This window comes from Hyla sarda, chromosome 4 (assembly GCF_029499605.1).
Source record: "Hyla sarda isolate aHylSar1 chromosome 4, aHylSar1.hap1, whole genome shotgun sequence".
NCBI lineage: Eukaryota > Metazoa > Chordata > Amphibia > Anura > Hylidae > Hyla > Hyla sarda.
The window spans coordinates 364,426,777-364,570,955 of NC_079192.1; the positions used below are offsets into that span (position 1 = coordinate 364,426,777).

Consider the following 144,179-nt stretch of genomic DNA (forward strand, 5'->3'; position numbering starts at 1 on the left):
TGCCGAAGAGAGGGTGCCGGTGTCCTGTGCACGCCAGCAGCGCTCGCAGAGCGGGAGTGCAGAGCGCGCAAAGCGCCTGAATTTGCAGACGGAGAGGCCGGAGCCGAAGAGGGGGCCCTGAGCAGGTAACTGAAGATGCGTACCAACGGGGTCTCAGGGGTCTGGCAGGCGGGGGTTAACTTCTTCTTTTGGCGGGTACCCCTAGGCATGGGTACAGCAGCGGTGGGTGCAGATGAAGGGAATTATGGCCTCTAGGTTTTCGGAGCTCTCCTAGCACGCAGCCATCTTAGACCGTGGCAAGCTACACCCCCTGCATTTCCTGCTCTTCTATGACATTGTCTGCCTACCTTCAAGTCTTCCGAAATAATAACCCCTAAATCTCTTTCCTCAGATACTGAGGTTGGGACTGTATCACATTGTCTATATTCTGCCTCGGGTTTTTACGCCCAATGTGCATTATCTTGCACTTATCCACATTAAATCTAAATTGCCAGAGATCTTACTATTCTTCTAGTTTACCTAAATCCTTTTTCATTTGGTGCATCCCTCCAGGAACCCCAAATATATATTGATATCGTGATATCTTAAACATTTTATTAGTGAATAGTCCTGATTTACATGCAAATATGCAACGGAGAAGTATGAAGCAGACAAAACAGATTTCTAGATTCAATCAAGTTGTTTTACATTGTAGTCATATTACATAGTTACATAGTTAGTGTGGTTGAAAAACGACATACGTCCATCAAGTTCAACCAGGGAATTGAAGGGAAGGGTGTAAGGGGATAAGGGGAAGGGATGTTGTTTTATAATTCTGCATAAGCATTAATGTTATTTTGTTCCAGGAATGTATCTAACCCTGTTTTAAAGCTATTAATTGTTCCTGCTGTGACCAGTTCCTGAGGTAGACTGTTCCATAAATTCACAGTTCTTATGGTAAAGAAGGCGTGTCGCCCCTTTAGACTAAACCTTTTCTTCTCCAGACGGAGGGAGTGCCCCCTCGTCCTTGGGGGGGGGGGGGTTAACCTGGAACAGTTTTTCTCCATATTTTTTGTATGGGCCATTTATATACTTATATACGTTTATCATATCCCCCTTAAACGTCTCTTCTCAAGACTAAACAATTGTAACTCCTTTAATCGTTCCTCGTAGCTAAAATGTTTCATGCTCTATATTAGTTTAGTCGCACGCCTCTGCACCCTTTCCAGCTCCGCAGTGTCCCTTTTATGGACAGGCGACCAAAACTGAACAGCATATTCCAGGTGAGGCCGTACCAATGCTTTATAAAGGGGGATTATTATGTCTCTGTCCCTTGAGTCCATGCCTCTTTTGATACATGACAATATCCTGCTGGCTTTGGAAGCAGCAGCCTGACATTGCATGCTATTCTGTAGTCTGTGATCTACAAGTACACCCAGATCCTTCTCTACCAATGACTCTCCCAGTTTTATCCCCCCTAAGACATATGACGCATGTATGTTATTTGTACCCAGATGCATAACTTTACATTTATCCACATTGAACCTCATTTGCCAAGTGGATGCCAGACACTTAGTCTATCCAAGTCATCTTGTAACCTATACTCATCCTCTATAGACTGTACCGTGCTACAAAGCTTGGTGTCATCTGCAAAGACAGAAACAGAGCTGTTAATACCATCCTCTATATCATTGATAAATAAATTAAACAACAGCGGGCCTAGTACAGAACCTTGGGGTACACCACTAATAACCGGGGACCAATCAGAGTACGAATTATTGACCACCACTCTCTGGGTACGATCCATGAGCCAGTGTTCAATCCAGTTACAAACTAAAGTTTCCAAGCCCAAAGACCTTAACTTACCTGTCAGACAACTATGAGGGACAGTATCAAATGCTTTAGCAAAATCCAGAAACACTATATCCACAGCCATTCCTCTGTCAAGGCTTCTACTCACATCTTCATAATATCCCCTATGTATTCCTGTATGTAATCCCTTATAAGTCCTTCAAACAATTTGCCCACCATGCACGTTAAAGTTACCGGTCTATAGTTTTCTGGGGAAGACCTAGAGCCCTTCTTGAAGATTGGCACCACATTCGCCTTGCGCCAGTCCCTTGGCACAATACCAGACACCAGAGAATCTCTAAATATCATGAACAAGTGTACAGATATTACTGAACTTACCTCTCTAAGAACTCTTGGGTGTAGTACATCCGTTCCTGGAGATTTGCTTATGTAAGGAGATCTGATCTTATCTAGGTACCCCTGGTACCGAACTTCGGTGGTTAGCTTGATTTAAGTCTTTATCTGGATCCAGGAGAATGAATCTACCAGAAATAACACATAACAACAGTTTGTCTGGTCAAATTCACTCTAGTTTATTCAGTAGTCCGTAAACACATAATATAGGGGGGGGGGGGGTTGCACCCCTCCTTCCGTCACTCAAATATTTGGTATAATCTCTAGCCTATAATATTAGGTATACGGAGGTTTCTGAGAGAATTCATGGGAGAGACAGATGATCGAGAAAGCCATAACACATGTAAGAATAGGAAGTCCTAATATGGTTAATTAACCTTCGCGGCTACATTCCGAGCAAAGAGATAACATTAAATGCTGACAGGATAAAGACACTGTGTGATGGATACATACAATACAGTAACCCCTTCAATCCCCTCTTAGAACCTTATAATATTTTATACTATACGGTTCTCCTTTTTTTAACTTCCTTTCTCTGTAGAGTTTTAGGTATTGCATGTATCCACTGGGTGTAGTGTCTTCATTAGTCAATGAGGGCGTGGCCTGGTAAAATGTGGCCGTGGCATTGGCGACTCCCTTTTCTAGCAACCTCCTTATACATGGTATCACACAGAGAAAATGCAGCAATAACTATTATGATTACAAAAATTATAATAGCTAATTGTGTTAATCATGTTTCCAGTTAGTAAACCATCCATAGTAATACCTGAGTTCTTTTTTAGACAGGTCCTCTAACTTTTGTATTGCAATAGTTACTTTACCATTGGGACCAGTGTTGTTAGGTATGAAGGTGCAGCATGTTGTAGGATCCACAAGCACTTTGCACACCCCACCTTTTTCTGCCAGAATCATATCTAAGAGCATTCTGTTCTGAAATGTCATAATGGAATCAGCTTGGAGCTGCTCTGCAACACCTCGTAACGCATCCCTTGTGTAGTTTACAAACCTTTGTTGATTATAGTAAATGTAATTAATCCAGTCTACATTTTTGTTCACAGTGATTATAGAAAGGATAGATTCAAAGCCCGCAATTACTTGATTCCTGGCTTTGAACTCATCAGGGACCCCTCTTGGGACCCCTATTGTGTCTATGTATACATGTGGATCGAAGCTACCTGCAGGTGTTGACCTCTTTATCCTTTTTGTGGCAGAGTTTACGTGTTCTCCCCCTTCTGCGAATATGTGAATGTTCATAATGGCTTTAGCTAGAGCACACTCTCCTTTCCACTTGCCCTCTAGCTTGAACCTTATTTTACCATCGCCACAGATCCAGTAAATGTCACCTATTGAAAAAACTTGGTTCTGAGTGAGTGACACTTCTACAGAGCTATAACTAGCACAATATCTCTTTGTAAAGTTCTTTCTATTGATATCTTCCTTTTCTCCCCTATAGCATGTGTAATTCCCTGGGTATATGTGTATACCTGCCCCTGAGTGTGGGGTCTCTGTTAGCAAAGGGTATTTCATTTTCCAGGTCAGGTTCCGCAATCAGTGTCATTATTAGAAATTAACTGCCAGAACTCATGGAGCCTTTCGTTTAGTTGGGGGTCAGGGCTGTCGCCCCGTTTGTACCCCTTCTTCGCCTAGTTGAGGGTCAGGGCTGTCTGCCCCCGTTTGTACCCCTTTTCCGCCTTTTTCGAGGTCAAGGCTGTCTGCCTCCGTTAGTACCTCTCTTTTCTTTAACAGCTTGATCCTTGTGGCGTGGATCCAGGTGGGTGACTGCTCAGTGAGGACCGCTGTTCTGGTGATGGCCTCGGTGAGTTGTCCGTAGATGAAGCTCCCCGGCTTCTTTCCCTTCTGGAGGGCCTTGACAATCACCTGGTCTCCTACCCGGAATGGGTGAGTTGGTTCCTGTGGAAGAGAGGGAGATTTACAAGCAACTTTTTCTTCAGTTTTACTGAGGACCTTGATCAGATTAATAACATACTCATCTCTGATCAGGTTCAAATCCCCTTCCTGTATCACTAGGGGGCGCTGTGCCCAGGGTGTAGGGAAGGGCCTACCCATTAGCATTTCAAATGGTGACAACCCTAGCTTCTTATTAGGTGTCATTCTGATCTCTGCAAGTATTATGGGCAGGATTTGTTTCCATTTTTCAAATGTTGTCTTTCACTGTTCTGTTCATCCGTTCCACGACCCCTGAACTCTCTGGGTGATATGGAATATGGAATTTCCACTCCACCTGTAACAGTCTTACTATGTCCTTGTTGTGCTTTGAGGTAAAGGCCGGCCCACAGTCTGATTCAATGACCAGAGGACAGCCCCACCTTGGGACTATCTGTTGGGTCAGGATTTTGGCTGTAGTTTTAGCATCCTCTGACTTTGTAGGAAAGACTTCTGGCCATCTGGAGAACATGTCCACTATCACTAATGCATATTCCTGTTTTTCTTTTGTTTTAGGTATATGCGTGTAATCCACCTGCAAGTGAGTGAATGGTGTAGTGGGGTAGTCAAGGTGTTGGTGAGGAATCATCAATGGGTTGTTAGGATTGTTTCTCAAACATGTGATGCATCTGTGTATGTAGTCTGTGACTAACTGCTTGGCATCAGTGATGTGGAAACATCAGTAGAGAGACTCAAGGTTGTGAAGGGAAAAGCATGTGAAGCAGTGTGAGGAATGTAGGATTAGCAGAGCTGAAACTGTATAAAAATGTGCAATGAAGACAGATGCGTTGTGTTTTGGTAGGCACGGCTTCCCCTCTTTGCAGATCAATCCTGTTTTTGGATTTTTCTGCAAAATTGGATAGCACCAATCTTTGTTCTGACATGTGCTGTGTATGTACACCTTTAAGTAAGCCTACAACATCATGTGTGGTGTGCAGGAAGGTCAAGTGTCCCAGGGTAATAGGAGTTGTCAGTTCTACCATCATTGCACAGGCTGCAAGGGAACGCAGACATGCCGGCATCCCCTGTACAGAGGTGGACATCACCTTTGAGAAAAATGCACAAGGACGTAACTTGCCTCCATGTTCTTGTGTCAGTACCCCCGCCATGGTTTTACAATTTTGGTGTGCAAACATGTGAAAAGGCATTTTATAGTCAGGGAGGCCAAGCCCCGGACTCGACATGAGCGAACATTTCAAATAATCAAATGCATCATACATTCCAGGAGACCATTTCACCAAATCTGGACTCTGTTCCAGTGTGGCTTGCCTCAGAACATTGTCATAGTAGGAGCAATCAGGGATCCATTGTCTACAGTAGTTTATCATACCAAGGAAGAAAAGCATTTCTTTCTTGGTGTGCGGGGTGACCAGGCCCGCAATAGACTTGACCCTTTCTGTGCTGATTCTCCTTTCTCCCTTTGTGAGGACAAACCCTAAATATTTCACCTGCGTTTTACACCATTGCATTTTCTTAAGTGCCACTTTGTGACCACATCCTGATAACCATTGTAACAGTGATAAACCATCCTGAATGCTGGCCTCCGCTGACATGCTACATAACAACAAATCATCGACATATTGCAGCAGCACAGAACCTTGGGGGGAGTACCATGGTTTTAATGTGGCTTGGAGGACTATGCTGTACACAACAGGTGAATCAGCATATCCCTGGGGCATTCTGCACCCGGTCAGTTGACGTCGTCAAAGGAAAAAACAAAAAGTGGTCTGGTCGCCTTATCAACTGGGATAGAAAAGAAAGCATTCTTCAGATCTATCGCACTGAAATAGACAGCATCTGCAGGAATGGCAGAAAGAAGTGAATTGACATCTGGGACAATAGGAGCAATAGGCACAATGATGTTGTTTATTGCCCTCAAATCCTGTACAAAGCGGGTAGTACCATCTGCCTTTGTCACTGGATTGACGGGCGTGCTGTAGGGTGAAATCACCTCTTCCAGGATTCCTTTTTCTAGGAATTCTTCTATCATTGACCTAAGTCCATCAAGTTTTTCTCTTGAAAGGGGGTATTGTTTCTGATATGCAGGTGTACTGCCTTCCCTTAGGGTAGCTTTGTATGGTGTGCAATCAATGAGCCCTGTGTCATAGTCCCCATTTGCCCACAGTGATGGGTCTATGTCCCCTAGCTCTGGGTGTTCCTGTATGTTTGTAAAAATCTTTGGAGTTACAATGGGCAAAGCATCAGAGTATATACTGATACCGTTGTTTTCAACTGTGAGCTGCAATCCCAGCTTTACAAACAGATCTCTCCCAAGAAGACTCACGGGGCACTCAGGTATAATGCTGAAAGTGTGATCTGTAATGTATTCCCTGTCAATGGTCTCTAGATCTATGGGCTTTTTTATAAGATGCTGTCCTGCTGTTAGAAAAGGAGAAAACATTTTAACTTCTTCACTTGCTTCTTGTTTATCAGACATACTGTGGGTCTGGACCCCCCCTAGTAACTCCTTGAGCACCAGCGTCCTTATCTCTTCCTGCAGCTCCCTTCTCTCATGCTAATTCTGCTAAAGGTTGTGGCTGGGGAGCTCTCCTAGTTATGACTGCTGTGACTGCATCTTCTTCATCTGGAGTCAACACTGGGTACTGAGGCACTACTGGAGGGGGTCTGTTATACGGTGAAGGGGGTGGTGGTGGAAATTTCTGGTCTCTCCCTTTCAAACTTATTTCCCGTTCTATCTCATGAAGGGACCTATCATCTTTGGGACAGCTGTGGTTCTTATTCCTTTTCTTATTACCTGCATCATACCAATGGGGGGGCTATTTCTAGCCACTGTTCCCCTCCCTTGGACATATAATCCATGTCCCAGGAAGGGTCCGCATCGAAATGCGGCCAGGCTGCCTTATCACCCAGACATAGTCCTTTGACCATATCCATATGAAACACACTATTGTCACCGTCTCTGGGGAATGGATCTGCAGCATCCATTACCTCAGTCCAGCCTGCAAAATCGTCTACCCATGGATTGATCAGGTAATAGTTTTTTTGGACTAACACGGGTTACATAACATTTGCAAGTTTCCCCTGGCTCTGGTTTAGGGTACTTAGTTTTAGAGCCTTTTGCTCCCATGTTAGTATGTTTGGTTTTGGAGTGTGATCATACAATCACTGTCAGGACTGGCTGTATTGAACCTCAAAGGCTCCGACAATTCCTGTCAACTGATCAGCGGACTCGTGTCTTAATGTTTGCTCACTCTCCCAAAACCCCTATCGACTAGTGCTGTTTTGAGCCAACACTTGCGTTCACCGGTCTCTGGGTCAACAGATTCTCTCCTAGCCAGAGGGGTGGAGTGTCTTGCAGCTCTCCACAACGCATGCAGTTTTACACAGACAATGATGTTAGTACAAAAAAATCACAGTGAGATTTGACCGTACACTTACCACCCGGTCAACGTCTCACACAAAGAAATGATCTTATCACTTCGAAAATTTCTTATTATTACAAACTACATATATATATATAAGAGTTAAATCAAGCTTGTAACCTTCTGTTCCCCGAACAGCTTCTTTTAGTTTTAAGTGCACTTATCTCTGACTAAGGTGATATGGGGCTCCCGGAGCACCTCTTATAATCACCTATGACTCCCTGAGCCTTTGTCTATTGTGTCCCTGACACTCTGTGTCCCAGACACAGCAACCTCCCGAAGTTTCTAAGTAAATGGTTCTACTTACTTGGATCGAGACGCTGTCAGTGCCCTCGGATCAGACAGAGGATAAAACAGATATCCCTCATACGGATCCGGGGATGACTTTCTCGACCCCGGACTGAGCCCCCAGATTGTAAGGAGATCTGATCTTATCTAGGTACCCCTGGTACCGAACTTCGGTGGTTAGCTTGATTTAAGTCTTTATCTGGATCCAGGAGAATGAATCTACCAGAAATAACACATAACAACAGTTTGTCTGGTCAAATTCACTCTAGTTTATTCAGTAGTCCGTAAACACATAATATGGGGGGGGGGGTTGCACCCCTCCTTCCGTCACTCAAATATTTGGTATAATCTCTAGCCTATAATATTAGGTATACGGAGGTTTCTGAGAGAATTCATGGGAGAGACAGATGATCGAGAAAGCCATAACACATGTAAGAATAGGAAGTCCTAATATGGTTAATTAACCTTCGCGGCTACATTCCGAGCAAAGAGATAACATTAAATGCTGACAGGATAAAGACACTGTGTGATGGATACATACAATACAGTAACCCCTTCAGCTTACATTTACTTTTCTTAACTTACCTTGTACCATCTCTACATTAAGCCAGTTCAGTACATTACATAATGTGTTACCAGCACTGACCTGTCCAATGTCAGCTCCTTCTTCCTTAGTATATACAGAACTAAAGAACCCATTCAGTAGCTCCGCCTTCTCTTGATCTTCCGTGACAACCTCCCCATTATCATTATTAAGGGGCCCTACATGCTCTGTCCTTGTTTTTTTTGTATATTTATATATCTAAAAAAATATTTAGGATTAGTTTTGCTTTCTTTGGCCACTTGTCTCTCATTTTGAATTGTTGCCGTTTTTATTACATTTTTACAGATTTTATTAAGTTCTTTGTACTGTTTAAATGTTATATCTGGCCCATCAGATTTGTATTTTTTAACCCCTTAATGACGCAGGACGTATATTTACATCCTGCGCCGGCTCCCGCGATATGAAGCGGTGTCGCGCTGCGACCCTGCATCAGATTGCGTCGGTCCCAGCGCTCATCAACGGCCGGGACCCGCGGCTAATACCACACATCGCCGATCGCGGCAATGTGCGGTATTAACCTTTTAGAAACTTCTAAAGTGAAAGTGAAACTATCCCGGCTAGTCAGTCGGGTTGTTCGGGACCACCGCAGTGAAATCGCGGCGTCTCGAACAGCTTACAGGACACCGGGAGGGCCCTTACTTGCCTCCTCGGTGTCCGATCGACGAATGACTGCTCCGTGCCTGAGATCCAGGCAGGAGCAGTCAAGTGCCGATAACACTGATCACAGGCGTGTTAATACACGCCTGTGATCAGGATGAGAGATCAGTGTGTGCAGTGTTATAGGTCTCTATGGGAACTATAACACTGCAAAAAAAAGTGTTAATAAAGGTAATTTAACCCCTTCCCTAATAAAAGTTTATTTCCCCACCCTTCTCCCATAAAAAAATAAAACAGTGTAAAAAAATAAATAGATAAACATATGTGGTATCGCCGCGTGCGTAAATGTCCGAACTATAAAAATATATCATTAATTAAACCACTCGGTCAATGGCGTACGCACAAGAAACTTCCAAAATCCAAAAAAGCATATTTTTGGTCACTTTGTATACCATTAAAAAATGAATAAAAAGTGATAAAAAAGTGCAATCAAAACAAAAATCAAACCGATAAAAACTTCAGATCAAGGCGCAAAAAATGAGTCCTCATACCGCCCTGTATGTGGAAAAATAAAAAAGTTATAGGGGTCAGAAGAGGACATTTTAAACGTATACATTTTCCTGCATGTAGTTATGATTTTTTACAGAAGTACGACAAAATCAAACCTTTATAAGTAGGGTATAATTTTAACTGTTTGGACCTACAAAATAATGATAAGGTGTCATTTTTACCGAAATATGCACTGCGTAGAAACGGAAGCCCTGAAAAGTTACAAAATGGCGTTTTTTCTTCGATTTTGTCGCACAATTATTTTTTTTTCCATTTTGCCGTGAATTTTTGGGTAAAATGACTAATGTCACTGCACAGAAGAATTGGTGATGCAAACAATAAGCCATAATATGGATTTTTATGTGGAAAATTGAAAGGGTTATGATTTTTAAAAGGTAAGGAGGAAAAAACGAAAGTGCAAAAACGGAAAAACCCTGAGTCCTTAAGGGGTTAAAAGCCATTTTTTTGTTGTTTATTCCTCTTTTAACATCATTTGTCAGCCATGTAGGATTTAGTTTTAATCGTTTATATTTGTTCCCCTTTGGTATATATTTAGCTGTATAGTTATTTAGAGTTGATTTAAAAATTTCCCATTTACCTTCTGTATCAGTATTTGACAACACCTCCCCCCAGTCTATGTCCTGTAGTGCATCCCTCAGCCCAGGGAAATTTGCCTTTTTAAAGTTATATGTTTTTGCCTTCCCCATCTGTCTTTGTTTTCTACATTTTAAATCAAAAGTAACTATATTGTGGCCGCTATTACCAAGGTTTTCCCGCACAGTTACATTACCAACCAGCTCTGTGTTGTTGGAAATGATCAGATCCAACAAGGCATCACTTCTTGTTGGGTCCTCCACAAACTGGCTCATAAAATTATCCTGCAATAAATTTAAGAATTGTCGCCCCTTTTTAGTTTTAGCCAGCCCCCGACCCCAATCTATATCTGTTATAGTTAAAATCTCCCATTATTACCACTGTACCTGCCCGGGCGGCCCTCTCTATTTGTTTATACAGCTGACCTTCTATCTCTTCAGTGATATTAGGGGGTCTGTAGATTACACCAAATACAATTTTTTCAGTATTTCCCTCCTTTTGTAATTCTACCCACAGTGATTCCACATCCTCAGAATCATCACACACTATGGCATTGTTCACACTGACTTTTATACCACTTCTTACATACAGACAGACTCCACCACCTTTTCTGTTTGTTCTGTCCTTGTGAAACAATGTAAACCCCTGCAGATTAACAGCCCAGTCATGCGAGGAGTCCAGCCATGTCTCAGTGACCCCAACTATATCAATATGTTCCTCCAGTATCAAGGCCTCAAGCTCCCCCATTTTATTTGCTAGGCTTCTGGCATTTGTGAACATACACTTTACATTTCCATTAAGTTTTACACATATAGTCTCACTAACGGGATTTGCTGAGTTATTGGGTTTAATGTTATTATTTGAGTTATAAGGGCTAATTGTACTATTTAAGTTATTGAGGCTAATGGGATTTTTTGAGTTATTGGGTCTAACATTATTATTTAACCCCTTAAGGACACATGACGTACTGGAACGTCATGTGTCCACTCCCGATCTATAACGCGGGGCCATGGCGTGGCCCCGCGTCATAGCGGGTCGGGCCCGGCCGGGACCCGTGGCTAATAGCGCGCGGCATTGATCGCTGTGCTGCACGCTATTAACCCTTTAGACGCGGCGTTCAAAGTTGAACGCCGCGTCTAAAGTGAAACCCAAAACATGCCGGCTAGCTCAGTTGGCTGTTCGGGATAGCCGCGGCGAAATCGCGGCATCCCGAACAGCTTACAGGACAGCGGGAGGGCCCCTACCTGCCTCCTCACTGTCCGATCGCCGAATGACTGCTCAGTGCCTGAGATCCAGGCATGAGCAGTCATACGGCAGAATCATGGATCACTGGTTTCCTATGAGAAACCAGTGATCAATGATAAAGATCAGTGTGTGCAGTGTTATAGGTCCCTATGGGAGCTATAACACTGCAAAAAAAAGTGAAAAAAAAGTGAATAAACATAATTTAACCCCTACCCTATTAAAAGTTTGAATCACCCCCCTTTTCCCATAAAAAAAAAACACAGTGTAAATAAAAATAAAAATAAACATATATGGTATCTCCGCGTGCGGAAATGTCCAAATTATGAAAATATATCGTTAATTAAACCGCTCGGTCAATGGCGTGCGCACAAAAAAATTCCAAAGTCCAAGATAGTGCATTTTCAATAAGTCCTATCAATGCACAAATGGTATCGTTAAAAACTTCAGATCACAGCGCAAAAAATGAGCCCACATACCGCCCCATACACGGAAAAATAAAAAAGTTATAGGGATCAGAAGATGACAATTTTAAACGTATACATTTTTCTGCATGAAGTTATGATTTTTTCCAGAAGTGCGCCAAATTCAAACCTGTATAAGTAGGGTATCATTTTAATCGTATGGACCTACAGAATAAAGATAAGGTGTCATTTTTACCGAAAAATGTACTACGTAGAAACGGAAGCCCCCAAAATTAACAAAATGACGTTTTTTTTTTCAATTTTGTATCACAATGATTTTTTTTTCTGTTTCACCGTAGATTTTTGGGCACAATGACTGACGTCATTACAAAGTAGAATTGGTGGCGCAAAAAATAAGCCATCATATGGATTTTTAGGTGCAAAATTGAAAGAGTTATGATTTTTTAAAGGCAAGGAGCAAAAAACGAAAAAGCAAAAACGGAAAAAATCCCAGTCCTTAAGGGGTTAAGTTATTGGGGCTAATGGGATTTTTTGCGTTATTGGGTCTAACGTTATTATTTAAGTTATTGGGGCTAATGGTATTTTTTGAGTTAATGGGGATTATTGTAGTAATTGAGTTATTGGGGCTAATGGAATTTTTTGAATTATTGGGGTTACAATTTTTCGGGCTACATTTATTTTTACGGCTGGTTTGTAACCCATGGATCTCCTTATCCACTGCTCTTAACCTCCCCCCACAGGACTCCTCTCCACCCACCATTATGTCCTGACCCCTCTCTAACCTATCCATCCCACTGTCTGCTTTCTTTGCTTTATTATCCTCCCCCCACTCACCTAGTTTAAATTGATCTTTAATAAATCTGTACTGAATGAAATAAGAGCATTACTTTACCCCAAAGCAGTTAAGAATATAACAAAAGCAGAGGACAAAGCTTTGAATTGGTTAACTGCACAGGAAACTATTATGGTAACAACATCTGACAAAGGAGGAGGAGTTGTGGTAGCCATAAAAGAATTTTATCAAGAGGCAAAACGGCAGTTAAACAACATGTCTATATATATATGAACACCTCACCACAGATACAAATGTATACTTTTTTTTCTAAAATGCCATTTTTTTAACATTCCCAAAGAAATGTATTGTTATCAGCTCCCAAAGGTCCACATGTCACAGAGCCATCACCTAGCCATCCTATTGTGTCAGGAATATGTTCTGTGACAGAACCACTTTCTGCCTATGTGAATTGGCTACTACACTCCCTTCCTAATGCTACCCCAGCATAGTTGAAAGACACAGGTGATCAGTTAGAACATCTTAAAGGGGTACCACGGTGGTCAACGTGTTTTTGACTTACCCTATTTGTTTTGTTTCATTTCTATTCTTGTTGTTTAGCCTACTCTATTTCCGTTCTTTGTTGTCTTTTTATCCCCCACTTTGTTTTCCTATCTTTGCTTCCATTTCTTGTTTCTTGCTATGCTGAAAACTACAAATCCCAGCATGCCACATGCCTTGCTGGTTTGGGGCGGTTCCTTTTTTTTTTGTTTGTTCAGCCCTTTACCCACCCTACTATTTTCCCGGGTTGGCCCCCTTATACACAGCACACTAATATAATCAGCCCTGGTTGGGATACACTGGCATACTCACACAAAAAGGACTACAGCTCCCCGCATGTGTCATTCAGGAGTCTTCAGTCTGTGGCATAACACCAGCATGCTGCCACTGTAGTCTCCTGGGGGTTGTAGTTCACCACACCTCTATAGGGCATACACCAGTGTTTCCCAACCAGGGTGCCTCCAGGTGTTGCAAAACTACTACTAGCAGCATGCCCGGACAGCCAAAAGCTGTCTGGGCATGCTGGGAGTTGTAGTTTTGATACAGCTGAAGACACCCTGGTTGGGAAACAATGCACTTGTTTGTAATATATTGAATAGGTTAGGCCAGTGTTTCCCAATCAGTGTGCCTCCAGCTGTTGCAAAACTACAACTCCCAGCATGCTCAAAGGCTGTCAGGGAATGCTGGGAGTTGTAGTTTTACAACAGCTGGAGGCACACTGGTTTGGAAACACTGGTGTAACATGATGTGTATGCTGAATAGGCTAGGACAGTGTTTCCCATGATGTGTATGCTGAATAGACTAGGACAGTGTTTCCCAACCAGTGTGCCTCCAGCTGTTGCACAACTACAATTCCCAGCATGCCCAAAGTCTGTCCAGGCATGCTGGGAGTTGTAGCTTTGATACAGCTGGAGGCAGACTGATTTTTAAACACTAGCATACACACACCTAACAGGGACTACAACTCCCAGCATGTGTCATTCAGGAGTCACACCCCCCCTCCTTTACACATAGAAATCATCCCCAGTCCGAGATTTATTCCCCTCGAGTCTATACATCCCCAGCCCGTGCACCTTCCTCACCTTCACATACATCTTCTCTGTCTTCTTTCAGTGCAGACCTGCATCCTCACAAGACAGAGCAGGGGGAGGGGAGATGAGGAGCTGTGTAGGAGCTTCTTGCTCTCATGCACACCTGTGACCACCTGGAAGAGGAGATGAGGGGGCGTGTATATTGGAAAATAAAAAGAAGGTTTATTCCTTCAGCATGCAATACAGCGACGCGTTTCGAGGGGTGGGGACCCCCTCTTCATCAGGCTATGGATAGCCTGATGAAGAGGGGGTCCCCGCCCCTCGAAACGCGTAGCTGTATTGCATGCTGAAGGAATAAACCTTCTTTTTATTTTCCAATATATCCGTGTCCAAGCCGTCTTATTCGACCAAGTTCTTGGAAATATCAACACACCTGTGACGGAATACATCTGTGACGGAGGTGAGCGCCCATAGAAGCACTTCTTTTTTCTCGGGACCACGGACCGATGTTCTTCCAAGGGTACAGAGATGTGCAACTAAACTAATAAGGGACATGGAACATCTTAGCTATGAGAAAAGATTAAAATAATTACATTTGTTTAGTGTTGAGAAAAGAAGTTTAAGGGGGAGCGGTATAAACAACGTAGCTAATTAATTTAACTACATAAATGGTGCATACAAAAAGTAAGGGGGGGGGGGACCGTTCCAGGCAAAAAACCCTAAAAAGACAAGGTACACTCCCTCCATCTGGAGAAAAAAATGTTTAGTCTCCATGGGCGACATGCTTTCTTTACCATAAGAACTGTGAATTTATGGAACAGTCTGCCTCAGGAATTGGTCTTAGCAGGCTTGGTTGAAGACTTTACAACAGGATTAGCTACATTAATAAATATACAGAAATAATCACATTCTGTCCCCTTCATTCATCCATATGCCATTCCTTCACCTTTTTAGTTAAACTTGACGGACATGTGTTTTTTTATCCATAATAACTATGTAACTACGCAATATCATGGTTAATCAAGAAAAAATGTTACATATTTACATTTTTTTGAATTTCCATTTACTTAATATATGCTAATATGGATAATTTTCACAGTTTTGGTCAAGGGACATGAGAAACAATCTCACTTTATCTTTCCACTGTTTGTATATCCCAGTCCTATCATGTTTCCTTCCATATTTTATTCCCTGTCAGTCATCCGATCTCTTATCCTAGCATTAGTTACTTTCAAATGGCCCTTTCCTTTTTTTTTATTTTTTTTTAGATTTTATTTACTGATCTCCAAATCTCCTAATAGCTGTTAAAGACAGAGCCTGGTTCTTACTATTCTTAACCTACTGGAACATATACTGTAATATCTGCCTTTCCCACTGCTTGTTACAGGTTATCATAAGAAACCTAATCAAACTTATGAGGAGAAATTACAATTTAACAAATATCTATGTATAAAAATAACATATATATATATATATATATATATATATATATATACACTTATTGACAAAAAAAATAATAAAATAATAATGGAAAAAGGAGACGTTGGAAGTTAAAGGGGTACTCAGCATTTGGAACAAAATGTTCTGAACTCTTAGAGCCGGCATATGGGATGTCATGGCCCCACCACCCCCATTCAAGTCTATGAGAGGGGGCGTGGCGGGCATCATAGAGGCATGTGTGGCAGTCAACGATCTCTAGCCAAGATGTAGCACATGAGAGACATTTTCAAGGGCATCTAGGATAGTACTTTTATGCCTTTTTGTTCCATGACCCAGTGTTTAATCAAACTACACCTATATTTATTTGCATATCTGGCATGCTGCATAACTGCGTGCAAAGTTTTGCAAGCCAACATTTCCATCTGGCCACATTATTGATTTTGTCAAGAAGTGTGCATATATTACATGTGTAGTCTATGTGTAAGCACCCAGTGAGAGTAGTGTGAATTGAACCCTTTAAAGATTTTGCTAGAATGTTGCAATATTGTATTAAGAAATTTGAGTACTTAAAGGGGCATTCTAGAATCTTTGGTTCTTTGAATGTAAGACCGGGGCAGAAAAGTTAGTTTAGTTACTAATATACTTCGCTTACCTGTGTTTGGTGGCTGTTATTGAATTTTTTCTCAGTGAGTGGGAGGGAAATAAGTCACCTCCTATCATGAAACAAATGATCTTGGGGATTGTAGTCTGTGGAAGGCCAAAGAAACAGGAATTATGCAGTTCTGAAAAACAAGCCAATAGCATGATGGCAGATACAGGATATTGCCATTTACCATCAGCACAAGCAAAGATCCTTGGTAAGCATAAGCATGTCCATTACTGTACTGTGACCTAATGTTGGATAACCCCGTTAACAAAATTGATAGAAAGGTGGACACATTTATTAGTGCATATAGGTGAATTGTGTTGTCTAATTGAAAATTACTCTGAGCATGGCAAGGACCATGTGATCTAAATTATGCATTAAAGTAATATTTGGGCTGGAAATAATTTAAGATTTGAGCATATTAAACTGGGGTAGAAGTCTACAGTGATACGCAGTGCTTTTTCAAGATATAAACATATTTAATTTTGGAACACAAAATCTGTTTTAAATGTGTAATATTATTGGCATTACCCGTTTATGTTCCCAGTGTAACGTCTGGACCATCCACAGTTCTGCGTATGAAACTAACGGCACTATAGATGTACAGTATATATGGAGTAAATTAATCTAAGTAGAACAATAGGATTGCCGAGTGTTGCATGCAGAATATGGTCAGTTAAAGAAAATATGTTACATATGTTTGAAGATTTTTTTGGTGTTTTTTTCTAATATCTATTTTGCTATCTATATTATTCAATAATACTGAAATCTTACAATTTTCTCTTTGGCCACTAGGCCTTATAATAAACTTACACCTCACTGTGGGAAATGAAATCTATCTACACAAGTCACAGGGCATGGCTAGAAAACTCTCCAATACTTGAATATGGTCTGCTCCAAACTAAATTTGAGGGGTTTGCTGTATATCTCTAAAAGCTGTAAAAAACAGCTCGCAAGCATGATGGCAGCCTTCCGCATAATGTATATTCACTTTGAATAAAGGAAGAATAACCTATCTTTATAATATTTTATCAATGTACTATACATAACTGACATGTCCGCTGCCAAGTCTTGTGATCTTCTTCATGTGTTGCTGTTATTTTCATTTCTGTCTCCTAAATCACTTTAAGGTCTGTAACATCTTGATGATATGCATATTATTTCTGTGTTAAAAGGACAAATTCAGATATCATACCATCTAACCTCTTCCACAATTAAAGATTATTATTTTTTTTATAAATGATAAATTCATTGTTTATGAATGTAGTTCTCTACAAGGTATACACTTTAACAAATCTCTCTGTCATTGCAATACAGAATGTTGTATGTGAATGCTAAGGATTGTAATTGAAAAAGACACAGAGGTGTTTATAAATGCATGCAATATGCATTGAAGTCAATTTTATTAATCACAGCACAGGACAGCTTTACATCACTTGACCTTCTTTGTCATTGAATCATTAAGTCCACCACATGCCATTTGTACGCTGATCATTTCAGCTACACATTATTCTGGTATAGTCCTTGCTGATAATAAAAAAAAAGGGATTCTTGCTAAGCCACTTATCATCATTTTTAAGTTTATTAACTATCATAAAAATGCAAAAATATGATAATAGATGTAAATGTCTGATACATGTAATATGGTTAATAGGTCTTAATTACTTTCTTTATACACCTGCTATGTAAATAATTTTGAGAATGTAAATAATTAAAGAATGCATTTTTTGTTAGAAAGAAATGCAGCGGTCATTTTGAAAATGTAAATACTTAAAGAAAGGCGTTTTTATTAGAAAGTCCAATAACAATATAAGTAATATTTTCACTTCATGGAAAAGTATAAAATGGCTAATTTTCTGTTACGGTAATTGAAACATAACAAGACTTTTAAATAATTTATTTTTATTAGTTTAGTATATTATCTAATAAAAAGTTGCTCTAGAAAAAATGGATGCTAATCGGTAGTCTGATAATATGTTGCTGGTAGCAACTGTCATCAATGTCATTGGATTGTTGTATAGTCGTACCATACTTACTAAAAATAAGACATCCCCTGAAAATAAGCCATAGTGTGTCTTCTTGAGAAAAAATAAATATAAGACAGTGTCTTATTTTTAGGGAAACACGGTAGATTATTTGCTATGTCATTTCCAAAACTAACCATGATGGAGAAGATTGTCTCTATCTAAGGAATGAGCAGCTTAGAAATGTAGTTTGGGGAACCCTGATTTTACATAATATGTTCTGAAAGTGTTATATTCCTAGTCAAACATATTTTCTTTAACCCCTTCCCTCTTTGGTGATTTTTCATTTTTGTACTTTTGTTTTTTCCCCTTCACCTTCTAAAAATCAGAACATTTTCCATTTTCCACCTAAAAATCCATATGAGGGCTTGTTCTTTGCACCAACAATTTTACTTTGTAATGCCATTAATAATTTCACTACAAAATCTACGGCAAAGCAGGAAAAAATTATTTGTGGGGCAAAATTTTTTTTTTAAAAGCCAGTTTGTAATTTATAGTGGCTTCCGTTTCTAAGCAGTGCAGTTTTCGGTAAAAATTGCGCCTTATATTTATTCTGTAAGTCCAAATGGTCGCAATTTATATAGGTTTGATTTTATTTTACTACTAAAAAATTATAACTACATGCACCAAAATTTATGCATTGAAAAATGTCCTCTTCTGACCCCTAAAACTTTTTAATTTTTCTGTATAAGGGGCAGTATGAGGGCTCATTATTTGCACCGTGATCTGAAGTTTTTATCGGTACCATTTTTGTTTTGACCGGACATTTAGATAACTTTTTATTCATTTTTTATGGTGTAAAAAGTGACCAAAAATACAGACTTTGGAATTTTTTTACGTGTTCGCTATTGACCGTGCGGTTTAAATAATGATAAATGTTTATAGTTTGGACATTTACACACACAGCAATATCACATATGTTTATTTTTATTTACACAGTTTTCTTTTAATGGAAAAAGGGGGTTGATTCAAACTTTTATTAGGGAAGGGGTTAAATCACATTTATTAACACTTTATTTTCATCATAGGGGACTATAACATTGCATGCACTGACTTCCTACACTGATCACCGCCATGCAATAGCATGGCATTGATCAGTGTCATCACAAAGAGCTCAGGCACAGAGCAGTCATTCGGCGGTCGGACAGCAAGGAGGCAGGTAGGGATCCTCCTCACATCCTACAAGCTGTTAATGACACTGCAATTTCACCGTGGTGGTCCCGAATGGCCCCATTGAGCTAACCGTCAATGTTTACTTCTGTTTTAGATGCGTCCGATCGGAGATGTCCGGCATTAGCCGTGGGTCCTGGTTTCCTATAGCAAATGGGACCCACTGGGTATGATGCGCGCTCACCTGCTCAGCGCACGTCATACCTCGGGAGCCGCAGATAGACCGTCCGTTTGCGGCAAGGGATTAATACTCGATCAATCTTTAACTTCTTTGAGGTGGTAATTTTCACTCATTATGAGCATTAGAAATGAGCAACGATTCTATCACGCAAATTGCTTCATCAGACTTCATTTACTGCGGTCCAGGCTCCAGAGCATCTAAAATGGCGGATCCACATGTCAGTACATGGGGCAAGGAACGCTGGGAAGGCAGGAAGGCAAGGTGGGAAGGGAAGTAGGCGGGATGACCCTGAATCACATGCAGGATGCAGCCTATCAGCAACCAGTCACCCCTGTGATGTCACAGCCTATATATACGGCAGCCATTTTGCGGCTCGTCATATTATTCATTACTAGTGTTGCTCGCGAATATTCGCAATTCGAATATTATTCGCGAATATCGCATATTCGCGAATTCGCGAATTTCGCGAATATAGCGCTATATATTCGTAATTACGAATATTCGTTTTTTTTTTTTTTTTTTTCTTCACAGTACACATCACAGTGATCACCCCTCTCTGCTTCCAGCTTGTGTGGTGTAAAGAAGGCTGTAATACTACTGTGTGAGACTGACGTGCGAAAATTCGCATATGCGAAAATTCGCATATGCTAATTTTCGCATATGCTAATTTTCACATATGTTAATTTTCGCATACGCGTATTTTCGCATATGCGAAAATAAAACGAGAATATAACGAATATGCGAATATTCGCGAATATATGACGAATATTCGTCCATATATTCGCGAATATTCGCGAATTCGAATATGGCCTATGCCGCTCAACACTATTCATTACGCAGCATAAAGAGAGGACGAACATCGCTGTGTGTGTTACACAGAAAAGCTAATTCCAGCAGCGTTTAACATCCTAGTCACATCAGCGTTCTGGTAGACAGAGAGCAGTTTTTTTTTTTTTTTCACTGAAAAGGATTTTTACTGCAGCAATTAACATCCCAGTCACATTCTTCAGCATTGCATTACAGAGATGGGCATATAGCTGTGTGTTTCCTCATACATTTCAACTAGCTGCCTCAAATTCATAAACCTTAGCAGAGGAGGCAGGAATAATTTTTCAACGCATTTCTATGTCTTTGTTCCACAACAAATCATCTACTGGTTATACTAGTCTGTAGACAGTATATTGCCCAGCAGTCCATTCCTAATAGTCTTTGACATAGTGAAATTTTGTGTTTAATACACAACTTTTTGGTGCCACAGCACTCTTGTGTACTGCTGGTCTTGTACAAAAATATGTTTTTTTTTAAGTGTACTGTACCACATTTTTCTGCCCTCATAAGTGCATACCAAATACCTACTTCTAAATTACGTACTATTGTACCTGTTAATCTGTCAAGGGCCAACATGCTGTGAAAGGAAAGCCAAAAGGAATAACCAGCTGGTGTTTTACTTCAATACGTTTATTAAGTGTACAGTAGCGCATTTTTCTGCCCTCATAAGTGCATACCACATACGTACATCTAAGTATTGTACTATTTTGTACCAGTAAATCTGTCAAGGGCAAAGATACTGTGAAAGTCCAGGCAAAAGTAATCACCAACTGGTGTTCTACTAAAATAAATTTTTTAAGCGGACTGTACCGCATTTTTCTGCCCTCATAAGTGCATACTGCATACCACATATGTACATCTAAATAGTGTACTATTTTGTACCTGTTAATCTGTCAAGGGCTTGGATACTGTAAAAGTCGAGGCAAATGTGATCACTGGCTGGTGCTGTACTAAAATACGTTTTTGGAAGCATGCTGTACCACATTTTTCTGCCCTCATGAATGCATACCACATACGTACATCTAAGTAGTGTACTATTTTGTAACAGTTCATCTGTCAAGGGCCTAGATACTATGAAAGTTCAGGCAAAAGAAATCACTGCCTGGTCTTTTACTAAAATACGTATTTATAAGCGTACTGTACCGCATTTTTCTTCCCTCATGAGTGCATACCACATATCTACATCTAAGTGGTGTACTATTTTGTGCCAGTTAATCTGTCAAGGGCATACATACTGTGAAAGGACCACAAAAAGTAATCATCGGCTGGTGATTTACTCCAATACGTTTATTAAGCTTACAGTAGCACATTTTTCTGCCCTCTTAAGTGCATGCCACATACCTACATCTAATTAGTGTACTATTTTGTACCTGTTAATCTGTCAAGGCCTACATACTGTGAAAGTCCAGACAAAAGTAATCACCGGCTGGTGTTTTACTAAAATACGTTTTTGTAAGCGCACTGTATCACATTTTTATGCCCTCATAAGTGCATAATACATACGTACATCTAAGTATTGTACTATTTTGTACCTGTTAATCTGTCAAGGGCCTAGATACTGTGAAAGTCCAGGCAAAAGTAATTACCAGCTGGTGTTTTACTAAAATACATTTTTTCTAAGTGTACTGTACTGCATTTTTCTGCCCTCATAAGTGCATACCACATACGTACATCTAAGTAGTGTACTATTTTGTGCCTGTTAATCTGTCAAGGGCCTACATCCTGTGAAAGGACAGGCAAAAGTAATCACCGGCTGGTGTTTCACTAATATACATTTTTGTAAGCGTACTGTACCGCATTTTTCTGCCCTCATAAGTGCATACCACATTTGTACATCTAAGGAGTGTACAATTTGTACCTGGTAATCTGTCAAGGGCCTAGACAGTGTGAAAGTCCAGGCAAAAGTAATCACCGACTGGTGTTTTACTAAAATAAGTTTTTGTTAGCGTACTGTACCGCATTCTTCTGCCCTCAAAAGTGCATGACACATACGTACATATAAGTAGTCTACTATTTTGTATCTGTTAATCTGTCAAAGGCCTACATACTATGAAAGGACAGCCAAAAGTAATCTCTGGCCTCAGAAGTGCATATCAAATACCTACATCTAAGTAGTGTACTATTTTAAACCTGTTAATCTGTCAAGGGCCTAGATACTGTGAAAGTCCAGGCAAAAGTACACACCTGCTGCTGTTCTAGACAAATACTGTTTTAAGAGCAGTGAAGCGTATTGTACTCCCCTCATAAACGGACTAAGTATGTCAGGCAGAAGAGAAGTGCCAGGACGATCACAGAGGAGTGGAAGAGGCATAACTTCATCAGGCATAGGTCACAGCAGACATGGGGCAAGTGGAAGCAGGAGTCGCAGCGAGCGGACTGAGCTCCTGGTATCAGCTAGCGATCATGTCTCGACCAGCAACCCATCTGCCGTCATTGATTGGTTAACACGGTCATCAACTTCCTCACAAGTGACATCTGATACCCCAGTTAACAGTCGGTGGGTTCCTCAGACACAACCCTCAGTTGGCATGGCCCGGGAGCAGTCCCTGTCCTCCCATTGCCTCTGTCCTATGCTTTTCCCTCCCCTACAGAAGTATCTTATGCTGTGGGTTCAGCTCCACTATTCACTGAGGATGATCTAATAGAGGACAGTCAGCAGCTACTGCCCAGCCAAAAAGTGGAGGAGTCATCCGCCGTGTCCTCCACTAGGTGGGCAAGTAGTGATGAGGAGAGTGACATGGGAGGCGGTGTTGCCAGGGTTCAGGGTCCTGAAGCAGACACTGTTGAGGAACCTGAGGAGGACATCAGTGACGTGCAGACAATTGTTGATGATGGTGAAGCCAATCGCAATTGGGAGCTGGGTGCAGAAGGGGCTTCACCATCATCAGGAGAAGAGAGTTGCAGGTTGCCCATGAGGCAGCAACTGAGCCAGCAAAGTGGTAGCATGGTTGTCAGTCAGCATGGTGGCAGAAGTTGAAATTCTGGAGGTAGTGGAAAAGGGGTTCCAGGAGACAGCGGCAGTAGCAGTCAATTAGTGCAGACTGTTGGTGGGAAAATCAGCTACTCGGTGGTGTGGCAATTTTTCATCAAGCATCCGGAGGAGGTTCACATAGCCACATGCAAGATATGTTAGCAAAAGGTGAAGCGTTGCTAGGGTCCCAATGTTGGCACCACTGCCCTGTGTCAACATATGTTTCGCCACCATAAAGCGGCCTGGGAGAACCGTGGCCGCGATGTAGTGATCCAGCCTGCTTGTCACGATGCTGGCTGGCAGGAGGTGGATCCTCTGTGCCAGAGAGGGATTGGCGTGGACCGTGCTAGTGGACCGGTTCTAAGTCACTACTGGTATTCACCAGAGCCCGCCGCAAAGCGGGATGGTCTTGCTGCGGCGGTAGTGACCAGGTCGTATCCACTAGCAACGGCTCAACCTCTCTGACTGCTGAAGATAGGCGCGGTACAAGGGAGTAGACAGAAGCAAGGTCGGACGTAGCAGAAGGTCCGGGCAGGCAGCAAGGATCGTAGTCAGGGGCAACGGCAGGAGGTCTGGAACACAGGCTAGGAACACACAAGGAAACGCTTTCACTGGCACAATGGCAACAAGATCCGGCGAGGGAGTGCAGGGGAAGTGAGGTATACATAGGGAGTGCACAGGTGAACACACTAATTAGAACCACTTGCGCCAATCAGCGGCGCAGTGGCCCTTTAAATCGCAGAGACCCGGCGCGCGCGCGCCCTAGGGAGCGGGGCCGCGCGCGCCGGGACAGGACCGACGGAGAGCGAGTCAGGTACGGGAGCCGGGGTGCGCATCGCGAGCGGGCACCACCCGCATCGCGAATCGCATCCCGGCTGGAGGTGGAATTGCAGCGCACCGGGTCAGTGGATCTGACCGGAGCGCTGCAGTAGCGAGAGTGTAGCGAGCGCTCCGGGGAGGAGCGGGGACCCGGAGCGCTCGGCGTAACACTGCTGCATCACCCAGTGGCACGCCCCTCCCTCTTTCAGCCAGCCAAGGCTCCACCACCTTAGCCAAAGGGAGCTGTGTCTCATATCCTTCTTCTGTCGCTCCAGATGTTCTTGCCCCTCCTACTTTTAGTCAGACATTCCACCAACAAACCATCGGTAAAGCCATGTCCAAGAGACAACAGTATGCGCCCACTTAACCAATGGCTCAGAAGCTGAATGTGCTCCTGTCCAAGTTGCTGGTGCTGCAGTCCCTCCCTTTTCAAGTGGTGGACTCTGCACCTTTCAGAGAACTGATGGGTTGTGCTGAGCCGAGGTGGAGAGTGCCAAGCCATCATTTCTATGCGAAGAAGGCAGTACTAGCCCTGCACAATTTTGTGGAAGAGAAGGTAGTCCAGTCCTTGAGCCTGTCGGTGTGTACCAAAGTGCACGGCAGTGCCGACGTCTGGAGCTGTAGCTACAGTCAGGGACAATACATGTCCTTTAAGGCTCACTGGGTGAATGTGGTTCCTGCACAGCCACAACACAAACTTGGACAGGTCCTACACGCTCTCAGGCTGTTGGTCCTGTGACAACTTCGCCTCCTCATCCTCTACCATGTCCTCAGCCTCCACTGCCCAGACAAGTCTCAGTGGCCCTTCAGCATACCATGTGTGCAGGGCACGGTGGTGTCACACTGATCTTCACATGGTTTGCCTTGGCGAAAAGAGTCAAACAGGAGGAACTATTAAAAGTAATTTGTAAAGAAATCAATTCATGTCTTACTCCACGAAAACTGGAAATGTGAACTATGGTTACTGACAACTGGAAGAATATCTTGCATGCGCTGCGACTGGGAAGGCTGAGCCATGCACCCTGCATGGCACACGTGTTCAATCTGGTTGTGAAGTTCCTGAAGTTTACCCCCCATTTGCAAGACTTCCTAACAATGGGAAGGAAACTTTGCATGCACTTTAGCCTCTTGTGCACCGCAAAGCACACCAGCCTTAAACTGCAGCGTCTCAACGGTATCCCACAACATAGTCTGATTTGTGACGTTGCCACACGTTGGAATTCCACCCTCCATATGTTGGACCGACTGTATGAAAAGAAAAAAGCCATCACCGATTTCTTAATTATACAAGCGGATAGGGGTACTTCCCTGTATAACTTCAATGTGAACCAGTGGAAGCTCATACGTGACACCTGCCATTTGCTCAGGCCCTTTGAGGAAGCCACATTATTAGTAAGTCGCCAGTTTTACGGGATGAACAACGTAATTCCACTGCTTCATTTCTTACAACACGTTGTCACGATGCCGGCTGGCAGGAGGTGGATCCTCTGTGCCAGAGAGGGATAGGCGTGGACCGTGCTAGTGGACCGGTTCTAAGTCACTACTGGTGTTCACCAGAGCCCGCCGCAAAGCGGGATGGTCTTGCTGCGGCGGTAGTGACCAGGTCGTATCCACTAGCAACGGCTCAACCTCTCTGACTGCTGAAGATAGGCACGGTACAAGGGAGTAGACAGAAGCAAGGTCGGACGTAGCAGAAGGTCGGGGCAGGCAGCAAGGATCGTAGTCAATAAGGTAATAGCAGGAGGTCAAGTACACAGTATGGACAAACACAGTAACGCTTTCACTAGGCTCTAAGGCAACAAGATCCGGCAGGGGAGTGCAGGGGCAGAGATCAGATATAGTCTGGGAGCAGGTGGAAGCCAATTAAGCTAATTGGGCCAGGCACCAATCATTGGTGCACTGGCCCTTTAAGTCTCAGGGAGCTGGCGCGCACGCGCCCTAGAGAGCGGAGCCGCGCGCGCCAGCACATGACAGCAGGGGACGGGAACGGGTAAGTGACCTGGGATGCGATTCGCGAGCGGGCGCGTCCCGCTGTGCGAATCGCATCCCCGACGGCCATGACAGTGCAGCGCTCCCGGTCAGCGGGACCGTCCGGGGCGCTGCGGAGAGAGAGACGCCGTAAGCGCTCCGGGGAGGAGCGGGGACCCGGAGCGCTAGGCGTAACAGTACCCCCCCCCCTTAGGTCTCCCCTTCTCTTTGTCCGGTAACTGCCTCCCCTGGGATGAGGACACCGGGAAAGAATGGAGGGATTCCTCAACGGCAGGCAGTACAGCAGGAGTGGGAATGGGAAGGGAGGGCAGAGGGCGAGGCCTGGCACGGGGCAGTGTGACACCAGGACGGGGGCCATGAGGAGGCACCGAGGCTTGCCTGACTGGACTGGGAGGGGGGGAGAGGCACTTCTTATGGCAGGCAGAGTCCATAAAGACTTTAGGGAGACCGGATACAGGGGAAACCACAGGGTCACGGCAGGGAGTACTGGGAACCGGTTTAAGGCAGTCCTTGAAACAAGAGGTACCCCAGCTCATGATCTCCCCTGTGGACCAATCCAGGGTTGGGGAATGGTGTTGAAGCCAGGGTAGTCCAAGGAGAATTTCGGAAGTGCAATTGGAGAGGACCAAAAACTCAATTTTTTCGTGATGAGGTCCGATGCACATTAGGAGGGGCTCCGTGCGGTAACGCACGGTGCAATCCAACCTGACTCCGTTGACCGCGGAAATGTAGAGTGGCTTGACGAGACGGGTCACCGGGATGCGGAATTTATTCACCAAGGACTCCCGAATAAAATTCCCAGAGGCACCAGAGTCCAGGCAGGCCACGGCTGAGAGGGAGGAGTTGGCTGAAGGAGAAATCCGCACGGGCACCGTGAGAAGTGGAGAAGCCGACTTTGAATCAAGAGACGCCACACCCACGAGAGCTGGGTGCAAGCGTGCGTTTCCCAGACGTGGAGGACGGATAGGGCAATCCACCAAGAAATGTTCGGTACTGGCACAGTACAGACAAAGATTTTCTTCCCTACGGCGATTCCTCTCCTCCTGGGTCAGGCGAGACCGGTCCACTTGCATGGCCTCCTCGGCGGGAGGCCTAGGCGTAGATTGCAACGGAGACTGTGGGAGAGGTGCCCAGAGATCTAAGTCTTTTTCCTGGCGGAGCTCTTGATGTCTCTCAGAAAAACGCATGTCAATGCGAGTGGCTAGATGAATGAGTTCATGCAGGTTAGCAGGAATTTCTCGTGCAGCCAGAACATCTTTAATGTTGCTGGATAGGCCTTTTTTAAAGGTCGCGCAGAGGGCCTCATTATTCCAGGATAGTTCAGAAGCAAGAGTACGGAATTGTATGGCGTACTCGCCAACGGAAGAATTACCCTGGACCAGGTTCAGCAGGGCAGTCTCAGCAGAAGAGGCTCGGGCAGGTTCCTCAAAGACACTTCGAATTTCCGAGAAGAAGGAGTGTACAGAGGCAGTGACGGGGTCATCGCGGTCCCAGAGCGGTGTGGCCCATGACAGGGCTTTTCCAGACAGAAGGCTGACTACGAAAGCCACCTTAGACCTTTCAGTAGGAAACTGGTCCGACATCATCTCCAAGTGCAGGGAACATTGCGAAAGAAAGCCACGGCAAAACTTAGAGTCCCCATCAAATTTGTCCGGCAAGGACAAGCGGAGGCTAGGAGTGGCCACTCGCTGCGGAAGGGGTGCAGGAGCTGGCGGAGGAGATGGTTGCTGCTGTAGCAGAGGCAGAAGTTGCGACTGAAGTTGCTGCACCATGGTGGACACTTCCGACAGCTGGTGGGTTAGATGGGCGATCTGTCGGGATTGCTGGGCGACCACCGTGGTGAGATCAGAGATATAAGGCAGGGGAACCTCAGCGGGATCCATGGCCGGATCTACTGTCACGATGCCGGCTGGCAGGAGGTGGATCCTCTGTGCCAGAGAGGGATAGGCGTGGACCGTGCTAGTGGACCGGTTCTAAGTCACTACTGGTGTTCACCAGAGCCCGCCGCAAAGCGGGATGGTCTTGCTGCGGCGGTAGTGACCAGGTCGTATCCACTAGCAACGGCTCAACCTCTCTGACTGCTGAAGATAGGCACGGTACAAGGGAGTAGACAGAATCAAGGTCGGACGTAGCAGAAGGTCGGGGCAGGCAGCAAGGATCGTAGTCAATAAGGTAATAGCAGGAGGTCAAGTACACAGTATGGACAAACACAGTAACGCTTTCACTAGGCTCTAAGGCAACAAGATCCGGCAGGGGAGTGCAGGGGCAGAGATCAGATATAGTCTGGGAGCAGGTGGAAGCCAATTAAGCCAATTGGGCCAGGCACTAATCATTGGTGCACTGGCCCTTTAAGTCTCAGGGAGCTGGCGCGCGCGCGCCCTAGAGAGCGGAGCCGTGCACGCCAGCACATGACAGCAGGGGACGGGAACGGGTAAGTGACCTGGGATGCGATTCGCGAGCGGGCGCGTCCCGCTGTGCGAATCGCATCCCCGACGGCCATGACAGTGCAGCGCTCCCGGTCAGCGGGACCGTCCGGGGCGCTGCGGAGAGAGAGACGCCGTAAGCGCTCCGGGGAGGAGCGGGGACCCGGAGCGCTAGGCGTAACACACGTGTTGGAAACGATGGCTGGTCAGGGTACTGGAGACGTGGCGCCTACATCTCACGGCCTGTGGGGGCTGAACTGAAGGAGGAGGAGGGGAGGGGCACAATGGAGCATAGTTTAGGTTTCGCCAAATGGGTGGTTGATCTAGTAATCTGACAGGAGAGTAAGAGCAGGAGCAGCCAGAGGATCTAGAGGGTTATGAGGAAGGCGAGACAGAGGACCCAGACACACCGTGGCAGTATGCAGTGGAGATGGAGACAGGGAGTCTCTCAGAGTCACTTGCACAAATAGCAGGATGCATGCTCACTTGCTTGTGGAGTGACAGCCGAATTGTCACCATTCGGCAGCTTGATGACTTCTGGATCTCCACCTTATTGGATCCTCGCTAGGGGCCTTTTTTACACTCACTGAGAGGGAGGATAAAGTGATCTACTACAGAGGCATCCTATGTCGTTAGTTGGCCAATGCCTATCGGTGCTATCGTCCATCCTCTCGCAGGTCTGAATTGGGGGGGCCCCCTGCGCCCACCTTCCACTGCCATGGCTGCTGGGGAGGAGTGGGTGGCCGGAGCAGTATCAGCTCATTCAGCAGCAGCCTGAGTCTACAGTCGCTGATAAGTATTCACCCGCATAGTGAAGCAACTCATCAGCAGCAGGTACACCTGGAGCAGAACCGGAATCAGCAGGTGGTGACATACCTTGACATGCCCATGCCAACACACCTTGAAGATCCGCTGGACTTCTGGGCAGCCAAACTTGATTTGTGGCCACAACTAGCAAAGTTTGCCCTGGAAAAGCTGTCCTGCCCGGGCCAGTAGTGTACCATCAGAGCCGGTGTTTAGTGCGGCGTGGGCCATAGTCACCCCAAGGAGAACTCATCTGTCCATGAAAAATGTGGAGAGACTGACCTTTGTGAAGATGAATCAGGCATGGATCAGCCAGGATTTCATACCACCAATGCATGAGAGTAGATTGACCATGGTGCCATACCAACACTTTACAAATATGGATAGTGCCAAACAGATTTAAGGCGCTGCTCCCCAGTTACAGACATTCCTCCACATCAGACCTTTTTTCACCCACTTTCGTCACCAGGTACTGGTCTTGCCACCACCGCACCACTCTGCAACCGGGTCACTTTCAGGACTCCTGATGCTACTGCTGCCACCTCCAGCCTGTCTCATTCAGCCACTATATGGTCTTTTCTCATGCTTCAGCCAACTCCAGGCTGTGTCATTCAGCCACTATCTGGTCTCTTCCTGCTTCACCCACCTCCAGGCTGTGCCATTCATCCAATAAATGGTTTATAGATGCTTCAGCCAGCTCCAGTCTGTGTCATTCAGCAACTACATGGTTTAGTGATGCTGCTGGGCCTAGGACATTACCAATATATGTTTAGGGTAGCACTAGGTATCATACATCCTCAATGGAAATTTAAAAATTCATCTTTTATTCTTAGAGATTGTGAGGCCCTATTGTCTCCTCATCTGCTGCCAACTTTAGACTGTGCCATTCAAACACTAAATGGTCTCCTCATGCTTCAGCCAACTCCCGGCTGTGCCATTCAGCCAATATATGGTCTCCTTATGCTTCATCCACCTCCAGGCTGTGCCATTCAGACAATATATGGTCTTCTCATGCTTCAGCTACCTCCAGTCTATGCCATTCAGACACTATATGGTCTCCTCATACTACAGCCAAATCCAGGCTGTGACATTCAGACACTCTTTGGTCCCCCCATGCTGCCACAAACTCCAGGCAGTCTTTCAGACACTGTATGATCTCCTCATACTGATGCCACCTCCAGGCTGTCTCATTCAGCCACTATATGGTCTCTTCTCATGCTTCAGCTAACTCCAGGCTGTGCCATTCAGCCACTAGATGGTCTCCTCATACTGATGTCACTTCCAGGCTCTGTCATTTTGCTGCCATGTGATATGTGACTCCTTGTTAGATTTGGTCCTTTGTACCCACATGCAGGGACACTAAAACTTGGTAGTTAAAATATCAATTTCAAAATCCTCAATTTCAATATCTTAAATTTCAATGGTCTCGTCATGCTTCTGCCAATTCCATGCTGTGCCATTCAGAATCTATGTAGTCTCCTCATGCTTCAGCCAACTCCAGGCTGTGTCATTCAGCCAATATATGGTTTACTGATGCTGCTGGACCTGAGCCTAAATTATTTTTTTATGGTAGCACTAGCTACCCTAAATCTTCAATTTAAATTTCTAAATTCATCTTTTAATCTTAAGGATTGTGAAGCCCTAGTGTCTACTCATGCTGCTGCCAGCTCCAGGATGTGTCATTCAGCAACTACATGGTCTGCTCATACTGATGCCACCTCAAGGCTCTGTCATTGTGCTGCAACGTGACATGTGACGCCTTGTTAGATTTGTTTTTTTGTACAAACACACGCCGGGGCCCGGGACACTAAAACTTGGGAGCTAAAATTTTTATTTAAAAATCTTAAATTTCTATTTAAAAATCTTACATTTCTATTTAAAAATCTTACATTTCAATGGTCTCCTCATGCTTCAGCCAACTCCAGGCTGTGTCATTCATACATTAAGAAACAAAGGAAAATGAAAAGGATTCAGTTTATTTCTTTTGTGAACTGAGTGATCCGATTTCAACAAATATTAACAGGAATTTGTATATTTTATGTAAAAACTATTTACATGTGGAAAAGTTTAAGAACAACCTGCTTATGTGATGCAAGCATACGTGAAACCTTAAAGAGGTACTCCGGCCAAAGGGGGAAGGAGAGGGGATAAGATGCCTGATCGTGAGGGTCCCGCCGCTGGGGACCCCCATGATCTTGCACGCAGAACCCCATTAGTATAAGTCCCCGGAGCATGTTTGCTCCGGGTTTGATTACTGGCAATCAAGGGCCCTTCACATAGGCTTGCATTGAGGGGGCGTCACACGGGGGCAGGGCCGTTACATCACAATGCTCCGGCCCCCGTGATCGCCAGTAATCAGACCAGAGAGAACGTGCTCTGGGGACTGATTCTAACGGGTGCTGCATGCAAGATCACGTGGGTCTCCAGTGGCGGGACCCCCGCGATCAGACATCTTATGCCCTAACCTTTGGATAGGGGATAAGATGTCTTAGCGCCCGAGTACCCCTTTAAAGATCGGTTAATACATGCAGAAGTACATAAGGGGAAAACTAATACATCTCATACACATTTCTGGCAGCTCCAAAAACTGGTTACTTTCAGTGTCTGTCATGTGTAAACTGTCCACAGATAATGAAGTGTTTGGTTTTCGTACATTCTATGGACAGACACTCTTATAAATTACTATATAATAGAAGAAAAAACAAGGTGTGTAAACCCTTAGGTAGTAGCTGCTCACCTTAGAGCAAGTATAAAACTCACATATCAACCCACATGTGGGGTTATGAAGAACTCTTATAAATTTAGACATTATCTCATGTGTGATTCTGTGTGGGTAATATACTTATATTTGTGTCTTTGTAAACTATTATATATAGGTCAGACAACTTGAACTCTAAAAATGTGAATTAATAATTATATATATATATATATATATATATATATATATATATATATATATATGCAAATTAGCTCACCACCTTCACAGGTAGTGTGTCCTGCAAAACAGCTCAGGCTCCAGTTAGGAAATCTCAGAACTGATTGGGATTTATGCCAAGCCAGAACTCTCTCCAGAACTCTCCCCATCTATGCCATATTTTTTTTTAACCCAGGAGCCCACGGAGTGCTATATGGCCTACTTAAATCTCTGTCCTACACCAGACGTGGTGTCCTCTACCTGAGGAAAATACTGACCCTGTTTAACTATATATATATATATATATATATATATATATATATATATATACACTATTAGAAAGAAAAGGATGAATCTTTCTGTCTCCAAACATTTTGTGGAGGCAGGGCACATGGAGAAGAATTTGGGATATATGACATAGAATTTGTCCCATTTCTGAAATAGTTTGTGATCACGAAGGTTAAATGTGGAATTTATGTAGTGTAAAAAAAAAAAGGTAGTATCTGCACTAATGTTCCTTAAGATATGCTCATAGATTGTGAAATATAAGTCGCATTACATTTTAGATACTGTATTAATTGAATTTTTTTGAGCTTTTTAGATGATGTACAGAAAACGAGGGGATAAAAATCTTGGAGACTTGGAGGATAAATCTGTATCTTGTAATCTATAGTTTTTTGTGAAAAATGTTTTTTTTTCTAGGTGCCTATATGGGGAGGTGTGTCTCAGGGGGGATGCATCAGCATTATGGGGGTTAGATCGTTTAGGGGACCTACAGCTCTTGTGAAGCAGGGAGGTGTGTGACAATTGGCCAATGAGGTTGCCCATGGGTGACCCATGTATGATGCCTGTAGTATGCTTCACCTGTTATATGTTTATCCAGAGCGGGAGTCCTAGTGATAATATGAGGGCCCAGGATGTGGGAACGCTGTTCCTGGCGCAGCGATTCCATTCAGTTTGATTGTGCGGGGGAGCAGTATTCTGTCATCTGAGATTGATTAGCAAAGCACTGTTACGCCGAGCGCTCCGGGTCCCCGCTCCTCCCCGGAGCGCTCGCAACATCCTCGCTACTGCAGCGCCCCGGTCAGATCTACTGACCGGGTGCGCTGCGATACCGCCCCCAGCCGGGATGCGATTCGCGATGCGGGTGGCGCCCGCTCGCGATGCGCACCCCGGCTCCCGTACCTGACTCGCTCTCCGTCGGTCCTGTCCCGGCGCGCGCGGCCCCGCTCCCTAGGGCGCGCGCGCGCCGGGTCTCTGCGATTTAAAGGGCCACTGCGCCACTGATTGGCGCAGTTGGTCTAATTAGTGTGTTCACCTGTGCACTCCCTATGTATACCTCACTTCCCCTGCACTCCCTCGCCGGATCTTGTTGCCATTGTGCCAGTGAAAGCGTTTCCTTGTGTGTTCCTAGCCTGTGTTCCAGACCTCCTGCCGTTGCCCCTGACTACGATCCTTGCTGCCTGCCCCGACCTTCTGCTACGTCCGACCTTGCTCTTGTCTACTCCCTTGTACCGCGCCTATCTTCAGCAGTCAGAGAGGTTGAGCCGTTGCTAGTGGATACGACCTGGTTACTACCGCCGCTGCAAGACCATCCCGCTTTGCGGCAGGCTCTGGTGAATACCAGTAGTAACTTAGAACCGGTCCACTAGCACGGTCCACGCCAATCCCTCTCTGGCACAGAGGATCCACCTCCTGCCAGCCGAATCGTGACAGTAGATCCGGCCATGGATCCCGCTGAAGTTCCACTGCCAGTTGTCGCCGACCTCACCACGGTGGTCGCCCAGCAGTCGCAACAGATAGCGCAACAAGGCCACCAGCTGTCTCAACTGACCGTGATGCTACAGCAGCTACTACCACAGCTTCAGCAATCATCTCCTCCGCCAGCTCCTGCACCTCCTCCCTCCTCCCTACGTCCTTGCATTGATTACCGCGGACTTAATAAAATCACGGTAAAGAACCGCTACCCCCTACCTCTTATCTCAGAACTCTTTGATCGCCTTCAAGGTGCCCACATCTTTACCAAACTGGACTTAAGAGGTGCTTATAATCTCATCCGCATCAGGGAGGGGGACGAATGGAAAACTGCATTTAACACCAGAGATGGACACTTTGAGTATCTAGTCATGCCCTTTGGCCTGTGCAACGCCCCTGCCGTCTTCCAAGACTTTGTTAATGAAATTTTTCGTGATCTCTTATATTCCTGTTTTGTTGTGTATCTGGACGATATTCTGATTTTTTCTGCCAACTTAGAAAAACATCGCCAGCATGTCCGCATGGTTCTTCAGAGACTTCGAGACAATCAACTTTATGCCAAAATGGAGAAATGTCTGTTTGAATGTCAATCTCTTCCTTTCCTAGGATACTTGGTCTCTGGCCAGGGACTACAAATGGACCCAGATAAACTCTCTGCCGTCTTAGATTGGCCACGCCCCTCCGGACTCCGTGCTATCCAACGTTTTTTGGGGTTCGCCAATTATTACAGACAATTTATTCCACATTTTTCCACTATTGTGGCTCCTATCGTGGCTTTAACCAAGAAGAATGCCAATCCTAAGTCCTGGTCTCCCCAAGCGGAAGACGCATTTAAACGGCTCAAGTCTGCCTTTTCTTCTGCTCCCGTGCTCTCCAGACCTGACCCATCTAAACTCTTCCTATTGGAGGTTGATGCCTCCTCAGTGGGAGCTGGAGCGGTCCTTCTACAAAAAAATTCTTCCGGGCATGCTGTTACTTGTGGTTTTTTTTCTAGGACCTTCTCTCCGGCGGAGAGGAACTACTCCATCGGGGATCGAGAACTACTGGCCATTAAATTGGCACTTGAGGAATGGAGGCATCTGCTGGAGGGATCAAAATTTCCAGTTATCATTTACACCGATCACAAGAATCTCTCCTATCTCCAGTCTGCCCAACGGCTGAATCCTCGCCAGGCCAGGTGGTCGTTGTTCTTTGCCCGTTTTAACTTTGAAATTCATTTTCGCCCTGCCGACAAGAACATTAGGGCCGATGCTCTCTCTCGTTCCTCGGATGTCTCGGAAGTAGAGGTCTCTCCGCAACACATCATTCCTCCTGACCGTCTGATCTCCACTTCTCCAGTCTCCATCAGGCAAACTCCTCCAGGGAAGACCTTCGTTTCTCCACTCCAACGTCTCGGGATTCTCAAATGGGGTCACTCCTCCCACCTCGCAGGCCATGCGGGCATCAAAAAGTCCTTGCAACTCATCTCTCGTTTCTATTGGTGGCCGACTCTGGAGACGGATGTTGTTGATTTTGTGCGGGCCTGTACTGTCTGTGCCCGGGATAAGACTCCTCGCCAGAAGCCTGCTGGTCTCCTTCATCCTCTGCCTGTCCCCGAACAGCCTTGGTCTCTGATTGGTATGGACTTTATTACAGACTTACCCCCATCCCGTGGCAACACTGTTGTTTGGGTGGTCGTTGATCGATTTTCCAAGATGGCACATTTTATTCCTCTTCCTGGTCTTCCTTCAGCGCCTCAGTTGGCAAAACAATTTTTTGTACACATTTTTCGTCTTCACGGTTTGCCCACGCAGATCGTCTCGGATAGAGGCGTCCAATTCGTGTCAAAATTCTGGAGGGCTCTCTGTAAACAACTCAAGATTAAATTAAACTTCTCTTCTGCTTATCATCCTCAATCCAATGGGCAAGTAGAAAGAATTAACCAGGTCCTGGGTGACTATTTACGGCATTTTGTTTCCTCCCGCCAGGATGACTGGGCAGATCTTCTACCATGGGCCGAATTCTCGTACAACTTCAGAGTCTCTGAATCTTCTGCTAAATCCCCATTTTTCGTGGTGTACGGCCGTCACCCTCTTCCCCCCCTCCCTACTCCCTTGCCCTCTGGTTTGCCCGCTGTGGATGAAGTGACTCGTGATCTTTCCACCATATGGAAAGAGACCCAAAATTCTCTTTTACAGGCTTCATCTCGCATGAAAAAGTTTGCCGATAAGAAAAGAAGAGCTTCCCCCATTTTTGCTCCCGGAGACAAGGTATGGCTCTCCGCTAAATATGTCCGCTTCCGTGTCCCCAGTTACAAACTGGGACCACGCTATCTGGGTCCTTTCAAAATCTTGTGCCAAATTAATCCTGTCTCTTACAAACTTCTTCTTCCTCCTTCTCTTCGTATTCCCAATGCCTTTCATGTCTCTCTCCTTAAACCACTCATCATCAACCGTTTCTCTCCCAAACTTGTTTCTCCCACTCCTGTTTCCGGTTCTTCTGACATCTTCTCCGTGAAGGAGATACTGGCCTCCAAGACGGTCAGAGGGAAAACATTTTTTTTGGTTGATTGGGAGGGCTGTGGTCCTGAAGAGAGATCCTGGGAACCTGAGGACAACATCCTAGACAAAAGTCTGGTCCTCAGGTTCTCAGGCTCCAAGAAGAGGGGGAGACCCAAGGGGGGGGTACTGTTACGCCGAGCGCTCCGGGTCCCCGCTCCTCCCCGGAGCGCTCGCAACATCCTCGCTACTGCAGCGCCCCGGTCAGATCTACTGACCGGGTGCGCTGCGATACCGCCCCCAGCCGGGATGCGATTCGCGATGCGGGTGGCGCCCGCTCGCGATGTGCACCCCGGCTCCCGTACCTGACTCGCTCTCCGTCGGTCCTGTCCCGGCGCGCGCGGCCCCGCTCCCTAGGGTGCGCGCGCGCCGGGTCTCTGCGATTTAAAGGGCCACTGCGCCACTGATTGGCGCAGTTGGTCTAATTAGTGTGTTCACCTGTGCACTCCCTATGTATACCTCACTTCCCCTGCACTCCCTCGCCGGATCTTGTTGCCATTGTGCCAGTGAAAGCGTTTCCTTGTGTGTTCCTAGCCTGTGTTCCAGACCTCCTGCCGTTGCCCCTGACTACGATCCTTGCTGCCTGCCCCGACCTTCTGCTACGTCCGACCTTGCTCTTGTCTACTCCCTTGTACCGCGCCTATCTTCAGCAGTCAGAGAGGTTGAGCCGTTGCAAGTGGATACGACCTGGTTACTACCGCCGCTGCAAGACCATCCCGCTTTGCGGTGGGCTCTGGTGAATACCAGTAGTAACTTAGAACCGGTCCACTAGCACGGTCCACGCCAATCCCTCTCTGGCACAGAGGATCCACCTCCTGCCAGCCGAATCGTGACAAGCACCATGTGACCTATGTAAGCCAATCAGCAGGCAGGAGCTTTGCACAGGCTCAGTAGTAAGTTAGACAAGCTAGCTGTGCTAATACAGCAGTCCTGGATGGGGTGAGCTTCCCTGCTTCTTTTTTGATACATAAATTGCTACAAACCCTATCTATTGGAAATATTCATGGAATTTTTTAAGTATTTTGTATTGAGTGTGAGGGAGATAAAGGTTTGACACTAATGTAAACACTTTCATATGTACTAGCATGACAATGGCAACATAGACACTGTATATGGAATATATATATGGTACACTTTGTTATTCTAATCAATATTGTGGGCATACAAAGCCCTCTGATGATGTATTTCACTGAGCTTAATAATGAAACTAATGGAGAATTGAAACGTTGCTTCTATGACATGAGCTGAATAAATCCCATTTTGGATTTTTTGGGCATATTGGAGTGCTGAGTCTTCTATATATATATATATATATATATATATATATATATATATATCAATATTCTGGGGTTGGTAAGTCCTGCAGATGTTGTTTATAACAGTTAGTACAAGACACATTGGGAAATCAGCAAGGCAACACCTTGTTAGAAACCCCATTATACAATATGTGTAATTGTAGAGTAATATGTTTATTCCAGAAACATCAGAATATAAAATAACTGAAAAAGATCATTGCATCAAGATAATCTACTGTGTTTTCTTATTCTTGACATACGGTTAGACTGTGGAGTGTGACAGGGGATGACAGTTTTGTAAGGCAATAAATTCTGCAGTCAGGCAGATAGATAAGGAATGTCTGTTCCCAAGCACTTCAGGATTAAACAGCTTGCCTGACATTTTTTCTGAAGGGAATTTATCAGTGCCAACCTGCATGAGGATCTATGGATGAAATCTCTTCTGTGGCATCTTGTGCTAAATCTGAACTGTACATTTGCAAATGTAGTATAAGAACCTTAAAGAGTACCTGTCACCAAATAAAACTTTTAATATAGTGTTCATTGTGTAATTAGCAGACACTTTCCCATTCACTTGCTTTTAAAATTATTATTATTATTATTTTTAAAATGTAATATAGAAAATGTTCACTTGGTGGCTCTGTTCTGTTCCCTGCCACAATTAATACAGTGAGTTTGGTCTCCTCCCGGTCTGGCAGGAGTCCGAACTCAGGAAGTGTTTCTCTGCACAGAAAGTGAAAGCTCCACAGATTCTTACAGAAAGCCACATAGACTGCTGAAGGAGAGCCTCACTGAAACCTGCACAGACTGAAACATGCACAGAGCTTGAGGTCTTCTATTCATCACAGCTCTGCAACCATGTGAGGGCAGAAGTTGTCCCCCAGCAGGCTTTAGTGATGTCATGCCTGATGGGTAACACCCACTTTCTCCTGCTGGGAAATTGCACTATGCGAGCAAGAAGAAAGGTATGATACAGAGCTTTTTAAAACTCTGAAATAGTTTTCAAGGGCAGGAGGGGTGTTAGGAGTAGTTAGAGAACATGGCCTGAGGTAGTTGAGAACAGTTTATTTGGTGACAGGTACTTTTTGAAAAGTGAAATATGGCAATAGATAGTTTTTATAACTTTTTGTTATGTGGACACCGTATACTGCTGATTAAACTTTTGCACTGGTAATCATTATAAAAAATAAAAAAAAATCTCTTATTAACTCCAGCGTCTCACACGAATTCTGCAAAGATCAGTGTAAGTGGACACAGCTAACACTGTAAAAACAAGCAATCTCCTGGTAGCAGAGCGGGATCAATGGAAGCGCTGAGACCAGATAAGAAGTTAAAAGGATTTATTTCCCATAATGCAACGCTTTTGAACATGCCTGAGGAAGCGGGTGACCGTTAAAAAGCGTTGCATTATGGGAAATAAATCCTTTTAACTTCTTATCTGGTCTCAGTGCTTCCATTGATCCCGCTCTGCTACCAGGAGATTGCTTGTTTTTATCGTGATTCTATTTCAGCGGGACGAAGCTGCAGAGACCCTTTGATGATACACCCTGTTCCATTGTTGTACTTGGTTGGAGTACAACTTCATGTGGTAAGCGCAATTCACACTTAGCGTTACCAACTCACCTTTGGTGTTACACTACGGAGCGCATCCGTTTGTGCTTTTTTCATTACAGCTAACACTGGGCAGTATAGTTGCTGAGGCAACCGTTTGACACTCCACAAGTTCCATGCATGTCTCCTGTTCATCAAAAAAGGGCTCATGCACAGAAATCGCTGGCCATCATATGGTTGCCTTGGCTTTTAAAGTAATAGCTTAGAAGGATTAGAGGAAATGCAAATAGAGAAGAATTACACGAAGGATTGTGAAAGGTCTACCACACTTAAAACTGTGAATGTCAGGAATAATTCTGACTGCCTGGGGTAGCACTTTCAAGAGAACTGGTATAGCACAGGAAAAGTATTGTAGACAGGTGTGAAACCTTTGGATTTAAAGAATGTTAGTTATATATTATTTTGTGAATGTAGAGCCTTGGTAGGGTTGTAGACCAAGATGAAGCAAGAGATATAATGACATCAGCACTGTGGAGAGCTTTGTGGGTCAGAGTAATTGGTTAACCACTTGCCGACAACTCGCAAACTATTTGTCCAAATAAGATGAGAGTTGGTGCCATGAAGCCTTAGAACTATAGGAGATAAGTGAAGTAGTGAAAATTACTTTATTTGCTACCTGAATAGATATAGACTAAAAGATTTCAAGACCTCTTAGGTTACCGTAATTTGCCTGATGAAGGAACCTTGAAAGCTTGCAATCTATATCTTTTCAGCTGGCCAATAAAGGCATCATCACTACTTCACCTATCTTCCATAAATGTCCAGGTAGTCGACAGATAACTAATTAAACTGTAGCTCCCAAGTGCCAGCAGCACTCATGCAGCCCCAAACTATAACACTCTTTACCATGCTTGACTATATGCAAGACACACTTGTCTTTGTACTCCTCACCTGGTTGCCGCTATACACATTTGCCCCCTAAACCAGGTAAGTTTATCTTGGTCTCATTGGACCACAGGACACGGTTCCAGTAATTCATGTCCTTAGTCTGCTTGTCTTGAGCTTTCTTGTGCTTAATCTTTAGAGGAGGCTGCCTTCTGGAGGGACAGCCATGCAGACCAATTTGATGCAGTGTGTAACATATGTTCTAAATCCCCTCCACTTTAAGTTCTGCAGCAATGCTAGCAGCACTCATACATCTATTACCCAAAGACAACCTTTGCATATGACGCTGAACACGTGCACTCAACTTCTTTGGTTAACCATGGCAAGGAATGTTTTGTGTGGAACCTTTTCCTGTGAAACCACTGTATGGTCATGCCCACCGAGCTGCAGCTCAGTTTCAGGTTCTTGGCAATCTTCCTTTAGCCTTTATGTAGAACTTTTTTTTTTCAGAGAGTTTTCTCTCATGAGGTGCCATGTTGAACTTCCAGTGATCAGTATTAGAAAGTAGGAAAGCAATAACATCAAATTAAATAGACCTGCTCCCCATTTACACCTGACACCTTATAACACTAACAAGTCACATGACATCAGAGAGGGAAAATGGCTAATATGACCTAATTTGGACATTTGGACATCAAATTATGTGTGTACTCACTTTTGCTGCAAAGTTTTGGACATTAATGTGTAGGGTTATTTTCAGGGAACAGTAAAATCAAACACCATTATACAGGCTGTGAACTCGCTGCTCTATATTGTATCAGAGATATAATAAAATATTTATAAAAATGTGAGCGGTGTACTCACATATGTGAGATGCTGTATTAACCTGTTGGGGACCAAGGGCGTACCCTGGTACTTAAGGACCAAGGGTGTACCTGTACTCCCTTGGCGTTTCTGTTCCCCCTTGTCAGCGATTGCCGTGATTCGCTGGTCAATTTTGACTGGTGAATCACGGCTGTGGCCCTTCAGATGTTGCTGAAATACAACTCCCAGCATGCCTGAGCAGTCTAGACATGCTTGGAGTTGAAGCTTTACAACATCTGGAAGGACACAGTTTGGAGACCACTATACAGTGGTCTCCAAACGGTTCTCCTCCGGCCGTTGCATAACTACAACTCCCAGCATGCCCTTCGGCTTTCCGGGCATGCTGGAAATTGTAGTTTTGCAACAACTGGAGGCACACGGGTTGGGAAACATTGTCTGTTTCCTAATTCAGTGTTTCACAACCCGTGTGCCTCCAGGTGTTGCAAAACTACACTTCCAAGCATACAGTGACAGACCATGCACTCTGGGAGTTGTAGTTTTGCAACAGCTGGAGGTGCACTGGTGCGGAAATACTGCGGTAGGCTGTCACCTAACTCAGTGTTTCCCAACCAGTGTGCCTCCAGTTGTTGCATAACTACAACTCCCAGCATGCATGGTCTGTCAGTGCATGCTGGGAGTTGTAGTTTTGCAGCAGCTGGAGCTCCCTCCCCATGAATGTACAGGGTAAATTCACACGGGCGGGGATTTAGAGTGAGTTAACCGCTGAGTTGCGGCAAATTCTCCTCTGCATCTCAAACTCCCAGTTGGAAACTCCCTGCAAACCCCTGCTCATGTGAATGTACCCTAAAAACACTACACTACACAAAATAAAAAGTAAAACACTACATATACACTGCACACCCTTACACTGTCCCCCCCCCCCCCCCAAAGTTAAAATGAAAAACGTCACGTGTGGCACCCTTTCCAAAACGGAGCCTCCAGCTGTTGCAAAATAACTCCCTGCATTGCCGGACAGCCGTTGACTGGCATGCTGGGAGTTTTACAACAGCTGGAGGTACCCTGTTTGGGAAACACTGCCGTAGGCTATTTTTGGTGGAGGAGGCCAACATTATGGTTGCATCTGGGTCCGTCCCTATGAAAATCCCTAATTTAGGCCTCAAATGTGCATGGCGCTCCCTCACTTCGGAGCCCCGTTCGGGAGAAATTGCCTAACTAATTTTAGGTCTATTTCTTCTTTTACCCCTTATATAAAGGTAAAGCTGGGGTCTACACCAGCATGTTATTGTAACATGCTGGTGTTGCCCCATACTTTTCATTTTCACAAGAGGCAAAAGGAAAAAAAAGAAGGAGCACCATTGGGCTTTTGGAGAGAGAATTTGGCTGGAATTGAAGGCCATGTGTGTTTACAAAGCCCCCGTGTTGCCAGAACAGTGGACTTCCCCACATGTGACCCCATTTTAAAAACTGCACCCCTCACTGAATGTAAAAAGGGGTGCAGTGAGCATTTACACCCCACAGGAGTCTTATTTTTTTAACACTAGTCCATGAAAATGAAAAAAAAATTTTTTTTTTTTTTACAGCCCACTGTTCCAAAGATCTGTAAAACGCCAATGAGGTGTAAATGCTCACTGCACCCCTTATAACATTTTGTGAGGGGTGTAGTTTCCGAAATAGGGTCAGGTGGGGGGGAGGTCCACTGTTCTGGAAGCACGGGGGCTTTGTAAATGCACATGGCCCCTGACTTCCATTCCAACCAAATTCTCTCTCCAAAAGCCCAATGGCGCTCCTTCTCTTCTGAGCCCTGTAGTGCACCCGCAGAGCACTTTACATCTTAATATTGGATATTTGCATACTCAGAAGAAATGTTGTTATATATTTTGGGGGTCGTTTTCTCCTACTACCCCTTGTGAAAACACAAGCATTTTTGTAAAAAAAAAATATATATATTTTACATTTTCACGTCCTTTAGTGAAAATTTGTCAAACAATGGTGGGGCGTAAAGGCTCACTGTACCCCTTGTTACGTTCCTTTAGGGGTGTAGTTTCCCAAATAGTGTGCCATGAGTGTGTCTGCTCTTATGGCACCATAGGGGCTTCCTAAATGCAACATGCCCCCCAAAAACCATTTCAGCAAAGTTTGCTTTCCAAAAAATATCTCCTCTTCTGAGCATTGTAGTGCGCCCGCAGAGCACTTTACGTCCATACATGGGGTATTTCCATACAGTTAAGAAATGGGGTTACACATTTTGGGGGCATTTTCTCCTATTATCTCTTGTAAAATTGTAAATTTGGGAAACAAAATGCATTTTTGGAAAAAAAAATAATTTACATATTTGTTTTTAACCCCTTCCCGCAGAATGTCATATATAAACGCCGGGCTGTGCAGTGCGTTCGCGCATCCCGACGTTTATAAATGACATTCAGTTAACCCGGCGATGCGCAGCATTGCACGGGTTAACCAGCAGAAGTCCCGCTGTTTCCAGCAGGGGACAACTTCTGCTTCACCCCCCAGGACCATCCATTGATGGTCCTGGTCAGCGATCACTGTGATTGGTCCCTGTGGACCAATGACAGTGACCTGGGGTGAAAGTTCAGATCCCAGGCATGCTGGGAGTTCTAGTTCAGCAACATATGGCCCTTCAGATGTTGCCGAACTACAACTCCCAGCATGCCCTTCAGCTGTCTAGGCATGCTGGGAGTTATAGTTTTGCAACAACTGGAGACACACTGGTTGGGAAACATTGTCTGTTTCTAACTCAGTGTTTCCTAACCTGTGTGCCTCCAGCTGTTGCAAAACTATAACTCCCAGCATGCACTAACAGACCATGCATGCTGGGATTTGTAGTTTTGCAACATCTGGAGGGCCCCAGTTTGGAGACCATTGTATAATTGTCTCCAATCTGTGCTCTTCCAGCTGTTGCAAAACTACAACTCCCAGCATGCACTGACTGTCCAGGCATGCTGGGAGTTTTAATTCAGCAACATCTGGCCCTTCAGATGTTGACGAACTGCCACTTCCAGCATGCCCTTCAGCTTTCTGGGCATGCTGGGAGTTGTAGTTTTGCAACTACTGGAGACACACTGGTTGGGAAACATTGTCTGTTTCTAACTCAGTGTTTCCTAACCTGTGTGCCTCCAGCTTTTGCAAAACTATAACTCCCAGCATGCACTAACAGACCATGCATGCTGGGAGTAGTGGTTTTGCAACAGCTGGTGCAACCCCCCTGTGAATGTACAGGGTACATTCACATGGGCGAGGGTTTTACAATGGGTTTCTCGCTGCAAGTTTGAGATGCAGCAAATTTTGTGCTGGGAAACTCGCTGTAATCCCCCTCCCGTGTGACTGTACCCTAAAAACACTACACTACACTACACTAACACAAAATAAAATAAAAAGTTAAAAACACTACATATACACATACCCCTACACAGCCCCCCTCCCCCAATAAGAACGTCCGGTACACCACTGTTTCCAAAGCAGAGCCTCCAGCTGTTGAAAAACATCAACTCAGAGTATTGCCGGACAGCCGTTGACTGTCCACGCATGCTGGGAGTTTTACAACAGCTGGAGGCACCCTGTTTGGTAATCACTGGCATAGAATACCCCTATGTCCACCCCTATGCAAATCCCTAATTTAGGCCTCAAATGCAGATGGCGCTCTCACTTTGGAGCCCTGTCGTATTTCAGGGCAACAGTTTAGGGCCACATATGGGGTATCGCTGTACTCGGGAGAAATTGCATTACAAGGTTTGGGGGGCTTTTTCTTCTTTAACCCTTTATGAAAAGGAAATGTTGGGGTCTACACCAGAATGTTAGTGTAAAAAAAATAAATTTTTTACACCAACATGCTGATGTTGCCCTATACTTTACATTTTCACAAGAGGTAAAAGGGAAAAAAGCCCCCCAAAATTTGTAACGCAATTTCTCCCGACTACGGAGATACCCCATATATGGGCGCAAAGTGCTCTGGGGGCGCACAACAAGGTCCAGAAGGGAGAGCGCACCATGTACATTTGAGGTGATTTGCACAGGGGTGGCTGATTGTTACAGCGGTTTTGACAAACGCAAAAAAAACAAAAACCCCACATGTGACCCCATTTCGGAAACGACACCCCTCACAGAATGTAATGAGGGGTGCAGTGAGAATTTACCCCCCACAGATGTCTGACGGATCTTTGGAACAGTGGTCCGTGAAAATGAAAACTTGTACAGCCCACTGTTCCAAAGATCTGTCAGACACCAGTGGGGGATAAATGCTCACTGTACACCTTGTTACGTTCCTCAAGGGGTCTAGTTTCCAAAATAGTATGCCATGTGTTTTATTTTTGCTGTTCTGGCACCTTAGGGGCTTCCTAAATGCGACATGCCCCCCGAGCAAAATTTGCTCTCAAAAAGCCAAATATGACTCCTTCTCTTCTGAGCATTGTAGTTCGCCCATAGTGCACTTCAGGTCAACTTATGGGGTACCTCCATACTCAGAAGAGATGGGGTTACAAATTTTGGGGGGTATTTTCTGCTATTAACCCTTGCAAAAATGTGAAATTTGGGGGGAAACACACATTTTAGTGAAAAAAATATTTTTTTTTTTACAAATACAAAAGTCGTGAAACACCTGTGGGGTATTAAGGCTCACTTTATTCCTTATTACGTTCATCAAGGGGTCTAGTTTCCAAAATGGTATGCCATGTGAGGATTTTTGCTGTTGTGGCACCATAGGGGCTTCCTAAATGCGACATACCCCCCGAGCAAAATTTGCTCTCAAAAAGCCAAATATGACTCCTTCTCTTCTGAGCATTGTAGTTCGCCCGTAGTGCACTTCAGGTCAACTTATGGGGTACCTCCATACTCAGAAGAGAAGGGGTTACAAATATTGGGGGTATTTCCTGCTATTAACCCTTGTAAAAATGTGAAATTTGGGGGGAAACACACATTTTAGTGAAATTTTTTTATTTATTTACATATGCAAAAGTCGTGAAACACCTGTGGGGTATTAAGGCTCACTTTATTCCTTGTTACATTCCTCAAGGGGTCTAGTTTCCAAAATGGTATGCCATGTGAGGGTTTTTTGCTGTTCTGGCACCATAGGGGCTACTTAAATGCAACATGCCCCCCAAAAACCATTTCAGAAAAACGTACTCTCCAAAATCCCCTCGTTGCTTCTTCGCTTCTGAGCCCTCTACTGCGCCCGCCGAACACTTTACATAGACATATGAGATATGTGCTTACTCAAGAGAAATTGGGCTACAAATATTAGTATACATTTTCTCCTTTTATCCCTTGTAAAAATTAAAAAATTGGGTCTACAAGAACATGCGAGTGTAAAAAATGAAGATGGTGAATTTTCTCCTTCACTTTGCTTCTATTCCTTTGAAACACCTAAAGGGTTAAAACGCTGACTGAATGTCATTTTGAATACTTTTGGGGGTGCAGTTTTTATAATGGGGTCATTTGTGGGGTATTTCTAATATGAAGGCCCTTCAAATCCACTTCAAACCTGAACTGATCCCTGAAAAATAGTGAGTTTGAAAATTTTGTGAAAAATTGGAAAATTGCTGCTGAACTTTGAAGCCCTCTGGTGTCTTCCAAAAGTAAAAACTCATCAATTTTATGATGCAAACATAAAGTAGACATATTGTATATGTGAATAAAATTTTTTTTTATTTGTAATATACATTTTCCTTACAAGCAGAGAGCTTCAAAGTTCGAAAAATGCAAAATTTTCAAATTTTTCATAAAATTTTAGGATTTTTCACAAGGAAAGGATGCAAGTTACCACAAAAATACCACAGAGTTATTAATGTTTAAAGTGACAGTGGTCAGATGTGCAAAAAAAACTCTGGTCCTTAAGGCCAAAATGGGCTTGGTCCTTAAGGGGTTAACAAAAAGTCGTCATACACCTTTAAGGCTCACTGTACCCCTTGTTACATGCCTTGAGGGGTGAAATTTCCAAGATAGTATGCCATGTGTTTTTTTTTTTTTTTTTCTGTTCTGGCACCATAGTGTCTTCCTAGATGTGACATGCCCCCCCAAAACCATTTCAGCAAAATTCACTCTCCAAAATACCATTGTCACTCCTTCCCTTCGGAGCCCTGTAGTGCACCCAAAGAGCACTTAACTGAAATGGACCCTGAAAAATTCAGATTTAGAAAATTTTGTGAAAAATCGGAAGATTTTTGCTAAACTTAGAAGCTACGGGAAATTTTTGAATTATTCACCAAGAAATGTGAGTATCGACAAAAATTTACCACTATGCTAAAGTAGAATATGTCATACAAAAAAACACAATCTCAGAATCAAATTCATAAGTAAAAGCATCCCAAAGTTACTAATGCTTAAAGTGACAGTTGTCAGATTTGAATAAAATGCTCTGGTCCTTAAGATCAAAATGGGCTTGGTCCTTAAGGGGTTAAGCATTAACTCTTCATTCCTGAAATCTCCTGATGTCAGTTTATTACATTGTATTATTGCATAATTATCCCATTTTTGCATAATAATCATTAAAAGATATCATGAACAATAAACAATAGTTGCAAATTATATTACAGTTATATCTGTTACAGTCTTGTGGGAGTTTAAGTAAATTACATTGTTTTCATTTAGATGACTGTATGACCCTGTGGCAAATGACATCTCAGAAATCTGCAGTGCACTTGCCATTCTTTCTTCAGCAAATTCATCACATAACAAAAGTGAATTACAGATCTACTAATGAATAGCTCAAATTCAATCCAGGGCTTCCTAATTATTTCCTGAAACTAACCATTGAATTTCAATCTTTGTGGCTATTTACATTCAGCTTGGCAATAGATGTTCTACATTAAGTGATTTCAATGCATAAAAAAGAATTGCTGGTTCTTTTGAGGCTGAGGCAGCTGAAGGTTTAGGAAACCTGTAGTGACTTTGTTTTCTGAATTATGAAAACAATGCATGTAAGACACAAAGAAACAAATAATAGGAAAGTGAAAGACAATGGTGGAAAAAAAAACATGATTTAAGTTCATTTTTTCATTAGGTATTTTAACGCCTTAACGAGTCATCAGGAGCTGTTTCATTACATTCAAAGTTTACAAGTATAAAATGTTACATAGTTACATAGTTAATAAGGTTGAAAAACGATCAGAGTTTATCAAGATCTGTTGACCAGATGAGGCAGAAGCCAAGTGCTCAATACCAGGGAGAGAAAATCTCCTTCCTTACTCTACATATGGCAAATAGAATAAATCCCTGGATCAACATTTTATTCCCATCCATAACTTGTAGTATTATATATTCTTTTTTATCTTCATCCTCTTTGAAATATTTACCTTATCTTATTTGGAGTCACCTATGATAAATGTTATTGATTGGACATGATTTGGAAACACGCATCCCTGTTTACATGGTACTCACACCTATAGTGTGTTGGATGATATTGCACACTTTTTTTACTCTGACATCTCCAGTAAGCCCAATTTTTTAGTTGCCACCATCTCTTATATGTATATCAGAAGTGTATGTGGTTCAGTAGTGAATGAATAAAAAATCTCCAATCCAGGCGCTTCTCCCATGAAATGGTTTTCTTTATTTCAACATCATGGATATAAAAAGGAAGGTAGTAGCACTTTCAACGCGTTTCTAGCTCAGACAGAGCACTTTATCAAGATGTGCATATTATAGCATTACATGGACTCACTAAATATATAGGCATACAAATGAGTTAACAAGCTGTGGATTTGCCCGGGAAGCTGGTGCCCCCAGCTCCTGGCTTCACTGTAAGGAGTCCCAATATGGCGGTTGGGTATTTCTCTATATAGGCATACAAATGAGTAAAACATTTCTAATAAGGTTATAGTGATAACCCTTTCTTTAAAACAATTCAGGATAAGGCAATAATTCAATGCACATAATCATGTATAAGTTTTGATCCCATGAAATGCAGGAAAAGAATTAGGGAGCAGCGCTCCGTGATCGCTGTGTGTCATTCATTCAGAAACATCACTAAGCGCAAACTGAGGTACAGGATAGGGCTGTAGTTGTATAGAATTAAAGTTACATTATAGCCGTATTCTCTGATGCAGTAGTACTAGTGATAGACAGCGGGCCGAATAACGGCTGAGGTTGAACATCATTTTATCCTGAAGTTAGCGCAATGATTGTGCATCTAAATGATTAGACTTTTCAGTGCGTGGCAGTATTTGAAATAACAGCAGGCTTCAGTGGTAGTGCCAGAGATGGAATCATAATTCCCCACACATTGATTAAAAGTTGATGTATCCTGAAGTTTGCGCAAAGTTTGTGCATCTAATTTGTTTTATTTTTCAGTGCGGAGTAGTATTTGAAATAGGCGCAGGCTCCGACAGTGATGCCGGAGCAGAATAGGAGACTTCCCACGTGTTAACCATAAGTGGCAGCAACTGGTTGCTATATAGAAAAAACTGGTCAGCTACAGATGTGTCCAGATTATGTTGCAATGATGATTGCTACAAGAGACAGCTTGCCGGCAGGTATTGCAATGAATACGTTGGGAAGCTGCTGCCGACAGACTGTAATTATACCCAAGGATGTATGCAGGGGATAACGTAATTGCACCGATCGGGCCATGGTTCAATAGTTCCTATTTGAGGAGTCTGCATTAGTGGTCCAGGTTAGTCGTTCACAGTAGTGGTTAACCCTTTGTGCAACCGGAATCTAGGTAGGAATTACAGTAGAGAGCTAACAAGCCCTTAAAAAGGATATTGTATATATATATAGGCATTTGCTTATCAGGTGGTATTAACCACCCAGAGGTATGACTAATGTAATCCCAAAGGTAAATTATACCTTTCTCCATTGCAGTACAAGCAGCCCAGGGGCAAAGAAATGTATATTGGCAGTTTAGTACAGAATTATACTATTCATAGGTTTTGCATTATGTATTATTGGTTTTTCTCTTTTATTTTTATTTTTTTTATTTTTTATTATTTAGTATTATTTTCTCTGATTTATGTGGAACCAGAGGGAAAAACCTAGATGGGGTAGACAGAGAGAAGGGCTGAGAAGACTTCTTCTGTTACTGCCCAAAAGCCATATTGGGACTCCTCACAGTGAAGCCAGGAGCTGGGTGCACCAGCTTTTTAACTCATTTTATATGCCTATATATAGTAAGTCCATGTTATGCTATAATATGCACATCTTGATAAAGAGCTCTGCCCGAGCTAGAAACGCATTGAAAGTGCTACTACCTTCCTTTTTATATCCATGCTGTTAAAATAAAGAAAACCATTTTATGGGAGAAGCGCCTGGATTGAATATTTTTTAAGCATTCACTACTGAACCTACTACTGTTTGCCGACTCCCTGGGCGGATTGGGTGCTCCAAGGCTGCTGACCCGCTCAGTGACATGCTGTTTTCTTCCTCCAGGCAGTCACTGTGGTGGCAGCCCTTTAAGAAGACCACAGTGGCTTCCTGGGAAAGGAGCTTACGTCACGCCCCATGCTAGAGCTCAGCGGCTGCCAAAGATTACTGCGCCTTGGCTGAAGAACTCTGCGTGCTGCTCGTGTCTGGTTCATTGCTGGCGATGGAAGAGTATGAGTGAATGAGGGCAATGGATGACACACAAACAGGCCAGCCTGGCCAGGTGAAGCGGGTGTGGGGGCTTATAAGTGTACATACTTCTACCTGCCTTTCACCGCTCCCTACAAGATGGCAGTGGCACAGTCAGAGATAAAAGTTATATATCTGATTGTGCCATCATGTAGGGAATGGTGAAAGGCAGGTAGAAGATAGTGACTGAAGGAGTAGGCCTCCCAGCAGCACAGAGTATTGCTAGTGGGAGGTGTAATGAGACAGACAGACTATCTTCCTCAATGCAGTTCCTTCCTGAAATACTCTGTGCTGCAGTGCTAATGCAGTAATCAAGAGGCCTCAGCCTCATCTCAGCAGGGGATAAGAAGAACAGTCCAGGTGAAGTGTGGTGGCTTATGAATGTACTAGTTACTATTTTATATCTGCCTTTCACTGCTCCCTACATGACGGCACATATTAGATATAACATATCTTTAACTGTGCCATCATGTAGGGGGCAGTGAAAGGCAGGTATAAATTGTGACTGAAAGAAGGAGTAGGCTTCCCAGCAGCACAGAATATTTTTGGCAGGAACTGTAGTGAGGCAGACAGCTTTGTTCAGTGTATGCAATTGCGAGTTTGTTATGGGTATAAGCAAACTTGCAATTGCATACAATTCCGTTTTTCACTTTTGTTTTTTCCTTATCACCTTCGAAAAATTCTAACACTTTCAATTTCAACATACAGACCCATATGAGGGCTTTTTTTCCCCTCCAATTGTGCTTTATAATTACATCAATCATTTCACCACAAAATTTATGGCGAAACCAGAAAAAAATATTTGTGACGCAAAACCTCCCCCCCCCCCAAAAAAAAAAAAAAAAAAAACGCCATTTTGTAGGGTTTGGAGGCTTCTGATTCTATTCAGTGCACTTTTTGGTAAAAATGGCACCATATCTTTATTCTGTAGGTCCATACGGTTACAAGAATATCTAATTTATATAGGTTTTATTTAACTAATTTAAAAAAATTATAATTACATGCACCATAATTAGCATGTGTAAAATTGTCATCTTCTGACCCTTATAGCTTTTTTATTTTTCCACATACAGGGATTTATAAGGGCTCATTTTTTGCACCACGATCTGAAGTTTTTATTGGTATCATTTTTGCTTTGATGGGACTTTTTCATCACTTTTTATAAAAAATTTTTAGGGTATACGAAGTGACCAAAAATAAGCAATTTTGGACTTTGGATTTTTGTTTTTTACGTGGTACGCAATTGACTGTGCGGTTTAGTTAACATTATATTTTTATAGTTTGGACATTTATGCACACGGCAATACCACATATGTTTATTTTTATTCTAACATATTTTTTATATGGAATTTGGGAAAAGGGGGTGATTAAAACTTTTAATATGGAAGAGGTTAATGGGTGTTTATTTTTTTTTTTTTTGTGAATTTTTTTTTTGTACACTTTTAGTCCCCTTAGGGGACTTTTTGGAGAAATCAGTGGATTCCTCATGCTGATCTATGTGGTTCCATATAACCACATTGATCTGTGTGCTCTGCGCTCGATTGATAAAGCCTGGTTCAGCCAGGCTCTATCAATCTCAGAGCCGGGACCTGGACAGAAGGAGAGGTAAGCCCTCCGGCTAACTCAGCAGTGGATCGCCTCCCCCCCCCCCCCCCAGGTATGGTTTAAATGTCCCTTTAGATGCCACTGTCAACTTTGACAGCGGTGATCTAAAGGGTTAATAGCCGGCCGCGGCAATCTCCGCATGTTGGCTATTAACGCTAGCCCCCAGCTACAGGAATCAGCTGGGGGCCAACCGGTATGGTGCGGGCTTGAGTCGGGAGCCTGCGCTATATACTGCTTGCAGACTCAGGACGAACCAGCTCGGCCTTAGATGGCAACCGGTTAAATCATGGCCCCTATTCACATTTTTTTTAAATAATGTAAATAAACATATTTAGTAACGCCACATGCGGAAATGTCTGATCTGTTCAAATATAACAATACTGAAACCGCATGGTAAATGGGGTAAATGTAAAAAATACCAAACTACAGAATTGCTGATATTTGGTCATCCCAAGTCTCATCAAAACAAAAATGGTTCCAGTAAAAACCACAGATTAAGGCATAAAAAAAATTATCCCTCATACAGCCTTCTATACAAAAAATAAAGTTATATAGGTTAGATTAGTGAAATTATATGCATTCAAATTTTCTTTAAAACAGTTAGGAAAATTGGTAAAATAGAACATGATGTAAAACAGCACGAATCACTTCCCAGCGTCCGGAATGGCTTGCACTTGCATCTGTAGCACATCAATCTGTGGTGCAGCCAGGGCACAGGGAGGTGATTTATGGCCTATTCACACATACAGTATTCTATGCAGATTTGATGCGCAGGATTTTTTGCTGCAGAATTCAATGTAAACTGAACACAGCTTGAAATCCTGCATATCAAATCTGCGCAGAATACTGTACGTGTGAATAGGCCATTAAGGTAGATGTGAAGAAGGCTCATACTAGCCCCAAAACAGGTTGTCCTATTGTCTCACATTTGATCAGTGTTGTATAGTCTCAAATTATATAATTGTTTCCCAACCAGGTATTGCAAAACTACAACTTCAAGCATGCCTGGACAGCCAAAGGCATGCTGTCCAGGCACGCTGGAGGTTGTAGTTTTGCAGCAGCTGGAGGCACCCTTGTTGGGAAACACTGGCTTTTATATTTGCATCCCATGTTTAATTGGATTGGGTTCTCAGAGCAGTATATTAGAGCTCTGTGTGGGACTGTTTTCTTAACTCCGCTCCTCCTGGATTTCTGACCATTACCGGCCATCACGAAAAATATGTATCCAATCATGCCCGCTGTAATATAAAATGAAACCTATATAAACTGGGTATCGTTTTAATTAAAGATGAGCGAATCGAAGCTGACAAACCCGAATTTGTTATGAATTTCATGAAATATTCGATTCTCAATGAATGTGAATATCGCCGCGATTCTATTGCGTGAATCGCTTCATTAAATATCATTTTACAGCGTTCCTTGCTAAAGGATACCTAAAATGGCGGATCAACATGTGAGTACATGGGGCAGGGGATTATGGGAGGGCGGGAGACTACGGCGGGAGACTACGGCGGGAATGAAGGTAGGTGGGATGACCCTGAATCACATGCAATATGCAGCCTATCAGCATTCATTGACCCCTGTGATGTCACAGCCCTTTATAATCGGCAGCCATCTTGCCTCTCTTCATTTCATCCATGCACTCAGAGAGAGAGGACGGGACTGCGTGTGTGTGAATAGCTCATACCACAGCGTGCCACTGCAACTGCTAGTCACATCAGCATTGTGGACAGACAGGAGTGCAGTGCTTTGGTGTTCTCACTGAGAAGGCTCTTACGACATAAACCTCCTATTCACATTATTTAGCATTTCCTCAGAGAGGGGCAAATAGATTTTCACTGCCTCAACAAGCTGCCTGAACTTTATGAACCATCTTATCACCTTATTTTTCAGCGCAATTCTGTGGTTTTTTTGCTCCACAAATCATCTGCTGCTCAGAATTGTGTGTAGACTGTATAAAAACCAGTGCACACCATTCTTAACACTCTGTGACAGAGTGCAATTTAGGGTTTAATCCCTGTTTTGTTTTTTGTTTTTTGTTTTTTTGTGGTGCTGCACTGTTGTGTCCTGCTGCTGTTCACAAATAAGTTTTTTCAGCGGACTGTAGAGCATTTGTCTGCCCTCATTTGTGCATACCACGTGCCTACATCAAAGCAGTCTACTATTTTGTATCTGTAACAAGTCTAAATACAGGGAAAGTCGTGGCAAAAGTAATCACCTGCTGGTGTTTTACATAAGTACAGATTTTTTTCTGCGTATTGTTGCGCATTTTTCTGCCCTCATCAGTGCATACCACATAGGTACATCCAAGTAGTGTACATTTTGTGAATTCAGGTAGAAGACAGACATGGTCGCACATCTACAATCTTGCACAATGATCTAATTGCTTCTCAGCATAATTTCAAAAACTAACAGGTTGTTAGTATATACGTTTTGATCAAAAAGTACAAAGCCCACTCGCCACGTCAAGGCCACCTATTTAGAGTGGGTCCCTAACCTCCCTAGCATAAAATGATGTAGCACTGGGCGGCGACCACCACCGCCGCGACACCAGTGCCCACAGGGGGAACGATCCACTGGCAGAGCGGCCCCAATGCCACCCAAACCAGTCCATGGGTCGCACCTCCCCGCAGACACGGCGCCACGGCAGCAACAGACGCCGCACAGCACCACACCAGTGTGAACAGGGTGCTACAGCTCACTTACCATGCTCTCCCAGTCAGACAGGGAGGCTGCTAGGAAAGAAATGGCCCATGTGTAGCTAACTACTACTTATATAGGGTTGGGCTGAGGGGGTGGGGAAGAGTGCAGACACATGTTCAAACAAAAAAAAGGAGGGGATAGAAAACACAATGTGAAATCAGGTAGAAGACAGACATGGTCGCACATCTACAATCTTGCACAATGATCTAATTGCTTCTCAGCATAATTTCAAAAACTAACAGGTTGTTAGTATATACGTTTTGATCAAAAAGTACAAAGCCCACTCACCACATCAAGGCCACCTATTTAGAGTGGGTCCCTAACCTCCCTAGCATAAAATGATGTAGCACTGGGCGGCGACCACCACCGCCGCGACACCAGTGCCCACAGGGGGAACAATCCACTGGCTGAGCGGCCCCAATGCCACTCAAACCAGTCCATGGGTCGCACCTCCCTGCAGACACAGCACCACGGCAGCAACAGACGCCGCACAGCACCACACCAGTGTGAACAGGGTGATACAGCTCACTTAACATGCTCTCCCAGTCGGACAGGGAGGCTGCTAGGAAAGAAATGGCCCGAATTCCCGAATACCCGAATTCACACTGTGTTTTCTATCCCCTCCTTCTTTTTTTTTTTAACATGTGCTGCACTCTTCCCCACCCCCTCAGCCTAACCCTATAGAAGTAGTAGTTAGCTACACATGGGCCATTTCTTTCCTAGCAGCCTCCCAGTCTGACTGGGAGAGCATGGTAAGTGAGCTATTATACCTTGTTCACACTGGTGTGGTGCTGTGCGGCGTCCGTTGCTGCCGTGGCGCCGTATCTGCGGGGGGGGGGGGTGCGGTCCATAGACTGGTTTGAGTGGCATTGGGGCCGCTCTGCCAGTGGGTCGTTCCTCCCTGTGGGCACTGGTGTCGCGGCGGTGGTGGTCGCCGCCCGGTGCTGCGCCATTTTATACTAGGGACGTTAGGGACCCACTCTAAATAGGTGGCCTTGACGTGGCGAGTGGGCTTGTACTTTTTGATCAAAAATCTATACTAACAACCTGTTAGTTTTGATATTATGCTGAGAAGCAATCAGATCATTATACAAGATTGTAGATGTGCACCATGTCTGTTTTTCTACCCGATTTCCCACTGTGTTTTCTATCCCCTCCTTTTTTTTTGTTTGTTTGAACATGTGCTGCACTCTTCCCCACCCCCTCAGCCCAACCCTATATAAGTAGTAGTTAGCTACACATGGGCCATTTCTTTCCTAGCAGCCTCCCAGTCTTATTGGGAGAGCATGGTAAGTGAGCTATTACACCTTGTTCACACTGGTGTGGTGCTGTGCGGCGTCCGCTGCTGCCGTGGCGCCGGGTCTGCGGGGGGGTGCGGTCCATAGACTGGTTTGAGTGGCATTGGGGCCGCTCTGCCAGTGGGTCGTTCCCCCTGTGGGCACTGGTGTCGCGGCGGTGGTGGTCGCCGCCCGGTGCTGCGCCATTTTATACTAGGGACGTTAGGGACCCACTCTAAATAGGTGGCCTTGACGTGGCGAGTGGGCTTGTACTTTTTGATCAAAAATCTATACTAACAACCTGTTAGTTTTTGATATTATGCTGAGAAGCAATCAGCGATAACATTTAAACAGTACAAGGAGCTTAATAAAATCTGTAAAAATGTAATAAAAACAGCAAAAATTCAAAATGAGAGACAGGTGGCCAAAGAAAGCAAAACTAATCCTAAATATTTTTTTAGATATATAAATGCAAAAAAACCAAGGACAGAGCATGTAGGACCCCTTAATAATGATAATGGGGAGGTTGTCACAGGCGATCAAGAGAAGGCGGAGCTACTGAATGGGTTCTTTAGTTCTGTATACACTATGGAAGAAGGAGCTGACATTGGCCAGGTCAGTGCTGGTAACACATCATGTAATGTACTGAACTGGCTTATTGTAGAGATGGTACAAGGTAAGTTAAGTGATATAAATGTAAGCAAATCCCCAGGACCGGATGGACTACACCCAAGAGTTCTTAGAGAGGTAAGTTCAGTAATATCTGTACCCCTGTTCATGATATTTAGAGATTCTCTGGTGTCTGGTATTGTGCCAAGGGACTGGCGCAAGGCGAATGTGGTGCCAATCTTCAAAAAGGGCTCTAGGTCTTCCCCAGGAAACTATAGACCGGTAAGTTTAACGTGCATTGTGGGTAAATTGTTTGAAGGACTTATAAGGGATTACATACAGGAATACATAGGGGATAATAGTATTATAAGTGATAGCCAGCATGGGTTTACTAAGGATAGAAGTTGTCAAACCAATCTAATTTGCTTTTATGAAGAGGTGAGTAGAAGCCTTGACAGAGGAATGGCTGTGGATATAGTGTTTCTGGATTTTGCTAAAGCATTTGATACTGTCCCTCATAGACGTCTGACAGGTAAGTTAAGGTCTTTGGGTTTGGAAATTTTAGTTTGTAACTGGATTGAACACTGGCTCATGGATCGTACCCAGAGAGTGGTGGTCAATGATTCGTACTCTGATTGGTCCCCGGTTATTAGTGGTGTACCCCAAGGTTCAGTACTGGGACCGCTGTTGTTTAATTTATTTATCAATGATATAGAGGATGGTATTAACAGCTCTGTTTCTATCTTTGCAGATGACACCAAGCTTTGTAGCACAGTACAGTCTATAGAGGATGTGCATAAGTTACAAGATGACTTGGATAGACTAAGTGTCTGGGCATCCACTTGGCAAATGAGGTTCAATGTGGATAAATGTAAAGTTATGCATCTGGGTACTAATAACCTGCATGCATCGTATGTCTTAGGGGGGATTAAACTGGCAGAGTCACTGGTAGAGAAGGATCTGGGTGTACTTGTAGATCACAGACTACAGAATAGCATGCAATGTCAGGCTGCTGCTTCCAAAGCCGGCAGGATATTGTCATGTATCAAAAGAGGCATGGACTCAAGGGACAGGGACATAATACTCCCCCTTTATAAAGCATTGGTACGGCCTCACCTGGAATATGCTGTTCAGTTTTGGTCACCTGTCCATAAAAGGGACACTGCGGAGTTGGAAAGGGTGCAGAGACGCGCGACTAAACTAATATGGGGCATGGAACATCTTAGCTATGAGGAGCGATTAAAGGAGTTACAATTGTTTAGTCTTGAGAAGAGACGTTTAAGGGGGATATGATAAACGTATATAAGTATATTAATGGCCCATACAAAAAATATGGAGAAAAACTGTTCCAGGTTAAACCCCCCCAAAGGACGAGGGGGCACTCCCTCCGTCTGGAGAAAAAAAAGTTTAGTCTCAAGGGGCGACACGCCTTCTTTACCGTGAGGACTGTGAATTTATGGAACGGTCTACCTCAGGAACTGGTCACAGCAGGAACAATTAACAGCTTTAAAACAGGATTAGATACATTCCTGGAACAAAATAAGATTAATGCTTATGAAGAAATATAAAATCTCATCCCTTCCCCAATATCGCGCCACACCCCTACCCCTTAATTCCCTGGTTGAACTTGATGGACATATGTCTTTTTTCGACCGTACTAACTATGTAACTATGTAACTATGTAAGATCATTATACAAGATTGTAGATGTGCACCATGTCTGTTTTTCTACCCGAATTCACATAGTGTACATTTTGTACCTGTTAATCTGTCAAGGGCCTACATACTGTGAAAGTCCTAACAATAGTACTCACTGGCTAGTGTTTTACAAAAATTACTGAGTTTTTAGGCTCATTGTAGTGCATTTTTCTGCCCTCATCAGTGCATACCGCAAACGTACATCCAAGTAGTGTACCATTTTATACCTGTTAATCTGTCAAGGGCCTACATACTGTGAAAGCCCAAACAATAGTACTCACCGGCTGGTGTTTTACAAAAATACAGAGTCTTTCTGCGTATTGTTGCGCATTTTTCTGCCCTCATCAGTGCATACCGCATACGTACATCTAATTAGTGTACCATTTTGTACCTGTTAATTTATTTATCAATGATATAGAGGATGGTATTAACAGCTCTGTTTCTAGCTTTGCAGATGACACCAAGCTTTGTAGCACGGTACAGTCTATAGAGGATGTGCATAAGTTACAAGATGACTTGGATAGACTAAGTGTCTGGGCATCCACTTGGCAAATGAGGTTCAATGTGGATAAATGTAAAGTTATGCATCTGGTACTAATAACCTGCATGCGTCGTATGTCTTAGGGGGGATTAAACTGGCAGAGTCACTGGTAGAGAAGGATCTGGGTGTACTTGTGGATCACAGACTACAGAATAGCATGCAATGTCAGGCTGCTGCTTCCAAAGCCAGCAGGATATTGTCATGTATCAAAAGAGGCATGGACTCAAGGGACAGGGACATAATACTCCCCCTTTATAAAGCATTGGTACGGCCTCACCTGGAATATGCTGTTGAGTTTTGGTCGCCTGTTCATAAAAGGGACACTGTGGAGTTGGAAAGGGTGCAGAGACGCGCGACTAAACTAATATGGGGCATGGAACATCTTAGCTATGAGGAGCGATTAAAGGAGTTACAATTGTTTAGTCTTGAGAAGAGACGTTTAAGGGGGGATATGATAAACGTATATAAGTATATAAATGGCCCATACAAAAAATATGGAGAAAAACTGTTCCAGGTTAAACCCCCCCAAAGGACGAGGGGGCACTCCCTCCGTCTGGAGAAGAAAAGGTTTAGTCTAAAGGAGCGACACGCCTTCTTTACCGTGAGGACTGTGAATTTATGGAACGGTCTACCTCAGGAACTGGTCACAGCAGGAACAATTAACAGCTTTAAAGCAGGGTTAGATACATTCCTGGAACAAAATAACATTAATGCTTATGCAGAATTATAAAACTACATCCCTTTCCCTTATCCCCTTACACCCTTACCTTCAATTCCCTGGTTGGACTTGATGGACGTATGTCTTTTTTCAACCATACTAACTATGTAACTATGTAACTATCTCTCAAGGGACTACATATTGTGAAAGGACAGCCAAAAGTAAACACCTGCTGCTGTTCTAGGAGTAGTGAAGCGTATTGTATTTCCCTCATATACACACTAAGTATGTCAGGCAGAGAATTGCCAGATCGTGCACAGAGGAGTGGCAGAGGTCTAAATACTTCATGCAGAGTTGGCAGCAGACTAGGGGCGAGTGGAAGCAGGAGTTGCAGCGAGAGGCCTGAGCTCCCGTTATCAGCCAGCGGTCGTATCTCGACCAGCAACCCATCTGCCGTCATCGATTGGTTAACACGCTCATCCACTTCATCACAAGTGACATCTGACACCCCCAGTCAACAGTTGGTGGGTTCCTCAGACACAACCCTCAGTTGGCATGGCCCGGGAGCAGTCCCTGTCCTCCCATTGCCTTTTTCCTATGCTGTTCCCTCTCCTAGAGAAGTATCTTATGCTGTGGGTTCAGCTCCACTATTCACTGAGGACGATGTAATAGAGGACAGTCAGCAGCTACTGCCCAGCCAAGAAGGGGAGGAGATAAGCGCTGCTTGCTCCGCTAGGCGTCAAAGTAGTGAAGCGGAGAGTGACGTGGGAGGCAGTGTTGCAAGGGTTCAGGGTCCTGAAGCAGACACTGTTAAGGAACCTGAGGAGGACCTCAGTGACGTGCACACACCTGTTGATGATGATTAAGCCGATCGCAATTGGGAGCCGGGTGCAGAAGGGGCTTCATCAGCAGAAGAGAGTTGCAGGTTGCCCTTGAGGCAGCAGCAGCCGAGCCAGCAAGGCGATAGCACGGTTGGCAGTCAGCATGGTGGCAGGAGTGGAAATTCTGGAGCCAAACATGCCTTGGGGAGACCACCTGCTTCCTGGCAGCCTACCTTTCCAGGAGGTAGTGGAAATGGGGTTTCTGGAGACGGCGCCAGTAGCAGCCAATTAGTGCGGACTGTAGGTGGGAAAATAAGCTACTCGGCGGTGTGGCAGTTTTTCATCAGGCGTCCGGAGGAGGTTCACGTAGCCACATGCAAGATATGTTGGCAGAAGGTGAAGCATGGCCAGGGTCCCAATGTCGGCACCATGGCTCTGCTTCAACACATGCTTCGCCACCATAAAGCGGCCTGGGAGAACCGTGGTTCCGATCTAGTGGTCAAGCCTGCTGCATCACCCAGTGGCCATCCACTTCCTCCTTCATCCGGCCAAGGCTCCACCACCTCAGCCGAAGGGAGCTGTGTGTCAAACCCTCCTTCTGTCGCTCCAGATGCTCCTGCTTCTCCCGCATTTAGTCAGCCATTCCACCAACAATCCATCGGCGAAGCCATGTCCAAGAGACAACAGTATGCGCCCACTCATCCAACGGTGCAGAAGTTGAATGTGCTCCTGTCCAAGTTGCTGGTGCTGCAGTCCTCCCTTTTCAAGTGGTGGACTCTGCACCTTTCAGAGAATTGATGACTTGTGCCGAGCCGAGGTGAAGAATCCCAAGTCGTCATTTCTTTGCGAATAAGCCCTGCATAAGTTTGTACAAGAGAAAGTGGGACAGTCCTTGAGCCTGTCAGTGTCTTCAAAAGTGCACGGCAGCGCCGACGTGTGGAGCTGTAACTATGGGCAGGGACAATGCTTGTCTTTTATGGCCCACTGGGTAAATGTGGTTCCTGCACTGCCACAACAGCAACTTGGACAGGTCACACCGCTTCCTCCTCCACGCTCTCGCTCCCAGGCAGTTGGTCCTGTGACAGTGTGCGACTCCGCCTCCTCATCCTCCACCGTGTCCTCAGCCTCCACTGCACGTCCAAATCTTGGTGGCCCTTCATCGTACTATGTGTGTAGGTCACGGCGGTGTCAATCTGTTCTTCACGTAGTTTGCCTTGGCGAAAAGTCTTGGAAACAATGGCTGGTCAGGGCAATGGAGACGTTGCGCCTACATCTCACGGCCACATGAGCCCTGTGGGGGCTTGTTTGATTTGGTCCTTTGTACCCACACGATGGGGTCTGGGACACTCAAACTTTGATTTAAATTTCAAATAAAAAAATCAGACATTTCAATGGTCTCCTCATGCATCCGCCAATTCCAGGCTGTGTCATTCAGGCAATATATGGTTTACTGATGCCGCTGCTGGGCCTGGGTCTGGGAATTTCACATTTTCTCAAAGGTAGCACCCGCTATCCAAAATCTTCTTCAAAAATTGTCGTGTTTTTTGGGGGGGATTGTGAAGCCCTGGTGTGTACTCATGCATCAGCCAACTCCAGGCTGTGTCATTCAGGCAATATATGGTTTACTGATGCCGCTGCTGGGCCTGGGTCTGGGAATTTCACATTTTCTTATAGGTAGCACCCACTATCCAAAATCTTCTTCAAAAATTGTCGTGTTTTTTGGGGGGGATTGTGAAGTCCTGGTGTGTACTCATGCATCAGCCAACTCCAGGCTGTGTCATTCAGGCAATATATGGTTTACTGATGCCGCTGCTGGGCCTGGGTCTGGGAATTTCACATTTTCTCATAGGTAGCACCCACTATCCAAAATCTTCTTCAAAAATTTCTAAAATTGTTGTGTTTTTTGGGGGGGATTGTGAAGCCCTGGTGTGTACTCATGCATCAGCTGTGTCATTCAGGCAATACATGGTTTACTGATGCCGCTGCTGGCCCTGGGTCTGGGGATTTCAAATTTTCTCATAGGTAGCAACCGCTATCCAAAATCTTCTTCAAAAATTTCTAAAATGGTTGCATTTTTGGGGGGGGGGGATTGTGAAGCCCTGGTGTGAACTCATGCATCAGCCAACTCCAGGCTGTGTCATTCAGGCAATATATGGTTTACTGATGCCACTGCTGGGCCTGGGTCTGGAAATTTCACATTTTCTCATAGGTAGCACCCACAATCCAAAATCTTCTTCAAAAATTTCTAAAATTGTTGTGTTTTTTGGGGGGATTGTGAAGCCCTGGTGTGTACTCATGCATCAGCCAACTCCAGACTGTGTCATTCAGGCAATATATGGTTTACTGATGCCGCTGCTGGGTCTGGGGATTTCACATTTTCTCATAGGTAGCACCCACTATCCAAAATCTTCTTCAAAAATGTAAAAAATTGTTGTGTTTTTTTGGGGGGATTGTGAAGCCCTGGTGTGTACTCATGCATCAGCTGTGTCATTCAGGCAATACATGGTTTACTGACGCCGCTTATGGGCCTGGGTCTGGGAATTTCAAATGTTCTCATAGGTAGCAACCCCTATCCAAAATCTTCTTCAAAAATTTCTAAAATGGTTGCATTTTTTGGGGGGGATTGTGAAGCCCTGGTGTGTACTCATGCATCAGCCAACTCCAAGCTGTGTTATTCAGGCAATATATGGTTTACTGATGCCGCTGCTGGGTCTGGGAATTTCAAATTTTCTCATAGGTAGCACCTGCTATCCAAAATCTTCTTCAAAAATGTCTAAAATTGTTGTGTTTTTTGGGGGGGATTGTGAAGCCCTTGTGTGTACTCATGCATCAGCCAACTCCAGGCTGTGTCATTCAGGCAACATATGGTTTACTGATGCCGCTGCTGGGCCTGGGAATTTCACATTTTCTCATAGGTAGCACCCGCTATCCAAAATCTTCTTCAAAAATTTCAAAAATTGTTGTGTTTTTTGGGGGGGATTGTGAAGCCCTGGTGTGTACTCATGCATCAGCTGTGTCATTCAGGCAATACATGGTTTACTGATTCCGCTTATGGGCCTGGGTCTGGGAATTTCAAATGTTCTCATAGGTAGCAACCGCTATCCAAAATCTTCTTCAAAAATTTCGAAAATTGTTGCATTTTTTGGGGGGGATTGTGAAGCCCTGGTGTGTACTCATGCATCAGCCAACTCCAAGCTGTGTCATTCAGGCAATATATGGTTTATTGATGCCACTGCTGGGTCTGGGTCTGGGAATTTCAAATTTTCTCATAGGTAGCACCCACTATCCAAAATCTTCTTCAAAAATGTCTAAAATTGTTGTGTTTTTTGGGGGGGATTGTGAAGCCCTGGTGTGTTCTTGTGCATCAGCCAACTCCAGGCTGTGTCATTCAGGCAATATATGGTTTACTGATCCCGCTGGGCCTGGGTCTGGGAAATTCAAATTTTATCATAGGTTGCACCCGCTATCCAAAATCTTCGGTTTAAATTTCTAAATTAATCTTTTAATCTTAGGGATTGTGAAGGCCTAGTGCCCACTCATGCTGCTAACACCTCCACGCTGTGTCATTCAGCCTCTATATGGTCTCCTCATGCTGCCAACACCTCCACGCTGTGTCATTCAGCCACTATATGGTCTCCTCATGCTGCCAACACCTCCACGCTGTGTCATTCAGCCACTATATGGTCTCCTCGTGCTGCCAACACCTCCACGCTGTGTCATTTAGCCACTATATGGTGTCCTCATGCTGCCAACACCTCCACACTGTGTCATTCAGCCACTATATGGTGTCCCCATGCTGCCAACACCTCCACGCTGTGTCATTCAGCCACTATATGATGTCCTCATGTTTCAGCCTTATCCAACCTGTGTCATTCAGCCACTATATGGTGTCCTCATGCTGCTAACACCTCTACGCTGTGCCATTCAGCCACTATATGGTATCCTCATGCTGCCAACACTTCCACGCTGTGTCATTCAGCCACTATATGGTCTCCTCACACTGATGCCACCACCAGGCTCTGTCATTGTGCTGCTGTGCGGCAGTGATTCTAAAAGTGATGCCGGTAATCTGCATGTTATTCTGAATAACAGTATTATTTCACTACCCCAGCACACTCCATATGCGTTTTAGAACACAGTAAAGTGTTATATACCCCTATTGAGGCTGTCTGTAGGCTAGAAATAGCCTTTTTTTAAATAGATTTGCCGCAAAAAAATTCGGATTGGTGCAAACTTTTTCGGAAAATTCAGCGAATCGGCCGAATTTAATTTTTTTTAAGTTCGCTCATCTCTAGTTTTAATCGTATGGACCTACAGAATAAAGATCATGGGGGCGATTTATAAAAACCTGTGCAGAGGCCTCGGAAAAATGAAAGATGTGATCTGATTGGTTGCTATGGGCAACTGGTCAACCTTTCCTCTGACAGGTTTTATAAAATCTCCCCCAGTGTGTCATTTTTACCAAAAAATTAAAGTCGTAGACACAAGAGCACCCAAAAGTAACACAATTATGTTTTTGTTTGGTTTTTATAATTTTATCCCACAAATATTTTTTGGAGGGAGTTTACCATAGATTTTGTGGCAAACTGAGTGATACAAGGAACAATGAGCCAGCATCCTGGGTTTCAGGAGGGCACTTGTTTTAGCATATGATAATTTTACATTATGGCTCCTCCATTGTTCAGAGCTGTTTGGTTTATCGGTATATGAGACCATTATTTCTCAGGTTGTATCTATTATTGTTTATATTATGGTGATGTACTAGCTCTGTTACTTCAATAAGTATTTTGTTGGAGTATACTATAATGCGGGCTGATATTTGGTACAGTACAGGAGATAGGGATTATCCAGGTTCTCTGGGGGGAGTCCAAGGGGCTTCTCCCTGTTGTGGGATGGCATATGGGCCTTTTTATATGTCTGTTTACCTAAGATATGTTGTGTAATATATCAATAGAGAGTGTTACTTTTTTCCAAATTTGGGTGTGTGCTACATGGTGTATTCTTTTTCTTGTTGTAAAATGAGTGATGTCATTACAAATAATAATTGGTGGCGCAAAAAACAAGGAGGGGGGTTGGCTTCTGCTTTGCCTATATACATGGGGGAGAATTGTGGTCTGCGTCTGGTTATTTACATGGGGCGGGTTGTATAAATATGAGGGGTTGGTATAATAGGCAGAAAAGTTAGCATAACAGCATAGTAAGGAGGCAGTTCAGTGTGTTTATGTGGGTTTGGTATAGTTAGGGGGATGGACATTGCCATCCTTCCAAGTACACCAAAGTCTCAAACGCACTGCACCCCCCTCTTGCGTTCAATAGCAACTATTCAGATACATACTCACTGTATTATTCCACAACAGCCTTCCTGCCTCCAAGTCCCAGCAGCCTGCCAGCCAGCCACAATAGCTTGCCGGCTGGTTTTTGTGTATTTATAATGTATATTGCACTTGTTTATATCTTTCTGGTTCTTTTGTGTGTAAAGATTCTGTAATTAAACAGTGCTCAGAAGATGGAATTTGTAATCTGATATGTAGGAGTGGGGCATAAGGTGTGGTTTGGGCGGTAATAGGGGCAGGACAGAGGTGGGGCCAGGGGTAGAGTCTCACTGGGGGCCCTTACTTTAATCAGTCTGGGGGCCCTGAGTCGTGTCAGTCCACCCCTGCAGACCCTTTGGAAAATATTGTTACATTAAAAGTGAATGCAGTAAGTACAAGGCAATGCTAAAAATGCCTTTAAAAGTGTCCACAGACTTTAAGAATGAAAAGGAGATAGATTTGGTGGAGCATTTATCTTTTAGTCAGACACTGAGGCCGAGCCCAATAATTTTAATGTCTGATTGAATTTCTAACGTCAAGGCAATTTTTTTCAGTTTTGTCAAAATCCATTTGTAGACTATGCAATGCATTATCATTGTGTACAAAACCATAATATTTGTTACAATTTGAGATATATATATATATATATATATATATATATATATATATATATATATATATATATTGAAATTTAAGTAGTTAATTTGTTTTCCATTAGTCTTACAGCAGCACAATGATGGGGTGTGTATCTTCGCCCCTGTGAGCTGCAGGACCCAGAAATTTTTAATGAAAATAAAAACACGCCCCTCTGGGCATAAAAAACCCCACAGAACAGCCCCCCCCCCCTCGAGTTTATTATATAGTACAGACTTAGATACAGGCAAAAAAAGGAAAAAAATATTTTTGGTAGGGAGCCTTGTGCTGTTGTCAGTCTAAGGGAAAACAAATTAACTACTTAAATTTCAATTTCCCTGTTGTCTGACCAGCAGCACAATGATGGGGATTTACATAGTACCCAAAAAAGGGTGGGATTTAAGTATTAGCCATGTTAATAATAGATCTTGCGAAAGCAAAGTCAGGAGAAGAGGAACAGTCCATCTTATAATGCTTGAAGAATGTAGACGGAGTGCTCCAAGAGGCACTCTGACAAATATGCTCTAAGGAAACTGAGCCTCGCTCAGCTTTAGAGATGGATAGAGCTCTAGTGGAATGGGCTGTGAACCTTGGAGGTTCCAGATTAGCCACAGTATAAGCATCCTTGATACATTCACATATCCAATGCCCCAATGTGGGCTTGGAAGTTTTTTTCACCTTATTTGAGCCATGGAAAACTACAAACAAGTTCTCATCCTTTTGAAAGAGAGCAGTTCTTTCAATATAAACCTGAAGAGCCCTTATAAGGTCAAGGCTGTTAAGATGACTTTCTTCACCTAGGGAGGAATCAGGAACATATCTCGGTAAGGAAATCAACTGATTTCTGTTGGAAAAAGATGAAACTTTAGGGAAAAAATCAGGTAAGTACCTTAAGAGGACCTTGTCCGATAGGAACATCCTGTAGGGCTCAGCCGAGGAAAAAGCTTGCAGTTCTCCAAGTCTCTTGGCAGTGGTGATTGCAAGAAGGAAACAGACCTTCATAGAAAGATATTTGAGTCCCACATCCTGTAGGGGTTCAAAAGGAGGGAAACAAACATGTTTGAGAACAAGCCACAAGTCCCAAGAGGCAACAGGCTTAACAATTCTAGGACGCAGTCTAGAGATGGCTTTGATAAAACTGCCCACTTCAGGAACCTGGAAAAGTTTCCTTCCCAAAAAAGCTGACATAGCAGTAATTTGGACCTTCAGGGTATTAGGTGATAGACCTTTGTTGAATCCGTCCTGAAGGAATTCCAGAATTTGCGGTATCATGGGAGAGGAAGAGTCCTGCTGCCTAGCAGCACACCAACCAGCAAATAATTTCCTTATTCTGGCATATGATTAATTTCCTTATTCTGGCATATGATTTGGGAGAGTGTTTCCAATATACGGTCTGAAAAACCCTTGGCTTTTAAAATGGACCTGTCAATCTGCAAGCTGTCAGGCTGAGGGACGTTAAGTTGTGGCATAGTTGGTTGCCCTGGGCTACCAGATTGTGCCTCAGAGGGAGTCTCCATAATGTCCCCTGACTCATCATCATGAGGAGGGAGAACCAGGATCTCTTCGGCCAGAATGGAATTATTGCTATTACCGAGGCTTGATCCTGTTTGACCTTCATTAATACCCTGGGTGTCATTGAGGTTGGCGGAAAGATGTATGCCAGTCTGAAGTCCCACAGTATGGACATTGCGTCCAGAGCCCAAGGTTGGTCCTCCAAATAGAGGGAGCAAAACCGTGGTAGTTTCTTGTTGAATCTGGTCGCCATCAGGTCGCTCTCCGGAAGACCCTAAAGTTGGCATAACTGCTGAAACACTTGTGGGCATAGGGACCATTTGCCTGGAATTGAGCTCAGACGGCTCAGGCGATCCGACAAGGTATTCTGGACTCCTCTGATATGAACCGCGGATAACCTTGTTACCCTTGTTTCCGCCCACTTGAAGATCTTCTCCACGTCCTGAAGAAGTGCCTGAGATCTGGTACCTCCCTGCTTGTTGATGTAGAACACTGAAGCCATATTGTCCGTCTGGACACGGACCGTTGTTCCGAAAAAGAGATGTTCGAACTTCTTGAGGGCATAAAATATCGCTCTTAGCTCTCTGGCATTGGAAGACAGGCTCATCTCTTCTGGACTCCATGTTCCTGAAATCGTTAAATCTGACGTATGAGCTCCCCATCCGGAGGCATCGGTGGTAATAATTGTCCAAACCATCTCTTGGGTTGGCCCACCGATGGAGAGATTTTCTGATGATAGTTGACAGAACATGTAGAGAGTTCAAACCTGGGATAGTCCGGTTCCAGATGCGTAAGACCTCTGATTGTAAGGGTCTGATGTGCCATAGAGCCCAAGGAACTGCTTCCGCTGCTGATGATAATAGCCCCAGGAAACTCATTGGAGTTCTGAGGGGGACCTGGCGAGGTGTTCTCAGGAAGCGATATCCTCTCAGGATACGGTCCTTCCTGGGTACAGAGAGGTACAATTTCATCTCCACAGAGTCTATGATGAACCCGAGGAATTGTTTGGTTGTGGTCGGGGTCAAATCTGATTTGTCTCAATTGACCAAGCAGCCCAAGCTCTGGAGTAAATCCAGGGTAATCTGGACATGTTCCAGGAGAATCAATCTTGTTCTGGCTATAAGAAGCCAGTCATCCAGGTATGGGATTACTCTTATCCCTGATAACCTAAGAACCGTCATCATGGAGGACACCACTTTGGTGAACATGAATGGAGCAGAGGTGATCCCAAATGGGAGGACCTTGAACTGCAGATGGAACAGAATCCCTCGGATCCTGACCGCAATCCCGAGGAACTTCCTGTAATCCTGATGGATTGGAATATGGAAGTAGGCATCCTTCAGGTCCAAGGATGCCATGTATTCTCATTTGGAGAGAAGAGGTCTAATTGATCTGATAGTCTCCATCTTGAACTTTCTTTTTTGAAAGTGACGGCTCAAATATCTTAAGTCTATTATAAGACGGTGTTTTCCTGAAGGCTTGGGTACAAGGAAAACCAGGGAGTATACACCTTTGGCCTTCTTCCGAGGGGGGAACAGGCTCAAGTGCGGTCAGGGAAATTAGCTCTAGAATAGAGCTTTCTAGCATTACTTGCTTTGGTTCTTGAAGAATCGCGAATATCAGAAATTTTTCTGAGGGCAGTGTAGTTAGGGGGAGAGAATAACCGTTTTTTATTATCTCTAACACCCAAGGATCTTTGATCCTCTGTGCCCAAACTGGAAAAAATAAAGCAAGTCGGCTGCCTACTGGAGTAACGACCCCGTCAAAAAGGTTGCTTCTTCTGTTCAGAAGCACCCTTATTCTGATTACCCCTTCTAGAGGTCCTAGACCCCCTGCCACGAGTAGAATATCTACTCTGTCTACTTCTTCTGGGAGGAGAATACTTCCTAGTGTATCTCATAGAAGAATTAGGGGTAAGGGGCAAGGATTTCCCCTTTCTTTCTGACAACTCCTCCATTAGAGTATCCAACTCTGAGCCAAAGAGTTTGCCAGGGGTAAAAAGCATGTTACAAATTTGTGTCTTGGAATAGTTATCTCCCGGCCAGGGACGGAGCCAAAGGGCTCTTCTGCCCGTAGTGGAAAGCCCCATGGTCTTAGCACCGATCTTTACTTGTTGGGAAGAGGAGTAACACAGAAAGTCAATTGCCAAATTAATTTTCCCAAATGATTCTCAGCCTATACAAATTTTAATAATTTCTGTGTCTTATCCGGTGGAAAGAAATTCTTGGAGGTGTCCTCAATGATGTCCTCATCCAAGGAATCGGCCACGGATTCCCTGTCCTCACCATCATCTACTTCCATAGGAGCAGGAGAGGGATGGCTGTAGCGAGAACGCTTTCTGGGAGCGAGAAAGGAATCTTTAACCCCTTAAGGACCGGGGTTTTTTCCGTTTTTGCATTTTCGTTTTTTGCTCCTTGCCTTTAAAAAATCATAACTCTTTCAATTTTGCACCTAAATATCCATATGATGGCTTATTTTTTGCGCCACCAATTCTACTTTGTAATGACGTCAGTCATTTTGCCCAAAAATCTATGGTGAAACAGAAAAAAAAATCATTGTGCGACAAAATTGAAAAAAAAAAACGCTGTTTTGTAACTTTTGGGGGCTTCCGTTTCCCCTTATCTTTATTCTGTAGGTCCATACGACCCACCAGAATCTCTTGAAGACATCTAGAGAGAGAGAGAAAAATATTTTTTTTCTCTAATTAAAAACTAGAAAAAAGACACAAAAAAACCTGGAAAAAAGCGAGGTTATATCCAGGAACACACACCGTAAACTACGTGAAAATAAGGATACAGAAGCACACTGACAACGAAGTGCACCAGCAAAATGTGTCAAGGCAAGCTGCAGACTACGAAGAGATAGAGCTGCAGGCTTACCAGCTTCTTATAGTGTCTCCACTAGGAAGACACACCCCCTCCAGGAAGTTGCAACTTACTTCTAAGGGAAGGGACAAACTTGATAAAAAAAAGAGCTTTCAACAACTATGCTGACTGATAGAACAATTTTCTGCTAAGGCAAGAAGTACTTTTCTCTTTTTTTTTTAAGAAAAAAAGCCCAGCAAGGCAGGAGCGATCATGTAAGCATCAAATGACCGCAACCCCACCCATCAGCTTGGTAAATACAGCGTGCGAGCAGCGCACGCGCCCTAATGCTGGACAAAAGCGCTTCTGGAGAGACAGCAAGAAACATGCACGTGGCTCCAACGCGGGAGCCCAGGACGCGCCGCCGGCGCCGCTACACAGGTGAACTCTAGAGAGAGAACATAGTTCTCCAGACTGAAAAAAAGCAATATAGCTCAAGAATCCCTAATTTCTCCCCCCCCCCCCCCCCCCAAAAAAAAAAAAAAAAAAGCAAGGAAGGAGAAATAATATAAGGGACAATTTACGGACAGATGATTCTGTACGACCTAGGTCCTGCTCACAGGACAGAAAAAACTTGAGGGGGGGGGCTGTTCTGTGGGGGTGTTTATGCCCAGAGGGGCGTGTTTTTATTTTCATTAAAAATTCCTGTGTCCTGCAGCTCACAGGGGCGGAGATACACACACCATCATTGTGCTGCTGGTCAGACGACAGGGAAATATATATATGCAATGATAAGTTTGGTCACTTTGTCACCTCTGATTTAGTTAAACAGTATACAACCACTAATGCCTTCTGAAATCTTTTGATGTGGATTCTAAACTAATCAATATTTTCTCCCTAATCTTTTGTGAAGACAAAAATAGACACAAATCCAATATGAAGATTGAAGGTCGCACTCACGTAGTCAGGTACAAAAGCTTGACGCTGTATTTATTTCGGCAGTGCAGTAAAATCAAACAGCATGTCAGGACTTGACTTGTGAATCAGTTCATACTGTGGGTAACAGCTGTTGCGCGTGCGCAAGCAGGGTCTGATGAAGCGTGCTTGCGCACGCGCAACAGCTGTTACCCACAGTATGAACTGATCCACAAGTCGCGTCCTGACATGCTGTTTGATTTTACTGCACTGCCGAAATAAATACAGCATCAAGCTTTTGTACCTGACTACGTGAGTGCGACCTTCATTCTTCATATTGGATTTGCACATGAACTTTGTTCTTTGAGGTAACGCACCGCTACAAAGGTACTGTGTGAACGCTTACATTTTCCAAGGCTGCATGGAGTAGCTGGTTGACTAATTATCCACAATAAGAGCCAGAGGTAAGAAGGGGAAGGTGCTGACCATTCTCTTAACCTGTGAAATACAAAAATAGACACACTTTGTATGCAATAATATTAATCATTAGCAATAATGCTATATATTATTATTATTATTACTAAAGCATTTCCATTTAAAATTTTCTCAAGTAATTCACCAGACCCTTATGATCGTTTCACTAAGAAAGTGCTTCCACAAGGGGCGCCCCCTGAGGAAGCACTTTCGTAGCAAAACAATTGTTGGGGTCTGGTGGGTAAGGTCTGGCACCCTGAACATTACTTTGTCTCTTGCTTGTTGCATTTTGATCTTGGCACATAGGACTCGTACTATACTATGGTGCATGTTTTTGTATGGCCAGTTACTTAGTTACTATGGTCCATATGCGGCTGATTCATGTCTTATCCAATTAATATTCCCAGTTCCCTTACCTACCCATCTGTTGTATCCTGGTGCCTTTACTCTTTCTACTTATTTATCAAATTTCCTTTTGTGGATTTTATGTATTTTTCTAATAAAGTTAGTACATTAAAATTTTTCCTATTTGGTGTTGTGTGCACTAATTTATCTTCAAATTGAGTTGCTAGTTTGCAGAGCACATTTACTTACATCTTCAGTAAGATAACATTTTTCGGTGTATATAAATATGCAAACAGGGCAGGATATAACGTACTAACATACAGTTCAGAAACTGGAATCAAAATTAACAGCAGATATGAATAAATGAACAAGACTAGATATGGAATAAGTATACAGCAAAACCAGGAGATGTAGAGTATGAACAGATGAACTGAATGTCAAACACTAAACAGGTCAGGAAACAGAACACAGTTCACACTGGACACAGAACACTCAACAAAAACAGATACTAGTTCAGAGGACACAAACAAAGAACAAACTAGACTCCCCACTCCAAACATGGAGGGACATCAGTATCAAAGCCAAATAGACTCCTATCTAGTGGGCACACTCCACCGTGTGATCAGGATACTGGCCTAGAAGGAAACAGAAATATAATACACGGAACACTAGACTGACTCTAAACAGGAATACGAAATACTGAGCATGGGTACAAGCACAAGACTAACAGTGTAAACACAGACTAAGATAACAAGGTTAAAGGGTACCTTTCATAAAAAAAAGTTTGATATATTATAGATTATAGTATGCAGAAAAACTTTCCTATAATATGTTATTAAAAAATATGCTTCTTTCTATTTAATTTTCCACTTTGAAAAAATGACCACTAGAGGTCTCCTTACCAGTCTTTTTTTTATAGATTTCAGACTCATGCTGGAGTCCTAAATCTCAGACTGCAGCCGGAACACAGACAAGCTCAACACTGCTCCCTGGCCTTGTGGTTTTTTTTCAAAGTGGAAAATTAAATAGAAAGAAGCATATTTTTTAATAACATGCTATTGGAAAGTTATTCTGCATACATTAATCTATAATATATCAAAAGTTTTTTGATGAAAGGTACCCTTTAACCCCTTAACTCATTAAGGACCGGGGTTTTGCATTTTCGTTTTTTGCTCCTTGCCTTTAAAAAATCATAACTCTTTCAATTTTGCACCTAAAAATCCATATGATGGCTTATTTTTTGCGCCACCAATTCTACTTTGTAATGACGTCAGTCATTTTGCCCAAAAATCTACGGTGAAACGGGAAAAAAAATCATTTTTGCATTGATAGGACTTATTGATCGTGATGATATAAAAAGTGACCAAAAATGCACTATTTTGGATTTTTGGATTTTTTTTGCGCGCATGCCAGTGACCGTGCGGTTTAATTAATGATATATTTTTATAATTCGGACATTTTCGCACGCGGTGATACCATATATGTTTATTTTTATTTTTATTTACACTGTGTTTTTTTTTTTTGGAAAAGGGGGGTGATTCAAACTTTTAATAGGGGAGGAGTTAAATGATCTTTATTCACTTTTTTTTTCACTTTTTTTTGCAGTGTTATAGGTCCCATAGGGACCTATAACACTGCACACACTGATCTCCATCATTGATCACTGGTTTCTCATAAGAAACCAGTGATCAACGATTCTGGATCTCAGGCACTGAGCAGTCATTCGGCGATCGGACAGCGAGGAGGCAGGAAGGGGCCCTCCCGCTGTCCTGTCAGCTGTTCGGGATGCCGCGATTAGCCGCGGCTATCCCGAACAGCCCGACTGAGCTAGCCGGCCACTTTCACTTTTAGCCGCGCGGCTCAGGATTAATAGCGCGCGGCGCCGCGATCGGCGCTGCGCGCTATTAGAGGCGGGTCCCGGCTTCACTATGACGCCGGGCCCGCCATGATATGACGCGGGGTTACTGTGTAACCCCGCGTTATATCAGGAGAGCAGGACCAATGGCGTACCTGTACGCCCTTGGTCCTTAAGGGGTTAAGGACCCATGACGTACTGGTACGTCATGAGTCCGCTCCCGTTCTACAATGCAGGGCCTGCGGGGCCCCACGTCATAGCGGGTCAGGCCCGGCCTTTAACAACGGCCAGGACCCGTGGCTAAAAGCACACAGCACTGATCACGGTGCCACGTGCTATTAACCCTTTAGATGCGGCATTCAAAGTTGAACGCTGCATCTAAAGTGAAAGTAAACAATGCCGGTTAGCTCAGGGAGCTATTTGGGATCGCCGCGGTGAAATTGCGGCATCCCGAACAGCTTAAATGACAGCCGAAGGGTTCCTACCTTCCTCAATGCTATCCAACTGCCTAATAAAAGTTTGAATCACCCCCCTTTTCCCATTTAAAAAAAAAAACTGTGGAAATAAAAAGAAACATACAGTATGTGGTATTGCTGCGTGCGGAAATGTCAGAATTATAAAAATGTATAATTTAATAAACCGCACGGTCAATGGCGTAAGCGCAAAAATTTCCAAAGTCCAAATTAGTGTATTTTTGGTCACTTTTTATATCATGAAAAAATTTATAAAAAGTGATCAAAAAGTCAGATCAATATAAAAATGGTACCGCTAAAAACTTCAGATCACGGCGCCCCGTACGCGGAAAAATAAAAAAGTTATAGGGGTCAGAAGATGACAATTTAAAACGTATACATTTTCCTGTACTGTGTAGAAACGGAAGCCCCCAAAATTTATAAAATGGCGTTTTTTTTTCCAATTTTGTCTCACAATGATTTTTTTCCATTTCGCAGTAGATTTTTGGGTAAAATGACTGATCTCATTACAAAGTAGAATTGGTGGTGCAAAAAATAAGCCATCATATGGATTTTTAGGTGCAAAAAAAGAATTATGATTTTTTAAAGGTAAGGAGGAAAAAATGAAAATGCAAAAATGGAAAACCCCCGGGTCCTTAAGGGGTTAAAGCTGAACGGACATACACAATAAACCAAGCAGACTAAAATCTATATAATAACAAGAATCAAACCAAGGTTACAACTCAGAATATAAGCAGACAGTCATAGAAAAAGTGCATAATAAAACAGCCATAGTCAGAATAAAACTAATCAACAGCCATAGTCATAGTAAGAACTAATCACCAGCAGAGCTTGGGTTTTAAAACCACACCCAAGCTGTTATAGGCTAAGAGCATTAACTATTCCCTAGCCAGGGAGAATAGCACAGCAAACTTCCCAGACACAAATCCAGTTTGTAAAAAGACCCCAAAACAGAAAAATACAAAAACGAACATTACACATACATTACTTATTCACCCCTAGAGGATTCTCTTTGATTGATTTTATACATCATCTTGAGTCTCCTGGCTTAATAAATAGCTCCTTAAGGGATAATTCAATAAAATATTGGAGGGGCTCACTAGTCACAATCACCGGTCGGGGGATCAAGCTAGCCAGAAATGCACTGATACCCTCAGTACTCTGCAGGAACTCTGCATATCCTTTCCTCCTTGCATAATGTATTGTGACTATTGTTGCCCAAGTGGACTATTTTCTGGAGGATAATCTTAGTTCATCATCATGTTTTGTTTTGCTCCTGATGATAAACTAAAGATACAGTGTTGCAAAACCTAGATGAGACAACAAAAGAGAGAGAAAAACTTTGATGCAGCTTACCCTTCTGTAGTCTATATCACAGGCAGACCATAGCTCCATGTGCACGGAATACACTGGTGCAGCCACAATATGTTGCAAGACAAATAGAGAAAACCTGAAGGAGGAAGTCCAAACAGGAGGGGTATCGAGCACTCAATGGATTATATAAAAATATAAATCTTTATTTAATGCATAACGATAAAAATGTCCAGACGGACTATGTATTTAAAACACTGATGCCTTATGAAAACCTTTTTCAAGGTGCACTTGAAAAAGGCTGACACACTTTTATACATTTGGCATAATCTTAGACTAAAGTCAAAGAAAAATGTAGCCAGCTCACCGCTTATGCTGCATTGTAATCAAGCACTTTGTCATTCTTGTCCAGAAGCCAGGAGATCGTTGAGCCGTTATCCTCGATATCGTAATGGAAAAAGGGAAAAATTCCAGCTCCCCGAAAAATTCTGAAAAATTCTGAAAAATTAAAAGTTAAAAATGTATTAGTCCATTTTAAAATTCAAACAAAAAAACACCCAGTGCGGATAAAACCCCCTCTGCACCGACGCGTTTCGGACTAGTCAGTCCTTAGTCATGGCAAAAAGGAGTATTAAGCTTGACTTATATACTTCATGCAATAAGAACTCATGGTTCAGAAAAACACATCCCACATTTGGATGTCGGCATCTGCCATCACTTCCTGGGAGGAGTAGCAAACCTTTTTTGAATGTTAACCCATTAGAGCAGGGTTAAAACTAGTGAAAATAAAACATGAACATTTGCTAAAAAAAGAAAAATGTTTGAAACCGAGAAAAAGAAGAAAAAAAAACAAATATTTGCAATAAATCCTATATAATAAGTCTAATAAATTATCAAATTATGCAACAAACATATTTAATAGAAGTACGAGAGGTCATTGCAGGAATTTAACCCTTGCAGGTAGCGGGAGTCTAGTCTTAGTATCCAAAAAGCTTCCCTCTTATACACTGCATGGGACCAGTCCCCTCCTCTTTGAGGACGGGGTACACGTTCAATTCCCGTCACCTGAATAGACCTTGAATCTCCCACATGAGCTTCCAAAATATGTCTACTCAACCCAGATATGGCACAAGAACCTCCAAAATCATTTTGTTTCACATGGAATTGTTCATAGAACCATTTTTCAGTGCAAATTGCTCAGTACACTACATGTGTAGTTTTGCAATTTATAATAGATTTAATATTGTATGTTTGACCATTTGCTGATGATTTAAATTGTTTAGTGCATGTCACATAATTACACAGGTTGCACCTCGGGCATTGGCAACTGTAATTGCCCACTGTATTTAACCAGCATTCTTTTTTATTTTCAGAATGACATGCAGATTACCGGTATTGCTTTCAGAATCACTGCCGCAGAGCGGCACACTGACAGAGCCTGGAGGTAGCATCAGTATGAGGAGACCATATAGTGGCTGAATGGCATAGTGTGGAGGTGTTGGCAGCATGAGGAGACCATATAGTGGCTGAATGAAAAATCTTGAATGAGGCTGAACCATGAGGAGACCATGTAGTGCCTGAATGACACAGCGTGGAGGTGTTGGCAACATGAGGAGACCATAAAGTGGCTAAATGACACAGTGTGGAGGTGTTGGCAGCAGGAGGAGACCATATAGTGGTTGAATGCCACAGTGTGGAGGTGTTCGCAGCATGAGGAGACAATATAGTGGCTGAATGACATAAAGTGGAGGTGTTGGCAGCATAAGGAGACCATATAGTGGCTGAATGGCACAGCCAGGAGTTTGCAGCAGCATGAGTAGACACTAGGCCTTCCCAATCCCTAAGATTATAAGACGAATTCTGAAATTTAAACCAAAGATTTTGGGTAGCTAGTGCCACAATAACAAAATTTTTATTTCCAGACCCAGGCCCAGCAGCATCAGTAAACCATATATTGCCTGAATGACACAGCCTGGAGTTGGCTGAAGCATGAGGAGACCCCCAGGGCTTCACAATCCCTAAGAAAAAATGACAAAGTTTAAAATTTAAACTGAAGATTTTGAATAGCTAGTGCTACCATTACAAAAGTTTTTATTCCCAGACCCAGGGCCAGCAGCATCAGTAAACCATATATTGGCTGTATGACACAGCCTGGAGTTGGCAGAAGCATGAGGAGACCATTGAAATGTATGATTTTGAAATTTTAAATTAAGATTTTGAAATTTAAATTAAAGATTTTGAAATTGAACTTTTAACTCCCAAGTTTTAGTGTCCTGGGCCCCGGCATGTGGGTACAAAGGACCAAATCTAACAAGGAGCCACATGTCACATCTCAGCACAGTGACAGAGCCTGGAGGTGGCATCAGCAGGAGGAGACCATATAGTGGCTGAATGGCACAGCCTGGAGTTGGCAGCAGCATGAGTAGACACCAGGGCTTCACAAGCCCAAAGAAAAAACGACAAAGTTTGAAATTTAAACTGAAGATTTAGGGTAGCTAGTGCTACCATAAAAATATTTAGGCCCAGACCCATCCCCAGCAGCATCAGTAAACCATATATTGGCTGAATGACACAGCCTGGAGTTGGCAGATGCATGAGGAAACCATTGAAATGTATGATTTTGAAATTTAAATAAAGGATATTGAAATTGAACTTTTAACCCCCAAGTTTTAGTGTCTTGGGCCCCGGCGTGTTGGTACAAAGGACAAAATCTAACAAGGTGTCACACGTCCCATGGTAGCACAATGACAGCCTGGAGGTTACACCAGTAGGAGGAGACCATATAGTGGCTGAATGTCACAGCCTGGAGTTGGCTGAAGCATGAGGAGACCATATAGTGTCTGAATGGCACAGCTTGGAGTTGGCGGCAGATGAGGATACAATAGGGCCTCACAATCTCTAAGTATAAAAGATGAATTTTGAAATTTCCAGTGAAGATGTATCGTACCTAGTGCTACCATAAACATTTAAAGGTAATGTCCTAGGCCCAGCAGCATCACTAAACAATGTAGTTGCTGAATGACACAGACAGGAGCATAAGTACACAAGAGGGGTTCACAACCCCTAACATTAAAAGGTGAATGTTGAAATCTCTATTGAAGATGCATGTTAGCTAGTGCTACCATCGAAAAATGTAAGGCCCAAGCCCAGTAGCATCACTAAACCATTTAGTTGCTGAATGACACAGACAGGAGCAGTCACAGCAGGAGTACGCAAGAGGGTTTCATAACCCCTTACATTGAAAGATCTATGTTGAAATCTCAATTAAGCATGTATGTAAGCTGGTGCTAACATCCCAAAATGTAAGGCCCAAGCCCAGCAGCATCAGTAAGCCAAGTAGTTCCTGAAACACACAGTCAGGAGCAGAAAGCAGCAGTGCTCAAGAGGGTTTCATAACCCCTAAGATTGAAAGATCAATGTTGAAATCTCTATTGAAGAGGTATGTTACCTCGTGCTATCATCAAAGAGTTTAAGGTCCAAGCGCTGCAGCATCACTAAGCAAAGTAATTCCTGAAACACACAGCCTGGAGCAGGCATCAGCATGAGTTTACAAGAGGGCTTCACAACCCTTAACATTAAAATGTTAATGTTGAAATCTGTATAGAAGATGTATGTTAGCTAGTGCTAACATCAAAAAATTTTAGGCACAGGCCAGCAGCATCACTAAACCATATAATTGCTGAAGCACACAGCCTGAATCGGGCAGCAGCATAAGTACACAAGAGGGTTTCACAACCACTAACATTAAAAGATCAATGTTGAAATCTCTATTGAGCATCTATGTTTGCTAGTGCTACCATAAAAAAAATTGTAGGTAATATCCAAGACATTCCCAGCAGCATCAGAAAACAATATATTGGCTGAATGACACAGCCTGGAGGTAGGGAAAGCAGAAGGAGCCCATGTCTAAATGGTACAGCTTGGAGGTGGCCAAAGCATGAGGAGACCATATAGTGGCTCTATGGCGTGGCCTGGAGTTGGCAGAAGCATAAGGAGACAAAATAGTGGCTGAATTAAACAGCCTGGAGGTGGCAGTAGGATCTCTCTGTAGTAGGTCAGTTTGTCCTTCCTCTCAGTGGGTGTAAAAAAAAGCCCCCATTTTGTGCCGGTAGCGAGGGTCCCATAAGGTGGAGAACTAGAAGTCATCCCGCTGCCGAATGTTGACAATTCGGCAGTCACTATGCAGGCAACTGAGCATGCATCGTGCCATTTGTGCAATTGACTTTGGGAACTCCCTGCCTCCCTCTCCACTGCATACTGCACGGTGTGTCTGGGTCCTCTGTCTCGCCTTCCTCATAACCCTCTAGCTCCTCTAGTTGTTCATTCTCCTCCTCTCCTGTCAGATGACTAGAAGCACCACCCATCTCATGAAACCTAAACTGTAATCCACTGTGCCCCTCATCCTCCTCCTCCAGTTCAGCCCCCGCAGGGCTCAGGTGGCTATGAGATGTAGGCGCAACGTCTCCGTTACCCTGATCAGCCACAGTTTCCAACATTTGATGTAGGAAATGAAGCAGTGGAAAGATGTCGTTCATCCTGTAATCCTGGCAACTTACTAATAATGTGGCTTCCTCAAAGGGCCTGAGCAAACGGCAGGTGTCACGTATGAGCTGCCTCTGGTTCACATTGAAGTTACACAGGAGAGTACTCCTATCCGCTTGGATCATCAAGAAATTGGTGATGACTTTTCTCTGTTCGTACAGTCGGCCCAACATATGGAGGGTGGAATTCAGACGTGTGGCAACGTCACAAATCAGACTATGTTGGAGGATACCATTCTGACGCTGCTATACAAGTGGCTGAAGTGCATGCAAAGTTTCCTTCCCATTGTTAGCATGTCTTGCAAATGGGGGGGGAACACTTCAGGAACTGCTTGACAACCAGACTTAACATGTATGCCATGCAGGGCGCATGGCTCACCCTTCCCGTTGTCGGTCACAATGGTTCCCATTTCCAGTTTTTGTGGACTAATCCGCCATGCACCGATTTCTTTACAAATAACTTTTAGCAGTTCCTCCCGTGTGACTCTTTTTGCCAAGGCAAACCATGTGAAGAAAAGCATCCAGAAAGAAAAAGAAACATGCAAAACAGCGCACACCCATAAATATCAAAAAGTACTCTTTATTAATACATGAATCAAAAAAACAGACAATATTCTTAAAAACATGTAAAACAGGCCTAAAGCAGCCAAAGCACAAAACAGGGTGAGCCCCCTCAACAAAGGAACCCCACCCAGGGTACCTGCCTATTACAGTACATCAATATCGTCACTATGTCATACAAATAAGCTACCGCATAACACTATATTCATCACAACAGCCCATATACAACCTGTATTCTCATGTAGCAGGTAATGATGAAGTGACACAGGACAGTTAGTGGAGGAGTTACCAGGCAAGTGCCCCCCTAAAGACCCCACGCATTCCGTTGCCCGTCGGCAACTTCCTCAGGGGTTATTTGTTATTTGTATGACATAGTGACGATATTGATGTACTGTAATAGGCAGGTGCCCTGGGTGGGGTTCCTTTGTTGAGGGGGCTCACCCTGTTTTGTGCTTTGGCTGCTTTAGGCCTGTTTTAAATGTTTTTAAGAATCTTGTCTGTTTTTTTGATTCATGTATTAATAAAGAGTACTTTTTGATATTTATGGGTGTGCGCTGTTTTGCGTGTTTCTTTTTCTTTCTGGATACTGTACTACATTTGATACGTACAGCAGCACCCCTCTTCTAATTGATGTTGCTTAGCCCGCTCACATTGTAATGTGAAGAAAAGCGTGACACCACCGTGCCCTGCACACATGGTATACTGAAGGGCGACTGAGACTTGTCTGGGCAGAGGAGGCTGAGGACACAGTGGAGGATGAGGAGGCGGAGTTGCACACTGTCACAGGACCAATGGGCTGACAGTGTGGAGGAGGAAGCGGCGTGACCTGTCCAAGTTGGGGTTGTGGCTGTGCAGGAACCACATTCACCCAGTGAGCCGTAAAGGACATGTATTGTCCCTGACCGTAGTTACAGCTCCAGACGTCCGTGCACTTTGGTACACACCGACAGGCTCAAGGACTGGACCACATTCTCTTCCACAAAATTGTCCTGGGCTGGTACTGCCTTCTTCGCAAAGAAATTACGGCTTGGCACCACTTGAAAAGGGAGACTGCAGCACCAGCAAATTTGAAAGGAGCACATTCAGCTTCTGCACCGTTGGATGAGCTGGCGCATACTGTTGTCTCTAGGACATGGCTTCGCGGATAGATTGTTGGCGGAATGGCTCACTAAAAGTAGGAGGAGCAGGAGCATCTAGAGCGACAGAAGAAGGGTATGACACACAGCTCCCTTCGACTGAGGTGGTGAAGCCTTGGCTAGCTGAAACAGGGAGCGGCGTGCCACTGGGTGATGCAGCAGGCTGGACCACTACATCGGAGCCACAGTTCTCCCAGGCCGCTTTATGGTGGCGAAGCATATGTTGACGCAGGGCCCAGGTGCCAGCATTGGCCACACTTCACATTCTGCCCACATATCTTTCATGTGGCTATGTGAACCTTCTCCAGATTCTTGATGAAAAACTGCCACACTGCCTTGTAGCTGATTTTCCCACCAACAGTCTGCAATAATTGACTGCTACTGCCGCTGTCTCTAGGAACCCCTGTTTCACTACCTCCCGGAAAGGTAGGCTTCCGCGAAGCAGGTGGTCTCCCCCGGGCACGTTTGGCTCCAGAATTTCCACTTCTGCCACCACGCTGGCTGCCAACCATGCTACCGCCTTGCTGGCTCAGCTGCTGCCTCACGGGCAACCTGCAACTCTCTTCTCCTGATGATGATGAAGTCCCTTCTGCACCCGGCTCCCAATTGCAATCAGCTTCATCATCATCAACAAGTGTCTGCACCTCACTGATGTCCTCCTCAGGTTTCTCAACAGCTTCTGCTTCAGTACCCTGAACCCTGGCAACACCACCTCCCACATCACTCTCCTCATCACTACTTGCCCACCTAGCGGAGGAAGCAGTGGATGTCTCCTCCACTTCTTGGCTGGGCAGTAGCTGCTGACTGTCCTCTATTAGATCGTCCTCAGTGAATAGTGGAGCTGAACCCACAGCATAAGATACTTCTGTAGGAGAGGGAACAGCATAGGACAGAAGAAATGGGAGGACAGGGACTGCTCCCGGGCCATGACAATTTAGGGTTGTGTCTGAGGAACCAACTGACTGTTAACTGGGGGTGTCAGATGCCACTTGTATTTAAGTGGATGGCCGTGTTAACCGATCAATGATGGCAGATGGGTTGCTGGTCGAGACACTACCGCTAGCTGATAATGGGAGCTCAGGCCTCTCCCTGCGACTCCTGCTGCCACTCCCCTCTAGTCTGATGCAACCTCTGCCTGAAGGATTTAGGCCTCTGCCACTCCTCTGTGCACATCCTGGCACTTCTCTGCCTGACATTCTTAGTGCGTATATGAGGGGAGTACAATACGTTTCACTAAGCTTAAAACAGTATTTGTCTAGCAGCAGGTGTGCGCTTTTGGCTGTCCTTTCACAGTATCTAGGCCCTTGACAAATTAACAGGAACAAAATAGTACACTACTTAGATGTAGGTATGTGGTATGCACTGATGAGGGCAGAAAAATGCTCTACAATACACTTAAAAAGGTGTCTGAGTACAACACCAGCCGATGAGTATGTTTGCCTGGACTTTCACAGTATCTAGGCCCTTGACAGATTAACAGGTAAAAAATAGTTCTGTACTTAGATGTACATATGCGGTATGCACTTATGAGGGCAGAAAAATGTGCTACAATGCGCCTAAAAACTCTGTATTTTTGTAAAACACCAGCTGGTGATCACTTTTGTCTGTCCTTTCACAGTATGTAGGCCCTTGACAGATTAACAGGTACAAAATAGTACACTACTTAGATGTAGGTATATAGTATTCACTGATGAGGGCAGAAAAATGTGCTACAATGCGCCTAAAAACTCTGTATTTTTGTAAAACACCAGCTGGTGATTACTTTTGCCTGGACTTTCACAGTACATAGGCCCTTGACAGATTAACAGGTACAAAATATTACTCTACTTAGATGTACGTATGTGGTATGCTGTTAAAAGGGCAGAAAAATGTGGTACAATGAGCCTAAAAACTCTGTAATTTTTTTTAAAACACCAGCCGATCAGTACATTTGCCTGGACTTTCACAGTATGGAGGCCCTTGACAAATTAACAGGTACAAAATATTACACTACTTCGATGTACGTATGCGGTATGCAGTTAAAAGGGCAGAAAAATGCAGCACAATGAGCCTAAAAACTCTGTAATTTTTTTAAAACACCAGCTGGTGATTACTTTTGGCTGTCCTTTCACAGTATGTAGGCCCTTGACAGATTAACTGGTACAAAATAGTACACTACTTAGATGTAGGTATGTAGTATGCACTGATGAGGGGAGAAAAATGCTCTACAGTACACTTAAAAAAGTATCTGAGTACAACACCAGCTGATGAGTACTTTTGCCTGGACTTTCACAGTACATGGGCACTTGATAGATTAACAGGTACAAAATAGTACACTACTTAGATGAACGTATGCGGTATGCACTTATGAGGGCAGAAAAAATGCGCTACAATGAGCCTAAAAACTCTGTAATTGTTTTTTAAAACACCAGCTGGTGATTACTTTTGGCTGTCCTTTCACAGTATGTAGGCCCTTAACAGATTAACAGTAACAAATAGCATACTACTTAGATGTACGTATGCGGTATGCACTTATGAGGGTAGAAAAATGTGCTACAGTACGCCTAAAAATTGCACTTGTCAAAGACTATCATAAATGGACTGCTGTGTATTATATCATCTACAGACGTAGTACAACCAGTAGATGATTTTGTGTGGAACAAAAACACTGAATTGCGCTGAAAAATTATTTCTGCCTCCTCTACCAAGGTTTATGAAGTTGATGCAGCTTGTTGAAATGCATGAGGCAACACACAGCTATGTGCCCCTCTCTGTAATACTATGCCGAAGAAAGTGACTGGGAGGTTAATGCCTGCAGCTGCAGTAAAAATCCTTTTCAGTGAAAAAAACAATGCTCTCCGTCCACGAGAACGTTGATGTGACTAGGAGGATGTTAAACGCTGCTGGAACAGCTTTTCTCTGCTGTAACACAGCGATTGAATCACGGTGATATTCGCATTTGTTGCTAATTGAATATTTCAGTTAATCCTTTGTGTAAATTAACATTACAAAACAAGCATAGATGAGTAAGAAAATAGCATAAGGATTTTTGTTTTATGGTGGATTCTATGATACCTTAATAAATATGTTACCACACAATAGCCACTGTAATGAGTAGATATACAGGGTGGGCCATTTATATGGATACAGCTTAATAAAATGGGAATGGTTGGTGATATTAACTTCCTGTTTGTGGCACATTAGTATATGTGAGGGGGGAAACTTTTCAAGATGGGTGGTGACCATGGCGGCCATTTGAAGTTGGCCATTTTTAATCCAACTTTAGTTTTTTCAATAGGAAGAGGGTCATGTGACACATCAAACTTATTGGGAATTTGACAAGAAAAACACTGGCGTGCTTGGTTTTAATGTAACTTTATTATTTCATGAGTTATTTACACTTATAAAATGAGTTCAATGTGCTGCCCATTGTGTTGGATTGTCAATGCAACCCTCTTCTCCCACTCTTCACACACTGATAGCAACACCGCAGGAGAAATGCTAGCACAGGCTTCCAGTATCCATAGTTTCAGGTGCTGCACATCTCGTATCTTCACAACATAGACAATTGCCTTCAGATGACCCCAATGATAAAAGTCTAAGGGGGTCAGATTGGGGGACCTTGTCGGCCATTCAACTGACCCATGACGACCAAACCACTTTCCAGGAAACTGTACATCTAGGAATGCTCGAACCTGACACCCATAATGTGGTGGTGCACCATCTTGCTGGAAAAACTCAGGGAACGTGCCAGCTTCAGTGCGTAAAGAGGGAAACACATCATCATGTACAAATTTCACATATCCAGTGGCCTTGAGGTTTCCATTGATGAAGAATGGCCCCACTATCTTTGTACCACATATATCACACCATACCATCAATTTTTGTGTTTCAATAGTCTTGGAGGGATCTATCCAATGTGGGTTAGTGTCAGACCGATAGTGATGATTTTGTTTGTTAACTTCACCATTCACATAAAAGTTTGCCTCATCACTGAACAAAATCTTTTTTGAGTAAACTGAGGGTCCTGTGGGGGTATATATTATTATTCATGCGCCGGCAAGGGGTATGTATTTATTAATGCGCCTGCGTGGGGTATATATTTACAATTACAATGTACAATTCCTTCTTTCTATGACAGACTTTCAACATAATTTTATATGGAGAGTGGAGGAACCACCCCGGGTCAATATTATACCCCTATTCCATCCTAAAGAGAAGTGGGGGATAGGACTCCTAGATGTTAGATTATATAATATTGCTTTGTATCTGACACGCATGTTACAGTGGTGTTGACTCCCAAACCATGTGAGAAATTGAACAGATGGAAACTAAAATTCCTTTGCAGGCCATCCCCTGGTGCCCCAGTGTGGAATCAAAGCTGATGAAACATCCTACCATTGGAGCTACAATAAGCGTATGCTCAGACCCCCTAGTACGCTTCAAAAGGATTCCGCTAGACTCAGGTTGGGTCCCGATTTAATTTTTGCGGACTCAATTTTTAAGCACTGGATTCAAACAGATCTATTTATAGTCTTTCATTTGAGAGTAGGTGAAGTATGGCCTACAGTGGATAAGTGGATATGGTAATGCAGAAGATGGCTCCAACTTCTTTGGGTCCCTGGAGATCACTGCAAATTTCCCATTTCCTAAAGTAATTTCACCCGCCCCCATTCCTGTCACACCGACATTTCAGAAGACAGGAACTGTGTGAAAAATGACTAGGACTGTACTAGGGAGTGGAGTCTAAGGTGGCGCTGGTTTTCATCAGAGCAAAGCTGGATGGACTTGACCACACAGGCGGCTGAGGAGATGCAAGGCACAGGAAGGATGAGACAGCTCGTAGTCAGGATAGCAGAAGGTCAGGGCAGGCGGCACAGTAGCATAGTCAGGACATAGCAGGAGGTCAGAAGGCAGACGGCAGAGGAGCAAGGTCAGGTCACAGAGCAAATGATCAGGTACACGGCAAGGCAACTCTCAGGAATGCTTCCTTTTAGGCACAAGGCAACAAACAACCGGCAGGGAAGTGTGGGAGGAGGAGGAATTTATCAATGAGCCACAGGTGTATTATTCTAATGGATGCACTGGCCCTTTAAATCTTAAGCCGGAGCAGAGAAGCAGAGGCAGCGGCAGGAGCAGGAGAAGCACCAGGTGAGTGACGGACTGGAATTCGCATGCGGGCATGACCCATGATGCGAATCCAAGCCCTGCCAGCAGCAGCAGGTAACAGGACCATGCACTCACGGCAAGCGTGTGCGGCCAGAGCACATAACGTAACAATTCTTTAATGATACAGAAACAGCTTTTCAAAAAAATTGCTATCCAAACAACCCAGCTAGACATTCACTCTCTAAAATCTACGGCATCTGGAACTGTAAAGTTAACGATATTATGTATATCGTGGAATTGGCTTCTACTGCACAGCTGTCTCTAGAAGGGTTCTTTGCTACCTAGTCATCTTGGGTAGCCTTTAAGGAGACAGCGGAATATAAAAACCATATTGAGTTCCTTCACATTAGAGGAGTAATTGAGATTAACCCCAGATTGGTTATGTGCGAATAAAGGTTTGTGTTTTTTTCCCCAGACTATTAGTAAACTTTATTGTGCCAAAAATTCTGAAATAGCATAGGAATGACGGGGATACATCAGGGAGTGGAGGGCGAGACTGGGGAGGGTGTCTAGGACTATGTGGGATAATAGTAAATTTGATGGGACCATTGAGGAGGGGGATGAGGACACTACGACTCGGGGGAGAAGTGAACTGAAAATATTGAGAGAGATTAGATACCAAAAGAGTATGGAGGGGTAAAGGATAGCTGAGGGTCTCCCGTAGGAGTAGTGCACTGAACTGGAGAAGTAATTGAGCAGAGTTTTAAACCGCTTCCCTGTCTATTGCCTATGCGTCTTATTTTGTCACTGCTGGTGATGAAGGTTCCCATCTTGATGCTGTACTGTTAAGTATTTTGTTTTGTGGCTATGTCAATAAAAATTGAATTGAAAAAAACTGAGATTTTTTGGATGTCTTCTCTACTATTTATAGCTTGGACTCTAAAGGCTGATAAACACTATGGATATTCTGCTCAGAATTAATTCCAAACATAATCTATTTGCAGCAGAATCCCACTGATCTTAATGGGATTGTGATGCTCAGTGCTTACTATGGAAGTTCCATAAAGGAACGTCTGATTCCACTAAAATAATGGTGATGTTTATTCTTTTGGCATAATCCATCCCTGCAAATTCTGTGGAAAATTTACCCTGATTTCCCTAATGTGCATACACCCTAAGTGTTGTAAGGCTGAAATTGATTGGTATATAAATATACAGATTACCCAGTACATAATTATTTTTAAAAAAAGTTAAACTTAATGGACCTATAATATTATCAGAATTTGAACAAGCGATTGAATATTTTTAGGTTTCTCTGTACCTAGAGACATAAAAGTCCTTTTGAGACATGAATTATACATTTTCTGATGTACTTTTACAAATTACCTGCATTACTAAAGAACCTTGTTCAACATTTAAAGTTGGTAATATCTGGACTTATAAGTTTTAATCAAAATAGATTAATTCCAAAAAGATTGGTCTTTAATAAGTTAGTGAGGATCTTCACTAATTCTTAGGTGGGGATGCTGATCTCCACTTCATACTGCCTTTACATGCTGTGAAAGCATTTGACAGGGTGGAGGGGAGATTTTTTTTATGGAAAGTGATGGAGACCTTTTCGGTTTGGTCGAAATTTAATCCATTAGACCAAAATGTTATACCTCTTAAAAGTATTTATTAGAGGAACTCAACAGGGATATATCTTATCTCCCCATGATGTTTGCATTATATATTAAGCCTCTGGCTTTGGCAGAATGGATTTGGGATGAATAGGTAAAATTTTATTATAAGTGGATGATGTTTCTACTAAAAAATAAAACATAACCTCTTCCCAAGGTGATTAGAACTTTCACAGAGGTTGGAAACTTAGTTGAACAATAATTGGTCTAAATCATATCTAGAGATAGAACCCATACCATGAAATTCTTCCTCTTTCCTTAAAGGGGTACTCTGCTCCTAGACATCATGTCTTATGGCGGGGGTCTCGCCATTGGGGACCCCCACAATCTCTCCTGCAGCACCCCCTGTATCGCCCATCATTAGCCACTGAGCGATCATAACTTCGTACAGCTGATGAACGGGGGTTCTGCAGGATAATATAAAGTAATAAAGAAGAATTTACAACGCTTTGATAAGTGCCAGGATCTTGTTTTTCTGTTTTGGGATGTGACTTATTTGGAAGTGTTTTATTATTGATCCATTTGGAAAAAGATAATTGATCATATGGAGTCTAAGGTAATCTATCAGTAGCACCCCAATAGCTGTACTTCTAGCGGACTTAGATGGATTAGGAAATGAAGGTCCTCTAGTTTTAAAACTTTTCTTCTATGCAAAACTCCTTATCCTGCAACATCGTTTTGATTATGCTTCCTCCAATGTCAAAGAATGGAAATCATGCATTACGAATTGGTTTGGGCACTGAAAAATAAATGTATACATTTCTAAAAAAAATATGAAGAAAGTGAAGAATGGTGATTGATTATTGTGGGTAATAATATTTTTTTTTTCTTCTAGATAACATGTATAAAGTTTGCAGAGATCTAAAAATTTAAACTGTGCCACAAAAAATGAGAATGTATTGTTAAATTGGACTTTTACTTTAAAGGTAAGATCGTTTTATAAAAGGACAATTTTCATTGCTCAATCTAGTATACTAGTATGCCAATTAGATGAAGACCTGATGAAAAGAAATAATGCTTATCTTGTGTTTACAGACAAAACCATTATTGATTAAATAATTCAGCCCTCAGAGACATGAAGACTTTTAGGAGTTCGTCTGTGTATAGCTGTAAGGTACTTTTAAAATGTCTTCTGAACATAAAGAGCAGTAAGGCTTAACATGCAGCCTCTAGATATAAATAGCCATAAATAGAATAGAGAAGAAAGAATTGTCCAAGTGATAGCATTATAAATAAATCTATCTTTGAATACAGAAACAAAGATTGCATCTTGGAGGACATATTGCCTTCGTCCAGTAAGTTATATACTGAGAATTGTAGTGAATGCTTCCCAAAAGACTGTATAATGACTTGTAATCTCAGAACTGCCTGATGAGCAAGATCTATTGTGCTATCTTGTGTGTATTCCTCCTGCTCTCCATCAGAAGTCATTACAGCAAGCTGTTATTTGGGAGTGGGATTTTCCATCTCTCTGGGATGTGCATGTTATCTTCAAAGTTTATTTTTTATTCTTGCATTCAATTCCCAAGCTAGAAGTAGAAGTGATATGGCTGTGAGTAGTAGTCATTTTTTCTTTCAATATAGTTATCTGTCAGTGTCACCGCTTGCCTTTATTAACATTATGAAATAGCAGTAGTCAGTGGGCTTTAAAAAGATGGATGTCTGATTTTCCTGTACAAGATATAGAAGCCATTTTTATTTCTGTCCTAGATAGTAGGAAATTTTCATATCTCCATCAACTTTATAATTTATTTAACATTGCCAGAATCTATCTGATCTATTGTAGGATGCTAATTTTATATTATCAACTCACAATCAGACTTTAACCAAGTTTACATGTTTTTAACATAGACAGGAGAGGTAAACTGCTGTCAGACAACTCTGGTGGTGTCTTATCATTCTAAGAACAAGGAGATTGGGCAAATTAAACTGAATCCATATTTTCCTTGACATATCTCCCAGGACGAGAGCTGAGAGGTGGCCATACAAATTAAATGAAGTTAACCTAGTGGATACCGATCCAAAACTTCTTGTAACATATAATTATGATTCCACAGGTCCCGCTAATAAAAATTGACAAATAAACAATACAGAATTAAAACAAAAACTGCATGTTAGTTAATACAAAGCCAATCTATTCCCTTAAAGGTTACATTAAAATACATCCATCATACAACTATTAACTAAGGGAGTAGCCCCAAAAAGAAGCCTAGTGAGTTAAAGAAGCCAGGAGCTACCCAATGCATCCCTTAGTAACATTTCAGGTGAAGCACTTACAAACCAGCATGTCTTTAGGATTTCTTATGTTAGGTTGTAAAAAATAAGTGAATGGGAAGCTTCCCTGTTTTAAAACAAAATTCAAGATGAACTTCTCTTTTGTTGGTATGCAAAATTTCTGTATTAGGGTATGCTCCACGAGTGGAGATTTCACATGGCGGCTGCCACCAAAATACTGTGTTGTCACTAGGGATGAGCGAATCGAATCTGATGAATCCAAATTCGTTACGAATTTCAGGAAAAATTTGATGCGCAATGAATGAGAATATCACTGCCATTCGATTGCTTCATTAAACTCCATTTTGTGCGGTCCAGGCTCCAGGAGATTTAAAATGGCAGATCCACATGTGAAGACATGGGGCAAGGAATCAAGGCGGGAAAAAGGGTAGGTGGGATGACCCTGAATCACATGCAGCCTATCAGCAGCCAGCCACCCCTGCGATGTCATAGCCCTATATAATCGGCAGCCATCTTGTGGCCAGTCACTTCATCCTTTTATTACAGGGAAAGAAAAGGCTACACAGAAAAGCATTTTTACAGCAGCAATTCACCTCCCAGTCACATCAGCGTTCTGTTGCAGAGAGAGAGGGATAGAGAGCAGTGTGTGTTGCACAGAAAAGCATTTTTACAGAAGCGATTCACCTCCCAGTCACATCAGCATTCTATTACAGAGAGGGATAGAGAGCAGTGTGTGTTGCACATAAAAGCTTTTTTACAGCAGCAATTCACCTCAAGCTCAAATCCAGCCTAGAAGCACTGATAGGGAAGGGAGTGAGATTGAGAGAGAAAGTGCAATTTTGGGTGTAGTACACAGCGACTGTGTGCAGCAGCACTGGTGTGTACTGCTGGCATTGTAGACAAATACTGTTTCAAGCGTACTGGAGCACATTTTCCTCCCCTCATAAGTGCATACCACAAAGGTACATCTAAGTGGTGTACTATTTTGTTCCTGTTAAAATCTTAAGGGCCTAGATACTGTGAAAGGCTAGCCAAAAGTGCACACCTGCTGGTGTTGTAGACAAAAAATGTTTTAAGCGTACTGGAGCACATTGTCCGCCCTTCATAAGTGCATACCACATAAGTACATCTAAGTGGTGTACTATTTGGTTCACGTTAAAGTCTTTAGGGCCTAGATACTGTGAAAGGCCAGCCAAAAGTACACACCTGCTGGTGTTGTAGACAAATAATGCTTTAAGCATAGTGGAGCGTATTATACTCCCCTCATATACACAAAAATTATGTCAGGCAGAGAGGTGCCCAGATGTGCACAGAGGAGTGGTAGAGGCCAAAATTCATGTGGCAGAGGTCGCAGCAGACTAGGGGCGAGTGTCAGCAGGAGTCGAAGCGAGAGGCCTGAGCTCCCGGTATCAGCTAGCAGTTGTGTCTTGACCAGCAACACATCTGCCATGAATAATTGGTTAACTCGGTCATCTGAAACAACTTACAATTGCGTGGTCTGCAACGGCAAGAGATACTGTGTGGTCCGTTGCTATGGGCGATCCCCAGCATAAAAATATGCATACAATGGAGGATGTCTGCAAACGGTCACAAGTACCACAAAGGCATCCTACACATGATAAACGTGTGGATGCATGAAATTAAAACATTAGACAAATTCACCGATGTGGTCTAAAATAGCAGATGATCCTCAACCCGAAGTGCAGTTGTGGACTGTAAGCTGGGGTAGAGGTCCTGCATATATGGACCACAATATAGGTTCACTACTGTGGTAGATGTAACAATGACATTAACTAACCCTCAAAACTGATGTTAAAATTGAGACATTAGCCAGTATATCCTTATATTAAGGACATACCTGAGCCCGCATACCAACGCCAAGGTTTCTCAGATGGTACGGGTCCTAACAACTAACCTACCTGTGCATGATAGGCAAAACCAGGAACCAAATTACAGCAGTATTAGGCCTAGGCTTGTAGACTGTTCCCGTTTGCAGGCATCCTCCATTGTATGCATATTTTTATGCTGGGGATCGCCCATAGCAATGGACCACAAGTGCAGGAGCTCCACCCCAGTATAGGTGCACAACTGCACTTGGGGTTGAGTATCTCTTGCCATTGCAGACCACGCAATTGTAAGTTGTTTTATGTCTAAAGTTTGTACTAATGCACCCTTTTTATCATACTGGGTAGCATTAAGGTTTCACCTGTGAGGGCGGCACTATATCTAGCCAACCAGGGTGGGGCTTGTAGCCTGTCTCTCCCTCTCTCATTGTATGTGTGCATAGTCACACTGGAGCTAACCTGGGAGCAGTCTACAAGCCTAGGCCTAATACTGCTGTAATTTGGTTCCTGGTTTTGCCTATCATGCACAGGTAGGTTAGTTGTTAGGACCCGTACCATCTGAGAAACCTTGGCGTTGGTGTGCGGGCTCAGGTATGTCCTTAATATAAGGATATACTGGCTAATGTCTCAATTTTAACATCAGTTTTGAGGGTTAGTTAATGTCATTGTGACATCTACCACAGTAGTGAACCTATATTGTGGTCCATAAATACAGGACCTCTACCCCAGCTTACAGTGCACAACTGCACTTGGGGTTGAGGATCATCTGCTATTTTAGACCACATTGGTGAATTTAACTCGGTCATCTACTTCATCCTAAGTGACATCTGATACCCCAAGTCAACAGTCGGTGGGTTGAAAAGCAATTATTTGTTTAAATTATATTAAATATTATAAAAAAATGTACAAGTCACATGCAGATTACAGGCGTCACTATTAGAATCACTGCCGCAGATCATCTGGATGTGGCAGCAGGATCAGGTGACCATATGGCATCACAATTGAAGAGATTAACCCCTTAAGGACACATGACGTTCTCATACGTCTCCATTTCCGAGTCCTTAAGGACACATGACGTATGAGAACGTCATGTGTTTTACCGGCCCCCCGCAACCATCTGGAGCGGAGCCGGTCCCCGATGCCTGCTGAAATCGTTCAGCAGGCATCGGGGCATATCGCCCAGGGGGGTCATTATGACCCCCCATGTCGGCGATGGCCGCAGATCGCTGGACAATTCAGTCCAGCTATCTGCGGCGGATTCCGGGTCAATCGGGTCTCCAGTGACCCGGTGACCCGGAATTATTGGCTGATCGGGGCCGTCAGAGACGGCCCCGATCAGCCAGAGCCAGCAGGGGTGAGGTGGCACTGGTGCCACCTCACGATCGCCCTGATTCGTCGGCCGGATTACCGGCCGACCAATCAGGGCGCCTGCTGCGGGTGTCACTCCCGCAACCCGCTCCGCCCCTCTTCCGGAGGACGTGAGCGGGTGCGGGACGTGCACCCCGGGTGCTTGGGACCCCGATCCCCGGCGCCCCTGTTGGGATCGGGGCCCCAGGAGAAGCGGCGGCGGCGGAGACGACGAGGGACTGACCTGTGCGGCGAGGATCGTTGGAGGTGAGTGACAGCCTCCTGCTGTTGCTTAGCAACAGCTCCCAGCATGCAAAAAGGGCATGCTGGGAGCTGTAGTTATGCAACAGCAGGAGGCAGACCACCACAACTCCGAGCATGCCCTTATGGGCATGCTGGGACTTGTAGTTTTGCAACAGCTGGAGGCACATTCTTTCTATGCAAAAGTGTACCTTCAGCTGTTGTGTAACTACAACTCCCAGCTTGCACAATCAGCTAAAGTGCATGCTGGGAGTTGTAGTGGTGCATCTGGTGGTTGCATAACTACAACTCCCAGCATGCCCGTTGGCTGTCGGTGACTGCTGAGAGTTGTAGTTTTGCAACAGCTGAAGGCACACTGAGTTAAGTAGTAAACCAGTGTGTCTCCAGCTGTTGCATAACTACAATCCCCAGCATCCCCAGCCAAAGTAGTATGCCTCCAGCTGTTGCATAACTACAACACCCAGCATGCCCTTCCGCTGTCCGTACATGCTGGGGGTTGTAGCTTTTGCAACAGCTGAAGGCACACTGGTTGCAAAACACTGAGTTTGTTACCAAACTCGGTGTTTCACAACCAGTGTGCCTCCAGCTGTTGCAAAACTACAACTCCCAGCATGCACTGATAGACCGTACATGCTGGGAGTTGTAGTTTTGCAACAGCTGGATGTTCCCCCCCCCCCCCCCCCAATGTGAACGTACAGGGTACACTCACATGGGCGGAGGATTACAGTAAGTATCCGGCTGCAAGTTTGAGCTGCGTCAAATTTTCTGCCGTAGCTCAAACTGCCAGCGAGAAACTACTGTGAACCCCCCGCCCGTGCGACTGTACCCTAAAAACACTACACTACACTACCACAAAATAAAATAAAAAGTAAAAAACACTACATATACACATACCCCTATACAACCCCCCTCCCCAATAAAAATGAAAAACGTCTGGTACGCCACTGTTTCCAAAACGGAGCCTCCAGCTGTTGCAAAACAACTACTCCCAGTATTGCCAGATAGCCGTTGACTGTCCAGGCATGCTGGGAGTTTTACAACAGCTGGAGGCACCCTGTTTGGGAATCACTGGCGTAGAATACCCCTATGTCCACCCCTATGCAAGTCCCTAATTTAGGCCTCAAATGCGCATGGCGCTCTCACTTTGGAGCCCTGTCGTATTTCAAGGCAACAGTTTAGGGCCACATATGGGGTATCGCCGTACTCGGGAGAAATTGGGCTTCAAATTTTGGGGGGTATTTTCTGCTATTACCCTTTTAAAAAATGTAATTTTTGGGAAAACAAGCATTTTAGGTAAAAAAAATATATATTTTTTTGCATATGCAAAAGTCGTGAAACACCTGTAGGGTATTAAGGTTCAAATTACCCCTTGTTACGTTCCCCGAGGGGTCTAGTTTTCAAAATAGTATGCCATGTGTTTTTTTTTTGCTGTCCTGGCACCATAGGGGCTTCCTAAATGCGGCATGCCCCCAGAGCAAAATTCGCTTTCAAAAAGCCAAACGTGACTCCTTCTCTTCTGAGACCTGTAGTGCGCCAGCAGAGCACTTTTCACACCCATATGGGGTGTTTTCTGAATCGGGAGAAATTGGGCTTCAAATTTTGGGGGGTATTTTCTGGTATTACCCTTTTTAAAATTGTAAAAATTTTGGGAAACCAAGCATTTTAGGTAAAAAAAAAATATATTTTTTTACATATGCAAAAGTCGTGAAACACCTGTAGGGTATTAAGGTTCACTTTACCCCTTGTTACGTTCCCTGAGGGGTCTAGTTTCCAAAATGGTATGCCATGTGTTTTTTTTTGCTGTCCTGGCACCATAGGGGCTTCCTAAATGCGGCATGCCCCCCAAAAACCATTTGTCGCTCCTTCCCTTCTGAGCCCTCTACTGCGCCCGCCGAACAATTAACATAGACATATGAGGTATGTGCTTACTCGAGAGAAATTGGGTTTCAAATACAAGTAAAAAATTTTTCCTTTTTATCCCTTGCAAAAATTCAAAAATTGGGTCTACAAGAACATGCGAGTGTAAAAAATGAAGATTTTGAATTTTCTCCTTCACTTTGCTGCTATTCCTGTGAAACACCTAAAGGGTTAATACACTTACTGAATGTTTTTTTGAATACTTTAGGGGGTGTAGTTTTTATAATGGGGTCTTTTATGGGGTATTTCTAATATGAAGAGCCTTCAAATCCACTTCAAAACTGAACTGGTCCCTGAAAAATAGTGAGTTTGAAAATTTTGTGAAAAATTTCAAAATTGCTACTGATCTTTGAAGCCCTATGGTGTCTTCCAAAAGTAAAAACTCATAAATTTTATGATGCAAACATAAAGTAGACATATTGTATATGTGAACCGCAAAAAAATATATTTTGAATATCCATTTTCCTTACAAGCAGAGAGCTTCAAAGTTAGAAAAATGAAAAATTTTCATTTTTTTCATCAAATTTTGGGATTTTTCACCAAGAAAGGATGCAAGTTACCATAAAATTTTACCACTAAGTTAAAGTAGAATATGTCACGAAAAAACAATCTCGGAATCAGAATGATAACTAAAAGTATTCCAGAGTTATTAATGTTTAAAGTGACAGTGGTCAGAATTGCAAAAAACGCTCCGGTCCTTAAGGTATAAAATGGCCTGGTCCTTAAGGGGTTAAAGGGGTACTACCGTGGAAAACTTTTTTTTTTTTTTAAATCAACTGGTGCCAGAAAGTTAAGCAGATTTGTAAATTACTTCTATTTAAAAATCTTAATCCTTCCAGTACTTTTTAGGGGCTATATATTACAGAGGAAATGCTTATCTTTTTAGATTTCTCTGATGTCATGACCACAGTGCTCTCTACTGACCTCTGCTGTCCATTTTAAGAACTGTCCAGAACAGGAGAAAATCCTCATAGCAAACATATGCTGCTCCTGACAGTACCTAAAATAGACAGCAGAGGTCAGCTGAGAGCACTGTGGTCATGACATCAGAGAAATCTAAAAAGATAAGCATTTCCTCTGTAGTATATAGCCCCTAAAATGTATTGTAAGGATTAAGATTTTTAAATAGAAGTAATTTACAAATCTGTTTAACTTTCTGGCACCAGTTGATAAAAAAAAAAAAAAGTTTTCCAATGTAGTAGCCCTTTAACCTCTTAAGGACCAGGCACGTATGAGTACTTCCCTGCGCCCTGGGTCTTAAGGACAAGGCACGTACTCATACGTCCGTGGGAATTTTGCATCCCGCCGCGCGCCGGGCGGGTTGCGAAACCGGACGCCTGCTGAAATCGTTCAGCAGGCGTCCTAGGCAATCGCCGCAGATCGTCCGCGAAATCGCGTGGGCGAGCTGCGGTGATTCCGGTCATTCGGGTCGGTGGTGACCCGATGACCCGGAACTAGATGGTGATCGGCGGTGTACGATACACCGCCAATCACCTGCCGTTGCTGGGGAGAGGTGACAATACTGTCACCTCCCCAGCAATGCTGCTATTGGCTGGTGATCGTCCAGCCAATAGCAGTGCGGCAGAGGAGGAGTTAACTGTCCCTTCTAGCTCCTGCACCCGCTCTCTGTGTTCAGTCAGCGGGTGCAGCAGTGAGGAGAAGACCGTGGATCCCCCCTCGGAGCTCCGGAGCCCCCTCACCAGCTTTAGAACAGGGACAGCAGATTGCAGGGACAGGTAGGGGTTAACAAAGTAAAAAAAAGTTTAAAAAAAGTTTAAAAAAGTCCCCCCCCCGACCCCCTAATAGGTGCCCAAGGGTCCTATTAGGGTCTGATCCCTGACCCCGGGTCCTATTAGGGGTTCAGGGAGCTGCGTGCGCCATCCGTTTTTTTTTGGCCGCAGCTTTTTTCTTTTTTTTTCTTTTAATAAAAAAAAATCCCCCTCTGACCCACTAATAGGTCCCCCAGGGTCCTATTAGGGTCTGATCCCTTACCCCGGGTCCTATTAGGGGTTCAGGGAGCTGCGTGCGCCACCCCTTTTTTTGGGGGCCCGCAGCTTTTTCTATTACTGAAGTACATGTTTTAAAAGCACCAAGCACCACACACTAGCCTCCGACTCCGAATCTGCCAGTGAGAACGAGGAAGATCCTACATTTTTGTGTTCTTCCTCGCCCTCCTCATCATCTAGTAGTGATGATGAGTCCCCTGTATGGCGGCGGAGACGCCGCCAGGCAAGGCCACGCACCCCCCATGAAAGTGACCCAGTGGCTGACACTAGTACGAGTGGCAATGCCGCTCGTAATAGGAGTCCGGCCCCCCAGACAATTGCACCGGAGCCCCCTTCCGGTGACCCTGTCTGGAGCTCCCTAAAGGGTTATCAGCCACGGATTCCTGAGTTTGTTGACACGGCTGGGTTCACTGATCTGGACTTTTTAAAGTTTTTTTTTTCAGTGACAGCCTGGTCAATCACATGGTGGAGCAAACAAACTTGTATGCCCAGCAGTTCATTGCCCACCACCCCAATTCGCTTTTGGCCAGGACCAATGAATGGCGCACCGTTAATGCAACGGAAATGAGGACATTTTGGGGCCTCACGCTGCATATGGGCCTGGAAAAAAAACCAAGTGCTCATCATTACTAGAGCGGGGACGTCCTCTACCAGACCCCGCTTTACAGTGTGGCGATGACACGGAGGCGGTTCAAGGCCATTCGGAAATGCCTGCATTATGCAGATAATGCGGCATGTCCGCCCCAAGGTGATCCCGCCCATGGCTTTACAAAGTGAGGCCGGTCATCGATCACTTTGGGGCAACATTTTTGGAGGCCTACGTACCGCTCAGGGACCTCTCGGTAGATGAGTCTCTCATCAGTTTTAAGGGGAGACTCATCTTCCGCCAGTATATTCCCTCAAAGTGGGCGCGGTATGGCGTAAAGCTCTATAAACTTTGCGAGAGTACCTCCGGGTACACTTGCAAGTTTAGAGTATATGAGGGACGAGATTCCCGTATTGAACCCCCAGAATGTCCCCCCACTCTGGGTGTTAGCGGGAAAATCGTTTGGGACCTTATGCGCCCATTGCTGGATAAGGGTTACCACGTGTACGTGGACAAATTTTATACCAGCATCGCTCTGTTCAAATCCTTTTCCGCCAGATCCACGTCCGCTTGTGGGACCGTGCAGAAGAAGCAGAGAGGCCTCCCTCTAAATTTGGTCCAGACACCTATCCCCAAGGGTGAGTCCCGTGCCCTGACCCATGATAACCTGTTGTTGGTCAGGTATAAGGTTAAGAGGGATGTCCTTATACTCCCCACTATTTATGGGAACGGCAGCACCCCTGTCCCTGTGCGAGGTATCGTGGGACCGGTCCTCAAGCCAGATTGTATTCTGGACTACAATCGGTATATGGGGGGAGTTGATCTCTCAGATCAAGTCCTTAAGCCATATAACGCCATGCGGAAAACACGGGTATGGTACAAAAAAGTTGCGGTCTACATGGTACAGGTTGCCATGTACAACACTTTTGTACTATCCCAGTACGCTGGCAACACAGGGACATTCCTCCAGTACCAAGAAGAAGTCCTAAGGTTCCTGATCTTTGGCGACAGGGAAAGACCAGGCCGGACTTCCCAAGGGTCTGGAGTTATAGGCGCCAGGATCGTCCCAGGCCAACACTTTCCAGGTGTGATCACAGTGGAAAGAAGGGACGAACCCAGAAAAGATGCAGAGTGTGTAGCAGGAGGGGGATATGGAAGGACACCACGTATCAGTGCGACACTTGCCCAGATAATCTGGGCCTCTGCATAGGCTGCTTCAGGGAGTATCACACTTCCATGGAGCACAAAATTTTCCATTTTCAGTTTAATTTTCCATAATTTGACCAATGTACCAAATCCAGAGTACATTCCAAATTGTTAACCTCCTAAAACCACTAAAGTGCCCCAAAAAAACTGAAAGAAAAAATACCGGATAAGACCTCTGGGGGTGTTTTTTCAAAAATGGGTCATAGGTCACTGAGTCACTATCATCGGGGACTTTTTTATGTTGCCTCAAATGCGCAGCGCTCTCTCTCCACCTGAGTGGGTGCACATTTGAGGCATCAGGTTAGGGATGGCCACACACATCACATTCCCAGAATGATGACTCAGAGCATAGGGTTTGGGGTGGGCATATTTTTTTTTAGTTTTGGCTATGCTCTGGGTCATCATTCTGGGAATATATCCTGTTTTATTATTTTATGATTTATAGTTTTCTGGCCCACTGTACCCCACCTGTCTACCCCAGTTGTCCCCCATAGTGTTCCCCTATTTTAGGGCTCAGTGCTCCCCCCATTAACGCTCCTTGAGGGGGGGTCCCATATCCTGGCTGCTATAATAAGCTCAAGGCCCCTGACTGACCTCCCACTCCAAGACCTGGTGTGCACCCGTGGAGTGAAAATCATCAAAAATGAAGGTATGTCTTTATTCCAAAGAAATGTATTTACAAATTTTGGGGGGTCTTTTCTGCTTTTAACCTTTGTAAAAATGTAAAATTTTGGGGAAAACACACATTTTAGTTATTTTTTTTTATTTTTTTACATATGCAAAAGTTGTGAAACCCCTGTGGGGTATTAAGGCTTACTTTACCCCTTGTTACATCCTCAAGGGGTCTAGTTTCCAAAATGGTATGCCATGTGTTTTTTTTTTTGCTGTCCTGGCACCATAGGGGCTTCCTAAATGCGACATGTCCCCCCCATTTCAGCAAAGTTTGCAAATGTGACTCCCTCTCTTCTGAGCATTGTAGTACGCCCGTAGTGCACTTGATGTCCACTTATGGGGTACCACCATACTCAGAAGAGATGGGGTTAAAAATTTTGGGGGGGTCTTTTCTGCTATTAACTCTTGCAAAAATGTGAAATTTGTGGGGAAACACACATTATAGTGAAAAAAATTTTTATTTTTATTTTTACATATGCAAAAGTTGTGAAACCCCTGTGGGGTATTAAGGCTCACTTTATCCCTTGTTATGTTCCTCAAGGGGTCTAGTTTCCAAAATAGTATGCCATGTGTTTTTTTTTTTTTGCTGTTCTGCCCGTAGTACACTTCAGGTCAACTTATGGGGTACTTCCATACTCAGAAGAGATGGGGTAACAAATTTTGGGGGGTATTTTCTGCTATTAACCCTTGCAAAAATGTGAAATTTGGGGGGAAACACACATTTTAGTGAAAAAAACACTTTTTTTTTTTTTTACATATGCAAAAGTCGTGAAACCCCTGTGGGGTATTAAGGCTCACTTTATTCCTTGTTACGTTCCTCAAGGGGTCTAGTTTCCAAAATGGTATGCCATGTGTTTTTTTTTTGCTGTTCTGGCACCATAGGGGCTTCCTAAATGCGACATGCCCGCTGAGCAAAATTTGCTCTCAAAAAGCCAAATATGACTCCTTCTCTTCTGAGCATTGTAGTTCGCCCGTAGTGCACTTCAGGCCAACTTATGGGGTACCTCCATACTCAGAAGAGATGGGGTAACAAATTTTGGGGGTATTTTCTGCTATTAACCCTTGCAAAAATGTGAAATTTGGGGGGAAACACACATTTTAGTGAAAAAAAATCATTTTTTTACATATGCAAAAGTCGTGAAACCCCTGTGGGGTATTAAGGCTCACTTTATTCCTTGTTACATTCCTCAAGGGGTCTAGTTTCCAAAATGGAATGCCATGTGTTTTTTTTTGCTGTTCTGGCACCATAGGGGCTTCCTAAATGCAACATGCCCCCCAAAAACCATTTCAGAAAAACATACTCTCCAAAATCCCCTTGTCACTCCTTCGCTTCTGAGCCCTCTACTGCGCCGGCTGAACACTTTACATAGACATATGAGGTATGTGCTTACTCGATAGAAATTGGGCTACAAATACAAGTATAAATTTTCTCCTTTTACCCCTTGTAAAAATGCAAAAATTGGGTCTACAAGAACATGCAAGTGTAAAAAATTAAGATTGTGAATTTTCTCCTTCACTTTGCTGCTATTCCTGTGAAACACCTGAAGGGTTAAAACGCTGACTGAATGTAATTTTGAATACTTGGGGGGTGCAGTTTTTATAATGGGGTCTTTTATTGTGTATTTCTAATATGAAGACCCTTCAAATCCACTTCAAACCTAAACTGGTCCCTGAAAAATAGTGAGTTTGAAAATTTTGTGAAAAATTGGAAAATTGCTTCTGAAATTTGAAGCCCTCTGGTGTCTTCCAAAAGTAAAAACTTGCCAATTTTATGATGCAAACATAAAGTAGACATATTGGAAATGTGAATTAAAAAATGTATTTGAAATATCCATTTTCCTTACAAGCAGAGAGCTTCAAAGTTAGAAAAATGCTTAATTTTCAATTTTTTCATAAAATTTTGGGTTTTTTCACCAAGAAAGGATGCAAGTTACCACAAAAATTTACCATCATGTTAAAGTAGAATATGTCACGAAAAAACAATCTCGGTGTCAGAATGATAACTAAAAGCATTCAAGAGTTATTAATGTTTAAAGTGACAGTGGTCAGATGTTCAAAAAACGCTCTGGTCCTAAGGTGTAAAATGGCCTTGTCCTTAAGGGGTTAAAGAGATTGTTTTCATTTAATTTTTATTTAATTTATTTTAATTGATTTAAAACATTTTAAATCCTTTTTGAGGACCCATTGGAGGGCAAGTCTGGTGCAAGCAGCCACGGCTGTTCCAGCTCCAAGTGGTGCAAGTGTTAAGATTTTTAAGTAGAAGAAAATTACAAATCTGGAAATAAATTTTTGAAATCAACTGGTGGCAAAACATTAATCTCAGAGTTCCTCTCACTTAGGTTCATGGAACAGACTGTTGCAGAAATTTCTACAACTTAAACTGCCCCCCTTTTAAATCCACCCTTGATGACTGTGTCACATATAATACTACCTCTTTTTTTTAATAACACTTTTATCACAGATTTTAGTGTTTTTCGAAGTTTGTATTTTTTGCACTTGCATGTTCTGTAATCAGGGCTGTAGCTTCGATGAGACGAGTGAGGCGATCACCTCAGGTGCAAGGGGGCGCAAGGGGAGTCCAGCACACATTACACTGAGGCATTGATTTCCAACAAGGGTGGCAGGACACTCTGGTAGGAAATATGGCACAAATTTCTATTTTTATTTTCTGCCCAGGCCTGCCCTCCTGTGAGTGACAGGCATGCAGTCCAGGCAGGAGGGAAGTCTGTGTGCAGTGCCAGGACGGGTGATATTGCAGCTCCAATCCTCGTGTATCCTCACTCTCCTGTGGAGCAGCTCTGGATTCTCCCTGGTTCCTCAGCAGAATAATATGGATGGAGGGAAGAAGCAGGGGCAGCGCTGACAGAGGTCTACTCAGCTTCAGGTAGTGCACCCCACCCTTCTTTCACTTCACTACACCTCTCATCCCTTGTAACCTCTCTGTAACCCCTGGACACCCCTCTGTTATCCTATACACCCTTCTGTCACCCCTCTACACCCTTCTGTCACCCCTCTAAACCCATCTGTCACCCCGTAAACCCCACAGTTACCCCGTACACCCCTCTGTCACTCCTCTACACCCCTTTGTCACCCCTGTATGCCCCTCTGTCACCCATGTACACCCCTCTACACCCCTGTCTCCCATGTACACCCTTCTGTCACTGTGTGGGGTAAGGCTGGAGGCATTGTGTGTGGGTGAGGCTGGTGGAATCTGGGTAATGCTGGAGCCATTGTGTGTGCTTGTGGTGGGGAAGGGAGGCTGGAGGCATTTGAGTAAGGCTGGAAACATTGGGGGAGATTTATCAAAACCTGTGCAAAGGAAAAATTGCCCAGTTGCCCATAGCAACCAGTCAGGTTTCTTATTTCAAGGGCCTTGTTAAAAATGAAAGAAGCAAGCTTATTGGTTGCTATGGGCAACTTTTCCTCTGCACAGGTTTTGATAAATCTCCCCCCTTGTGTGTTGTGGGAAGGCTGGTGGCATTGTGTTTGGAGGAGGCTGGAGTCATTTGGGAGTCATAGGGGAGGATAATGCTGGAAAATTGCAGAGCCTAATACTAATATATTTGTGCTGCAGGTTCTTCCTAAGAGTTTTGGCTGGAACAAAGAGTGCTGTAGAAGTGACACTAATGTGAAGAAATTCTTACAAAAACATCATAGGTGTCAATATCCATTAAATCATTTAATTAAAGTGCTCATTTGACTCTAAGTAAGGTTTGTGTTTGAAATGTGAAAGTATCCAAAACATTTTAAAGTGTTTCATTCAGGCTTTCAGTTTTCAAGAACTTTTACAGACTTTGTTTAAAGACGTTTTATAATTTATGAAAATGTTTTAAACAATATTTAATATATTTTAAATAAATAATTGCTACACATAAAAGCCAGGTAAGGAGTCCAGAACGGAAGGTAATGCTTGTCATTACATTCTCATGGCATGAAGGACATTTCCAAAATAATCTGCATGTCATACTGAATAACAGTATTATTTCACTAACCCAGCACACTCCCTATGCGCGTTACAGCAAGGCAAAGTTTTCTACACCCCTATTGAGGCTCTCTGTAGCCCGGAAATAGCAGTTTTTTTAAAGCAATAATAAATCCGGATCAAAAAAAATTTTGTGGGAAAATTCGGCGAACCAGTTGAATTGAATTTTTCTAAAATTCTCTCATCTCTAGTTGTCACCATTGACGGCTATGCAGTGTTCTCTCTTTGCACGGATCAATTTCAGCAGCAGATTTGTCCGCCGCTAAAATTCTGCGGTGTGAATGGGTCTGCGGAAGACCCATTCCCACTATTGTTAGAAGTTCACACCATGGAATTCCAACGCGCAATTCAGCACAACTAATTCTGCGCTAATTACCAAGTGTGAACATACCCTTAGGGCTCTAAACCAATCCACTACTCTGGAGAGGTGCAAGGCTTTGGAGACTAGCCCCAATAAGAAAACAATGTGTCCATTATTAGAAAAGAGGAAACATTTTATATAATGCAGATAATACAGTGGTCCCTCAACAAACGACGGTAATCCGTTCCAAACGGACCATCGTTTGTTGAAACCATCGCACGTTGAGGGATCCGTGCAATGTAAAGTATAGGATAGTGGACATGCCCGTTGGCTGTCCGGGCATGCTGGGTGTTGTAGTTTTGCAACATCTGGAGGTCCGCAGGTTGTAGACCATTCTTATACGAAGTTGTACTCAGGTTGTACTCACGTTCGTTTCGTGGCTACAAGCCGCTTCTGCCGGTCCCTGCCCAGGGACCGGCAGAAGCAACTTGTAGCCGTGAAACGAACGCTCGTCGTCCCGTTTCACTTCCACCCCCTCCCGATATGCGAAGATTCTTCTCGTGGAATAAAAGAAAGAAGCATGATCTTCGAGTGCCGTGATTTATTTCTCCTTTCTCAACTATCAAGTCTATGACTGAATAACATCGTAATACTAGAACAGAACAATACCACCATACATTGATTGAATAATAACAACACCATACTGTGACTAAATAACTACGCCATACCAGAACAAAACAATACAGCCAGACCATGACTGAATAACAGTTTTCCACAGTTTTTCCCCTGCTGAATATATAATAAAACACACAATCCATGATATATATCTCAGAGTTTCCCAACCAGGGTGCCTCTAGCTGTTGCGAAACTACAAATCCCATGGTTGGGAAACACTGATATATATGTGTGTGTTTGTGTGGTATCCCAGTACAGGACATGCCCTGTCCCTTTTGTCTGGAGTCCCTCCATGACAATGGGCTCTCCTGAAGGGCTAACTCCTAGTCGCCTCTTAATATGTAATATTCAATGTATATAATTATATATGTAATTACTCTAGGATACCTATGTATAGGACCTTAGAGGTCACGTGCCTTTAATTTATGTTATGCTATGGTCTAAGGACCTTTGGGTCATGTGATATACCCAGAGATCCAGAGTTCATAACTGACAGGTTCTGCTGACCAATGAGCTTTGTCCCGCCCTCTTAATATATAAGGGGCTGCTGCCACAAAATTCTCTCTCTTGGTCCCTGCTCTTCAAAGCAAGCACATCAATCTATATCTCTTCATTAATTCAAGCTAGGCCTGAAGCCTTATCTTCCGCAGCCACTAAACCGTGAGTCAGCCAGCTCAAAACTACTAAAATCCTGTGTGACTACTGCATCTCAATTATCTTCAAATCAGTAGCACAGTGGCTAGCAAATCAAAGTTAATTGCATTCAGAAGTCTCAGCAAACCTGTGAGGAACCTGAACTACGGGCCTCTATACAACAACTGTTCTGTTAACTTGCAGTTGCATAAAATATGCACTAAAGTTTATTCTGGCTTCATCAAATATCTGCTGTGGACATTCAATTATTTCTCCCTACCGTTTCTCGTTTCTGGGATGGTTGGCGGTAGGACCATTTATCTAAGGAAACCGCATCCTGGCATCACGACAACATAGGATTAATACCAACATACCCTACACTATTACCTGCACCACCTAGACACCACATATATATACCCACACACACGCATGTATGGTGTATATATGCAGTATCCGGAATTTGGCCTGGCCGAATTGTCTTATCGGCACTGTGCTCCCGGTTCCCAATGGGGGGGATTGGTTGTCAGGAAGCAGGACTGGGCCACTTGGGTGAGGAGCACTCCTCTACCAGCCCGGGTGGAGGGAGTGGGTGGTGTCCCTCAGTAAAGTAGTGCTGCAGTGTGCAGACAGTAAACTTTCAGCAAGATGGCGCTCTAGGCGGGTGCCTACCTTTCCTATAGGTGGCGCCGGCCCTGTTTTCTTACTGGTCAACAGCTGCTGGCAGGAGTAAAAACCTGGATCTAGTAGTGAACCATGAGATGTGTTACAAGTCTTGTAATTCAGAGTATAGTTTAGGGTCCTTGCCTTTGGATTTGATGTTTATTGTACGACACTATCATCCAGACTGCACTGCAGTACATTAAATTCATGAGTTTGATCACTGTAAATAACATTTTCAATCAAAAAAGAGGTTTAAGAAGTGCACCCATCTAATCACCTCTGTGTCTGTAGTGCGGTATGATAGCTGGCATATAGACAATTCTTTGTTCAATAGCTGTGCTTTTTGACGTTGGCTCTGCTGAACGTGTACATACACAATATGCATATACAGTGGAACCTCCCGAAAAGAACACCCCTTTGAGAAGCACCCATCTTATCTAGACCACTTTTTTTCTGTGACCGATTTTTATCCCATTATAGGCTTTGGAAACTGCCTCTTTAAAGCATGTTTGTGGGCACATTTTTCAGTGGGAAACGCCTTTGATAATACTTTCCATTAGTAATTAGTTATGTGCATGAACCATGCTCCACCACATTACCAAAAATAAGAAGCCCTATGTAAACTCCTTTGAAACTGCAGATCCTTGTGTCTACTTCAGCAATTGTCTTTCTTGAATCCTAACAGTGGCTACCAGTATTTAGATACCCCCAGGACTTATAAGAGGGCAGAAAAGGGAGGACCAATCAAGAACAATGTGAGGAAATAATATGAGATGTCTCAATGTCAGAAGCATGCATGCAAAATGAGAACTATTTGATGACAGGGACCAATGGGATTAGTAGTCTGCAGAATGGTTCAAATGAGTACAAATCATTGGCAGAGGGGGGAAGACAACAGAGAAAACAGGACACTACTTTCTAAAAGGAAAAAAGGAGAGAGCATTATGACCAGAGAAGACCTGTAAGGAATTAAGGAAGATAGGCTGAATAATTCAATAGGAGACAGGGGGCGTAAGGCTGTCAAACAAAAGGTGCAATCCACTTCTTACTGATCTTAGGAAACCACTAATAAAATGGGGTGCCATGCTAGGAACCAGGAAAGAGATGGGGAGCCATGCTGGGGACCAGGAATGAAACAGGCAGCTTTGCTTCAGGCCAAGAGTAAGATGAAAAGTAATGTATGGAACAAGGAGTGAGATGGGGAGCCATGATGTGAACACAGAATGAAATGGGGAGCCATGTTGGTGACTATAGATACTGTAGAAGGGGAGCCATGCTAGATCAAGGGCTGAGATATTAAGTCATGCTGTGGACCAGGGCCGGTTCTGCCTATAGGTAGCCGCCTAGAGCGCCCTGTTGATGGGGGCGCCACCTTGCAGTCTGCAAGAAAGTTAGTGGCCAGCTAGCACCCAAAGCTGCTGCGCACCCGAAGCACCCACCCAGCCAGAACCACCGTGTCTCACCAGTAGTAAGGTAACTACATAAGGAGGTGGTTTGTTACAGTGTGTCACCCCAGTAGTAAGGTAATTACATGAGGAGGAGGAGGTTTGTTACAGTGTGTCACCCCAATAGTAAGGAGATTACATAAGGAGGAGATTTGTTACAGTTTATCATCCCAGTAGTCAGGTAATTACATGAGGAGGAGGTTTGTTACAGAGTGTCACCACAGTAGTAAGGTGAGGCATGTCAAAAGGCGGAGCAAATGGGCAGGGTCAAGGGGCGGAAACATTAGCTTTCACCTAGGGTGGCAAAAATCCATGCACCAGGCCTGCTGTGTACTCTGAATGACATGGGAGCCCTGCTTGCCACTAGGAATAAGATGGGGAGCCATGCTGGGGGAAGACATGATGTGGACTAAGAATGAAATGGGTAACCTTGCCTGGACTATGAATTTGATTTCCTCAATCATTAACAGAATTTATTTACTGCAAGAAATATTTAATTTATATTTTCTTATATTTTTTTAACCTAGCTATTCTATGTATTGCTATAATTTATTTTTAGCATGTCTAAGCAGCACAGTTCACACATGAAAAGCATAGAACAATAGAATCCTTGAACACATTGTTCACAGAATATTAAATATCTTGTTTTCATGATTCTTGTTACCAGGCTTAGCATTTACAGTGTACGTAATCCCTGTTCTTTCTTTATCTGACTCACCGCTGTTATTGTTAACCAACATGAAACAAGTTGTACTCTGCTATCAGATTATAATAAGAAAAGGTAGTTCATCTAAGTGAATCCACAATTTTTGAAACAGCAAAGGAATTTGCTAAGAACAATATGGATCTACCAGAATGTAACTGTCACATATGGGCAGGGATAAAGTGCAGCCCTGTGCTTACCCACTTCCTCTATCCCTGCCTACTTGTGTACCCGTCCTAAATAACGGGTCCACAACCACGGAGACAGTCCTTACCTAAATAAGTAAGGGAAAGTCAAAAAGTCAAAAAGTCAAAGCAATAAACTACAAAACTGACAAAAGGTTGGGAAAGGCTGGACGTACACAACTAACAGAAAACAAACCTAAACACGCATACACAAAAATATGTAGTCAGAGAGCCAAGTCTAAACCAGGGGAGCGTGAAGTACAGTAACAGAGTATCAAAGGGAAGTCAAAAGCCTAGCCAAAAGTCACAAAACCAGAATAAACGTAAAGAGCACAGAGATTGCTTGGTCAGTTACTAAGAACTTTCACAAGCAGGGAATGACTGAAAAGGCCATCATTATATGCCTGAGCTGCAACCAGGAGGACTCTAATTGGCTCAGGAGCTGAACCACACCCAGGAGCACAGAGGCGTCGTCCCAGCAACCAAAGCAAGAAACAGGGTTAAGAAACATTAACCCTATGAGTTCTGTCAGAACCAGTCATCGCAGTAACTCATCTTCAAATATCAGAATAATTCTTATTGTTTGAGACTGGTTATATTGGAAACAACTCCCAAAGACTGTAGAAATAGATTTAAAAAACATATAAATCGTATGAACTATGCACTCTGTATTCAAAAGAACTAAATTAGATGATAGAGAACAAAGGCTAAAGGGTATGATATTTATAATAATGTTTTTATGGAATTTTAGGAAATATTTTCTGGGATATGAAATTGTTGGTCTGTACATTTATGTATTTGTATTTTTGTATCTTCATATATTGGGGCATTTTTGTATGTATATATTCTGTATGACCTAATTGGTATTAAAGAGGTTAATCTCTTGTCCTAATTATATGTGTTGTGATCTCATAGTGATATGCCTGAGAAAGTGGTTTATTGTTTTACTGTGAAACACATTGCATGTTGGGAATAAACCCTTCTTGTACTTACCTGCCTGTGGAGGTTACTTCCAAGTGCCTGGATGATCCTGTCTTTATCGGAGGAATTGTTGTTTGATATAGTTACATAGTTAGTACGGTAGAAAAAAGACATATGTCCATCAAGTTCAACCAGGGAATTGAAGGGTAGGGGTGTGGCGCGATATTGGGGAAGGGATGGGATTTTATATTTCTTCATAAGCATTATTGCTATTTTGTTCCAGGAATGTATCTAATCCTGTTTTAAAGCTGTTAATTTTTCCTGCTTTGACCAGTTCCTGAGGTAGACTGTTCCATAAATTCACAGTTCTCATGGTAAAGAAGGCGTGTCGCCCCTTGAGACTAAACTTTTTCTTCTCCAGACGGAGGGGGTGGCCCCTCGTCCTTTGGGGGGGGGGGGTTTAACCTGGAACAGTTTTTCTCCATATTTTTTGTATGGACCATTAATATACTTATATACATTTATCATATCCCCCCTTAAACGTCTCTTCTCAAGACTCAACAATTGTAACTCCTTAAATCGCTCCTCATAGCTAAGATGTTCCATGCCCCATATTAGTTTAGTCGCGCGTCTCTGCACCCTTTCCAGCTCCACAGTGTCCCTTTTATGGACAGGTGACCAAAACTGAACAGCATATTCCAGGTGAGGCCGTACCAATGCTTTATAAAGGGGGAGTATTATGTCCCTGTCCCTTGAGTCCATGCCTCTTTTAATACATGACAATATCCTGCTGGCTTTCGAAGCAGCAACCTGACATTGCATGCTATTCTGTAGTCTGTGATCTACACCCAGATCCTTCTCTACCAGTGACTCTGCCAGTTTAATCGCCCCTAAGACATACGACACATGCAGGTTATTAGTACCCAGATGCATAACTTTACATTTATCCACATTGAACCTCATTTGCCAAGTGGATGCCCAGACACTTAGTCTATCCAAGTCATCTTGTAACCTATACACCTCCTCTATAGACTGTACCGTGCTACAAAGCTTGGTGTCATCTGCAAAGATAGAAACAGAGCTGTTAATGCCATCCTCTATATCATTGATATATTGTATTGTGTTTGGCGGGAAGGCTGCTAATAACCCCTGACGTTGCTTTATACGCCATCCTTCTGTTGTGCTGGGCTTGCACAACCACCCCTGGCAAGTGCTAACACACTCTGTGCATTTACTTTTCCTAGAGATATCACACCATGGAGCACTTTTTCTTTTAGTTCTTTACAAATAAAGGATAATGCTTGGGCTTAAGTTTGTGATGTGAAACTGAAGTGCAATTGGATTAACAAGCTGGAAGCTGCCTGAAACATGAAAGCAAGTTCTCTTCTGAATTGCTAAAATGATGCAAAATTGTTCTAGAAAGTCCTAACTTGAATCATATTGAGATGATATGGCAGGTTCTTAAATTTTTTTATAGTTCGTGTTCATAAGCATTTAATGTAGCTGTATTCAAATGATGCTGAAAAGAAATGAGAGCCACAGTTCCTCCACAGTAATACAAAATAATAAATTGCAGTTATTAGAATGATTTAGTTGCAATTGTTGTTGCTAAAGGCGGTAAAACTAGGTTGTGACGGACTGACTCCGCCAAAAGTGACTTCTCCTTCCGGATGACAAGCCCCAGCATATCACAGGCAATATCCCCTGGCAGAACTAGAGATAATTGCATCCTTGTACCCAAGGAACCAGGCAACACCAGTCTTCAGGTATAAAATCAGAACTCTTTATTGTGGGACAAGTGTCTTCTTTCATAGGAAGGACATCACAGGGTGAAGGGTCAGTAAAGACAATACAGGTGACAGTGAGTCTGGGAGATAATCCAATAAAGGTGATTAGCTCTCCCTATACAGTGCCTTGAGTGCAAAAGGTGGAGGTGTGCAGAAGTTGGACTGTGCAAAAAGGAGAAGCATTTGTAGAATTAGTGCATTGTACAAAAGGTGAACCGTGTGCAAAAAGTGGACCGTGTGCAAAATGTGAACCATGTGCAAAAGGTGTATTGTGTACAGAAAGTGGACCGTGTGCAGCAAGTGTATGAAAACAGTAAATAAAAGTATTTTAACTCTGAGCTTTATGTCACTGGACAGCATCAACTGAGGGGTACAAATGGTGACGTCCTAAAGTCCATCCAAGTAGGTAGGGTGACTCTAGGATCCGTCACATAGGTATCAAAAGGAGTATTTCACAGCTTCTTGAAGATGCTCATGGTAATGTGCTTTTCCATTTTGGTCAGTTTGGCATTTTCACCAATTTGAATCATCATTCAGGATATCCGCCATACAGGGTTCAGTTGTATCGACGACAGCTGCTAAGGTGCTGGCTGTTATCTGCAGTTGACACCGATCCTGGCGGTTTAATTCCAGACACAACCACAAATAGTAAACATGGCTGCTGCTGTCAAACCTCTGATGAACCCCACACACCTCCATGATGCAATTGCAGAATGCTGATCAGTTATTATTGTAAACAGGGCCATACTGAAAGCTTATATGGCTGCTAATAAAAGTTACAAACAATCCCCTTTCCCATTTTTTTAAGTAAAAAAAAGAGGAAAAAAAATGTACATAATTGGTATTGCAATAAGCAGAAGTATCAACACCAGGTGTGTCAGCTCTGCTGCTAGTATACATTTAAATACCTTTAAAACGATATTCCGATATATACAGCAGTGGAGCCACAGATGATAACACACCAAATGTAGTTGGATTGTAAATACATTTTCACTGTTTTATTCTAGTATTTTCTGTTTCTCTGAAATATTTAAAACAGACCAAATGTCTAAATCAGACTATGCCTGGACTTTTATCACTTACGGCTATGCATACATCTAGTTTCAAGTCATTTTTATTTACAAAGAAATTTACAAAGAAAATTACCTTATTTTTCGTCTGCACCGGCGTATAAGACGCACCCAATTTTTAGGGGCAAAATCTAAAAAAATAAATATTTTGAACCCAATAGTGGTCTTCAACCTGCGGACCTCCAGATGTTGCAAAACTACAACTCCCAGCATGCCGTTGGCTGTCCGGGCATGCCGGGAGTTGTAGTTTTGCAACATCTGGAGGTCCGCAGATTGAAGACCACTGCAGGAGGAGGTAATACTCACGTGTCCCCGCCACTCCGGACCCGTCACCGCTGCCCTGGAGGTTGCTCCATCGCTGTCGCCGTGTCCCCGTCGCTCTGGAACGTCTCTGCTGCCGGCCGGGTATCTTCACTCTCCGTCGCCGACATCACGTCGTTATGCACGCCGACGCACGTACGCGACGACATGATGACGAGGAAGGAGAGTGTCGGCATACAGGGGATCCCTGAACAGAGAAGACACCGAGGAGGCAGGTAAGGTCCCCCCCGGTGTCCTGTAAGCACTAACCCGGCTATTCAGTTGGGCTGTTCGGGACCGCCGCAGTGAGATCGCGGCGGTCCCGAACAGCCCGACTGAACAGCCGGGTTAGTGTCACTTTCCCTTCAGACACGGCGGTCAGCTTTGATCGCCGCGTCTGAAGGGTTAATACAGGGCATCACCGGCATCGGTGATGTCCTGTATTATCCGCGGGTCCCGGCCGTTGATGGCCGCAGGGACCGCCGCGATAGGGGTGTATTCGCCGTATAAGACGCACCGACTTTTTCCCCCCAGTTTTGGGGAAGAAAAAGAGCGTCTTATACGGAGAAAAATACGGTAACATTTGAACATTAACGGGTATATGATTATTGAGTCCTTGTCGATGAGTCATGAGAAAAGTCCTTCATGGGAACATTCAATTAGAGATGTCTTCCTCAAATCTTTCATATGATCTTTAGAAGTGAAAAGGTAGCTGGACAAACCTCCTCAATGGATATATTTTTTGTTGATGATCATGAATAGAATGAAACAATCTAAGATTCCCACATTTCAATCCATTTTTAATGCTTTACAAATGTATATTGGTTTTGGAGCCCCAGAACATTACGTGACATGAACCATAGGAAATAAAATGAAAATAATAACACTTTTTTTAAGCCAAAAAGACACTATAAAGAAAGTGTGTGAAGGAGGCCTCAGATTCACATGTGCTGTAGTTTTATGCCACCTAAAAATCTGCTAATAAAAATGTTATATAAAAATGTTCTACATGCAGTGTTGAATGCTTATTTACCATGGAATTGCTATAAATTGCACCCTTTGCAATGCCACATGTAAAACTTGCAAATTTTTGTGTGCTGCAAACCACTGCATGACTGAGGGTCTGAACATTCAAAAGCAAAACATGGGGCCCATGCTCAGATGTTTTAGGACCCTAGCAATGCCCTTGTATAGAAGTAAAAATATGGCAATGCGAAGCAATTATTTATTTAAATACTTTTTTTAACCCCTTCCCACAAATGGACATATATTTGCTACTTAGAGCTCATCATACCTGGAGAGTCCCCGTTGCTATCAGCAACCAGGACACATGGCTAATACTGGACATTGCCGATCGGGCTGATGTCCGGCATTAACTCTTTAGATACCGAGTTCAAAGTTGATTGCAGCAACTAAAAGTGGTACATCCCATTCCTAGCTAGCTCAGTGGGCTTACCCGGACTGCCGCGGTGAAACCGCGGAATCCCAATCAGCTTAGAGGATGGTAGGAAATGTTTTACCGTCCTCCCTGGTCCCATCCGATCGGTGCTCCAACCGTGCAGTCAGCTACGCCAGGCTGAAGCAATGGAGCACTGATAACACTGATCAATGTTATCCCATGGAGAAGCATTGATAAGTGTATGCAATCTAAAGATTGCATGTTATAGTCCCCTATGGGGACTAAAAAGAGTGTCAAAAAATAAATAAATTTGTCACGTACCTGGATGCAGAAGTCACGGAGCTGGTGGTGGATCCTCTACCTGTGTGGCAGATGACTTGGACCGTATTGAGGAACGGAGACTAAGGTGCCACTGATCTTCACCAGAGCCCGTCGCAAGGCAGGATGGATTTGCTGCGACAGGCGGCACCCAGGTCGCTTCCCCCGATACGGCTTGACCAGACAGGTACTGGGCAAGGTGAGGTACAGGAAGATGAGACAGAGGCGCAGGGAGGTGCAGGGATTTATAATATAGTGTTCAGGTGCACTTACTAATTATGGGTGCACTGGCCCTTAAATTTCAAAGCACTGGCGTGCGCACACCCTATGGGACGGGGACGCGCGTGTTGAGGCTGAGACGGAGCAGGCCCGCAATGCAAATCCCGGCCCCGCCAGTGAGCAGGGACACAGGGTTACTGCGCTCACGGCCGGTGAGCAGGGACACGGGGCTACTGTGTTCACGGCCGGTGCTAACCGCTGGAGTGCAGTATGTAACAGTACCCCCTCCTTTGGTCTCCCCCTCCTTTTATGACTCAAGAATCTTTTGAGAAGATCCTGATCCAGGATGTTATCTTGTGGCTCCCAGGACCTCTCCTCAGGACCAAAACCCTCCCAATCTACCAAGAAGAAATGTTTACCTCTGATAAGTTTGGAGTCCAGAATCTCTTTGATGGAATAAACATGGGAGAAATGTCCTTTTTAATAAAACGATTATAGATAACTGGTTTCAAGAGGGAGACGTGGAAAGAGTTTGGGATCCAGAGGGAGGAAGGCAGATGTAGTGAATAAGCCACCAGGTTTAAACGTCTCTTGATCTTGAAAGGCCCCAAAAAGCGTGGGCCCAGTTTGTAGGAGGGTACTCTGAAGCGGATGAATTTTTAAGAAAACCACACTTTGTCTCCAGGAGAAAATTCAGGAGGAGGACGCCTCTTCTTGTCCGCTTGACATTTCATTTGCGTTGTGGCACGAAGGAGGGAGAGCCGAGTCTTCTTCCAGATGGTGGTAAAGTTCCGTACTAGTTCATCTGCCATAGGGACACCGGAGGGAGTTGACAAGGGCAGAGGCAGACGAGGATGAAGTCCGTGGACTACATAAAAAGGCGAAGTTCCAGTGGATTCGGTATCCCTATGGATGTATGAAAATTCGGCCCATGGTAGAAGGTCAGAACAGTCGTCTTGGCGAGCGGAGACAAAGTGGCGAAGATAATCTCCCAAAATCTGATTCACCCTTTCAACCTGTCCATTAGACTGGGGGTGATAGGCAGAGGAGAAATCCAACTTAACTTTGAGCCGTGAGCAGAGTGCCCTCCAGAATTTTGAGACGAACTGGACTCCCCGATCAGAGACTATATGCGTGAGCAATCCATGGAGGTGGAAAATATGTAAGGAATTGTTTGGCAAGTTGAGGTGCTGATGGTAACCCAGGCAACGGTACAAAATGTGCCATCTTAGAAAATCGGTCCAGCACGACCAAGATGACCGTATTGCTGCAGGAAAAAGGGAGATCCGTAATAAAGTCCATTGCATTGTTGGACCAGGGCTGTTCAGGAATAAGCAATGGATGTAGTAGACCGGCAGGCTTGGTGCGAGGAGTTTTGTCCCGGGCACAAACAGAGCAGGAGCGAACAAAGTCTATGACATCCCGTTTCAGAGTGGGCCACCAATAATGCATGGATTTATTGCATGGATTTTCGGATTCCGACATGACCTGCCAACAGAGATGAATGACCCCAATTCAGGATTCGGAGTCTAAAACGAGGTGAAACAAGAGTCTTCCCTTGGGGCAAATTCTGAAGACCTGCTGGTGCTACAGAAATAAAACGATCCGGAGAGACAATGTGTTGCAGATGAGGTCCCTGATCTTGTACCTCAGCAGATCTAGATAAGGCATCAGCCCGAAGATTCTTTTCTGCAGGACAAAAATGAATGAGGAAGTTAAACCTGGAGAAAAACAAGGACCAGCGAGCCTGACGTGGGTTGAGGCGATGGGCGGACTGGAGATAAAGCAAGTTCTTGTGATCTGTATAGATGGTTATGGGATGCACAGAGCCCTCTAAGAGATGACGCCATTCCTCCAAGGCCAGCTTAATAGCCAGGAGCTCACGGTCTCCTATAGTATAATTATTTTCCGCTGGAGAAAAGGTCTTCGAGTAGAATCCACAGGTCACTATCTTACCTTTGTAAGATCTTTGTGTCAGAACTGCTCCTACACCGACCGAAGACGCATCCAGAAAGAATGGCTTGTCCGGATCAGGTCTTGACAACACCGGAGCGGAAGCGAAGGCAGACTTTAACTCTTTGAAGGCCATTTCGGCCTCTAGAGTCCAGATCTTAGGATTGGCAGTTTTCTTTGTTAGGGATACGATGGGGGCGACCAAAGTGGAATAGTGGGGAATAAGCTGGCGATAATATTTGGCAAAGCCAAGGAAGTGTTGTATTGCTTTCAGTCCTGTAGGCTGAGGCCACTCTAGTACTGCGGATAACTTGTTAGGATTCATTTGAAGCCCTTGACTAGTAATAATATATCCTAGAAATGGAAGGCTGGTCTTGACAAAAGAACACTTTCAAGTTTTGCGTAGAGTTGGTTGTCACGGAGACTCTGTAATACTTTATGGAGGTGGGACGATGAGTGTGGAGATTTGGAGAATAGATGAGGATGTCATCTAAATAGACAACAACACAGAAGTAGAGCAGATCCCGAAATATGTAATTGACAAAGTCCTGGAATACTGCAGGAGCATTGCATAGTCCAAAAGGCATAACAAGATACTCAAAATGTCCGTCTCGAGTATTAAATGCAGTCTTCCACTCGTCCCTTTCCCTAATACGAATCAAGTTGTAGGCACCTCTAATATCCAATTTGGAGAAGATCTTGACACCTCGCAGGCGATCAAAAAACTCTGAGATTAAAGGAAGAGGATAATGGTTTTTAACTGTAATTTCATTCAGTCCCCGGTAATCGATGCAAGGACTAGATTGAGGAATCCAGGTTGAGGACTAGACAAGGATTCCAACTTGGTCACACGTATGTGGATACAGTGGTCGTTGCAGTACGGACCCCAGCGAAGGACTTCTCCAGTTTTCCAACTCAGCTGTGGAGCATGGAGCTGCAACCAAGGTAGGCCAAGTAAGAGAGGTGAAGTACAGTGTGGAAGGACGTAGAAAGAGAAATTCTCTATATGCAGGTATCCGACCTGCATCAACAGGGGTTTAGTGCGATAAAGCACGGTACAGTCCAGTTTTTCTCCATTGACCGTAGAGATGTACTGGGGCTTCTGGAGGCGGAAGACTGGCAGACGATACTTATGCACTAAGGAAGCATCAATAAAGTTTCCCGGAGAGCCAGATTCTAAGAAGACCAGAACCGAGAGGGTCTCTTTGGAGGGAAGAAGAAGCTGGACCATCAGATTTAAGCGTGGAGAGGAAGGATTCACACCTAGGGAGGCCTCTCCTACGTAGCCTAGGGGCGAGCGTTTCCCTGCGGCTGAGGGCATAGAGGACAATCTTTAAGGAAGTGGTCTGCACTGGCGCAGTATAGACAAAGGTTTTCAGTTCGTCTGCGTGTCCTTTCCTGCAGGGTCAGGCAAGTCCGATCCACTTGCATAGCCTTCACAGCAGGAGGCAACAAAGCAGGTTGCGGAGGTTGGTGGAAGACAGGCGCCAGACGAGGGAAGCGCCGAGGACGTGCAGATTCCCTTTCTTGTCTCAGTTCCTCATTTCGCTCTGAGAAGCGGATATCGATTCGGGATTCCAATTGTGTGAGTTCATTCAGGGAGGCTGGCAATTCCCAGGCAGCGAGGACATCTTTAATTTGACTCGATAAACTTCTCTTAAAAGTAGCGCAGAGGGCTTCGTTATTCCAGGACAACTCCGACGCCAAGGTTTGGAACCGGATGGCATACTCGCCAACAGTGGAGTTGCCCTGGGAGAGACTTAGCAGAGCCAACTCGGCAGAGGAATAACGGGCAGGTTCCTCGAAGACTGTACGAAATTCCGTCAGGAATGCCTGGAGATATGAAGTGATGACATCACTGCGATCCCATAGCGGAGTTGCCCAGGCCAAGGCCTTTCCAGACAGGAGACTGATGACAAAGGCCACCTTTGCACGTTCTGTGGAGAACTGGTCCGCCATGAGCTCAAGGTGCATGGAGCACCGTGTCATGAAGCCTTGACAGGACTTGGGATCCCCCTCTTATTTTTCAGGAAGAGACAAGCGGAGTCTGGTTCCGAAGGAGACTGCAGCAGTGGGAGGTTGCACTGGAGCAGGAGGAGGAGGCTGTGGCGGTTGCTGCTGAGCGGTTAACAACTGCTGCATCATGGCGGATAGCTGGGTAAGCTGCGGTGCCTGCTGGGCCAACTGCTGGGACTGGAGTGCCACGATAGATGCAAGAACCGAGTTGTCAGGCAGAGGAACCCCAGTTGGATCTATGGCCGGAACTTGCTGTCACGTACCTGGATGCAGAAGTCACGGAGCTGGTAGTGGATCCTCTACCTGTGTGGCAGATGACTCGGACCATATCGAGGAGCGGAGTCTAAGGTGCCACTGGTCTTCACCAGAGCCCACCGCAAGGCAGGATGAATTTGCTGCGGCAGGCGGCACCCAGGTCGCTACCCTCGATACGGCTCGACCACACAGGTACTGGGCAAGGCGGTGAGGTACAGGAGGATGAGACAGAGGCATAGTCAACATAGCAGAAGGTCAAGGCAGGCGGCAAAGGTTTGTAGTCAAAAACATAGCAAGGAAGTCTGGTAACACGGATAGGCAAAACAGGCAATGGGAACGCTTTCTCTTAGGCAATGAGCCCTGAAGATCCGGCAGGGACATGTGGGAGGTGCAGGGATTTATAATATAGTGTTCAGGTGCACTTACTAATAATGGGCCCACTGGCCCTTTAAATTTCAAAGCACCGGCGCGCGTGCACCCTAAGGGACTGGGATGCGCACCGAGGCTGTGACGGGCCGGAATTCGCATGTGGGCGCATCCCGCAATGCGAATCCCGGCCCCGCCAGTGAGCAGGGACACGGGGCTACATCGCTCACGGCCGGTGAGCGGGGACACGGGGCAACTGCGCTGCGCAGGATTTAACATAAATAAAAAGTAATAAATATGCATTAACCCCTTCCCTAATAAAAGTTGAAAGTGTACCTGTCGTCAACAAAAACTTTTTGTATAATGTAGATAATACAATTATATGTATATTTGTAATAAACATTGGTTAAAAGATGTGTATATTTATGGGTGAAAAAGTGTTGTCCCTGCAGATATTGCCTATGAGGAGTCCAAATACAGAAAGAGAGGACAGGACAAGTAGGGCTCTTTGTTGGCTCTGGGCTTGTCAATCATCCTCATGTGTAGTAGCATGTCACAGAGCCTCACTGCACAGAGCCCTGCTTGTCCTCAGTGCACAGAGCCCCGCTTGTCCACCCTCACTTCCTGTTTTTGGACTCCTCATAGAGACACACAGGTAATAGCTGCAGGGACTAAAATATACATATTTTAACCAATGTATATTACAAATATACATATAATGGTATTATACATTAATTATACCATTATATCTACATTATATAAAAAAGTTTTTGTTGATGACAGGTACACTTTAAATCAACCTGCTTTTCCCATTTTCAAATAAAAAAAAATGTGTGGTAACGCAGCGTGCATAAATGGCTTAAACATTTAAATATAATGCTAATTAAACCACAGGTCAAAGGTGCCCTTTTTGCTCCGATTTAAAGCCTGTCTGTACCTACTGTATGAATACTGATCTGAAGAAGGGGGTGGCTCCCCCGAAATGCATATTTTCCATTTTATTTGTTTTATTTACTCTTAATAAACCTTCCAGATTTTTGTACACCTACATCTCTGGCTTTGGTTTATTACATCCTATTTGGAACCAGCATTGCCTCTCCAAGGTCCTTTTCTCCCGGTTTACGCTTGTCTTCACTCAGGAAAGGTTCGTCCTCTCCTGTGACCTCAGGCTTAGCAGTGGTTTCGGCTATTGTAACCCCGCATGTGGGTTGATACGCAAGTTTTAACTTGCTCAAAAGGGGAGCAGTCACTACCTAGGGGCTATACGCCCCAAACCCTATCACCTCTAGTAGCCCAACAGTATCACACGGTGCGCCCCCTCTGGTATCTCTCTTTTTCTTATACCAGCAGAAGAAAATAAAAATGCCCCGATAAAAACTACAGATCACGGCACAAAAAAATTAGTTATCATACATCCCTATATGCGGAACAATTATTAAAGTTATGGGGGACAGAAGTGGACAATTTTAAGCATACTAACAAAAAGTTTGAATTTTTAAGTATTAAAAGTAGTAAAATAAAACAGAACCTATATGAATCAAGTATCCTTTTCATCGTATGGAACTAAGGAATGAAGATAATGAGTCGTTTTTACCGGAAGGTGCAGTGGGTAGAAACGAAAGTGCCCAAAAGTTGCAAAATGGTGTATTTGTTTTTTCAATATTGCCCTACAAATAATTTTTTGTTTGTTTTACTCTACATTTGGAGGTAAAATGAGTGATTTCATTGCAAAGTAAAATTTGTGAAGCAAAAAACAAGCCCTCATACTGGTCTTTAGATGGAAAAATTAAAGAGTTATGTTTATTAGAAGGTGAGGAGGAAAATGGCCGGTCCTGAAAGGGTTAATATAATAAAACATTATGAAAACTAACTGGTTAACTGAATACAGCTAACATGTCATTTTTACAATTTCATTGCACAATTAATTATTTTCTTCGAAGTGCATTATATCTATAAAATGTAAAGTGGCAATAAAAAGCACAACTTGTACTGCAAAAAATAAGCCTGTATATGGCAACATTGATAAAAAATTTAATTTGAGGATGATGACAAACATTTTTGTTTCTAATATATATATTAAAAGCAAAAATGTTTGTTTATAACTCAAATTCCCTGTTTGTAATTTTATGCCATGAACTCTTAAAATACAGTATGTCAAATGTGAGCTATGCCCGGCAGATTGATTGCTAAAAAAAACAAATATTTCCTGTGTGTACAGTATTGTGAAAAATATGAACTGTCAAAACATGATTGTTTAGTTCTCTTCCAAAACTGTTTGGTTATTTTCATAATGACACACTATTTTTCAAGCAGCTTGCCAGGTTTCATACTGCCAACACTAATATAGCGCTACATGTTGTCATTTGTTTCCTCCATCCAATATTCATTTGAATTGAAAAGTATTTAAAGTGGACAGGAAATATGTTTAATCAACAACATTTCCAGAACTTTTTTTTTCAAAACTAACTTTTTTTATATATATTTTGCCACTTTGGGTTACAAAATCTAAATGTTACAGTTTTATTTTGTTTAACATTTTTATTATTGTAAGTATAGTAAATATATTTTAGACATGGTAGAGATCGCACTGACTTTTACCATGTAGGGAGAGGACCAAAAGCAGAGAGTTGTGCATGCAAGCCATACCAGAAACATTGATGAATAGAAACATATTTGCAAAAAGAAAGAGTCCCACATCCCCCACTATTTGGGGTGATTGCTGCTAAAGGTGGATCTACAGGTTACTGAATGCAAAAGGTTCACTTACTTTTACTTCCTGCATTGTGGATGTTTACTCAGTCATGATCAGTTCAGTACTCAAAGCAAAAGTCTCACACAATTTTCACATCAATCACATGAATTCCTTCCATCTGTCGCACAGTATGCTGGTATACAAGCTTTTAACATTTAAAGGAGTATTGTGGAGTAAACATTTTATAAAGATACTTCCCTAACTCCTGTTCTGTCGTGTATGTCCAGTGTCGGCTTATGCTGCACTGTACTTCCTTGTGTTAGTGTCGGCAAAGGGATCTGCCCTCTCCTACAATCAGTGGCGGAAGTATGGCACAGCTGGATTTGGATTGATTTGAGACAGTGACGGTGTAGGAGGGAAGAATCATAAGTATATGATTTTTATTTTCCATGACTCTGAGCCAGAATCTAACTTCCTTAATCCTCACATAGAAAACCCTGCTTACTGTTTTTCAAACAAAGTCCATATTCCCATTCCTATAAATTTTATCTTAATTTTTAATATTTTTAATCTTTGATAATCAGAGGTCCCCAATGACATGGGAGTACTTTTATGTGATACTGCGAGATTTTTATTGTTACAGTGAGCACTCCGGTCCGGTGCTCCGACCATGAGCGCTCACCTCCCCGCTTCTTGTCTGCCTCAACTATGGCCCCGTCTCCTGCTGCAGCCTGCGAGGTTGGGATTCGCATTACAGGGCGTGCCTGCATGTGAATCCCAGCCCGTCACTCACTATATGCTCCTTCTGCCTCCTCCTCTGCTTCTCTGCTCCGGCGAGTGTCCCCGTCCCCTAGGGTGCGCACGTGCCGGAGCTCAGAAATTTAAGGGGCCTGTACGCCCAATCATTAAGTAATCACCTGTGCCTCAGTTAAGTTTCTCCACCTCCCACACTTCCCTGCCGGATCTTCAGTGCCCCTAGCCTGAGATTAAGTGTTCCTATTGTCTGTTTGCCTTGCCCATGTATTTTGACCCTTCAGCTACATTATTTGACTACACACCTTTGCTATTGGCCCTGACCTTCTGCTAAGTCTGACTACGCCTGTGCCTCATCCTTCTGTACCTCGTCTTGCCCAGTTACCTGTGTGATCGAGTCGTATCATGGGGTAGTGACCTGGGTGTCGCCTGCCGCATAAAGCCCATCGTGTCTTGCGGCGGGCTCTTGTGAATACCAGGGGCACCTTGAACTCTGCTCCCTGATACGGCCCGTGTCCTCTGCCACACAGGTTGGAGGATCCACATACAGCAGTGCTACTACTACTACCATGAGCATTACAATTATTCATAAAAACTTCTTTTAAATCTTTAAAGCCATTATGTGTGTCCCTTTCCTGCAGTCAGTTGTCCACTACCTGTTGTTAGGGAAATTTTGTCCCTAGTAAGAGCAAGTGTGGACTGAGTTTAACATGTGCTATGTGCTGTAAAAAATGAGACAGCCTGAGAAAGCCTGTTCTATGTACCTTAAGCTGAGCCAGTCTGTCTGCTTCAAATGATCCACATTGTATCTAAAAGGTAAATCAATGCTTCAATCTCATCTCTTGCAGTTCTGGGCAACTGTTCCTTGTGTAAATACAACTTTAATGTACCTACTGCTGGTTACATTGCTGCAATGTTGTTTTCCCCTCCCTTAGGTGTGTCAACTGCAGAAGTTCAGAGCTTTGTGTAACCCCTTCCTTGCTGTGCTGCTGTTGTTTCTTTCATTTCTGCTCATCTAGCACACATGCTGTGTGCCCTGCTGTGATTGACATGACAACACGGGTGAAAGTAACTATGTGTGTACTATTGGCAAGCAGTCATGCTTTGATCCTGCCTTTGGGAAGATTCAGAAAAAGCTGTGCACCATGCAGTGGACTCTCAGGTCTCAATAACAGAACCAACAGGTATGAGACTTTCAATCACAATTTCATCACCCCCCCCCCCCCCCAATAAAAAAAAGCACAATGCTTCCCCTCTTTTTCACATTTAAAAGGACTAAGGAACTACCACATAACCCTTCATCTTGTTTATGTCCTTCTAGAGTTACTTAGGGTACTAAAATGATCAGAAAAAAAATGTGAATTGGAGTGGAGAAAACAGACATGGTCGCACATCTACATTTTGTACTTTGATCTAATTGCTTCTCAGCATAAATTCAAAAACTAACAAGTTGTTAGTGTACATTTCAATCAAAAGGTACAAGCCCACTTGCCACATCAAGGCCACCTATTTAGAGTGGGTCCCTAACGTCCCTAACATAAAATGGCATAGCACTGGGCGGCGACCACCACCGCCGCAACACCAGTACCCACAGGGGGAATGACCCACTGGCAGAGCGGCCCCAATGCCACTCAAACCAGTCCCTGGACCGCACCTCCCCACAGACATGGTGCCACTGCAGCAATGGATGCCGTACAGAACCACACCAGTGTGAACAAGCTGTAAAAGCTCTCTTACCATGTGCTCCCAGTCAGACTGGGAGGCTGCCAGAAATGTAAGGGCCCTGTGTAGCTACCTGCTACTTTATATAGGGTTAGGCTGGAGGGGGGGGGGGGGATGGAGCAGAGTGCTGACCAAGTGAAAGCAACAAAACAAGAAGATAGAAAACTAAATGTGAATTCCCCCAATGGTGCTGTGCGGCATCCATTGCTGCCGTGGCACCGTGTTTGTGGGGAGATGAGGCCCAATGCCACTCAAAACAGTCCCAGGGCCACACCTCCCCACAGATACGGTGCCACGGCAGCAATGGACGCTGTACAGCACCAGACCAAGAAAAAGTGCACTTACCTGAACTTTCTAACTTTTGCTTGCCACATAGATGCTGAGTTGCTATTCTTTCTTGTATGTAAACCTTTCCAAATGGTTTCCATTAGTAAATGTTGATGGGTTTTAACAATTCATGACTTTACCTTTTAAGCTTAACAAATCATTCTGTCTACATGTACTCATGAATATTGCCCAGCAACTACAAAGACTTAATTTCATTTAATGTTTTCTATGATGAATTCTACATCATGTAGAGAAAATCATACTCACCTACATAGAATATTACATTACTGACTAATTTAGATAAATACTTTTATATAGCAATAGATTTAAGTCCATTAGAAGATATTCTTGCAACAATCTAAAAATCAATCTTCTAAATTATTTTCTATTAATGTTCTAAGTTCTCTGTGATGAGACTGGTGGTTTGTAATCTATTATGTTAAAGTTACAATTAAGAGGAAATGTCATACAATTAGAAAAACAGATGAGGAAAGTTGTGGTTTTGTAAATGTGTGTTTCTGGATAATTGTTGGGTTGTTTAAGCTGTATTCTTAATTTCTAACAACATCATCAAAATGCATCTATTAGAGTCAGGGCCTATGCCTGTTCAAAATGTTTGAAAATTGTTTGAGGTGTTGACTTGGCCTCTAAATTTCCTAGATATGTGGGTATATGTAGGATATGTATGAAAAACGAGTCTGATCCCACTTCTCAACTTATGTGCCTTGAAGGGGTACTCCGCCCCTAGACATGTTATCCCCTATCCAAAGGATAGGGGATAACATGTCTGATGGTGGGGGCTCAGCTGCTGGGATCCCCCGCGATCTCCATGCTGGGGCTGCTGTATATACGGTTACGGAAGCCTGGGGCTTCAGTGATCGTGACTTCATGCCATGCCCCCTCCATTCATGTCTATGGGAGGGGGCGTGATGGCTAGTACACAGCCATCGTGCCTCCTCCCATAGACATGAATGGAGGAGCATGGTGGTTGTGATCGTGGCAGAGTTGGCTCCATGTACCGGATTACTTGGGTGCCACGGATCCCCAGTGACTGGACCCCCGCAATGTTATCCCCTATCAAAAGGATAACATGTCTAGCAACGGAGCACCCCTTTAAAGGATCCACAGCTAATAGGTTGGACCAGAAACCACAAGATCAACTTTGATGTATCAGAAAGCTATATAGCCACTGGCCCAGTTTAGAAACAGAACTCACACCACAAGTTAACATGCCTTCTACTCTTGAGGGGTTCTTAGACAGTGAACAATAGTGTGCTATGCCACTTAACTCATTGCCCATGGAGCATAGGGCTGAATCCGAATTGTCTGAAAAATCCAAAACTAACTTGATGGTCAATTTGTGTACAAATTCCCAAAACCAAGATATTGCTAATCTCTTATACAGAGGAATATATGTTTTTTTTTTCCTTTAAATGCAAAATGTAAGTGCCCAAATGGTAGTATTTTTCATCAGAGGCTTTATTATGTGGATATCCTCCCCTAGAGACACTGATACTGTATAGAGGCACCATGTGGGGCACAAGGAATGCATACTGATCAATTGTGCATTTTAAACTTGATTTTTTTTAAAGATAATAATTTTGTGGTAAATAAGTGGCGTAGGAAGGAAGGGTTTGGGTTCATAGAGAACTGGGCCAACTTTGCTGTCGGATACCGGCTCTACCGTAGGGACAGGCTGCATCTCAATGGGAAGGATGCAGCTGTGCTTGGGGAGAAGATGTCCCCTCTAATGCGGTGGCGGCGACAGGAGAAGCAGGATCGGTGGCAGCAGCGGCAGCGGTTCCGGCGGCAGGATACAGCAGGAGGTGAGGCCTGTTCACCTCCTGCTGTTGCTTTGCAACAACTCTCAGCATGCAAAGCCAAAGGGCATTCTGGGAGTTGTAGTTTTGCAACAGCTGGAGTTCCAACTACAACTTCCAGCATGCCCTTTGGTAGTCTGTGCATGTGCTGGAGGCTCATTTTTTCTATGAAAAAGTATGCATAAAGCTGTTGCATAACTACAACTCCCAACATGCACAGACTACCAAAGGGCATGCTGGGAGTTGTAGCAGTGTGCCTCCAGCTGTTGCAAAACTACAACTCTCAGCATGCCTTTTGAAAGTCAATGCATGCTGATTGTTGCAGTTTTTCAACAGCTGGAGACACATTGGTTGTGAAACAGAGTTTGTTACCTAACTCATTGTTTTGCAGCCAGTGTGCCTCCAGCTGTTGCAAAAATATAACTCCCAGCATGCACTGAGATACTGTATATTCTGAGAGTTCCAGTTTTGCAACAGCTGGAGGCACACTGGTTGCAAAACACTAAGTTAAGTAACAAACTCTCAGTGTTTCTCAACCAATGTGCCTCCAGCTATTAAATAACTACAACTCCCAGCATGCATGGTCTGTCAGTGCATGCTGGGAGTTGTAATTTTGCAACAGCTGAAGGTCCCCCCTCCATGTGAATGTACAAGGTACATTCACACGGGCGAGTTTAGAGCGAGTTTACCTGGTGTTACCCTAAGAACATACCCCATATGTGGATGTAAAGTGCTCTGCGGGCGAACTACAATGCTCAGAAGAGAAGGAGCGCCATTGGGCTTTTGGAGAGAGAATGTGTCCGAAATTGAAGGCCATGTGTGTTTACAAAGCTCCCATAGTGCCAGGACAGTGGACCCCCCACATGTGACCCAATTTTGAAAACTACATCCCTCACATAATGTAATAAGGGGTACAGTGAGCATTTACAGCCCACAGGTGTCTGACAGATTTTTGGAACAGTGGTCCGTTTGCTAAGTCCACTGTTCCAAAGATCTGTCAAATGGCAGTGGGGTGTAAATGTTCACTGTAACCTTATTAAATTCTGAGAGGGGTGTGTAGTTTCCAAAAAAGGGGTCACATGTGGGGGGGTCCCCTTTTCTGGCACCACGGGGGCTTTGTAAACGCACATGGTCTCCCACTTCTGTTCCAACCAAATTCTCTCACCAAAAGCTCAATGGCGTTCCTTCTCTTCTGATCATTGTAGTTCGCCCACAGAGCACTTTACATCCATACTCAGAAGAAATGGGGTTACAAATTTTGGGAGGCTTTTGCTTCAATTACCCCTTGTGAAAATAAAAAATATGGGGTAACACCAGCATTTTTGTGAAAAAAATCTAATTTTTCATTTTCACGTCCAGATTTAGCGGAAATTTGTCAACACCTGTTTGGTGTTAAGGCTCTTCTGTTTTGGCACCATAGGGGCTTCCTAAATGCGACATTCCCCCCAAAAACCATTTCAGCTAAATTTGCTTTCCAAAAGCCAAAGGTGACTTCTTCTCTTCTGAGCATTGTAGTGCGCCCGCAGTGCACTTGACGTCCACACATGGGTTATTTCCATACTCAGAAGAGATGGGGTTACAAATTTTGGGCGGCATTATCTCCTATAACCCCTCATATAAAATTTTAAAATTTGGGGGAAAACCAGCATTTTAGTGAAGAAAAAAAAATCATTTACACATCCGACTTTAACGAAAAGGCTCACTGGACCCCTTGTTATGTTCCTTGAGGGGTGTAGTTTCCATAATGGTATGCTGTTTTTTTTTCTGTTCTGGCACCATAGGAGATTCCTAATTGTGACATGCCCCCGAAAAACCACTTCAGAAAAACTCCCCCTCCAAAATCCCATTGTCGCTCCTTCCCTTCTGAGCTTTGTAGTGCATCCACAGAGCACTTGACATCCACATATGAGGTATTTCCTTACTCGAGCTAAATTGGGTTACACATTTTTGGGGGCTTTTTCTCCTTTTACCCCTTGTAAAAGTTCAAAAACTGGGTCTACAAGAGCATGCCAGTGTAAAAAATGAAGATTATGAATTTTCTCCTTCACCTTGTTGCTATTCCTGTGAAAAAACTAAAGGGTTAACACACTTTCTGAATGTCATTTTGAATACTTTGGGGAGTGCAGGTTTTTTTTTTTAAATGGGGTCACTTCTGGGGTATTTTTAATATTAAGACCCCTCAAATGCACTTATGATGAACTGGTCCCTGAAAAATTCCGATTTTGAAAATTTGGTGAAAAATTGGAAAATTGCTGCTGATGTCTGATGTCTTACAAAAGTAAAAACATGGAAACTTTATTATGCAAATATAAAATAGACATATTGTATATGTGAATCAATATATAATGTATTTGGAATATTCATTTTCCTTACAAGCAGAGAGTTATAAAGTTAGAAAAAATGCAAAATATTCAACATTTTCATGAAATTTTGGGATTTTTCACCAAGAAAGGATGCAAGTAATGACAAAAATGTACCACTATGTTAAAGTAGAATATCTTATCTATAAAACAGTCTCAGAATCAAAATAATCGATAAAAGCATTCCAGAGTAATTAATGCATAAAGTGACAGTGGTCAGAATTGCAAAAAAGGGCTCAGTTCTTAAGGTGAAAAATTGCTCAGTCCTCAAGGTGAGGGGTGAGGGAACCTACAACGCAGATGGGGAAGATAGTGTAAATAGAGATGGGGGATTTATTAATGTACCTGGGGGTGGAGGGAAGGGAGGGGTTAGAATAGTTAATAGGGATAGGCTTCATAGGAAGAAAAAACATACACCTTTAAATTGCATGTTGACTAATGCCAGAAGTCTGTCCAATAAAACAGAGGAACTGGAGTGGTTGATGTCTGAGGAGGATTATGACATAGGGGGTATAACAGAGACTTGGTTGGATGATAGCTACAGTGGGGATCAAAAGTTTGGGCACCCCAGGTACATATTTATATTAATGTGCATAAAGAAGCCAAGGAAAGATGGAAAAATCTCCAAAAGACATCAAATTACAGATTAGACATTCTTATAAAATGTCAACAAAAGTTAGATTTTATTTCCATCATTTACACTTTCAAAATAACAGAAAATAAAAAATGGCATCTACAAAGGTTTGGGCACCCTGCAGAATTTATAGCATGCACTGCCCCCTTTGCAAAGCTGAGACCTGCCAGTGTCATGGATTGTTCTCAATCATCATCTGCAAAAAACAGGTGATGTCAATCTCAAAGGTTTTAAATGCCCAGACTCATCTGACCTTGCCCCAACAATCAGCAAAATGGGTTCTTCTAAGCAGTTGTCTTGAAATCTGAAACTGAAAATAGTTGACGCTCACAAAGCTGGAGAAGGCTATAAGAAGATAGCAAAATGTTTTCAGATGTAAATATCCTCTGTTCGGAATGTAATTAAGAAATGGCAGTCATCAGGAACAGTGGAAGTTAAAGCAAGTTCTGGAAGACCAAGAAAAATATCAGACAGAACAGCTTGCAGGATTGTGAGAAAAACAATTCAAAACTCACGTTTGACTGCAAAATCCCTCCAGAAAGATCTGGCAGACACTGGAGTTGTGTTACACTATTCCACAATAAAGAAATACTTGTACGAATACGGTCTTCACGCACGAGTCATCAGAAGTAAACCTCTTCTACGTCCTCACCACAAAAATCAGCGTTTGAACTTTGCAAATGAACAGATAGACAAACCTGATGCATTTTGGAAACAAGTTCTGTGGACCGATGAGGTTAAAATTGAACTTTTTGGCCGGAATGAGCAAAGGTACGTTTGGAGAAGAAGCCGAACAGAATTTAATTAAAAGAACCTCTGTCCAACTGTTAAACATGGGGGTGGATCAATCATGCTTTGGGGTTGTATTACAGCCAGTGGCACAGGGAACATCTCACAAGTAGAAGGAAAAATTGATTCAATAAAATTTCAGCAAATTTTGGATGAAAACTTGATGCCATCTGTGAAAAAGCAGAAGTTAAAGAGAGGATGGCTTCTACAAATGGATAATTATCCTAAACACAACTCGAAATCCATGGGGGATTACATCTATAGACATAAACTGAAGGTTTTGCCATTGCCATCACAATCTCCTGACCCCAGCATAATAGAAAATCTATGGATAGACCTTAAAAGAGCAGTGCATGACAGACAGCCCAGAAATCTCAAAGAACTGGAAGACTCTTGTAAGGAAGAATGAGCAGATACCTCAAACAAGAATTGAAAGACTCTTGGCTGGCTACAAAAAAGCATTTACAAGCTGTGATACTTGCCAAAGGGGGCAGTACAAGATATTAACTCTGCAGGGTGCCCAAACCTTTGCAGTCGCCATTTTTTTTGTTTTCTGTTATTTTGAAAGTGTAAATTGTGGAAATAAAATCTAGCTTTTGTTGACATATTATAAGAATGTCTAATCTGTAATTTGATGCCTTTTGGAGATTTGTCCATCTTTCTTTGGCTTCTTTATGCACATTAATACAGATTTTTACCTGGGGTGCCCAAACTTTTCATCCCCACTGTATGACTGGGCGGTCAACATACATGGTTATAGTCTATTCAGGAAGAAATGGACAAAACGGAAAGGGGGAGGAGTTTGTCTTTATGTGAAATCGAGTCTGAAGGCTGCACTGTGGGAGGATATATGGGAGGGAAACGATAATGTGGAGGCATTATGGGTAGAAATATATAGACATAAAAATAAAAAAAATTCTGAGGGGTTTTCTATAAGCCACCTAACACAATGGAAGAGGCAGAAGATCAATTACAGAGGCAAATAAACAAGGCAGCAAATCAGAATGAGGTGATAATAATGGGGGACTTTAAACCCTTAAGGACACATTTTAACCTCTAGGACGCAGCCCTTTTTTGCACATCTGACCACTGTCACTTTAAACATTAATAACTCTGGAATGCTTTTACTTATCAATCTGATTCCGAGATTGTTTTTTCGTGACATATTCTACTTTAACATAGTGGTAAATTTTTGTGGTAACTTGCATCCTTTCTTGGTGAAAAATCCCAAAATTTGATGAAAAAATTGAAAATTTTGCATTTTTCTAACTTTGAAGCTCTCTGTTTGTAAGGAAAATGGATATTCCAAATATTATTTTTTTGGGATTCACATATGCAATATGTCTACCTTATATTTTCATCATAAAATTGACGTGTTTTTACTTTTGGAAGACACCAGAGGGCTTCAAAGTTCAGCAGCAATTTTACAATTTTTCACAAAATGTTCAAACTCGCTATTTTTCATGCACCAGTTCAGGTTTGAAGTGGATTTGAAGGGTCTTCATATTAGAAATACCCCATAAATGACCCCATTACAAAAACTGCACCCCCAAAGTATTCAAAATGACATTCAGTAAGTGTTTTAACCCTTTAGGTGTTTCACAGGAAAAGCAGCAAAGTGAAGGAGAAAATTCTAAATCTTCATTTTTTACACTTGCATGTTCTTGTAGACCCAATTTTTGAATTTTTACAAGGGGTAAAAGGATAAAATCTATACTTGAATTTGTAGCCCAATTTCTCTCGAGTAAGCACATACCTCATATGTCTATGTAAATTGTTTGGCGGGCGCATTAGAGGGCTCAGAAGCGAAGGAGCGACAAGGGGATTTTGGAGAGTACGTTTTTCTGAAATGTTTTTTTGGGGGCATGTTGCATTTAGGAAGCCCCTATGGTGCCAAAACAGCAAATAAAAAAAACATGGCATACCATTTTGGAAACTAGACCCCTTGAGGAACGTAACAAGGAATTAAGTGAGCCTTAATACCCCACAGGTGTTTCATGACTTTTGCATATGTAAAAAAAAAAAAAAAAATTTTCACTAAAATGTGTGTTTCCCCCCAAATTTCACATTTTTGCAAGGGTTAATAGCAGAAAATACCCCCCAAAATTTGTAACCCCATCTCTTCTGAGTATGGAGGTACCCCATAAGTTGACCTGAAGTGCATTACGGGCGAACTGCAATGCTCAGAAGAGAAGGAGTCATATTTGGCTTTTTGAGAGCAAATTTTGCTCGGGGGGCATGTCGCATTTAGGAAGCCCCTATGGTGCCAGGACAGCAAAAAAAAACGACATGGCATACCATTTTGGAAACTAGACTCCTTGAGGAACGTAACAAGGGATAAAGTGAACCTTAATACCCCACAGGTGTTTCACGACTTTTGCATATGTAAAAAAGATATATATTTTTTACCAAAAATGCTTGGTTTAGCAAAAATGTTACATTTTTAAAAAAGGTAATAGCAGAAAATACCCCCCAACATTTGAAGCCCAATTTCTCCCGATTCAGAAGACACCCAATATGGGGATGAAAAGTGCTCTGCTGGCGCACTACAGGTCTCAGAAGAGAAGGAGTCACATATGGCTTTTTGGAAGCAAATTTTGCTCTGGGGCCATGCCACATTTAGGAAGCACCTATGGTGCCAGGACAGAAAAAAAAAACCACATGGCATACCATTTTGGAAACTAGACCCCTTGGGGAACGTAACAAGGGGTAAAGTGAACCTTAATACCCCACAGGTGTTTCACGACTTTTGCATATGTAAAAAAAAAAAAAAAAATGTACACTAAAATGCTTGTTTTTCACCAAATTTTACATTTTTACAAGGGATAATAGCAAAATATACCCCCCAAAATTTGTAACCCCATCTCTTCTGAGTATGGAAATACCCAATAAGTGGACGTGAAGTGCACTGGGGGCGAACTACAATGCTCAGAAGAGAAGGAGCATCATTGAGCTTTTGGAGAGAGAATTTGGCCATGTGCATTTCCAAAGCCCCCCCGTGGTGCCAGAACAGTGGACCCCCCCACATGTGACCCCATTTTTAAAACTACACCCCTCACGGAAGGTAATAAGGGGTGCAGGGAGAATTTACACCCCACTGGCATTTGACGGATCTTTGGAACAGTGGGCTGTGCAAATTAAAAATTTTATTTTTCATTTTCACAGACCCCTGTTTCAAAGATCTGTCAGACACCTGTAAGGTGTAAATGCTCACTGTACCCCTTGTTACATTCCGTGAGGGGTGTAGTTTCCAAAATGGGGTCACATGTGGGTATTTATTGTTTTGCACTTATGTCAGAACCGCTGTAAAATCAGCCACCCCTGTGCAAATCACCAATTTAGACCTCAAATTTACATGGTGCACTCTCCCTTCTGAGCCTTGTTGTGCGTCCCCAGAACACTTTGCGCCCACATATGGGGTATCTCCGTCCTCAGGAGAAATTGCGTTACAAATTTTGGAGGCTTTTTTTCTTTTACTGTTTGTGAAATTTTAAAGTATGGGGCAACACCAGTATGTTAGTGTACAAAAATGTTTTTTTTTTACACTAACATGCTGGTGTAGACCCCAACTTTACCTTTTCATAAGGGGTAAAATGAGAAAAAGCCCCCCAAAATTTGTTAGGCAATTTCTCCCGAGTACGGCGATACCCCATATGTGGCCCTAAACTGTTGCCTTGAAATACGACAGGGCTCCAAAGTGAGAGCGCCATGCGCATTTGAGGCCTAAATTAGGGATTTGCATAGGGGTGGACATAGGGGTATTCTACACCAGTGATTCTCAAACAGGGTGCCTCCAGCTGTTGCTAAACTCCCAGCATGCTTGGACAGTCAATGGCTGTCCGGAAATGCTGGGAGTTTTTGTTTTGCAACAGCTGGAGGCTCCGTTTTGGAAACACTGCTGTAGGATACGTTTTTCATTTTTATTGGGGGGGAAGGGGTGGTGGTGGGGGGGGGCAGTGTACGTGTGTATATGTAGTGTTTTACTCTTTATTTCATGTTAGTGTAGTGTTTTTAGGTTACATTCACACTGACGGCGGATTACACTGAGTCTCCCGCTAGGAGTTTGAGCTGTGGCTGCTGCAGCTCAAACTTGAAGCAGGGAATTCACTGTAATCTGCCGCCAGTGTGAATGTAACCTGTACATTCACATGGGAGGGGGGGGGCAAAATTACAACTCCCAGCATGCACTGACAGAACGTGCATGCTGGGAGTTGTAGTTTTGCAACAGCTGGAGGCACACTGGTTGGAAAATACTGAGTTAGGTAATAGAACCTATTACCTAACTCGGTATTTCCCAACCAGTGTGCCTCCAGCTGTTGCAGAACTACAACTCTCAGCATGTACTGATTGCCAAAGGGAATGCTGGGAGATGTAGTTATGCAACAGCTGGAGTCACGCAAGTACAACTCCCAGCATGCCGAGACAGCCATTTGCTGTTCCTGAATGCTGGGAGTTGTAGTTTTGCAAGATTTAGAGGGGTTCAGGCTGGAGATCACTGACAGTGGTCTCTAAACTGTGGCCCTCCAGATGTTGCAAAACTACAAATCTCAGCATGCTAAGACAGCAAACTGCTGTCTGGGCATGCTGGGAGTTGTAGTGTTGTAATATCTGGAGGGCTACAGTTTAGAGACCACTGTCAGCGATCTCCAGCCTGGACCCCTCTAAATCTTGCAAAACTACAACTCCCAGCATGCCAACACAGCAAACAGCTGTCAAGGCATGGTGGGAATTGTAGTTTTGCAACATCTGGAGGGCGACAGTTTAGAAACCACTCTCTAAACTGTCGCCCTGCAGATGTTGCTAGGTAACAGACTCCCGGACAAGCGGCGTCATACTCACCTCCACCGCCGCGGTGATCACAGCCTCCGCCGGGTGAGTGACCGCCGCTGCCGCCGCTGCCACTGCTACACGGTTCCCCCCGCTGTGCCCGGACACCGATGGGTGGGCATAGCGGGGGGAACCAAACTTTAACCCCCCCGCCCCCAGTCTGCTATTGGTCGGCCGCTCCGCCGATCAATAGCAGGGATAGGAGGGGTGGCAACCCTGCCACCTCACTCCTATCTCTTCAAGAGGGATCGAGGGTGCCTTGGACACCCCCGATCCCCCTTATTTTATTGCGGCGCCGCCGTTGATGAGCAGGGGGAGAGCGCTCCCCCTGCAAACACCATAGATGCCGTGATCAGAACTGATCACGGCATCTATGGGGTTAATGCTGCCGGGACCGGCGCGATCGCGGCCCCGGCAGCTGCGGTGGGACTCCGGCTGTGATTGACAGCTGAGTCCCACCCGCGATCTCCTGCGCTGCCCGCGGCAGAGCAGGAGATCGCTTGGACGTATGCATACGTCCATTTGCGCGAACGTGTAATTCGCCTGGACGTATGCATACGTCCAATAGCGGGAAGGGGTTAACTATCCTGATATAAACCGGGAGACTGAGACCTGTGAATCTCGTAAAGGAAACAGGTTTCTGACAATAGCTAAAGACAATTATCTGTCACAAATGGTGCAGGGCCCGACCAGAGGGGGTGCCCTACTAGACTTAATATTAACCAACAGACCTGACAGAATAACTAATGTTCAAGTAGGACACCTAGGAAATAGTGATCATAATATAATACATTATAACTTGTTCTTCAATAAGTGAATCTCTCGAGGGACCACAAAAGCAATGAACTTTAGGAAGGCAAAGTTTGATCAAGAGAAGCCCATTAACAATATAGAATGGTATAATGTCTTCAAAGACAAGAATACTTACACTAAATGGGAGACTTTTAAAAATATCTTAAATTTTCACTGTAATATGTATACACTGCTCTGGGATCATCCTGGTCACTGCCACGGGACACATTTCCTTGCACTAAATCGGCTGACCACAGTTCAGGATACAAGTCTGGCACCTCACCAGCTTTATTTATACAGGTTAAAGGCAAAAACAAACATAACATAGGAACAAAATAAAACCCTAGACCGTCTGGTAACTGACTACAACTCTCAGCATGCTCTGTCTACTAACTAAAGAACTACCCTCACCCAGTAAAACATATGACACCTGCAGCCTGTTTACTCACAGTTCACACCATCACTTGGGCCATTCACAGCTCCAGCTGTGTGCTTCCCTTAATAGGGCCCATGTCTCCCCCTTACAACCGCTTGCTGTTTCCTAGGGAGAGACCATATCAGACTGAGACTCATCCATTTGAAGACCTCCCCACTCTGCTGCCTGATTACTTAGGCCCCAGGTGAAGGATTCTCCAGATTGAGTCAAGGAAATGCACCCTTTATCACAATACCTTATCGGAATTAAAGGGTAAGAAATAAAAGAAAACCAACATGGATGAATAAATATGTTGGGGTGCAATAAATGACAAAAATAAGGCATTTAAACTACTAAAACAAGATGGCAGTGAAGAAGCATTAAAAGCTATAGAGAAAAATGTAAAATATGTAAAAAAACTGATAAAAGCTTCAAAAATAGAGACAGAAAGCCAAAGAGAGTAAAACTAACCCCAAAACGTTTTTTTTTACTATATAGGCCCTTTAAAAAATGATGAGGAGGAAATTATAAACGGGGGGACTGAGCCCTTTTTCACATTAAGGACTGAGCACTTTTTTTGCAATTCTGACCACTGTCACTTTATGAATTAATAACTCTGGGATGCTTTTACCAATTATTCTTATTCTGGAACAGTTTTTTCGTGACATATTCTACTTTAACACAGTGGTAAATTTTCGTCATTATTTGCATCCTTTCTTGGTGAAAAATCCCCAAATTTCATGAAAATTATGAAAATGTAGCATTTTTCAAACTTTGAAACTCTCTGCTTGTAAGGAAAATGGATATTCCAAATAAAAAATATATTGATTCACATATACAATATGTCTAACTTTATATTTGCATCATAAAGTTGACATGTTTTTACTTTTGGAAGACATCAGAGGGCTTCAAAGTTCAACAGCAATTTTCAAATTTTTCACAATATTTTCAAAATCGTTATTTATTTAGGGACCAGTTCAGTTTCGATGTGGATTTGAGGAATCTTCATATTAGAAATACCCCATAAATGACCCCATTATAAAAACTGCACCCCCCCCCCCCCCAAGTATTCAAAAAGACATCCATAAAGTGTGTTAACCCTTTAGGTGTTTCACAGGAATAGCAGCAAGGTAAAAGAGAAAATTCTAAATCTTCATTTTTTACACTCGCATGTTCTTGTAGATCCAGTTTTTGAAATTTTACAAGGGGTAATAGGAGAAAAATCCCCCCAAAATTTTTAACCCAACTTCTCTCGAGTAAGAAAATACCTCATAAGTGTATGTCACGAGGGCTCAGAAGGGAAGAAGCAACAATGGGATTTTGGAGAGTGAATTTTGCTGAAATGGTTTTGGGGGGGCATGTCACATTTAGGAATCCCCTATGGTGCCAGAACAGCAGAAAACCCCACATGGCATACCATTTTGTAAACTACACTCCTCAAGGCACGTAACATGGGGTCCAGTGAGCCTTAACACCCCACAGGTGCTTGACAAATTTCCACTAAAGTTGAACGTGAAATTTTCACAAGGGGTAATTGGAGAAAAAGCTTCCCAAAATGTATAACCCCATTTCTTCTGAGTATGGAAATACCCCATATATGGATGCAAAGTGTTCTGCGGGCAAACTACAGTGCTCAGAAGAGAAGGAGCGCCATTGAGCTTATGGCGAGAGAATTTGTTTGGAATGGAAGTCAGGGGCCATGTGCATTTACAAAGACCCCCGCCCCCCCCCCCCCCCCGTGGTGCCAGAACAGTGGACCCCCCCATATGTGACCCTATTTTGTAAACTACATCCCACACAGAATTTAATAAGGGGTGCAGTGAATATTTACACCCCACTGGCATTTGACAGATCTTTGGAACAGAAAAATTTAATTTTTCATTTTCACGGACCACTGTTCCAAAAATCTGTCAGACACCTGTGAGGTGTAAATGCTCAGTGCACCCCTTATTACATTATGTAAGGTGTGTAGTTTCCAAAATGGGGTCACATGTGGGGGGAGTCCACTGTTCTGGCACTATGGGGGCTTTGTAAACACACATGGCCTTCAATTTCAGACACATTCCCTTTCCAGAAGCCCAATGGCGCTCCTTCTATAGCATTGTCTCTTCTGAGCATTGTAGCTCGAGCAGAGCACTTTACATCCACATATGGGGTATGTTCTTACTCAGAAGAAATGGGGCAACACATTTTGGGGGGCTTTTTTTTCTTATTCTCCCTTGTGAAAATGAAAAATAAAGGGTAACACCACCATTTAAGTGAAACATTTTTTTTTTCATTTTCACATACAACTTTAACGGAAATTTGTCACACACCTGTGGGGTGTTAGGGCTCACTATACCGCTTGTTACATTCCGTGAGGGGTGTAATTTCCAAAATGATGTCACATCTGAGTATTTATTGCTTTTGCTTTTATGTCAGAACCGCTGTAAAATCAGCCACCCCTGTGCAAATCACCAATTTAGACCTCAAATGTACATGGCACGCTCTCACTTCTGAGCCATGTTGTGCGCCCGCAGAGCACTTAACGCCCACATATGGGGTAGTTCTGTACTCAGGAGAAATTTCGTTACAAATTTTGGGGTTCTTTTTTTCTTTTAACACCAGTATGTTAGTGTAAAAATATATATATTTTTTTACACTAACATGCTGGTGTTAACCCTCCCGTGTGAATGTACCATGTACATTCACATGGTGGGGGGGGGGGGGGGCAAACCTCCAGCTGTTGCAAAACTACAACTCCCAGCATGCACTGACAGACCATACATGCTGGGAGTTGTAGTTATGCAACAGCTGAAGGGACATTGGTTGCAAAACACAGAGATTGTTACTTAACCCAGTGTTTCGCAACCAGTGTGCCTCCAGCTGTTGCGAAACTAGAACTCCCAGCACGTACAGTCTCTCAGTTCATGCTTGGAGGTGTAGTTTTGCAACAGCTGGAGGCACACTGCTGCAACTCCCAGCATGCCCTTTGGTAGTGTGTGCATGCTGGGAGTTGTAGTTATGCAACAGCTGGTTGCACACTTTTTCATAGAAAAAAATGTGCCTCCAGCTGTTGCAAAACTACAACCCCCAGCATGCACAGACTACCAAAGGGCATGCTGGGAGTTGTATTTGGAACTCCAGCTGTTGAAAAACTACAACTCCCAGCATGCCCTTTGGCTGTGCATGTTGCGAGTTGTAGCTAAGCAACAGCAGGAAGTGAACAGGCCTCACCTCCTGCTGTTTCGCCAATGCTGCTATCGCCGATCCTGCTGCTCCTGTCGCCGCCACCGATCCCGAGGGGACCCTCAGGGCAAGGTAGGAGACCCCCGTTGGTGCGGATCTCCGCCATCTTCTCCGTCCCAATCGCCGCCCAGCAGGGTCATGATTAATCGGTCGATCAATCACGTCATCGATCGTGAGGCAGCACCCGTGCCACCTCACTCCTGCTGGGTAAGGGTGAATGGGGCTGTCTCGGACAGCCCCATCCACCCTTTTTTTCCGGGTCACCAGGGACCCGATTGACCTGGAAAAGCCGCAAATCGTTGGTCTGAATTGACCGCCGACACGGGGGGTCTCAGAACGGGGTTTGCACGGTGTGCCTGTTGATAGATATCAGCAGTCACCCCGGTCCGGTCCCCGCCTGGCGAGTGGCGGGGACCGGAATTCCCACGGGCGTATCCATACACCCTCAGTCCTTAAGGACTTTAAAACGGGGGCGTATGCATACGCCCATTGTCCTTAAGGGGTTAAAGGGGTTATCCAACATAAGGTGATTTTAGTATGTACCTGGCAGGCAGTAATGGACATGCTTAGGAAGGATCTGCGCTTGTTTTGAGGCTAAATGGCTATGTTGTGATTTTACAATAACACTGTGGATAGCTTTTTGTGAACTTGTATTTCCTTTTTGACTTTTCTTTTTTTGACTACAAATCCCATAATTCCATTTTCCTGCCTCCCACACATCAACCACCCCACCCATTGAAACAAAAGACCTGTGGTTTTCAATCAGGGTGCCTACAGCTGTTGCATTAGTTGCAGTTGATCTCTCTCCCACCAAGCGATCGCTCCACCCATTGAAGCAGACAGGCTCCCTGTCATCAGCTGACTAGTGAGTCAGGTCTCGGCCGCATTGCAAGCTGGGAAAAATCAGAGACAGCAGTCATTTTGTATGCTGTTAAAAATAAATATTGGGGTGAAGATCACAAAAGAATTGTGAGAAAACCGTCACACACAGGTACAAACACTATATTATGAACTACACTAACTTTACAGCTCCTGCAGCATAGTCAAATGAAAAAAATCCTGGAATACCCCTTTAAACAAATTCTTCTCCTCTGTATTCACTGATGAAAATGAAATGCCAGGTGAAATACAGCGAGATAAGGTAAACTCCCCCGTACAGGTTACCTGTCTAACCCACAAAGAAGTACAGTGCCACACACAAAAAAGTCATTATAGACAAATTGCCAGGTCCAGAGGGCATTCACCCTGTGTTCTAAAGTAATTAAGTAATTTAATAGACAGACCCCTATTTTTAATATTCAGGGACTCTATAATAACAGGGACTGTTCCCCAGGACTGGCGCATAGCAAATGTGTTGCCAATATTTAAGAAGGGGTCAAAAGGTGACCCCGGGAATTATTGGCCTGTTAGTTTAACCTTCGTTATATGTAAATTGTTTGAGGGTTTTCTAAGGGATGCTATTTCGGAGTAACTTGCTAAAAATAAATGTATGACTCCATATCAGCATGGCTTTATGGGGGATCGATCCTGTCAAACTAACCTGATCAGCTTTTATGAGGAGGTGAGCTCCAGACTGGACCAGGGGCAATTGATGTCGTATATCTTGAGTTTTCCAAAGCATTTGTTATGGTGTAAAGTAGCAATCTTTGCAGATGATACTCAACTCTCTAAAGCGGTAAACACAATAGGAGGACTGTGCACAGTTACAAATGCATCTGGAAAGGTTGGAGGTTTGGGCTGGGAAGTGGCACATGAGGTTCAACACTGATAAATGTAAGGTAATGCACATGGGGAAGAAAAATCCGGGCTGGAATGATGTAATATGTATGTAATGGGAGAACACTTGGGACGACTGATGTGGAAAAGTATTTGGGAGTCTCAGTTAATAGTAAATTTAGCTGTAGTGACCAGTGTCGGGCAGCTGCTGCCAAGGCAAATAAAATCATGGGGTGCATCACTAGGGGCATAGATTCCCATGACAAGGAAATAATTCTACCGCTGTACAAATCATTAGTCAGACCACACATGGAATGCTGTGTACAGTACTGGGCACCAGTGTACAAGAAAGATATAGTGGAGCTGGAGAGGGTTCAAAGAGGGGCAACCAGGGTAATACGGGGAATGGGAGGACTAAAGTACCCAGAAAGATTATCAGAATTAGGGTTATTAAGTTTAGAAAAAAGAAGGCTTAGGAGGGACCTAATAACTATGTATAAATATATCAGGGGCCTGTAGAGAGATCTCTCCCATCATCTATTTATACCCAGGACTGTATCTATAACAAGGGGGCATCCTCTAGGTCTTGAGGAAAGAAGGTTTGTACACCAGCACAGACAGGGGTTATTTACTGTAAGAGCAGTGAAACTGGAATTTTCTGCCAGAGGTGGTCATGGTGAACTCAGTAAAATAATTTAAAAGGGGTCTGGATGCATTTTTGGAGAATAATAACATTACAGGTTATGGATGCTAGATTTATTTGGACAGAAGGTTGATCCAGGGATCTATTCTGATGTCATATTTGGAGTCGGGATGGAATTTTTACCTCTAGTATGAGGGTTTTTTGCATTCCCATTAGGGTTATAGGTTGATCTTGATGGACTCTGGTCTTTTTTTCGACCTTATGAACTATGTTTCTATGTGAGATACAGTTGTACAGTCAAATTGCTTAATTATGGGGAAAATTCCGTATTACCTTAACCCCTTAAGGACAATGGACGTACTCCTACGCCCCCGTTTCCGAGTCCTTAAGGACCGAGGACGTAGGAGTACGTCCTGTCCATTCCCGGCCCCCCGCCGCTAGCCGGAGGGGAGCCGGTGCCCTATGCCTGCTGAAATCGTTCAGCAGGCATCGCGGCATATCGCCCAGGGGGGTCATTATTCCCGCGATGGCCGCAGATCGCTGGACAATTCAGTCCAGTGATCTGCGGCGATTCCGGATCAATCGGGTCTCCAGTGACCCGGTGACCCGGAATTACTGGCTGATCGGGGCCATCAGAGCCTGCAGGGGTGAGGTGGCACTGGTGCCACCTCACGATCACCCTGATTCGTCGGCCGGATCCCCGGACGACCAATTAGGGCGCCTGCTGCGGGTGTCACTCCCGCACCCCCTCTGCCCCTCTTCCGGAGGACGACCCCGGGTGCTGGGGACCCCGATCCCCGGCGTTAATGTTGGGATCGGGGCCCCAGGAGCGACGACGGCGGCGGCGGCGGGACTGA

The 144,179-nt window shown here is 43.6% G+C and overlaps 1 protein-coding gene across 3 annotated transcripts; it reads right to left on the reverse strand.

Annotated features, from left to right (window-relative positions):
* Nucleotides 1-2,839: 2,839 nt before the first annotated feature.
* On the reverse strand, nt 2,840-76,437 carry LOC130267240 (uncharacterized). 3 transcript variants are annotated; one of them, XM_056516660.1, is made up of 3 exons: nt 76,383-76,437; nt 72,286-72,377; nt 2,840-4,095 (listed from the first exon to the last, which is right to left on the reverse strand). In XM_056516660.1, the coding sequence occupies exon 3, from the start codon at nt 3,709-3,711 to the stop codon at nt 2,911-2,913; it is 801 nt and encodes a 266-aa protein (XP_056372635.1). In that variant the 5' UTR covers nt 3,712-4,095; nt 72,286-72,377; nt 76,383-76,437; the 3' UTR covers nt 2,840-2,910. The 3 variants fall into 3 exon arrangements, with proteins under 3 accessions (XP_056372635.1, XP_056372638.1, XP_056372637.1); XM_056516663.1 differs by lacking the exons at nt 72,286-72,377; nt 76,383-76,437 and adding an exon at nt 14,608-14,689; XM_056516662.1 differs by lacking the exons at nt 72,286-72,377; nt 76,383-76,437 and adding an exon at nt 7,819-8,119.
* Nucleotides 76,438-144,179: the final 67,742 nt, after the last annotated feature.

Excerpts from the sequence above, each read along its gene's own strand:
- LOC130267240 (XM_056516660.1), bottom strand. The coding sequence starts at position 3,711 with ATGAAATACCCTTTGCTAACAGAGACCCCACACTCAGGGGCAGGTATA.